This window comes from Chondrus crispus, genomic scaffold (genome assembly GCF_000350225.1).
Source record: "Chondrus crispus Stackhouse genomic scaffold, scaffold_89, whole genome shotgun sequence".
In the NCBI taxonomy this organism is placed as follows: domain Eukaryota; phylum Rhodophyta; class Florideophyceae; order Gigartinales; family Gigartinaceae; genus Chondrus; species Chondrus crispus.
This window is the reverse complement of record NW_005178819.1, coordinates 41,034-174,435: the sequence shown is the minus strand read 5'-3', so window position 1 is coordinate 174,435 and position 133,402 is coordinate 41,034. Positions and strand designations below refer to the sequence as shown.

The 133,402-nt window shown below is 52.0% G+C and overlaps 15 protein-coding genes; 7 read left to right on the top strand and 8 right to left on the bottom strand.

Annotated features, from left to right (window-relative positions):
- Window positions 1-19,520: 19,520 nt before the first annotated feature.
- Window positions 19,521-20,930, top strand: CHC_T00007886001 (hypothetical protein). XM_005711912.1 is given in 2 exon segments: window positions 19,521-19,775; window positions 19,776-20,930. 1 exon segment carries the CDS (start codon window positions 19,521-19,523, stop codon window positions 19,773-19,775), a length of 255 nt encoding a protein of 84 aa, XP_005711969.1. The 3' UTR covers window positions 19,776-20,930.
- A 111-nt stretch (window positions 20,931-21,041) lies between these two features.
- Window positions 21,042-22,263, bottom strand: CHC_T00007885001 (hypothetical protein). XM_005711911.1 is given in 2 exon segments: window positions 21,042-21,090; window positions 21,091-22,263. The coding sequence occupies 1 exon segment, from the start codon at window positions 22,261-22,263 to the stop codon at window positions 21,091-21,093; it is 1,173 nt and encodes a 390-aa protein (XP_005711968.1). The 3' UTR covers window positions 21,042-21,090.
- A 32-nt stretch (window positions 22,264-22,295) lies between these two features.
- CHC_T00007884001 (hypothetical protein) lies at window positions 22,296-24,457 on the top strand. XM_005711910.1 is given in 6 exon segments: window positions 22,296-22,399; window positions 22,673-22,889; window positions 23,030-23,472; window positions 23,574-23,700; window positions 23,802-24,236; window positions 24,237-24,457. 5 exon segments carry the CDS (start codon window positions 22,296-22,298, stop codon window positions 24,234-24,236), a joined length of 1,326 nt encoding a protein of 441 aa, XP_005711967.1. The 3' UTR covers window positions 24,237-24,457.
- A 1,645-nt stretch (window positions 24,458-26,102) lies between these two features.
- On the bottom strand, window positions 26,103-27,834 carry CHC_T00007883001 (hypothetical protein). XM_005711909.1 is given in 2 exon segments: window positions 26,103-26,172; window positions 26,173-27,834. 1 exon segment carries the CDS (start codon window positions 27,832-27,834, stop codon window positions 26,173-26,175), a length of 1,662 nt encoding a protein of 553 aa, XP_005711966.1. The 3' UTR covers window positions 26,103-26,172.
- A 594-nt stretch (window positions 27,835-28,428) lies between these two features.
- CHC_T00007882001 (hypothetical protein) lies at window positions 28,429-29,616 on the bottom strand. The gene has a single exon (XM_005711908.1). The coding sequence runs from the start codon at window positions 29,614-29,616 to the stop codon at window positions 28,429-28,431; it is 1,188 nt and encodes a 395-aa protein (XP_005711965.1).
- A 16,894-nt stretch (window positions 29,617-46,510) lies between these two features.
- Window positions 46,511-46,759, top strand: CHC_T00007881001 (hypothetical protein). Its single transcript, XM_005711907.1, has one exon. It carries the CDS (start codon window positions 46,511-46,513, stop codon window positions 46,757-46,759), a length of 249 nt encoding a protein of 82 aa, XP_005711964.1.
- A 929-nt stretch (window positions 46,760-47,688) lies between these two features.
- CHC_T00007880001 (hypothetical protein) lies at window positions 47,689-48,387 on the top strand. The gene has a single exon (XM_005711906.1). The coding sequence runs from the start codon at window positions 47,689-47,691 to the stop codon at window positions 48,385-48,387; it is 699 nt and encodes a 232-aa protein (XP_005711963.1).
- A 2,425-nt stretch (window positions 48,388-50,812) lies between these two features.
- Window positions 50,813-51,136, bottom strand: CHC_T00007879001 (hypothetical protein). Its single transcript, XM_005711905.1, has one exon. The coding sequence runs from the start codon at window positions 51,134-51,136 to the stop codon at window positions 50,813-50,815; it is 324 nt and encodes a 107-aa protein (XP_005711962.1).
- A 193-nt stretch (window positions 51,137-51,329) lies between these two features.
- On the top strand, window positions 51,330-53,579 carry CHC_T00007878001 (hypothetical protein). Its single transcript, XM_005711904.1, has one exon. The coding sequence runs from the start codon at window positions 51,330-51,332 to the stop codon at window positions 53,577-53,579; it is 2,250 nt and encodes a 749-aa protein (XP_005711961.1).
- A 1,020-nt stretch (window positions 53,580-54,599) lies between these two features.
- On the top strand, window positions 54,600-58,418 carry CHC_T00007877001 (hypothetical protein). The gene has a single exon (XM_005711903.1). It carries the CDS (start codon window positions 54,600-54,602, stop codon window positions 58,416-58,418), a length of 3,819 nt encoding a protein of 1,272 aa, XP_005711960.1.
- Window positions 58,419-60,351: 1,933 nt separating this feature from the next.
- CHC_T00010086001 (Similar to cactin) lies at window positions 60,352-61,950 on the bottom strand. The gene has a single exon (XM_005711902.1). The coding sequence runs from the start codon at window positions 61,948-61,950 to the stop codon at window positions 60,352-60,354; it is 1,599 nt and encodes a 532-aa protein (XP_005711959.1).
- Window positions 61,951-62,593: 643 nt separating this feature from the next.
- CHC_T00007875001 (hypothetical protein) lies at window positions 62,594-63,259 on the bottom strand. Its single transcript, XM_005711901.1, has one exon. It carries the CDS (start codon window positions 63,257-63,259, stop codon window positions 62,594-62,596), a length of 666 nt encoding a protein of 221 aa, XP_005711958.1.
- A 698-nt stretch (window positions 63,260-63,957) lies between these two features.
- CHC_T00007874001 (hypothetical protein) lies at window positions 63,958-64,704 on the bottom strand. The gene has a single exon (XM_005711900.1). The coding sequence runs from the start codon at window positions 64,702-64,704 to the stop codon at window positions 63,958-63,960; it is 747 nt and encodes a 248-aa protein (XP_005711957.1).
- A 919-nt stretch (window positions 64,705-65,623) lies between these two features.
- Window positions 65,624-65,749, top strand: CHC_T00007873001 (hypothetical protein). The gene has a single exon (XM_005711899.1). It carries the CDS (start codon window positions 65,624-65,626, stop codon window positions 65,747-65,749), a length of 126 nt encoding a protein of 41 aa, XP_005711956.1.
- Window positions 65,750-115,867: 50,118 nt separating this feature from the next.
- Window positions 115,868-117,088, bottom strand: CHC_T00008396001 (Serine/threonine protein kinase). Its single transcript, XM_005711898.1, has 2 exons — window positions 116,472-117,088; window positions 115,868-116,432 (listed from the first exon to the last, which is right to left on the bottom strand). The coding sequence occupies exons 1-2, from the start codon at window positions 117,086-117,088 to the stop codon at window positions 115,868-115,870; spliced, it is 1,182 nt and encodes a 393-aa protein (XP_005711955.1).
- Between the last annotated feature and the right edge of the window lie 16,314 nt (window positions 117,089-133,402).

Genomic DNA, 133,402 nt, shown 5'->3' with positions numbered 1-133,402 from the left:
CGCGGGCATCGTGCCCGACGTCCGCTTGGTAGTCTTCCCGCGGCCTTTCGACAGCCGGTACAGCGTCGCGAACTGAGCGCGGTGGGGTGAATACGCAAGGCGCGAGAGGCGGCAGCGTTGGCGCCGAGTGGAAGATTTCTTCCACATATGACACAACACCACGTTTTTCTCGGTGCCCAGCCCAGAGCGGCACAGCTTGTGCGCCGTGCTTCCGTCGAACTGGTCGACGTTCGAGGCGCCGGAGTACTTGTGCGTAGGGAGGCCGAGCGTCATGGCGTACTTCGCCGCGCACTGGTTGCTGCTCGGCCAAGCGGAGTCAGCGGAAACGGAGCGAACGCGCGTCTTGGTGCTAGCGATCGTGCTCTCTGAATGGCTGTCTTGGCCTTCTTTTGCTTACTGCACGCCGCCGGCGAGGGTATCCCGTTCATCACGAAGTAACCGGACTCGCGGCTACTCGCGAGGCGCGACGAACAGGTCGGTGAGCGTGGCGTGCTCTTTCGCCTCTCGGCGGGGCTCTTCGACTTAATCCGCTCGGTCGGTGGCGCAGAGGTCCTCGAGGGCAGTCAGTTTCACGTGACGTACGCGGAGCAGCTGCTAGACTTCGGGGAGGGAATGGATTGGAGTGACCGACCGGCCTTCGATCAGTTCAGCTGGAACCAGCGGTGCACTCCGCCTATGCCCTCCGGGGTCGAGGCCAAAACCGGCGCCACCAATGGCGCCGCTGCCCCCGACCTGGCCGGCGCCACCGACGCGGGCGAGGCGGTCTACACGGTCGACGTGATCGCTGCGGGCGACGCAAGCATGTTGCCGGCCAATGACGGTGTGGCGCTAGCGCGCGGTGCTGCAACCGATGCAGCTAAGGGCGTGGCCGAGACCGCGGTGCCGGTCCACGGTGAGTCCGCTCGCGTGGGCTCAATTCAGAGCGACTCTCCAAAAGGGGTTGCTCAGGAGCAGTGCGACTTAAGAGAACTCCCCGCTGCCGTGGGATCTACGTCCTCCACCTCGAGTCCCCCGCCTCGAGTCCCCCGCACATCAGCGTGATGACCGGTACCGGAGGCACTCTTCGACCCGCTCCGATGCCGACTCCGGTTTCGCACCGCAACTGTCCGGCCGGTCTTCCCCGGAGCGCCTCCGCGAGGAGGCCTCGTTCACTGCCCTGCAGTACGCTTGGTCCTTTGAGGGGGCGACAGTTTCTTAGTCTGTTGAGCAGGCGCTACTGCAGGCTTGCGAGTGGATACACTAAGTGCAGCAATTGAAGACGACCGTCACGGCGCTCAGCGAGGCCTCCACAGCGGCAGTGCGTCAGCGCGTCGATCATCGCGCGAAGCTCCGCGGCGTACAGGACATCCATGCAGTGGTCAGCCAGCGCCTCGCCGCGGCGCCGATGTCTTCTTCCACGGTCGGGGCCTCTCTCCTCGCACCGGAGGGTGCCGCGGTGGCTCCGCCGGCAAAGCGCACGAGGCACTCTTAGGCTCCACTCGCCGGGTCGCCCCTTCTCGCGTAGCCCATTAGAGGCTTCGCCCACAATAAACATAATCGATTAAAGGTGGCCGTTGCCCTTGTCCTCGGCGCGCGCGAGCGGCGATTCACGACGGGTGCGAGCGAGGTCCTCCTGACGGTTCGGTCGTGCGTGGCCGGGAGGCGCGCTACGCGTGTGCGCTTGTCCGTCCTTGAAGCGTACGCCAATATAGGTCCATGAAAGGTTGAGAGAGCTTGTTTGACAGAGAGCTCGTACGTTCCGGTCGTACCTTGCAAACGCAAAATTGCCTGCCGCGACGACCGGACGGAAGCGGACCTTCTTGTCAAAATCGTCCTAATACCGTTTTTGCGCTGCGGTTAATTCCATCCGAGCACGGTCGAGCTTGTCGCGAAGCTTGTGCAGCGTGGGGGACTTGTATTGCACCCGGGTTGGCGGCTACTCTAGATAGGTCCCCGCGTCCTGCGGTACATTACCAGGTAGAACTAGACCGGACAGTGAGGGCGTTAGCACCAGGTCGAACGGAGTCGTCTCCGCCGACCAGTGGACCTGCGTAATGTATGCGAAGGTCAGCGGCTGCACGTACTGGTCCCAATCGCGCTGGTGCTACTCCACGTAGTGCTGGAGACGTTGCAACAGCGCGCGATTGAACCGTTCGGTCTGTCCGTTCGACTGGGGGTGGTAGGCCGTCTTGGGATAATGCCGCACCCAAGGACGGCGCATACCGGGTCGAAGAATTTCGCAGCGAATTGGGGACCATTGTCGGTTAGAACGTACGGCGGCGCTCCGTAGACGTAGACCCAGTTTTCCAAAAACGCGTTTGCCACGACCGAAGCGGTTGTGGTCCAGAGAGGGAAACAGCGCGTTAACTTGGAGAACCGATCGGTAATAGCCGAAACGTGTTGGTTTCCGTGCGCAGTTTTGGGCAGGGGACCCAGGAGGTCTATCGTGACGAACTCCCAGGGGCCCGCAGCGGGGAACAGGTTGAGATCCGTTTGGTTCTTCACAAGCGTCCCGCGGGTCGCAGCGCACGAGGTGCAATTACGTACGGTCGAAAACGCGTCGCTGGCGATGTGTGGGCAGTAGTGCTCCCTGCGAAGGGTATAGTACATACGCGTCGCTCCCAGGTGAATTGCAATCCTCAGATGGTGTGCCAGATACAGTACCCGGGGGCGCAACCGAGTCGGTACCACGCGCTGTAGGGTCCTTTCTAGCGGGGACGTCCTCACGAGAAATCTGTAGCGGTCGATATCGAACTCTGTGTTCGGCGTCCCGACAGTTTCCCCGGCGAAGCGATAGAAGTCGTCCTCTTCGTGTTCGGCGATAGAAGGCGTCCTCTCCGTGTTCGCGTAGAAATTCCTCAACGGAGATGGACGCAGCGTCGCGTTCCTCGGGAGTTTTCGCGAGCGCGTCAACACCGTCCGGACGGTCTGGAGGCCGGTCCCAGTGCACCTTGTCCAGAAGGGGCTCGCTACCCTCGTTGCCCTTCACAGTAAAGCACGTGTCTTCATAATCGACTGGTTCGGTGTCTCCGCGATCGGTGCGTAAGCGCGATACTCCGTCTGAGAGTTGGTGCTTGACGCCTGGGTGGTACTGTACCTCGTAGTTGTATTCCGCAAAGCGCAGGCGCCAGCGAGCGATCCGACCGGAACTGTCCTCTGGATTGAGGACCTAGCATAGGGCCTCGTAATCCGTGCGGGGGTTGAATGTGCTTCCGTATAGATACGGCCGTAGCGTGAGGATGCCCACTCTACGGCCAAGAATTCCTTTCCGGTAGTTGTATAATTGCGCTCGGCTTCGGTTAACGCGCGGCTCTAATATCCGATCGGTCGAGTACCTCCTTCGGGTTGCTCCTGTAGAAGGACGCAACCCACTTGGTGTCAGCACGAGTCGGTGTCCAGCGTGTATCTCTGTCCGTAGCGGGGCAGCGTGAGGATCGGCGGCAACACGAGGCGCAGCTTCAATTCCTCAAACGCCGCGTATTCCGCATCGGTTAATATCTCGAACTCGTAGGGCTGATTCTTGTCGGTCTTCTTGTTCAGCGGCCCGGCGATCTTCGCAATTCCTTGAACAAACCGTCTGTAAACGTTGCACATCTCGAGAAAGGATCGCAGTTCCATTTTTTTGGAAGTCGAACGCGCACGCTCGATCGCGATGACGTTGCGTCACTCCCCGTCCAACGCTGCCGGAAGTATCAAGTGTCGGAGATAGGTTACGGAGGTGTTGAAAAACCCGCACTTCGACAATTTTAGCTACACGCCCGCGATATGTTGCAGCCGTAGTACCTCGCGCACGTGCGCCAGATGTTCCCTAACGGATCGCGAGTAGACGTTGTAGTCATCGAGGTAGACCAGCGCGGTTTTCCATCTCACGCGGGACAGGATGATGTCCACTGCTTGCCGAAATGTCGCGGGCGCATTCTTGAGACCGAACAGCATGCGCAAAAAGCGGTAGATGCCAGAGTGCGACGCGAACGTAGTTTTATCGCGATCCTCCTCGGCGATCACACCCTTCCAATACCCGCTATTGCAGTCTACCGTGGTAAAAACAGTTGCATCGCCGAGCGAGGCGATAAGTTCGTTCATGCGCGGTAGAGGGTAGGACTCGCGAACCGTAGCGGCGTTTAGGATGCAATAGTCCACGCAGAACAGCATGGTCCCGTCCTTCATAGGGACGAAGACCAAGGGGCTAGCCCCCTCCGCCGATGTCGTTTCGAGGACTCCCGCGCGCAGCATGCCGTCGATTTCCTTCTTCTTCTTCTCGCGCGCGATTGGTCTGGCTCGGTAGGGCGCTTGGTAGATCGGCTTGGCACCGGGCTTCAGCTCGATGCAATGCTTCGTAGCATCGACCTTACCCAAGTGGCCGGGCCACATGTCCTTGAACTCGGACAGCATGTCCATAATTTCGGACCGGACGGTACTGTCTTCTGCGCCGATGTGGACGTCTTCTTCCCACGAGCGGGTCTTCTTCGCGTCCGTATTGGTCCGCTCATCCGTGTTACCGGGATTGCCGCTGTGGGCGCCGCCCGTATCCCGTTCTTCGAGTCGCGCGTATCCTCCCGTAACGGTCGAGGGTTTAATCTTGCCATCATCCGTGGTGGGGTCTTGACGTCGCTCGCATTCCTCCGTAGTTGGGGAATAAAATTCGGCCTTCGTCGGCAGCGGAATCTTTGCGTCGCGAGTATGCTTCGGTAGCGGTGGAGGCTTTTCTTCTGCCATCGTCCGTAACGGGTCCTTCACGTCGCGCGCATTCCTCCACGAGTGAAGAATTAATTGTGCCATAGTCCGTAGCGGATTCTTCGCGTCCTGCTTAATCCTCCGTTGCGGTCGAGAAATTATTTTTGTTCCCTCTCCCTTCGTTAGCGTCGGCCTCCCCGGAGGCCGACACGCCAAGTGTCAATATGCAGGTGGGGGAAAGCAACGCAAGGCCGAAAATGGTATGCTTGGCGACGTGGACTGCGCTGTGTCCAAAGTTACTGCCCAAAACCGTAAACGGCTCGCCCGGGAAGAGGTTCATGACCTCTGGGTCATTAGGCATAAATTCTTATGAGCCGTTTTCGGGTGGTTTTGAAGGAATCTAAGCCCCCAAGCGGTGGTGCCACGCGTACCATCGCTTGGGTCATCGTGGTATACTGACCTTCTTCACCACGGGAATCTTCCGTGACGGTACGTTCGTAGGGAACTGCGCGAGCTTCCAGTCGTCCAAAGTTTCCTCCTGCTGGTGCTGTTGCGACGCTCCCCTCGAGGCCATTTTGCAGTCGTGCCTCCAGGGTGTAACGCCCGTGAACGCAACGTACGTCGCGTGGTGGACCATCACCTTCCTTTACGGTGGGAGTATCGCCTTCATGTGGCGATCCAAGAACGTAGTTCCAAGGATGCAATCCACTGCAACGATGGTGATGACCAAGAACGGTACGCGCGCGACGAGTTCACCGATCCGGACGTACAGCCTGAGCTCGCCGAGGGCCTTCATCGACCTATTCGAAGCGTCGATGAGCTGTGGGCTCCGGGAGCTCTTGACGGCAGCGCGCCACGGTTCGGCCACACATCGCAGGTGGATAAGATTCGGGCCGGCGCCCGAATGTAGAACCATCGTGATGGTGAGCATCTACGCGCGTCGTTGTCCGACAATTGCGGTGACCTTATAGTTTTGTTTCTTGAAGAAACAAATCGCCGCTTTTTCAGTGCGGCTCTGCCATTGCGCGCGTACCGAAGCGGTCGACGGGGTACCTTGTTTATTAAGGCTTGGCACGGGGAGGATCGTTGACGCCTCTACGCGTCCTCCCCGGCTTCCCACGTCAACGCGAAGTCTTCTGGACCCTCGTCCGTCAACGGCAGCGCGGCTTCTTCCGATCCGACGGTCTCGCCCGGCTCGAACACGTTGCTGCCCGTGAGAGCCTGCGCACGCGAATTTCGCCAAGCGCTAGGCGGTTGGAGCTCGACTTGCGAACCCGGAAGGAGACCGTGACGGACCCAAAGCTTTTATTAATTGGCCTCGCGTGCCTCCAAATTGCTTCGATCGCAGCGCGATATCCGCCACCCCAGGGCATTGCTCCTGTCGGTGGGTCAGGTCCAGACAGAACCGACACAGCGGGGGTCCAGGTAATCCTTGGATGAAGAACCGAACCCGTCGGTTCTGTAATGGCCTTCCGTACGGATATACGTGCGCGCGTCGCCCTGGTAGGCGAGCGCCATCGATGCGCCCGCCGGGGACGAGGCAGGTGACGGATGGTAGCTAGTTGGCGGCGAGCTAAGCGAGCTCGGCGTCACCGACTGGCCCTTCACCGCCAGTATCTCCTCTGTTTCGATTCTGCGCGCTGTCGGGAGTTCAAATAGGGACTCGACTGACAGTACGGGCCATGTCCGCGCGTTGCGCGTAAATCTTCTTACGGAGTCGGACGGTGCTTGAGGCGACGCCGGGTAGGTCGCCTGTCTTCGAATCCGGCGGTGGGTTTCGCCTATCGCTTGCGCCTAGCGTGCCACTGCTTGGTAGTCCACGCTCGGATGCGTCGCTAAATAATTGCGCACATGTGCCCACGTCGCTGGGAGAAGTCCCTCAAAGAAAAGGGACTTCAAGCTCCTATCCGAAAATACGGATCCCCAGCGCAACGCTTTGTCCCAAATGTGGTTACTATACACCTTCTACGTCATATTTGAGCTCTGACGGAAGGAGGTGACATCACCGACCGCTTCGGATACAACTTCGTCCGTCGCGTACGTTTGTAGAAGGAAGCTAAACACTTCCGCGTTGGTTTCGAGCAGCTCGCGCTGCTACGTATGGATCGCCATGGTGTTCCCATGTTGCCTTTACTGGAGCAAGGCGTGAGCCTGCCCTGTTAAATAGAACTGAAAGCACTATACGGTCGCGCCTTCGCTGACGCCATTGTGGTTGCAGGCCATCTTGAAGCGCGCGAGAAATCCTAGCACAGCGATTGGATCTTGACCACCGAACGTGTGGGTTTTCATGTGAACGTCCAACTTCTTCCGAAAACGTTAATTCGCCGCGCGGTACTGGCGTCGTGGCGCGCGCTGCGGATTTCCAGCATACACGAGCGGTAATCGACGGCCTTGGTGAACAGGTCGTTCAAAGGCCTGATCACCGGCAACCGTTTCGGATCCCGCCTCGGAGCAGACCGGCTGTCTCTGCCCCTGCGGTGGCGGTCTCCTTCTCCGCGGGGGCTACTGTAGCCGTCGAGGGCGGAGCCTTCTCGCCGTAACCGACGTCGGTCCCGCACGTTACGGCCTTCGCCGTGGCTCCTGCGCGATTCGTCCGACTCGGTGTGGTCGTCATCGGAGGGGAAACCGCCACCTCCGGCATCGCGATATCGCGCGTAGCATCTATTGAGGTTCTTGCGCGTTGCCCAGGGGCGACATCTTGGGTCTTTTTCCTCGGAGGGTGTAGCATAATGGCGATTCAGAACTAGATTTAGATTAGATTAACTACTGTAGAGCCCGAGCTCTACAGTACGGCAGCGCACGTGCACGTGTGTACCACACGTGTAGGGGATACGCGTGCACACGCGTAAGCACGTGTACTGTTAGCGAGTACATGCACGTGTACTGTCAGCCTGGATGGCTGACAGTGCTACAGTAGCTTATTATAGTAGCTCAGCACTGTAGCGCACTCCGGTACAGTAGGGACTGTACTGTAGTCCTGTATGATAGACGCGATTACTTGTATATTAAAACTACGGGGAGCCGACGGCGGAGGGGACGCAGCCATCGGCTTGGACAGATCCTCGCCGTCAGCTGCCCGGAACGCTTACTCTAACTCGCGTACGCTCTCCTTGCTCGCGTTTTCCTTGCTCGCGTTTTAGAGCAGAAGGACACGGGTAGCGAGCGCTTACGTACGCGTGTGAGCCGGGATCCGCCTCCGCCCGTTGGCACTGGAACGTCACCCAGTGCCGCGGCGGGGCGTAGCGGCGTCGATCCGCTCTACCGCGTACACTCACGCGTTCGCGACCTGACCCGCTCTACGACGGTTACCGGCCGGTGTCCTTCCTTACGCGATGCTTACTGCCCCCTTTCTTCTTGTAGCGCTCTATCAGGTCATCTACGCGGACTCTAGCTAAACCTCTAGTAGGGGTTTAGCTAGAGACCGCGTTGATGCGTTAGTAACGCGACTGGGGGTTTATGGTACAGAGGGGTTTTCGGTACTCTCCGTTGTAAATCCTTCAGCGCCGGGTGCGATTCTTCTGCTCGACCGATACGGCTGTCGCCTTTCTGTCGCGAAGCGCCCCAGGCGGTTTTCTGTCCCGCGGGGGCCAGCCGTTTCGGCGAGTGTGGGAGGGCCATTTTCTGTGGGCACTCCTGTAGCACCATATACCGATGGGAGGAAAATGGTCTTACCCCTTGGGTGAGGGGCCATTGTACCCATCCTGCGAGCGTCGCCGATCGGTTCAGCGTGCGTCAGCGAAAATGTCGGTGCGGTTGAGTCGCGCTGCGCACGCGCGTCGACTCCTGCTTGGACGGCACAGGTCGTGGCCAGACGATTGGCCACGGCGGAGCTGATCCGTCCCATTAGAGACGTACCGGACGAGGATTCATCATCCACAGTGGCGGGAGCTGTCACCACCTCGCGTGGGATGAGGGTGGGTACTATTTCGTCCAGAAGCTACGGTATCGCCCTGCGTACGTGCTCGTCCACGAGTTCGGGCACCGTTCGGTCGAGGCACACGCGCGCGACCTGCGGGAGTTTGGTAGTGAGGAACTCGTCGACCCAGGCTTGCAGGCGCGGTTGAATTGCGTCGATCATCCACTGGACGCAATTTCCTGTGCCTACCCACGCGCCCGGCGCAACGTCCGAGGCCGACGCCCGCGTGCAGCCCGGTTACGGTGGCAGAAGTAGCACGGCTTCCTGGCTATCCACTCGGGGGCGCGGTGCCCCTTTGCCACTGCTGGTGCTTAGTTGCCCGGAGGCGGAGTCTTCTCGTTGTTTCTGTCCTTTCGTCGCCGAATTCGCTTCGCAATCGACGCGGTGATTTCTCAACCTTTTTCGTCCGTACGGTTCTGCCCGCGATCGAGCGACTACGCGCACCGCTCAACCTCAGAAGATATCTCCTCTACAAGAGTACCAAAGTGTGGGATAACTCCCCTCTACCTTGAGTTGGGAGAGAGGTGGAGGTTTCATTGAGGAAACATGCGACGAGGACGCGCGGCGCGCTAATTAAACGAGTACGGACGAACTCGCAAAAAGGGAGTGGCTCACTGGCCAGTTACGGGCAGTCGCTCCGTGGTGTGTATATGGAGGCGACCGGTAACGGGTTAGAAGCCAGCTCTAGAATATACTACCGAGCGGTCGTAGATTAGGCGCGAAAGGGACGGGGGCGAGCTTGTCCCAGTTTACTTTTCGGGGCGTGTGTCAGGTCTTAACCCCTCAGAGGGACGCCTCGGACACCTGTCCCGGTACAGTACCTGCCGCCTAGTGCGTGCTGGGTACTGTACACAATTAAAATGCTAGCGCTAGAACTACTAACTACCGCGCGGATGCTGCTAATACACGTGTGCGCTGCCGTACACGCGTAATAGCTACCAACTACCGCACGGACCACACGTGTGCCACTGTACAAGCGTAATACCCGTAGACTATCGCACAGAAGACACGTGTGCTACGGTACACGTACATCACGCCACAACCGATCGGTATATGCGTCTTATTCCTACACGTAGGCACGCCCGCCCACCGGCCGCCAGATTCATAACCTCCGCACGCGTCGGTCGTTATACTACACGCATGTGCATATATGATGCCCGTAATGGCCACTTCAGTTTGGGCGTCACAGGAAAAGTGTCTGATCACGACTATTGGCTTGGTGTAATTAGTGGACATGTCCGTTTTCATGTTCTAGTTATGTGCTGGGGATCGTTGAATTCTCTGTCTATATACGAGTTCTAACTGCGCACTGCAGTCCTGTTTTGATACGTGGGCTACCGCAATGTTGATATGGGCAGATTCAGATTGTGGAATCACCGCCATGCTTTGCATAGTACCAGATGGCGCAGGATACTCACAGCCGCACGGCGACAATTGTGAAATACTGATGAACCGACTGTACCAATATATTACAAGGGGACGCCTTACTTTGCACACGACAACATGAGATTTGAGAATGACAAGCTAAAGTCATAATACAATTCTACAGTGCGAATCACAGTAGAGTTCCTGTAGTAAAGTGAAATGGGCAATGTTCCCGAGCCTGTGGCGTCCTGAATCAAGGCAAAACACCGGGTAAAGACACTAAACAGTGTGAACAGGCGTAAATCTTTTCGTGACAGATGTTCTTCGAACATACGATAAAACGGGCCCAGAATTATTTTTGGTCTATACGAACCTGTACTCATCTCTCTTGTAACGTTTCCAGTCCACTAATATTACGTTATGACACTGCCCCATAGGAACGGACGTTATCCAATACAACATTCACGTCAACTATCTGTCGGCACTTCCATGGCTTTCAGGTGCCTGACATGTTTCTTATTTATTTGTAGTTGCAACAACACGGCGTAAAACGGGCACTAGCGTAAGCATTTCTTAGTTGCCTGAAACTTTAATTCTATTGTCTTTTTCTCTGCCGTTGCGACCACGCATGATACAAATAATCTCTAGACTTGGTGTTTTATTGTTACAGGAGCCACGTCTCCTTCCCAAAATTGTCAACTAGAGAGCGACGACAAGCCTCAAGCCTTTGAAGCACTACTTAAGTCTGTCGTTTATTTGGCATCCGGGACTGTCAGCAATTTGGCGCTCCACCGGCTCTCTAAGAATTGTGTCTTGACTTGGGCTTCCCGTTTTCAGTAGATTCATACGCTTTTCGTTTTGGTGTCGCTCCCATTTCAGATTCGCATTTTGAAGAGTACATCGTGCTTCACATTCTGCCGAAGTGCGTCCGCTTTTGCTCTACCATCGTTCCAGTCTACTGGGAGGCACCCGTTCCTGCCTGTTTCACCTTCCCCGAGCAAGTTGATAGTTGTTTACCGTTACAATACTTCGCAGATATAAGCCGATTGGTGATTCTACTTGGGTCATGGGCTGGGCTGGCTGGAAGTAAAGATAGACAACGATATCGGGTAGCAAGGCTGCCTTCCTTTTTTTACTCACCATCGCAGTCGGAGACTGTTTTATACTAAAGAGAGAGCTGGTGCCTACGTCTCATAGTGGAGTTCAGCACCATGACAATCTTACATGGAACAGCTCATTCGTCAAGATCAAATACCGTAGGACAATAGATTGCGCAGAGCAACAATATAAAAACATAACAAATATAGTTCAGCAGAAGTCAGTCTACATACAGTCCTTCAGTCGCTGTTACTGCTGTACTTGATCACACTTGGCATAACACTGTGACATGCACAGAGTGTATCATCAGCAGAGGCCGTCGTCATGAGAGCATCCTCGATACACATCAACACCTCCTCTTGCTCTCTTCGCCGTCTGGCCTCGGGAGGACTCCAGGTCGACTGCAGTGCTTCTCAAATTTGACGCGATGATGCGGCTTTGTCAAAATGTCTGCTACCATCTCTTCGGTGGAGCAGTATTTTAACTCTACGTTCCCCTGCTTGACGTCATCTCTAACAACGTTGAAACGAATCTCGACATGCTTTGCATGACGCACGCCTTCAGTACCCCAAACCAGAGCACCCTGGTTGTTCTCGTGAATTGTAGTTGGGCCAGCCAGGGTCACACCGAAGTCATTCACGAGTTCCCGCATCCACACAAAGCTCTTTCGGGCTTGGCTTGCAGCTAAGTATTCGGCCTCCCTAGTTGATAATGCGACAGAGTTTTGTTTTGAGGATTTCCAATGTACGGAGCATCCTGCGAATTGCAAGAGAATACCTGAAGTAGACTTGCGGTCCAGCTGATCCCCTCCCCAGTCTTCGTCCGCATGAGCAACCAAACTCCCGAACGCGCGCGAAAATCGTAGCGCAAAATTGCGAGTCCCCTGCAAGTACCTGAGCATCCATTTTGCTGCTACTATGTCACATTGCAAGGGGGTAGAGCATTTTCGGCACAACAGGTTCACTGCACTGGAGATATCAGGTCCAGTACGACTTGCCAAAAATAGCAGAGAGCCCACCATTTATTGATAGAGTTTCTGATCCGCCAACTCAGAGCTTCCCACGGAGTGGCTTCCAGCTACACACGCGGAGGTGGTAACTGGTTTACAGTGAAGCATCCCAAACCTGTCTAATATATCCAAGACGTTACGAAGTCTGAGACAGCCATGCCCCGTCCGAATCTCGAATAAAGTCCACACCAAGAAAGCTGCCCAGAGAGCCAAGGTCCTTCATGTCTACGGCCAGACCATGGTCTGAGGCCGTAGACATGAAGGAGTTGGGCTCTCTCAAGCGCTCGTGCAGGAGCGCTTGACAAAGTCCAACTCCTCCCTTTCGAGTCCAACGATGATCACATCATCGACGTACAGTAGTATCCAAACGTCTACTGTGCTGCTCCTGTAGACGCATCGATCACCTATCACTGGATAGAACCCCAAACCTTTCATCTCGATATCCCATTTCTCGAACCATATTCTGGGAGCTTGTTTGAGACCGTACAAGCCTTTGTTAAGCTTGAGTGCTTGTCCATACTGTAGATGTCTTCTAGAACCCGGAGGCGGAATTACAAAAACGTCCGAGTCAATTTTCCCGTGCAAGAATGCAGTGCGTACGTCCATCTGATGAACGTAAAGGTTCCTCTGAATCGCGGTAGCAAGGGCAAGTCGAATGGTAGAAAAATGTACCACAGGGCTTTATGTCTGTTCAACGTTTCCTTGCATGTATCCCTTAACGACTAAGCAAACTTTGTAGCGTCCAATTGTACCGTCACTCATGACTTTGCCCTTGAAGACAAAGAGAGTCTTCAGTGGCTTTGCTCCAGTCGGCAGTTGGACAATATTCCATTTACTGTGCTGCGCAAGCCAGTCCATCTCTGACGTAATTGCTTCCTTCCAATCATTTCCGTCCTCCGACGAAAGTTCCTCTGCAGCTGTCAGAGGTTCGCCGCCGCTCACTGCGAGATTTACCGAACTCGGATCAAAGAACTGAGGAGCACTACGATCACGCTGCGGATAGCGTGATATGCGATAATTGCTCCCGTTCTGTTCTTCCGTCTCCATTGGATCACTTCCATTGTCCGTAACTTCTGCCTCGGCTGCCTCATTCTCCCGGAGGGCAGCTTTTTCGGGTGGCAAGTAAGTGAGGAGGTCCGATTGTCTTTTTCGAATGTCGTCCTCAGCTAAACGCGAGTTTTTGCTGATAACCGGAGTGGCTCCTTTCTCTGTATGGCGTAGGAGGTGTATCATGGACAGGGTGAATAGAGGTAGTCCCAGGTTTGCCGTAGTCGTTCTCTCAAATTAAGCTATTATTTTCCTGATCCGAATTATCGTACCAGCCAAGGCTAGGAAATGTATTCTCAAGAACAGTAACGTGCCGAAACAGAATAGCAGCCCTGTTGTCGTGAAGCCAAACTTTGTATTGACTGTTATCAAAGCATCCAACGATGACCCCTTCGACACTTTTCTGGTCTAGTTTGCTTCGTCTTCGTTTCGACACGTGAGCGTACGCGACGCTGCCGAAAATCCGGAGGTGGTCCATTCGTGGGATGACACCAGTCATCAACTCGTAAGAAGTTCTGGAGGCCTGACGCGGACATAGAAAGCGATTGCGTATGTCAGCTGCGTGCACAACGGCCTCAGCCCAGAATGAACGAGGCATGTTGGCATGTATCATCATAGACCGCACCGTCTCGACGAGAGTTCGGTTAACTCTTTCCGATATCCCGTTTTGCTCGGGACTGTAAGGCGGTGTCATGTCGAGTTCAATGCCCTTCGATTCCAGGTAATTCTCCACTGCTCGATACTCGTCTCCTCCGTCGCAGTGCAGATGCTTGACGGTGCACTCGTATTTGTGTTCAATCCAAGCACAGTACTTTTTGAAGGATTCAAGCACGTCACTTTTCCTAGCAAGTGGTAGGACCGTCACAAAACCAGAGTATTCATCGATGAAGGTGACGAAATACTTTGAACCCCCGAAAGATTCCACGGACATTGGTCCGCATACATCGCTATGTATGACGTCACCAACCGCCACGGCACGAATTGGTTTCGACTTCATCGACTTCCTAGTCTGCTTACCTCTGAGACAGTCACCGTAATTGTTTTCTTGCGGGCGGGGGTTCGAGAGATCCAATCCTACCACGGCTTTTCTGCGAGCCAGCTCTCTGATGCTGCTGACATTGGCATGTCCCAAACGATGATGCCATAATTTCTCTCCCGCAGTCATTGCAGCCATGGCCGATCCTTGTGGCAAACGGGACACTTCAGCATCCAACGCCGATACCTTCTTACGTAGACTTCCTTGTAAAACTGTAGCGCCGCCACTTGTGACATAGCACATGTCCCCGTCAAAGTTAACACTGTAGCCCTCGCCACAGAGCGCAAAACAAGACAGTAGGTTTGCTTGGAACTGCGACGAGTATAGTACATCTTTGACTGTGACTGTATGCATGGACATGTTCCCATTTCTGTGCGGGTGCAAAGTAAGGACACCCTTTCGACGAGCGACAATCACAGCACCGTTTCCGAGTAGGATTACGCGAGGAGGAATCATTCTTAAGTCTGTGAGCCAAGCCCCATTCCGCACCATGTAGTCTGAGGCACCGGAGTCCAGAAGCAGTCCGGGGTCCTTCCGGTTGCTGTCGAATGCAACCGTTAGTTTTTCAGAATTTGGAAGGGATAAGTCTGACATCTCCCTGACGTCGACGTCAGAAGATTTTGCAATGTTGCAAATTGTAGATGCATTGATATCACACATGCATACTCTTGCAATTGTAGTTCTGAGCCTCCTCCTATTCTCCGTCAAGAGCCATCAGCATTGTGGCGTGATTTGTCGTACCCCTATTTTCTGCGTCGTTATGGAGATACTTCTCCCTCTGACTCTGCGGGCAGTTCCTTGCAAAGTGTCCGACCTCACCGCATTCATAGTAACGAAGTTTCTCAGAGGCACGCTTACCTTTTGTCCGAAGTACCGACTTTGTCTCTTCACAACTGGATGAGTCTTTCTTCCCGCTGTAAAGGCCACTGATGAGCCATCCCCGGTCTTAAGCTGACTCCTTGTCGGCTTTGACGAGATGCTTTCTCCTCATATTTCTGGAGGAGTCGGGCCGTACCTGACTCCCGTGAAAGCTCAGAGTCCATTGTTTGCATGGAAGAGACAACATAGCCGTAGTCGGATTTAGATTTGTCACCGAAAGAGGCGATAAGCATAGAAACTTGCATTTGCTCCGTCACGCTGCTCTCCATAGCCGATAGACGATTGAAAACTTCCTCGAAACCATCGATGAAATCGGACATTACCTGGCCACTGTAGCTGGCGCGAGCCAATTTTGTGAGAAGCTGTACGCCCGTGACAATGTTTGAGACCGCATATCTGTCCCTCCATCTTTCCCACATCATGAATGGGTTGTACTTTTCCATGTAACAGAGACGTAGAGGTTTATCACCAAGGCCTTGTATGATTACAGCGCGGGCATTTGCAATAGACAGCTTAATTTCCGCGGATATATCTCCAGTACCGTCTCCAATGACATCAGCGATAACGACACGGAGAACTACTTTTACTTCCAACGCCGCCTCCGTAAGGGCAGCCCATAGATGGAAGTCCTCTCCAGGACGTCCGTGAAATTTGTGAAGCCGTTTGGAGTCTTCCATTTTCGAAAGAAACTCCAAAAAGTAGCACCAAAGCACAGAATCAGTAAAGCACGATGAAGAGCTCTTCCAAAAGAGGTTCAGTTGATTAGCGACGATTCTGGGCCCATAACCACTTGAGTTAAGGGCTGGGCTGGCTGGAAGTAAAGATAGACAACGATATCGGGTGGCAAGGCTGCCTTCCTTTTTTACTCACCATCGCAGTCGGAGACTGTTTTATACTAAAGAGAGAGCTGGTGCCTACGTCTCATAGTGGAGTTCAGCACCATGACAATCTTACATGGAACAGCTCATTCGTCAAGATCAAATACCGTAGGACAATAGATTGCGCAGAGCAACAATATAAAAACATAACAAATATAGTTCAGCAGAAGTCAGTCTACATACAGTCCTTCAGTCGCTGTTACTGCTGTACTTGATCACACTTGGCATAACACTGTGCCATGCACAGAGTGTATCATCAGCAGAGGCCGTCGTCATGAGAGCATCCTCGATACACATCAACAATTCTCCCTTACTTTGATTACTAGGGTGTTGGAATGTCTCGTAGGCGTACTGGATTTGTGTTGTTGTACGAGGCAGGAGAGTTTGCCTGTTACACCTACGTTGAACTGTTGCTCGGCTTGTCGTTGTGCCGGCTGCGGACATCTTTTAGCGTCGTCCATGGTGGAGGTTGATGGATGACGGATCGCTATCAGTAGTCGTGCGGCCCATATCCTGTGATGCCAACAACACCGATGCATCCCTCCTCTCATCTGGAGCGGGGGCCGATGGTGACTTTATTGTATGCGTGGCTGATGTGCCCAAAAGGCAGTGCCGCATCTACAGTATTGTCTTAGCTCTGGGTGAAACCACTCTAACATTTGAGCAAATTTTGGTTGAGAGTATCACATTGCCCTTCCATTTATGTAAATATGCGGAAAACCCAAACCATGAAATTCTTCTTGCGACAAAAATTTAAGACCTGTGTAGGTATGCATTTTGTTTGGACACGGTTGGTAAAATGCATCGAGTTTTTTCGGCTCAGTGAATAAATATTGAACCATAAACCGGAAACTGGAATCGGAAACGAGAAGGACAATGTGAGGTTAAGGACGGAACCGAATTGAAGGTCCAATGCTGTACGTTTCCGTGGCTAAGGAACATTAAGGATTTTGTGTTGTCAAAATAGACAGATCATCCATATGTCAAAGTTCCTGCCGCAGACAAAGGAACACATGAACTCTTCTGGATGGGTAGGGATGCTGAACTAACTTGTCTAATAAGCAAACTGTTAAATTAATTCGAACCCCAGAGTTCTATCTCAAAGCTGATATGGCACAGGAACTACTTGGGAAGTGGTGTTGCGAGGAGTACCAGAAGACTTGCTTCCTGAAGTTTAATACCGACACCTAAAAAATTCATCCTAATTTAAGTATTACGGGAAGCCTTTTTCTCCCCTCAGCCACCGAGAGCCGGAGTGCAGTGTGAGAGATACAAAAATTATGAGCACCTTTTCCCGGAAGTATATACAAGCCTTCGGAAATTAGAAAATTATGTGATCATTTTGAGGAAACGAAAGGCTCTATTGGTCTGCTTGTCCGAGGCCATTAGGCTTGTAATATAGAACAAACTGCACTTTTTCTCGTCCGTCTTGGCGGCTTTTGCGAGATGGAAGGGTTGTGTCTGCAGACTTCTTCATCTTGAGATCTTCGTTCCCTAACCAGCTTGCTTGAGAAAGTACATACGTTTGAAAAGGATTGAATAGCTGCGGTGGTGACATCCATGCCAAGTGACCTTTCTTTTAATTGAAACGATCCAAACAATGAATTGTATAACCGGGACATGTGGAACACATTCAAACGTCATGCAACGAAGACTTCTTTACAGTGACAGGTCTCGAGATGACCGCGTATATATATATATATATGACTTGGAGGTACCCAAGATGTACTAAGGACAAAAAATTTCTTTAATAACGTTGATTGTGGTTGCCGATGAACTCATTTTTAATACATCTCAGCAAAGCGTCGGTATTCCAATTTCAAGCTGCACCGTACGGTACGTCACGAGGCTTTTGAATAACTCATTTCCGGGGTTTAAAAGTCTTAATCTCGCCTGCTTGCCTGCACCTTTTCAACTTTATGAGAGATTTTGTACGTACAATGTAACCCGTCCACACAGTATCGCGTAACGGCTTTTTCCAAAATAGAAAGCAATTATGTCAAATGAAAATTGTTGAGAAGAGAAGAGAAGAGAAGAGAAGAGAAGAGAAGAGAATTTCGGAAAGAGTGTGTCACAACAAGTGCTGTCGGAGCAAATTTGGTACCCTTCTCTACTTGCGGCTATGTCACGGGCTGAATAGTCGTTGACAACAACGAAGAATGCATGAATCCTACGTCGTACTTGGAAATCGCATATTTCCTCTGTAAGCAGTGGTGCTGCGATTATTCTTTCATGAAGGCGAAATCGCAAAAAGTGACTACTGTATGCACCTAGAAATTTGTTTATACCTTCAGACAAGAAAGAGGGAACCTTGGAGAATTGGTGGGCAATGCAACCTCGCTTATCAGAGAGTGTACGGGACATCCCCATTGGTTTCTACGATGAAAAATGGAATTCTCGTCATCTTGCCAAGAAATTCCTCACGAAGCAAAGGTCCACGCATAGCAATACCTGGAGCATTTCGTAAACCAATCCGTTTGAATTGGTCCACGTCCACACCCGCGACGAAAAAAATCACATTTGCCACCTTTCGCCGCATCCAATGCCAGGTTTTTCAACGGCAAGTGATACAGTACAACGAAGTTTGACGCATACGTGGGATGGAAAACCGTAACCCGACTCCTAAATATCTTCACTCTGTCCTATTTCTACAGTGATTTCTCGATAATGGCAGACGCCACATAAGCATATTATTGTTTTTAGCACATATCGGCCGGTTCCGACCCGGGAGGTGCCAAAGAGGTGATTTCTATGTAGCCTCTATCCCTACTCAATATATGAATAGGCAAAACATGTGGATTTTGTCATAAGGCGTTGGGGCCATGCCTTTTGGGTCATTTCATTCGTGCAAAAATCCGAAACACTGTACAGGCCAGGGCACATCGAAAGTTTAGGGAGGTCAGCGGGTGGGCAACAGTAAAATGCTACATTTACGGCTTGTATCTCTGCATTGTATCAGCAAGCCCTTGTATGTAGTTGTATGCAGCTGCGACTCCCCTGATTTCATAGCACCGCGCTACCTCTTGTTCAGCTTCAGGCGTCATCTTCCCAGTGATCAATGTGATTCTGCCATGTAGAGTAAATAGGAATGTATCCAGAAAAATTGAAGAAAAGGAGTCTACTATAATTGAAATGTCCTATCGCCTAGCAAGATATTCCCGCTACAAGAATAGAGAACCCGGGCACCGGCAGTATGCTTAGAAAGCGAAAACACCGTACACAACAGCACAGAAAAAGCGTCATTCGCGAGATGCAGAGCAATAGACCGAGTATAATATATATCAGGAGAGATAAGAGATGAAGTTGGTAAAAAGCAATGGACTGTGTAGCCGTTTCCACAACGGATGCCCGCTTGTAAAAATACGGGTAGACTCAGGCAAAACAGGGACATTCGCAGCCTCACCCTGGACATTCACTTCTGAATTGAAATACAGAACGGGAAGGATCACTTGTCCACATGCTACTCACATAGATCGGCATGAATTTTTGTTGTGTTTGTCCCACATAACTTTGGTGCACTGACAACTGTCCATTTTTGGGATTGTCGCTTTCTGGGTTTACCCTACAGAGAGTGTCTCAGCCGGGCACGGCATTCTTCCATTGTGTAATTCTTGTCAACAAGCAATAGGGGTAGAGTATATGTGTCAATTAATGGTCCATTTATTCAGTGTTCAGTTTCCTTTGCGCGATGAAGCCGTGGCAGATAGCTGTTGTAATATTTTGGGTCGCCAGAGTCCCTCCATGCAGTTTCCAGTTCCTGAGAGAAGTCCATCATTCTCGGTCCTGCATCATAGTTGTGCACACTTCGCACCTTTCCACAAACTAGCTTCTTACCGGCAAGGATACACATTGCGTCCAGCAGACTGCGCTGACGAGGAGGACCCCTGTTCGTAAACCTTTCGAGAGACTTTAGGCCCTCAATGCTCACTGATACCTACGTTCTTCACCCTACCCCATCTGGATGAGATGAACACCATAAGAAAAAGCGGACTTATCCGTTATTGTACCGAAGTCTTCATGCTCCGAATTCAGCGACGCTGCTTCTCTCGGTACCCGCCCATTACTTCCTTTCCGCATCAAAATGGCACCGAAAGGGGCGCATGGTGTCTACCGCACAAACAGCAGCAGACACGCAGATGGAAAGAGTGAGTCGTCCAGGAATGGAGGATTGGGAAACAATCGACATCCGAAACTAGAGATATCCTTTTTGGTAAACTCTGGGGCCTCTGCTAACGGGAGTGAAAACGGCTCCATAGCCCGACAATCTAGCAGGCGCTCAGGTAAAGGGTTCTCGACAACAAGCACGGGGGGGGCAAAAAGATTCAGGTGTGAATCTTGTTCGGCGACCTTCGCGCAAAGCCACGACGCTTCGAAGCATAAAAGGTTTGTCAACGACCCGACCAAGTGTTCGTCTCTTTTTCGTTTGATATCAGCGTGAGCTCTAATTTGGAGGACGTGAAATTGCTTCTTCGTTCCGTTCTGTGGCGTTTCGTTCTATTCTTTCCAAGAACGGTACACGAAAAACTGCGCCCATATAGATGCGACATCTGCCAAAAGACTTTCGGGGAAAAAGGTATGAGGTCTTCTTTGATATCACATCAGAATATCTCGTTGCTCTAGTACACCGTCAGAACGCTGACAGCAAACGAATTGACCGTATCCTCCTGTTCTTTGCATATTTTCCTCATGCATCCACCAGGTAACCTTAGCAAGCACAAGAAATCAGTTCACTTGAATGAACGGCCATTTTCATGCGAACAATGCTCTTCGTCTTTTGCATTCAAAGACGGCCTGCAGCGACACCGGTCTCTTGTACACTTCGACCAACGCCCTTTTGTCTGCCCCACTTGTGGGGCAGACTTCAAGCAGATCTCTCAGCTGAGGAAGCACTCTTGCACCAAGAGTTAACCAGAAACTACGAGGCGCAGTGGGTAACCCCGATACAGGCTGGATTCCTTCGCTCCGATTGCCACGAAGTCAATTCTGTAGCTTTTGTAGACATGTTCGTACAAGGAATAGATTCATTAAATCGTTTGGCAACACTAAAAATCATGAACACACGCGCAGCATCTCGAATTAGGGGCAACGCGAAGGAAGTGATACTCAACGAAAGCTCATTCAGAAGGTATCGGATCCTGAAAATGGAGGAATAGAGTGATGCGATGTGGCTCAAAAACAAATTTCCAAAGGGACTCTACATCGATATTTATCAGGTTGTGTATGTATCGCGCTTGAGAGTTCCCTCATACTTCCTCTTTTCGGCAAGAGTTTGGAATCTTCCATGGCCCTGCTTGGAGGAAGTATCAATGAACTTCAAGGTAATCTCCTCCTGCGCTGCGCGGGAGGTCTGCGGAAACAGGCTCTTGCGAAGGGTGATAATGCGCTTCCTAGTCCCGACCACGCATCCCTTGACCATAATCCAATCTTCATTGATAGTACCATAGTGGGGAAAACCACCCATGGGGGTGATGGACTTCTCGGTGAGATCAAAGTCGGTGGTCGCACTCTTATGGTCGTCCTTGGCACCGACACGATAGATTTTAAGGTTGGCCTGAGTCCTGTGAAAGTAACCACGCTGGCCCGCTCGTGCGACGGTATAGCCAACACGAGCAGGATGCCAAGCTCCGATACAGGCGACCTTGCGAAGTCCACGATGGGTCTTTCGTGGAAGTCTGGTGACACCCCATCGCGTTACAACACCTTCAAATCCGTGACCCTTAGTAACACCAATGCAATCAATCATTTCATCCTTACTGAATACGGCGTTGACATCGATGGTGCGCTCGAATAAGGCCTTGGCATATTCGACCTTGTCGGCAATGGAGCCGCCGTTGATCTGGACTTCCATGAGGTGTGCCTTCTTCTGGGCGACCTTGATTTTGCGGATCTGAGTGTGTACCAAGAGACGCACAACTGCGCAATGTTTGACGATCCGCTCAAGCTCGGCGTCGACATCTGCAGCACCCTCGGCATGCTTCTTGGCGTACTTGGTGAAGGCCTTCTTCTTAGACTTGTACCAGTTCTTGTAGAAGCGACGCTTCACCTCGTCGGAGAGATGTGCCGCCCAGACAGTGGTGAGGGAGCGAAGCCCGTACGGGGTCTCGACATAACCAACAACACCGACGGCGACAACTGGGGGGGTCTCGATGATGCTAACGGCCTCGACGACTTCCTTTTTGTGCAGCTTGGACCCTGGTTTGTCGACGTCACGGACAATGTGGGTCATGCCGGCCTTGTAGCCCATGAAGGCAGTGAGATGGCAGGGCTTTGTCGCGTCATCCTTCGGGAATGCCTTGACCTTTCCGCGGTGACGGGATGTGCGCTTCTTCGGAAGGAAGGCCAACGACCCATGGCGTGGGGCCTCGAATTTCCTGTGAGACATCGCGATTCGTTTGCACCTGGCCGCCGAAGGAGATGGATGTTGAACTGGTAGTACCGAGATACTGCTGGCGACGGCTGGGAAGGATCGCTGGTTGGATAGGTACTGCTCACTGCGATATGGCCGCCGCCGGGGCGACGTCGGGAAATGCCAACAGAACTCAAACGAAAATTATCGGAAAACATTAAAAATAGTCAGCATGGAGAAATTAATGCCAAACGCAGAACTGGATCTCACCTGTGAGATCCAAAAGAGGCACACTTTGATCCGATCTTCATCAGACCCCTTCCACTCCTGTCCGGTACAGTATGCGGACAGCTTTGGCGGGAAAAATTGTACCGTAGTAATTTCCGAAACTTATGCTCATGCACCAAAGTCGCTAGCCGCCTCCCACCACAGCCCAGCCGGGCAGCCCCATTATCCTGTTGGGGACCAGCACCGTCATTTATCCCTGTTCTCTTCAAACGCTTATCCTTATCTGTAACTTTCCAGTTCCTAGAAGCATGGATAAGTTTTTGAAGAAAAGATCCCATCCAAGCGGCGACTCATCGAGGCCTGCGAAACGCCCTGTAAGAGATCCAGAAACTGCCATTGTTGATCAACGTCTCACCGCTCCGCGAGTCATTGTGGTATGTCATAAGCGAAAAGTCATTTGTGCGTCCTCATATCACTTTTTGCAATTTCTTGAATATCCCGGGATTGTTCTCACTCCGGCGGCAATGATCGTCTGACAATATGCCGTTGAGCTGCGCCCCTTCCTCGCGCACAGGCCTGGAACTGCAACGGCCTTACCAGCCGGCTGCGCAACGGAGACGAACCTGCTATAAAACTGTTCGTTGAAAGGCATGCCCCAGATGTCATCTTCTTGAGTGAAGTACGTATTGCGGCTGCGAACGACAACCCCACGGCCAAGCCAAATCCGAAGACAAAATGGTACCGCTATCGTATGCGCGATGGGAACAAGAAGGCTCTGGAAGATTTTTCTCTTGTAAATACGTTCATGAGAAGTAAGGAGATGGCAAAGTACAGATGCTATTTCAGTCTCGCCGACACCAAGTACGCCGGTACTGCCATGCTTCTCAACACCGAGACGACAGCTCCACCTATCTCAGTGCGCTATAACTTGGAGCCTGTGTGTATCAAAGGCAATGTGCATGATGGCGATGGTCGTGTTATTGTTGCAAAGTTTACAGGATTCTCTATCTTGCATACGTAAGTTGTCTTCACCTCGCTCTACATGGGCCCGCTCGTCAACACATTATTTTGCGTGCTAAACACGTATTTCGTTAATGCGCAATTCGTCACTGGTGAAGTTATTCGCCCAACAATGGGTGGGATGAGAACCACTTGTCCAGAAGGCGAGATTGGGACCAGAAGATAAAAGAATTTGTGATAAGGAAGAAGGAAGCCAAAGTCAACCTCATGTGGATTGGTGATCTTGTAAGTTTTTCGCAAATTTGATGATGCAATTTAAACTGGTTTCACATTGCAGATATCTGACGTGAGGTCCTAGAGTTGTCATCTTTATGAATTATGCGCAGAATGTGGCCCCATTAGACGTGGACCTTTCACATCCAGCCTACTACAAGAAGCAAAAGGGAGGCCGCAATACTGCAAAACTGGGCCCATCTAGGGCACCGCCATCAGAAGAAGACGTTGGGCAGCCAGGATGCACTCCTCGCGAACGAAGTCAGTTCAGGGAGATTTTGAAAGTGGGCAATATGGTTGACGCATACAGAGAACTAGTGGGTGAGTCCGACAATTCTGGGTTGACATGGAGGGGGCATACGACTGGAAAGCACGCAGGGAGGGGAATGCGAATCGATCATTGCATCGTTTCAAGATCTGTGATGCCTTCCATTGTGTCGGTGCAAATAACTGGGCACGGCTTTGACCGAATTGGCTTCTTAGGCTCGGACCACTGCCCTTTACTAATAAGTCGACAATGTTCTAAACAAGCAAGCGAAGACAAATAGTCTCAGGCTTGCATGGGAAGCGCAGCACAGGCGTTAGGTGCTGCTTTGTGCTTCACTGGATACGCGGCGACAACAAATCAAGCGACTGGAGTGGTGGGGAATCCAAGCGTCATCGCATCTACTGCATTGTATAGAGCGGGAGTCTAGTATTATTTTCGTGGTTTGGAAGTACGGCGACTTAACGTTATCAAAATCAAGGACGATACTGGTCCGTAACTGCATTTGAGTAGCTCAGCTTGACCAGATGTATGTGCCATCATGAGCGAAAAGACTCAGCTTGGAATTCCAATTGTTTTACGCGCGTACTTAGCAGGATTTCATTTCAGCAGTGTGAGCGGAGACCTTATTATGCCACCTCGGCTGCATAGTAAAACCTTATTATTTTCTGGAAAGCGGTTGGAGATAGGTTGCTAACGTCATTCAGGTCGCGTCCCCCGCTGAATGCATTTAGAAACCAGCGAGCTAGAAAGGTCCTTTAATCCTGTAAGTGTGCATGCACTGAAGTGCAATCTCAGTCCGCGGCAAGCGCCGAGCATTCATATCAGAGATATTTATGCCCTTATAAACGACCTGCTGCAATCCTTATATGTGGCTTTTTAAGTGAGCACGTCGAAGAAGTGTTTTCTCGAGACATATTGATAGCGACTTTTACGCCGACGATTTTTGTTGCAATAATCGCTGAAGATGACGGGCAGTAGCTTTTGTTGGCATCCACAGCATAAACAAGGGGAACCGTTATTTCTCTTTCTTCCCGATCTGTGTTTTCTAACATTGAGTGAGGACTCTTCCGTGTAGATCGACATCGCATTATGACACCCGCCGTTCTTTATAGACCATTTGTGTTGACATCTATGCACACATGGGACAAGTAGAGTTATTTATGCGCTTGCATAAGCCACTTGAATCATTCTCCCTGCCTGCTCTCTTCCCGTTCAGACGATGGAACTCCTGCTTCAAATCGTAAAAAGAGGAAAGTTTTTTGGAAACATCTTTGTTGCTTCTGGTAGGTGAGACGACTCTCTGATGAAAGGGCGCGGACGAAAACTCATTGTTCCCCATCTTTGGGGGTATGACGGCACAGGGGCGGCTCGGAAGACATGGTGCGTTCACTGATGAATCGTGAACAAGACTTTCATAAACTGTTGACATGGCTACAAGATCGCGACGAAACAGTCTGGCACATTACACCAGTATTGAGCAATCGCTATCCCGAAGCTTTTCCCCATTACTATCTTACATTTTCATAAGAGATGCTGTGACTTCGAAATTGAGCCAGAGGGTATGGGGCTCCATTCTGTAAGAGTTCATGTTGTTAGTTCCTCCGCACTCGACAAATTTGATTCACAAAATGGTGGTACGCATACTCTCATAGCTGCTTCTGATGGCGGCATCCCGACAGATATGATCTCGATTCACTGGTCCTTCCCAGGAGCAGAGATAGCTAAAAGGACTGGCCACAAGAAGAGAACTACATATATGCCTAACTGACTTGAGAAAGGTCTTGTGTTAGAAGGACCAGACTACTTACCTTGTTTGGTATGTGCCATACCACGCGTTTATTGGCACTCTCATCTTTCTTCTACTGCATTGTGCGAAAACTTCACCTTTTAACCGGTGGCATCGCTCTCATGGATGAGACTGCTCAGTTAGCTCAAAAACGAACATACGTTGCAATAAATGGAGCATGTGAGGGCCACCGTTCTGTTGATATTCTAATGAAGTGCTCCTCTTCAGCAGAATGTGTGTTCTCCTGATACGATTAAAAAATGTTCGAGTATGTCCTGACGAAAACTTTCGAAGCAAAGAGTCAGTGTTGGTCATCTGACAAGATCTTCGAGAACGATCAAGGCCTGTCCGGTACCTTCTAAAATCAGATTCTCTTCTTTATTCAGATGAAAAGGGCTTCAAAATTTACAGACTCTGCCCTGCGGCAGCCTCACTTCTTCTCCGAGTAAATGAAGTCCTGATTCTTTTGATACCACGAAGAACCCCTACTGGGCATAATAGGCACCGACAGGCCACCACTGCTCGTTCCTGAGCCTCCTCCAACGCCTAGCGCTGGCGCATTGCTGCTGTACTCGAGGTTATCGTCAACGCTTAGTTTTTCAAACTTGGAATCTTTCCATCCAAACGGCGCGGGGTCAAGATAGTGGAAGGAGACTTGAATTGGTTGACGAGACTTCTCGCCTGGCCCCAACCCCGGCCTACGCCGGCGACCCCTTCTGCCATTGTTCTGCTGATAATCAGCCAACCTGGCCCTCTGCAGCCGCTCGGTGGCATCCTCCCGCATCTGCTGGGACAGTTCTTTCGTGTCGTTGTCAAATCGCCATGACGTGTTCTTAGGCCGCAGCAACTCAGCGTTGACTTGGAAGTACTTCTGAGATTCTTTCAGAGTGCTGTTGACGGCCTTCTCAAGACGGGCCTCGTCATCACCAATTCCATCAAGTTTGTCCTTGAAAAGACGATAGGTAATTTCGCGAAGCTTCCCAATCTGAGTAACAAACAATCCGTACAAATCGGCATCAAGCAGACCTTTCAACTCGTCCCGCTTTCTCTTAAATGCCTTGGATCCTTTGTGCGAAGCAGCGTCCTGATCGTAAACACCAACAGTGCCCTCCACCATCTTCGAGGCTGCTGAGCCAAAATTCTCAACAATGACGCCACCATCCGTCTCACGTCTCCACAATCTAGCCCCTCTTTGATATTTCTCGAAAACCTTTCGCATAACGTTACCGCAGTCAAATGTGGACATAAGCTCCACGCTATTTGGCATGTCTGTGGCCTGTTCTTTGAAAAGCTTTTCCCAAGCACCCTTCGCGCAATCTTCAAGGGATACATTGACATCTCGGGTAAAAGCGGATTGTTCAAATAGGTAGTTGTCGGCCGCCGGGTCCAAAAAATCGGAGCGCATGTCAGCAAGACCATTTTCAAACTCCTCCGCCTGAAATTTGTCGGAGGGAAGTAACCTGAATTCAAACTCGAACAACTCGGTAACGCGCTGCGGACAGCGGGATGGCTTGACTAGTGAGGCGTAGAGCTCATGTATTGACTGCAAAAACCCAGTAATAATTTCCTGTCTAGTAAGGACCTCTGACTCGTAATCTTTAACGACGACGATGAAAGATCTCTTGTCCTTATTTGGTTGCTTTATGATGCCATCGTCTTGCATCATAAGCATTTCGGTCAAGCTCGACCGAAGTGCAGAGACACCGTTGACATCAGGGCGATGAATCTCATTCATTCGAACGACGAAGAAGATGACATCGGCAAGAGCCACAGAGAGATGAGCAGCTCGTTCACGAAGTTCTTCGCGAGAACGGTCCGGCCCATCGTACGGCTCCACGTCAAGAACAACGACGTGGTTATGTGGCGCGGCGAGGACAGCGGAATCTTCTCCCTCCACGACAGCAGCTGAAACTCCAAGGTGGGATTCGGAGGATGCAAATGAGGTTCCAAAGACAGCATCGAGTAAGGAACTCTTCTGCAGCCCATACGCAGCAAGGGCGCAAACGACGGCAAGTGTGTCGTCTTGATCTACTTGAATATCTGCCAGGCTGGCAGCATCCAACTGGCCAGATGGCGAGACTAGGACAGACATCGTTGTGCAAGAATGGAGTAGAGCAAGGGTCTGCGGTGGGGAATGTGATAAAAGCAAAGAGTAATTGGAAGCGTGTGCCACTAAGGCTTTGAGGAGCGGCACATGGACGGCGGGCCGCTCAGTGGATCGGGAGATCTGGTACAGGCTTCAATGGAGGTCAGTGATGCTGTAGGTTTTGAATAAACTTTCTATTTTGTAGTATTTGGCGCTGAGACCTAGCCATTTACACGTGTTGAAATGTTTGACACGTGTGGTCGTGATCCAACCTGCCAAGGTGCCCATCAGGGCCGCCAGGAAGCTCAAGCTCTTCAATCTTCATGGTGACGTGACCATCAGGGCCGCCAGGAAGCTCAAGCTCTTCAATTGCAACTTGGTCTCTGAGCTTCGGTACAGCAGTGCAGTAAACATAGTGGACACGTCTCAAGTGTCCTCCCATGTTGCTCTCCTGTTGCTTAGCAAAGAACGGTCTCTAACGCCTCGCATCCAGCCCGACGGAACCCAAATGGATACGTCTGTGAGTATCAAAATTCTGAACGGAGATCGTCCCGCTAAAGACCATGCGATGTGCTTCGACGAAATGAACTGGCTTTGCGTCTAAGGCTTTTCTTGGATACTCTCGTCCTGTCCAGATGGCCAAGCCGCGCCGAGGCATACCTCGCCTTGATACAGTACAATTGCTTGTCCAGATACGATGATATGCTGCATCCGCTCAAACTGAATAATAATTCCTTCTCCATCGTCAGCTGTGACTATGCACGACAGACGTCTTGCCGATGAGTTTGACTTGTACTCGAGTCTAATACCTTCACGGCCCAACCCGTCGGGTGCTTTACCAGAGACCCAATCTACCTGCCCACAAACTTGTTCTGTTGTGTACAGTTTCGGGTGCTCTCGCCCTTCAACCACCAGCACATTGTCTCCATCCCGCCTCAGCACGTAGTGCGCCTTCCCCGTACTTCCACCGATCCGTGCGCGCTGCCCCGTCGTGTACGTATGAGCGTGATGCGGTAGCTCCGCAACAATCGATCCACTGTCTGCATCGATAAAAACACCCTTCCTACCATTGAGATACCGTTCCAGAAAGGTTGCCATTGACCGTTTTCCGACAAAGCAGATTCCGCGAGAAGAGCGTGTAGTAGCAGCGGGCAGACCAGCGTATGTCGCAATTGTCCGCACTTCTTCTTTGAGCAAACTCCCTACAGGAAAACATGCCTTTCTCAATGCTTTCCCAGGCACTGAGCTTAGGAAATACGTTTGATCTTTGTTCTCGTCGACAGCTGCAAGCAGCGTCGTCTGTTCACCGTCCTGGCGCAGTCGCGCGTAATGCCCGGTAGCAAAGCGCGGTGTCACGTGCGTTCCAGCGTGCTGCTGAAGCCGCTCAGGAAAGGCGCCAAACTTTACGCTGCGGTTGCACGCTAGATCTGGATTTGGCGTGCGCCCGGCCTCTAACCCCGAAAGCAAAACACCATCGAACACATCAGTCCAATATTCCTTGACGAAGTCGAACACTTCAGGCTCTGGGAGCGACAACGCCGCTGCAGCCGCAGAGGCCGTCTTTAGCTCAGCCTCGTGGCAAGTTCCTATGTCCTGCTCGCCGCTATCATCGTCCCAACATCGCATCAAGACTGGCTTTACGGCCCACCCACGCTCTGCCAGAAGCAAACCCGCAACAGAACTATCTACTCCCCCTGACAACGCGAGGTAGATCGCGGCATCCGCTTTGGTGGCCGGTGCAATCGAACGCAATGCGCGTGTCAGGAGTTCCCGTCCTGAGCCGCTCATCCGCTGACTGCCGCGTGCGAGTGAGTTCCGACACAGATCATGAATTGGATAGATACTGTAGGGCTTGTTTGAAGTTGCTTCAGTGGTTAATAAAGTACAGGGGGGGTCGCTCAATAGTGCCTACTTTAGTAGTGCTTCCCTCTATATAGTGCTATGGCTCGCCCTCTGGCACAGGTTATCATAAGCTCACACGTGTATCATCCGGCATGGTTCAGTACTCAAAGGATGTTGTGTTATGCAGGCTTTGTTGTGATTGTGTTAGCAGTGTGCTTTTGTTGTTACTGAGTCTCGTGGCTCCTTCCTTTACTCTGGGCGGACATTGCACCCCCTCTTATCCTACTCGCTCTGGCGGCGTCGGAGCCAGGGCTCTCACGTGTACCCGTGTACACGTCGCGTGATGATAGCGTGATGACATTGGCGGAAGGAAGAGGAGATTCGCGTGCCATTTGAAACAACTGTATCTGCGCGATCGCTTCATCTCATGGAGTGGGCGCGTGATGACACGCCTCCTGTTTTGAAGTGGTGGTAGCGATCTGGTCGGCCGTTGGTGTTTGCTGCGTGCTTGGCGCTAGGTTAAGGGCTTCTTTGAGGGTCTCAAACTTTGCAGGGCTTAGGGGTTTGGTGCATATGTCTGCTAGCATGGCGGAAGATGGGACATGCAGGATTCGAATGTTACCCTTCTTCATGTGTTGGCGAAAGAAGTGGTGGCGTAAGTCTATGAACATTCTGCGTTTTGTTGGTGCAGTGTTGTTTGCCACCGCGATTGCTGCTTGATTATTCAAGTATAAATGCGTTGGAGAGGGTGGAAGTAGGGCGATTTCGGAGAGCAGTCTGCGTAGCCATTGGGTCATTTGTACTGGGCTTGTAGCTGCTATATATTCGGCCTCGCACGTGGACAGAGCCTGCATGGTTTGTTTTGTAGCGGTCCATGCGATTGGGGAATTATTAAACAAGTGAAGTGCCCCTGAGGTTGATTTGCTATCGCAGATGTCACCGGAGAAGTCTGCGTCGGAGAATGTCGTTATAGTTTCCGTGTGTGGTTTGGTTGGTGACTTTTTTTGTATAAAGCACCAAAGTTTTATCCCTTTTTTGTCCGGTTTGTAAAGAATTCCGACATGTTTGGTTGTCTTGAGATACCGAGCGAGGGCTTTAAGTAAAAGCCAGTGTCTGCACGTTGGTGAATGAATAGCCGCGGCCAGTTTGTTAACGGCGAAGATGATATCGGGACGAGTGGAGTCTGCGACATAGCGTAGTTCCCCCAGTATGCTTTGATATATTTCGCGTAGTTGTGGGGCTGGCTTGTCGTCGCTTGTAGGTCCATGCCACTTTTGGCCATCTGGATAAGGGGTGCGGCGTCCATTCGCGTCTTGCATTCGCATATTCGTTAGGATTCTGTCAATGTAATTTGGCTGGCTTATGTGTATAGATCCGTCGTTGCCGTGAGCTATTGTCCCTCCGAGATATTGCGTAGGGGTTCCAAGTCTTTTGACATCGTATTTCTTCGTCAGTTCAGTGTAGAGTTGTGTGATTAGTGCTTGTGATGTGGAGACTGATAAAAAATCGTCTGTGACTAGGGCTATCAGGATGAAGGGCCTTGGGTTGATTATGCGGAAAAATAGGCATGGGTCGTTGTTCCTTTGTGTGTATCCAAGTCTGGTAAGCTCCTTCGACGTAGTAGTAGCCGCCGGATGGGTTGCCGTACAAGTTTCGGGCTAGCCTTCCCCCTGAGCCTTTGTGTTCTAGGGTACCGTCGAATCGTGGATATTGGCGTACAAACTCATGCTTTTCGTACTTAAACGGCTCGTGGAGATATGCTGATTTGATATCAAAATGTTCAGCAACAAGTGTTCCGGTGGCTTTCAAGGCCAAGAGCAGTCTTACGGTGATTTGTCGGCCATGAATGAGGCTGTGTGGGCAGGGTTGTAATGGATACCCGGCTTCATTAAATCGCCTCGTACTGCGCAGCGTGCTTTTCTTTCGTTAATATTGCCAGCTGGTGATCGTTTGTACGTATATGTCATTTTTAGTGGTATCAAGCTGGTTTTGGGTGGCAGTTGCGAGTTGGGTAGCCATCGGATGACTTTGGTCTCGTCAATCTTGTTGAGCTCTGCGTCGTGGGCTTTGCTCCACGCCTGGGCGTCGGGGTTGTAGTACAACGGCGCGAAAGCAATCGCACCACCGCTGCCGCCCCGGGATACAGTACGATGGGCTGTAAGCGCGAGAAGAACTGTAAGGAGTTATATTTACAGCACACGGCCGGTGCGGAGTACAGTGGTACCCCGCTGGTTACACGTGTAGGATCCGAACGGTAAGTAATTAGTAATTAGTAGTTAACGGCACAAATTAGCCAACTTAGCACAGTAGCTGGTATACAGTAAGTAACAGCTACTGTAGCGGGACAGGTGTCCTGGCGTCCCACTTAGGGGTTAAGACCGGGGGCACCTGCACCGTTCCAGTAAACGGGAGGCAGACTTGCCTCCCTTCCCTTTACGGCTTTTTGCTAACTCCGTCCGGTTTTACCTCTAAGTCTCAGGCTTCTAACGCGTGACCGGCCGTCCGGATCTAACACCACCGACCAGCTGCGCGTCACCGGCCACGTGAGCCTTCCCTCTTTTGGAGTCCTTCCGTACGGTTTGCGCTCGCGTGGGTTACCCAGCGGCGCGCGCTCCCTTACCTCTAACCCCCCTCGTTCCGAGTGGTCGGGACGAAGGTAGTTATACCACAAGGGTACTGCCGTGCTTGAGGTAATGAACGAGGGGCTGGTGTGGTGTGATCCTATGTGGGTCGGGGTGTGGGGCGTGAGACTTGTACGCCATGGTTTGCGTGTGGACCTGATCGCTGTAATGTTGATAGGGGTGGAAGTCCACCGCTCGTGCGCGTTGGAACGACCGAGTGGCAAGGTTTTGTACGGCGATGTGGGTAAGGTCGGTGGCGTACATATATCTGACTGGTATAGCTCGAGAAGTGGGCTTTTTCTTGGGGCCGAGGTGCGGTATGAATCCGAGCTGTCCAAATGTATAAAGTTTGTTGAGGGTGGGGGCCATTCCAAACCACATGGTATGGGGCAACTGTTGGGTGGTGTGGTGTAGAGTGAGATTGTACTTGAATAGGGCGTCCCGAACAGCGTCTTCCCAATAAATATCGGGTAGGTTGCTGTGAAATAGCGATGCTCGTGCAGCTGTCATCAATGTACAGTTAAGACGTTCAGCGATTCCGTTTTCCTGTGGGGAATATGGCGTGGATGGAGTTAGCTTGATGCCTTTTGATGAGTAGAACAAGTTTGCTTGCTTGCTGAGGTACTCTCCGGCATTGTCGGTGGTGAATATGCGCGGGGGCCGTCCGTGTTGGTTCTCGGTTATTGATACAGCGTTTGAGATGTAACGGATGAGTTGCTTGCGGGTGGCCATGAAGTACAGTATAGCGTACTTAGATTTTGTGTCGATAAATGAAACGAAATATGAGTTGCCATGTATTGATTTCGGCGCTATTGGTCCACAGACGTCTGAAGAAAGTGCAATGCCGATTTCGTATTGGTGGACTGTAGTTTTGTGTGGTTGCGGTCGAAGTTTTCCGTTGGCGCAACCTGAGCATGTAAGCTTTGGTGGAGATGTCTTCAGAATATCCGGGAGTGGGATAAGTTGTTCCCGGGCCATGATTTGTAGTGTGCGGAGGTTTACGTGGTTAAACACGAGATGACAGAAGTGAAATGCATCTGTTTTGGCATCGGACTTGGATGGAGGGTGCGGGGAGTTGTTTGGAAGTCGTGGTGTGCGTTTTGGGTGGGTTTTGTCTCGCGTGGCGAGGGATTGAGCTGTGCGTGGGATAGCTTTTATTGCCTTGCGCATTGATTGCGATTGGGCTATGGGAGTAGACGGGGAGGGGGGTCTAGGCTTCCTTGTGGTTTTTCTGGGAGTGGTTCTGGAGGATAGTAATACGGGGGTTGCCTGGTGTGCCAATTGATATGGTCCTCTGCTAAATTGAGCGGTGCCGATCACAACGGGTTGGCGTGTTTTTGAGTGAACTATGTGAGCTGTGCTTTTCGAGAAAACAACGTGTCCCCATCGATCAGCGATGTCGTGGACAGATAGCAGATTGGGTTTGACAAGTGGGTGGACAACTGCAGGTAGGGATAAGTAATACCCCTTAGTTGTCTTGATCTTCGCAATTCCGGAATGTGTTGCGCCGCGGGAGGATGAGGTTGCAGTGATTGTTTCGAGCAGGTGGGTTAGGGTTTTCATTTCTGTGATGGGGTGGTTGATATGGGAAGGGTTTGCGCCGGAATCGAGGATATACGTACGATCCGAGCTGTCCTGTTGTATGTCTTGCATATCTGCCTCCTCGGCCGCACGAAGTGCTTGAAGCGCTTCTAGATCAAGAAGGGGCTCCTTTTCCTCGTGTTGGTCTGCTGTAGTGGCGGAGTGTGCTTGGGTTGGGCGGCGGTTAGGTCTTCGTGCGGGTGGGATAGGTTTGTTTTGCGGGTGATTGAATGCTGTGAGCAGTTTACCGACTTGTGCGATTTGGTTCAGCTGGTTAGCGAGTCCGTGACGGTAGGGTTGCCAGGGTTGCCCGTACTTCCCGCGGCCGCGACCACGTCCTCGGCGATATCCAGGTCTTCCTCCGCGGCCCCTCTCGGCAAGTCCGTGATAGTTCGGTCGGATTGGGGTAGGTTGTGGGATGAGGTTGGTTTTGTCGTTTTCGTCTTCGATGTCAAGGAGGCGGTCATGAAGGGCTGAGATTGAAACGGGGAAGCCAGCAGCTTTGAAAGTACGTATCATATCGAAAAATGAGGGGTTGTCGCGCAAGCCTTCGGCCATGAATTTGACAGTAGTCGATTCATGCTGAATGTGGGGGTATTCTGCGGCGATCATTCTTGCTCTATGGGCGCGATGCTTGTGAACATAGTCTTTGATTGATAGGTCGCCAATGAGCTTGATGGAGCGCGCCTCCTTTTCTAGGATTGCGTGTTGCGAGGGGGAGGAGACTTGAAAGAGATCTTGTAAGTACGTGACAATATTGGCCGGGGCTTCGCTGTACAAGGTAGCGGGGAGTAAGTCGCTTATTTCAGTTTCGATACTAGCGTTGATCATTCGGCGACAGCTTGCGAATGCCTTGTGGTAGAAGCGGTTGTCCCTAGTGCTGGATTCCGGCGGCATGGTAAATCCTGGCGTAATGATGGGGTTCAATTCGTGTTCGGTGAGTATGTCTTCTAGTGCGGCCTTCCATTGTATGAAGTTGCGATCGGTCAGTTTGGGGAGTTCTTCCGTGAATTTCCACTGGTAGACGGCTGAGTTGACCGTTACAGTTGAGGCTTGGGGGGTAGTGTCGTGGCCTTGCCCAAGCGGGGGGGTTTCAGCTGGGTTGATGGATGTGGTACAACTCTCCTCAAACCCTAGCGGGCGAGAAGCTCGGAGGATGAGCCGAGGGAGCTCGCGACGCGAGACGCGCGGCGCGCGGTAACCGATCGGACGAGCTCGCGAAAAGGGAGTGGCTCACTGGCCGGTTACGCGCAGTCGCCCCGTGGTGCGTGAACGGGAGCGACCGGTAACGGGTTAGAAGCCATCGCGCGCGATAGACAACCGAAACGGACGTATATAGGCGCGAAAGGGACGGGGGCGAGCTTGCCCCAGTTTACTGGTGGGGACGGGTGTCAGGTCTTAACCCCTCAGAGGGACGCCTCGGACACCTGTCCCAGTATACAGTACCTGCCGCCTAGTGCGTACCAGGTACTGTACGCCATTAAAAAACTAGCGCCTCAATTCCTAATTACCGCGCGGACGCTGTAGCTACACGTGTGTACTACTGTACACACGCGCTGCTTACAGACTACCGCACGGATGCCACGTGTGCTAGCGTACACGCGTCATACTGGTAGACTACTGCTTGGCCGACACGTGCACTACTGTACACGTACGCCAGATTACGACCGCTCGGCACGCGCGCGCTCCCTACACGTGGGCACACCCGCCCACGTGTCCACCGTGCACGGCCGCACTGTTAATAATCTCCCCGCGCGCGCGTCCGTCGTTATACTACAATGGACATGTTGGTTGGCGTGATGACTTCTGCTTCTTGCTGTGCTATCTTGGCTTTTGAATATAGATCGGACCAAATGTAAGCAGTGGTGCGGTAGTGGCGTCTTTTAGATCGCGGAGAGGGAGAGGGGTCGTTAGGCGAAATGGTTTTAATCGATATCCGGGAGCGATGATCGACCGAAGGCTTGGTCGTACACAAGGAGCAAGGCTCAACTCAATATACTCAGGAGCGAAGCTCAACTGACGTGAGCGTGATGAGGGCAGTGGTAGCGGCTCTTAGGCTGTGGTGCCCATAACCTGTTGTTACTGAGTCTCGTGGCTACTTCCTTTACTCTGGGCGGACATTGCACCCCCTCTTATCCTACTCGCTCTGGAGGTGTCGGAGCCAGAGCTCTCACGTGTACCCGTGTACACGTCGCGTGATGAAAGCTTTGTCCCCAAATATATGTATTTGAGACTCTTTTATATAGTGCCATCCCCCAATAGTACCATAGCTAGAGGTATGTCACGCTATAGCACTATATCGTAGGAGGCACTGTACGTACAGTACCCTTCCTGGCCGGGGCAATTTGGGAATTTTTTTGGCAGAGCCCCGCAAGTTTTGGATGGCACTATCTCAAGCAGCCAAAAAGTGTCCGCTACAGCCAGTCGGGTGTCCATGTGCCGTCCACGACAAAAATACGATGGCAAAAACAACCTGTTGGAAGCCATTCGACATTTTCCGATACGTGCCAAAAGGGCTCAAATGGCAAAAGGGACAATTTGGTGATTTTAGTTATGTACTGGAAAGCGATAACAGAAATTCCACAACTTCCTCTTCACCCCTCAAATCCTTATTGAACGCTTGCGTCGAGAGTGTACTACTCATTTCCGCTCCGAATCTCGCCCAAGAAGTCGGCGAAAAACGTTCAGGCTGTGGGGGATACAGCGGGGCTGGGGATTTGGTTCAGCTGCTGACTTTGTACGGCGATTCTCCTTCGAAAATCGCATCTGGGCTCGACTACGGTCCCGCTGTTCCTTCTTCTCAGCTTTGAGATGCCTCTCAGCAGCACGTTTTACGTCTCTCTCCTTTCTGCTTTCGATTATATCGTCCAAAGTCAAGTACAGAGCAGGTGTACCTTTTTGTAACTCCACACTTTTCTCACGCCGTGCGTTCGAACTTTTATGTTCGAGAAACGCGTGCTTGTCATAAGTATTTTATTCACACTTCTGCTTTTGCGCAAAAGCATTTCCACATCCCTGAGTCCCGTTGTTGGGTCTTTGGCAGCTTCTAAAGCTTTTTTGAGCTGGCGAAAAGTCCGGTTGTCGGGTTCCGGGTTCTATTTATGACATTTAGGGAAACGACTTTGCCACTTTTTGGGTCACATGTGACCGCATCTGGTGCTGGTCTCTTAAACCTGATAAGAAAAGAGTAGGCCATTGGCCATAACCCCGACTTTTCGAAGCTTAACTTAATCTTATCCACCGTGATTTCACTGTAAGCCAACATCGCCACCATCAGATTTACACGCACACTTCGCATGTCGAGCGTTGTTTGTTTATGAAGCAGGTCCCGGATTTGCGCATCTCTTTTTTGAATGCACTGTTTATGTCCTGGTCGCAGGGTTGCAAGAAGTGAGTCGTGGTTGAGGGAGACTGAACGACTTCACACTTTTTTTGCTTGCACAACTCGAGCCACTCGAATCCTTCTCGTGAGGAGTGACCGTCAAGAGTCACAAAGTCGGAAAGCTCCAGGGGTAGGGTCTTCCTCACAAATGTATTCACATGCTCTATCACAAAGTAAATGAGTCTCTTTTCCATACCTCCCCTGTCTGTTGTCATTATTATCGGAGGCGTCCACAGCACGACGTCGCCTGATGCGGCAGTGAGCACGCCGTCGGCCAGCGGCGAGAAGCGGTTGGTGGTGCAGATGAGCGTGGCGGTGGGGTCAATGAGCGAGTGCACGACGTGCCCGGAGCTTGCGGCGAACACATCCACAGGGTGCAGCAGCACCTCGCGCCCCGCCCTCATCCACTTACGCGTGGACCATCGTCCGCCCGCAAATGACCAGGACGTCGCGCCAGTCCTTGGGGTCCCACACTGCGCGTAGCGCGTTGAGGTTTCGATGGAAGTCGTCCGAGTGAATCATCTCGACTGGCTACACATCCGTGGGTGCGTTCAAGTCACCCACGAAGCCGTGGACGCGGCCCCACACGCGGATCCGGTTGTCCATGGTTTTGCTCAGCAGCTTAGACTCGGCGAGAAGTACGCGCTGCTCACCGCGCGCCCGTGCTCGAACCACCCCAGCTCGAAGCCTCACTCCATCCGCCGCGCCTCCCACACGCTCACACGCCGGTCATTGTTTGCCGTCGCTATCAGATTTCCCCAGCGACGTTGACTTCCGCGCACGTCACCTTGCCCCTATGCATCCACCAGCACACCCCCTCCTGCGAGTCCACGGGCTACAATTGGCTAGCATTATCCCCGATGAACAACCCGTTTCCGTCGCCCGCCAAGCTGTACGCCATCTTAAAATTGCGCTGCCCATGCCATCCCTCTGGGTTCATGTTGAGCACCTTCTCCTTGCCCCTGACGCCCTCCTACAGCTTCTCCTGCTGTGCGGCGCTCGGGGCCAGCTCCTGCGCGAGCCTATGCACGACGCCGTCCGCTGCGCAGCTGTACAACTCGTCCCTTGCGGGCACGAACGCGAAGGTGGTGAGGTTGCAGTGGTGCACGTAGGCGGCGCTGCGGGCGGCGGCCAGCAGCACGTGTGCAGGGGGTCGCGGAGGCGGACGTCGCCGACACCCCACACGCCATGATGCCGGCCTTGTCGCCCGTGCCGAAGTGGGCGCCGGCCGGGTGCCACTCGGCGGCCGTGATCCGCTTCTGGTGGACGTGGAGCACACAGCGCGCGACGCGGGCGTAGAACTGGCGGTCGCGCAGCGCGACGCTATGTGCATGAATTTCATTCCCATCACTCCTTTTCTCTTCTTCGATCTCGAACCTGCCTTATTTTCTTGATTCAGAGAATGCCTTACTTGCTCTATCTCGGCGTCAAGCTGCTCCTCTGTCGCATGCTATCCACACCTAGAGTTCTCACAATCACTGTCGTCAGAGTCTTCCATCATTACGTCGCTGGACTGTCCAAGGAGGAGCTGCTGGAGCTCCTCCTTGGACACTCCAGCGACTTTCAGCTGATCGGGAAAGTGCTTCTCCTCATTCCTCACGCATATCGCTCTCCACGCCCCCCATCCCTAAGCATCCTCTGAATTTCCTTCTCATGCTCCATAACCATCTTGAAGCCCTCCGCGACAGCGCCCACATTCCTCCTGTCCGTCTCCGCGTTTCCCTTCGTAAAGTCCAACACCTCCTTCTCTCAATTCTTGGCGACTACCCCTGCCCACTTGGCGCTGACCTCCTCCGACGCGATCTTATACGCCTCCTCGCGTTCCAGCCTGCCACTGACAAGCTCCGGCAGAAGACACCATCGATGATGATGAGAGAAAGCGTTCGAATATTAGAAAGCCCTCTGCACAGCGATGCAAGAAACGAATGCGAAAAGTAGAAGCCTCTTTTGCCGACTTTCCCGAGCCCAAGTGCCATGTCGGCAACCTCAACATGGAAGGCCTTTTGCATCACATGCCGCGTATACCGGGAGTGAACCACTCAATGTTCTATGTCGGTCACATGTTTACGCGATTTTGTAGGCACACCGAGGATGCCTTTTTGAATTCAGTTTCCTACCTTCACCGCGGAAGCGCTGACAAGATTTGGTACGCTTTGGTCGTGACACTTTGGTCGTGTGCACTTTGGTCGTGGGTAAAAGGGATGCGTCTTCTCGCAAGTAGTGTAGCAGCGATTCTAGCATTGCCACCCCCACGATATTATCAATCGTATCCTCGGAAACAGGCATCCGTGAGTACTGAGATTCAGACTCTAATTCCAGCAGCTCAGTCAAAGTTCTGGTAACCGGTAACGCAACGACGTCAACTATGGGGCACATGACATTTCGGAAATCGGTCTCCTCCAAGTCGTGCACGTTGTGAATGATCTGAGACTCGTACTTCTCGATACTGCTTGAGCTACCAGCTCCAGCAATAATCAAGCGCAGCTCCACTTCACTTACCTTTGCATCGTTCTCCATGTGTAGTTTAAATGCGCGTAGTATTTGCGTCGACAACCATGTTAAAAGTTTTCCAACAGGATAAACGATAATAGAAAGCGTATTGATGACAGGGACCATAACTCGCGCGACCTTCGCTGGTGCATGAACGGCAATAGTATTCGGTAATATTTCACCGAAGAACAGAAAAACACAGTCATGCCCGCAGTGACATACCCTACGGCTGCTGGACCGAAAAAATCACCAGCAACTTCAGTGGCTACGGCTGTAGATAACACAGTGGCGCTTGTAGTCACAAGTATTGTCGTGAGAAAACGGGTGAGGTCGGATTCAAGGACTGCAACGGGAGAGGATCCCCCTTCTTTGACAGCCAGTTCACGAATTTTCCACGGCCATAAACTAGTAATCGCCGTCTCTGCGGCGGCGAGCGCTGCACAAATGACGAACATCACAGCTGCGACACTGACCAGACTACGCCTGACAAGTTTGGCGCCCGCTTCACGATCGGTTGCGCTCGTCTTCGGCGGAATGAACGATACCTGAGACGGGGTGCGGGTAGATGACAAGCTTGTCGCCTCTCGTGATGGTGAAGGATAATTATGTACAACAAATGTCAAGCTGCTCCGACTTGCCAAACTACGAGGGGCTGTCACCGCTCGACATGCGAAGGATGTTCCGTGATACTTGAAAGAACGAAGTAGCGGTACCGCCACAGCGATAAATTGAGAAAGGAAAGAGAACACAAGGACAAAGGCTGTACGACGAAGAGCTGCCAGAAAAGGCTCGAAGCGTTCATTCTTGGGGGTACCTTGACACTTGTGTGTGCTAAGTAGCTGTGGCAATGGAAGGTGTGTCGACAGTAGGGAACATCGGAGCGTGTGTATACATTCGTCCGTTTTCAAAACCGTGGCTGAGGTGTGTGCGCTTCTCTCAGGTGTGAAGCTCTTTCGCCCCGGCCTTTTCGGCCGGGGCGTGCATGCAGATGGGGCGGAGTTTGTGATGAGACATGGGGCAGGAGGAGGATTTGGAACAAACGGAGATGAAGTCACTCGAGAAGAGCGACTTGAGAGTGTGCGGTGGAAATAAATGGGCTCGTGATTAAGCAAGCAAGCACCTGAAATTTTGTTGGCGGTGGGGTCACTCTCCGCCAGCGTTTATTCAGGTACTAACATATACAGATGTCTAGTTCATCTTCCTATCTACAGTAATCATTACAGCGGCATCACCAGAACGCTGGGGGTCCGGGTTTGTGCCAAAACCTATGTTGATCATTCTCATAGCGATGGTGACCGAGGTTGTTTGTCCCTGATATAAAAATAAGGGCCATTTGCGGATCTTGGGGTGACAGGTGCGGCTTTTGATGCCCTTGGGGAGGTGAAGTTCTAGCCCTGGGGGTGTTTTGGGGGCGACTACCCCAATTGAGGTGGCATTGAAGGGTGACGTTCCTCATTCATCCAATTCCGAGGGTGACGTCGCCCTAAGAAAACGACATGTTGAAACATGCCGATCTTTGTCTGTGTCTATAGGGCGACATTGGATCGTTTTCTGAGATTGATGTGATTTCAGTTGGAAATATAGGGTGACTTCATATGCGAAACACCGGCAACTTCTACCCACTCTATCTACATACAATTACATACAGTATTTTCCGTATTTTCCATACCACGGAAGCATGTTTACCTAGTGTTTTCATCCCCATAAAGCTGTCTCAGTGCACAATCAGTGACAGTATGCGTCTCAGAACGACAAAGAGAGCAAGTATACTTCCTCTTTGATGGCGCAGGTCCGTTCTCATACCAGCTCTTCTTACGTTTTCCCGCGTTTTTCACTGGCCTCCCACGAGGAGGAGGGATAGCTTTGGGAATTCTTAAGTTCTGACCAAAAGCTACTAACCGTTTCGCTTGTTTGATAACTTTGTCGACAGAGTATTGCGCCGGCATTGAGTAACACAAGCTGTAGTAATTCTCTTTCCATGCTTTCGTCAAATGTCGTCGCGCAACGTGCTTATACAAATTATTAGATCCGTACTTCTCACATATGACAGCCGTTCCGTGATAGCAAGGAAAACGGGAACCATCTCGTGAATGCATGCAGCATGAAGGGGGCGTGTTTGGCTCTGAACGCATGACTACATGCCTCAAACGCGTTCCGTCCACCACGCTTCGTACCGTCGCCTCCATTTGCCCCGTTCCCTCTACAAACCTAACAGACTCCTTATAAACTCTTGATCTCTGAATGAGTAGCGCAAGACGTTGTTCAATGTGAGGTGGTACGGGACTCTTGCAGTTCATTGCAGTTGCTTGCCGCTTCAAAAAGGCAGTTCGCTGTGTCGACACAACTTTCTCCAGCATCTTTTGAGGCTCCACTGTCCTGATGTGGTTTCGCAGGGCGGCGGACATACCACTTTCAGCTCCTTGAGATGTCGTGATTAGATCTTGCAACATCGAGCATGCTCTGTACAGCTCACTGTCATCAAACCTATTAAGGTAATCTGACATCTTCATCGGGAAGTCTTTTTTGGCTTGAATAACCTCATCCTTGCTTGGGTTTCGAAGCGCTTTATCGTACATGCGCACACCAACAACCTTTCCCGCACCCAGTGCTGTAGCGAGATTTTTTCGGACATGCAGTGGGTCCAGGAACAACTTCGCGTGCTGCATGCACCGCTTGTACGCTGAGTCGATAGATTTCTCCTGGTCGACAATTGTCGTCCTCGTAGGTACATCAAACCCTGGGATATCCGCGGCGGCAGCAAAAACTTTCTCCCACGTGTCCATTCCCTCAGCTCCCACGAAATGGGCGAACACCAAGGGGCAGAGTTGATGGTTAGTGTCGTATCCGAACACTTCAAATGTGGTTCCGTAAGAACGGCGGCCCAAACTCTCGCAATGAGCGGCATCCGCTGCGCATGTCATCCTGCCCTTTCTACAGAAAGCTTCTGCAACCATCGGGACGAAGAGGAACCCGCCATAATATTTACCCTCATCCGCAATATCCGAGACGTCCACATCCTCTACATTAAACCCGGATTGTAGGGATCTTAGTTTTTCAGAGTATGAAAGTTTTTGCTGTTGTTTGTATATGAATCGTGCAGCCTTGATGCGCTGCGCCTTCATTTCCGTACCGGACAAGATGAAAATGTCCACCCTGTGCCCCAATTCCCTCAACAGATCAGAGTATCCTTCCAGGGCAGCCATGTCAACGGCTCGAGCAGCTGAGATGTATCTGTTCAGCTCGCGCCTCACAGCGCGAATGTGTGAGTTTGCTGGTTGTCGACGGTAAATTGACTTCGCCCTTAAAATGGACGCTAGGACGCTGGTGGGCATGTCAGGGTTCAAGGCGAACTCATCACGAAGCGCCCGTGCGGTCTGCTCAGCGGTATAAGCCGGTCTAATTTGACAGGACTTTCTGTCGACTGACTGCCCATAGCACTGGTTTTCGTGCTCTTGGAACCGATTCAACTTCCACAATCCCGATTTCGGTTGCCGATTAAAAGTGAGAGTTGCGGCACAATGCTTTCGTCGACAGTCCATACGCACCATTTCGAAGTTTTTCACCACATTCACTCCCTCCGGCACACCCAAATTCGCAGTATATGCTCGAATGAGCTGCTCGCAGCGCCATCTTCCGGAAAGCTGAATCCCAACCTCAGGGGTATACGGGACGCATCGCCGGGGAACCCACGTCATCTCTGCTACTCTATCCGCCGCTATTTCCGCCATTGCCTTCCGCTGACTTCTCTTTTTTGAAGCTCTCTTTTGTTCCGCTCGCCGTTTCTTCTGTTCGTCTTCAGACAAAGTTCTGAGGTCAACTGGCAACACCCTTTCAGCCGCAGCTGCTGCATCACAAGCTTCTCCATTGCTGCTGGTGTCTTCAGGCGTGACGGCTATGTACGCTCCGAAATCAAAGTCATCGTCGTGAATACATTCCGGGCGAGGGGAACGAGAGGAATCTGCTTCATCTTCCATCGAACTTTCTTCTTCGGCATCAACATCCTCATCGTCCTCTTCCTCATCCGAGTTCACCCCGTCACCCCCCTCTCTATCCCAATCATCGTCAGGCGCCCCAACGAACTCCGCTTCCTCACCATCTGGGCCGTGACCCATTTTAGATTCAAACTCTCTACCCAGGACATCGGTCATAAAATCGGTTCCGTCAAACGAAGATGTATGGATCCTGGGGGAATTATTCCGAGCCCCTCCTTGGCTCCTTGATTCATGACGATCCCTTCTTTCCCTCCTCTGCCTCTCTTCTCGTTTCCGCGCCTCATTATCCATACGTGCTCGTTCCTGATAAGACATTCTCTTCTCTCTGCGCTCCCTAGCCATCCGTTCCCGCCTTTGCGTAATCGTCTCAGGCTTTTCCACCTGACATATGTCTTCGTCTTCCGTTTCCCATTCTTGTCTCATTTCCTTCTCCCTCCGCTGATGTTCCCATTCACTTTCCGCTGAGCCTTTTCTTTCCCTCTCTTCCTCCAATGCCTGCTCTTTTTCTCTCTCCGCTTCCTCCCTCTTCGCACGTACTCTCTCCTCCTCTAGCCCCTGCTCCCTTTTACGTCTCAAATCCTGAGCTCTTTCTTCTTGCATCCTTTCTTCACGATTGCGACGCCCCTCCCTCTTTTCCCTTTCTTCACTTTTGTCCGTTTCTTTGCTCCTATCCTCGCCTTTTTCCGCTTGAGAAGACATTTCCTCCTCCTCAGCCATGACCTTTCTTCGAATATTCTCCCTTTCCTCCCTTAACATGAGTTCGAGTAGTTTCTCCTTCGAGGTTGGAATGAGTGTAAAAAGTAGTGTTGCGGGAACCAAATTTGAAGCATCTTCCCCGTTTTCCATCTCATCAAAACGAATGTCTCTCTCAGCTTGTTCTTTTGCGCGAGTGAGCTTTTGCATAGCTTTATTCGCGGAGGAGCGATCCGACACACATCTGTCCGGATGAACAAGAAAAGAGAGCTTCTTGAAACGCTTTTGTATATTGCGCAAAGTGGGCTCGTCACTTTCGTCCGCCGTATCTCCGGGATGAGCGCAACAAAAGACGTCAATTACGGGCGTTTCGTTGATGATGATTGTCCCAAAGTGATGCAGGGCCTTTCTGGCGTCTGGCGGAAAAGATCACATTATCCCGCCAAAATATGGCAGAGAAAAAGGGGAAAGAACAGAGGGTGACAGTGAAAAGCGAGCTGCGGTGCGAGGGATACTTCCGGAGGATGGATTTTTGTGGGGTGACTCTCGGAGAAAGTGGTCGAGGCGCAGGCCGAGGCGCAGGATATTTGAAAAGAATATCTGCGCTGCGGACGCCCTACAAATGAGACACTCATGCCGGCCAGAAACACTGTTTCTGGAGGACCAGTAGTTTCATACGAATTGCTCAATTTTTGCAGATAATGCGCCATACATGCCATTTGTGCAATGTCCGAGTGTTTACCAGAGCTTTGAGGCCTACATTTACGTCACATATCGTTGTTGTTGTACACTAGTTTTGAGAGCTGCTCCGTAGCACGCTGATTGTTGAGAAAAGCCAAAGTTTACAGGGATACATGTTTTGTCACCCGTCCTATCTACTCGTACAAGTAGTCTCAATTTCACCGAAGCTCTCTCAACTTTTGTACTGAAGCGGTGGAATGGAGGGTATGAGGGGAAGAAGGGGTAGCGGATGGGTTGTTTGGACCGAGAAGTGAAAGCTCAAAACCTCCCATGATTACCGCAATGTACGCATGAGACAAAGGTCGTTAATGGTTTATCTGCGGACCGGGTCTGCATCTGGTAATAAGTACATTTTCTTTGCTTGCATTTTCCGCACTTGAACATATCAGTACTTGCCTCTTGCTTGCTAAACGGCATCGCATCTCTGGTCATCTTAGCACGAACTTCCTCCCGATTCTTTCGTAGCTCATGATGAGGGCGCAGGCGTCCGTTTCGCCGAGAATTCGTTCAGAGATGACAGGGGCGTTGGGGTGTTGGTCAATACAACTGCAACAGCGTTTGATCACATGAGCAATGTCCCAGTCGATGGGAGTGGTGGCCTACCAGTAGGTGACGGTACCGGGGTGTCGCCGTCCCAAGTATATGTGGACAGATAGACTTTCTTCCTTTTCCAAATTGTTCATCATAGATTGTGTAAATGGGAGCCTGTACAAGTCTGATACCATGCAAGTTTAACAGCTTCGATGTCTTGTTAAGCATGTGCATCCAAGCGATGGAGGACGCCGTTTGAGCGGAAGCAAGCGAGGAAGAGTTCCTCAATAATGTAAAGTCTCTTCACAGAACCCGTATATACATGTCATACGGTCGAGCCATATGAGCGATATCCACGGCGCATCAGCGAACGACGTGGAATTATCAGTTTCGCTGCAAATACAGTACTTCGTAGGGACAGGATAATGACGAGGACAGCTTGCCGAGAGATACAATGGCCACCTTCGACACCTGTTGATTGGCGGAATGCGTTCTGACCATGACACTAGGCCAATAGGAGTGATTCCCATATGGTGACCTTGCTGGACAATGAATGAGGATCCGGACTGCAGAGGGCAGGCTGTGATGTCCGCAGAAGTATTTGGTTGTTCCAAGAACATTTTAATACGCAAACCAGGCAGCTACATTACTCATGAGTCCTGCACTGTCGTCGGAGTGAGCGCCACATCGCTAGATGAAAAAGGCTATGAAACAGTGACAGAAAGAATCGCTCCGGCTGCATTTCAGCCGCACCAGAGACAAGAAAGGGAAACCTACACTATCAACAATACGAGTGCACCACCTCTCCCATGACCCGCACGCCCAGCAATACGCCCGCCACCCTGTCGTCTCCGCCCACTCCTTCCCGCCGCAGCCCATGCACCCGACGGACCGCCGCCCGCCGCTGCCCATCGACATCAAGCCGGTCCAGAAGCCCACCGCCACCTACGAGCTGGATGACTCCCCGCCCATCGAGCCGCACATCGTCATGCAGATGGGCGGCATCCCGTACGCAGACCTGTGCAAGGAAAAGGTCCGTGAGGCCTTCAAGGAGATGAAGAAGAACGAGCACATGGCCAAGGGCGAGTTTGACCAACAAGAAGCAACAAGTGGCGGGAGCAGAGCCGAAAACCTCACTCTCCCTTGCCACACGCGCGTTTCAAGCTCCTGCCCCCGAAAATCCGCGCATACAAAAGATCGAAAATCCAATCGGCACTGTCCCGTGAACTACTCAGAACAGCCAATGGTTTGGCCATGAACAATGTGGCGGCGGGCCACGTCCAAACGACCGGCTCATATTGCTCACCTGGGGCGCAGCGTGAGATTCGTGTACGCCAGTCTACCGCCATTCGCGGCTCAGGTTGCATCGCCACTCAACGCCCATCAAATATCCCCCTTCCGCTGCCGAAGCGCATGCGCCTGTCAGTGTGCCGTGGAGATACACAAAGAGCCAAACAGTGGCTCCCTTGCCGTTTTCAGCCTCATGATTCGGACCTCCCTCGACCACCGCACCTCGACTTTTTCCCATCTTTTCTCAGCACAAACATCTAAATAAGGTTTAAGTCATCCCTCTGCCCATCCTTGTCCCTTTTGACTCCGCAGAATCGTCATTGGTCTTCACTTTACCCTCGTCTCGAAACGAACCCTCTCTTCGAAGACCAAGGCCGCTTCTCTCTTGTCCCAACCATCCTCTATTGTTTCGAGTTCCCCCGAACAACGATAGAACCCAATGGCCGCCCTCCGCTCCCTCGCCTCCGTCAGGCGTCGCGCCGGGCTCCTTGTCGCCCCTAGGGTATCTAGCTTTGCCAACTCGGTTCCGGCGTCTTCCTCCTACGCCTCGTCATTCTTCTCGCGATCCGTCCCGACGCGTTCGTCCTTTTCCAACTTGTCCCAATACGCTCGCACCTTCTCCGCTGTCCCGGAGCTCTTCAGCGCCACGGACTCCTTCGCGAAAAGGCATAACAACACCTCGAGGGACGTGTCAGAAATGCTTGCGTTCCTCGGCTTGCAGGACATCAATCAGCTCATCGACCAGACTGTTCCGTCTTCCATTCGCAACAATCGCGACTTAGAGGTAGGCCCGGCCCTTTCCGAGACCGAGGCTTTAGCCAAACTCAAGGCAATGGCTAGCAAAAACAAGCTTTACCAGAACCATATCGGCATGGGCTACCATGGCACTCTCACCCCACATGTCCTCCTCCGCAATATTTTGGAGAACCCTGGATGGCACACCCAATACACACCGTACCAAGCAGAGATTGCCCAGGGCCGGCTTGAGTCCCTGCTCAACTATCAAACTATGGTGGCCGACATCACTGGTCTTCCAGTTGCGAACGCCTCTCTCCTCGATGAGGCCACGGCCGCCGCGGAAGCCATGTCTATGTGCTTCAACATCGCCCGTAGAAAGAAGAAGTCTTTCTTCGTCAGTGAGCTCGTTCACCCTCAAACCATCGATCTGGTCAAGACTCGTGCCGAAGGATTTGGTGTGGAGGTCATTGTCGGTGACCACAAGACATATGACGTCGCTGCGAACAAGGACCTTTGCGGTACCTTAATCCAATACCCGGCCACTGATGGATCCATTGATGACTACGAACCATTCATCGCGGCAAGCAAATCTGCTGGTGCCAAGGTTGTCATGGCCACTGATCTTCTCGCTCTCACAACTCTTAAGTCACTCGGCTAGATAGGTGCCGATTTCGCTGTCGGTAACTCCCAGCGCTTTGGTGTTCCGATGGGATACGGAGGCCCTCACCCGGCTTCCATTCAAAGAACTTAAATTTCGCTGATTCTCATCTGCTGCGCTAGCCCCTGCGATCGTTGAAGCCGATACAAAAGAGAAGGACTGGCGCGCCCTGTTTCGATTCCCTCCTCGCGACAGTAGCAACTCGTTCGGCAACGCGGTCCTTCCCTGCTTCCTCCGCGTGGCCGACCCTTCTCTCCCTCTCTTCCAACTTGCGCACCCACGCATGTAGCCTCCCCTGCTCGACGCCCGAGTACTTCAAGCTGGCGAAGAAGGAGCGGGAGGGGCGGGGGATGAACACGAGCAGCGTGAGGGCTTCTTGGAATTGACAGGGACTTTAACTAGCTCCCTCACTTCAGCCACGCGCAAATTTTTTGCTTCATCTCCGCCAAGGAGACGAAGCACATCTTCGGTTAATGCGAACGGATACCTTGAAGCGCTATCATGGACAATACCACGGTTGCAGTCCAGCGCAACGCAATGATCTACAATTCCGTGTTCCACTATTCGGACTATCCACACGCCTTGATTATGGTGCGCAAGCCACTTGAAAGGATTTGCATCGAACGCCTTCTTCACAGCTTTAGGAACTCGGCGCACTGATAGTTGAGCGGGAATTTGGTGAACCAGAGAAAAGAGTTGCTTGAGTGTTTTGATCTTCATCGGATGCTTCCGAAGGTACTTGTCGACGCTTGTTCCTCCTGTGGTACCATATAGCGCACAAGTGCCGTTGGACAGCGCAGCCGACACGCATGAATCGTCGTTGCTGCGCACGAGGTTCGGGCCATACTGGTGCACCTGAAACCTTCTTGATCCAGTGATTTGACCGCGTGCCCCAATACCACCGATGAGTATCGGCACACCGCGATGGGCCATCATCCACGCATACAGTCGACGGAACATCTCTTGCAAAAACTTTCTCTTGCGCGGCAAGTCGTTGGTACCATCATCTATAGCGTTTAATAGAGCCTGCATCGTGTGAAGGGATAGTGTAATCGAATTGGCATCGATAGGCCAGAAACTTTCGTCACCGCCTGTCAATCCGGCGGCAGCGTACAAAACGCCGTCTTGCGTTTTGTGGCCGCTTGCCCCTTGTCGGCCATCACCAATCATCACCCTGTCAATCGCCCAGCTCATGGTGTCCAAGAATACTAGGAATGTTGCACCTCCCCGGAGATCTGCACAAACTTCCGTTCTTAATGGACACGCGTGAGATGGGCGCCGGGCTCTTTGGTGCGGGGTCCGGGTCACTTGGAGACGCGGCCGCGGTGCACCGTGCTAGAGGCAGGGTGAGCAAGGCGATGAAGAAGACGGGTGAGGGCATTGCGGCGAGATGTGCGGGGGGGGGGCTGGGGAACGTAGACGCCGAAAAATGGCGGGTTCAGAAGGCAGAACGTACGCCGCGTTACCGCGCGTCACCGTATGCCACTGTGGTGGGCACTGGGCGGCCTCTATAGCCACACTATATTGTTTCAGTTTTGAGAGCGCTTTATCCAGCGCGAAACCGTGCGTTGCCGTGCTTTTATAGGGGTGACATTAAAACAATCATGCATTTCTAGGGCGACTTTTCTAACATTTAGGTCTCTGCCGAAATGCCACGATGGTATACGTTTTTATGGGGTGACATCCCCGAATATGAGTTTGTCGGAGGTGACTTTACGATCTTTTTTCTGTCACCCTAGAAAACGTGCATTGTCACCCCCTGAAAAGGACACCATGGACCAAAATCACCCTACTAGCAAAGCACTTTTTAGTAGTGTCGCCCTATAAAAACCCCCACCGCATTGAAATCGCCCCACGTAGATTTCACTTTGGCCGGGTGTCGCCCTAAAATCTACACTTTGACCCAAATAAATAAACCATCGCCAAGAGATGTACAGTGCCTCCTACGATATAGTGCTATAGCGTGACATACTTCTAGCTATGGCACTATTGGGGGGATGGCACTATATAAAGGAGGCTCAAATACACATATTTGGGGACAAAGCACACTGCTAACACAATCACGCCAAAGCCTGTATAACACAACTAAATAACTTCATCCTTTGAGTACTGAACCATGCCGGATGATACACGTGTGAGCTTATGATAACCTGTGCCAGAGGGTGAGCCCTAGCACTATATAGAGGGAAGCACTACTAAAGTAGGCACTATTGAGCGACCCCCCCCTGTATTTCATTTTCTCCCGCCAAAACACATTTGGTGGCGCCAAATCCGAAACTGGCCATACAGTCCTCTGCGGCGCCCTGCCCCCACATGCTGTGGCGTCCGCACCAACCCCTCCGCAACCCATCGCCGGCACCTTCCCAACGGCAAAGTTTGTCGGGAAACCGTGCCCTACTGTCTTCGTCGATCATCTCAAACTGTCTCACACCATCATCGCCAAAAACCACCACAACATGCAGCCGTTCATTACATATCCGGTGACGGCCACTTGCGCCCCGGATCCTCCCCAACCAAGCGCAACCACTGCGATTCCGCAGGCAAACGCACCACAGCGCTCTGCCGCAGTGCCGATAACCGCAGCGATTACAACAACTCCATCCGACGCTGCTCCGCAAACACAAGCACAAATGGCCTCATTTGCTCGCCCCCGCTCTTCGCGCCCTCTACTGCCTGCGCCAACTATACCACCTGTGCCAACCAACCCCTCCCCTATGGCTGCCACGTACTGGACCCGCCTCTCTACCATGTTGCGAGAAGCAAACGCTCTCGTTTCTTCCTTGGTTCCGCCTGCACCTTTCATACTGGACAAGGCTGCCAAAGGTGCGAAGGGGACTGTCGCTGTCGATTTACAAGGCCTGCCCTATTCGGTGTTGCAGGAAGTAGTTGCGCGGGAGAGCAGCAGAGATCCAGCATGGAAGGAAGCCTATGATGTTGGTGGGATGGGCACGTTTGTGTCGTATGGCGTGCCGGACTCATCGGCGCTGTGGGTAGCCTTTCGCTTGTCGCAAGCATGTTCCGCGGATGGGTGGAAGACACCATCGCTTGCTGCACAGCTCGAGTTGTCCGATTCTGCATTTCTGCATGACTCCGCCGTAAATTCCGTTCGTGTTCGTGTGTGGGATTCTGAACCTGCCTTTCTTCCGGTTGAGCTGTCAGAAAGGTTGTTCATTGTTCGTCGAAGATTGCATCGATACCGTAATCGTGTAGAACGATGTGTGAAAATCCTATCGGGTCTGGAAGGACGTGGGCGAAAGCCTACCGCAAGCAGTTTGGAGAAAGCGAAACTCGCTTTAGAAAAGGCCGATGCTGCCCACGCCAGGGAGGAACAAAAGATCAAGGAAAAGGAAGACAAAGAGAAAAGAAGTGCTGCAAATGCCAGAGCGAAACTTGAGAAGAAATTGGAGAAGGTTCAGAAACAGCGAGTACAAAAGTTGAGAAAGTCAACTGAGCGCAAGCGAAGGAAGGAGGCATCTGCGGAGGCCATGTTTATGAAGAGGTTTGTGAAGCAAAAGGCGATCGACCGTGTCATCTCAGACTCCAAGGTCTCTTCCGCTGCGGCTGCAGTTGTTCCAAGCGTTTGCAACGTTCATGTGTTTCCGGATGGAACAGGGAGTACTTCGACCGAACATCTCGGCGCAGTTCCTGCAAACGGAGATAAGGACGCAATGACCCTGTCCTGGTGGTTGCAATCGGAAATGGAAGCCCCAGACCGTTCAAGAATGGACGAGAGGTTCACTGCCACGAGTAATTCCGAGAAAGAGTTAGTGGCATCCTCGGATGGCGCGTTTAGGCAGCATATGCACCTTTGCGCACAGCGGCGGAAAATGGCGGAAGGCAGGATTCACAAGGTCTTGCGAGAATACCGCGCGCATCGTACCACTCATCTCGATGATCGCATGCCAAGATTTACGAGAAGACGAGCAGATGTTAGAGGACGCGGAAAGAAGGGGACGATCAAGTTGTTGCAGTTTCATGGTAACCATCGGCCAGCATTTTTCGGAGTGGACCCGCGGAAGGCAACAAAGGTTGGTCCGAGACGGCCTATCCTCAAGGAACCGGACCTGGACTATGCATACGACAGCGGAGAAGAGTGGGAAGAAGAGGAAGATGTAGAAGACTTATTAGACATTGAGGTCGACAAAGAAAGGGCCGACGAAGACGCTGAGCTGCGCAAATTGTACGGGAGTGATGAAGAAGAGGACGATGACTTCCTCGATGACGGCGATGCTGACGAGGATGATGATGACGACAATGATAGCAGCTGCGATGGCGAGGCAGCTGGCGAAGGACATGACGGGAAGAAGCCTGGGCATGAGGTCAGCCTTCCGTCATCTCTAGTGACTCAGACCGGTCCAATTACTGATGGCGATGCACCTACGGAGATGGTCGGATTAACTATCACAACGTCGGGTACCGGCAACAAGAGGGTGAACGCCTCAAAGGACGCGTCTAATGAGAATCTTCGAAAGAAGAGACGGCGGCATCGCAAATTCAAATCTTCCATTGTAATCCAGGGTGTGTCATTACCGAAAGCAGGCGAGCAGTCTCCCCTTGACTGCTACGCTGTTTCTTCTATTGAGGGTGCGCCGAGAATTCGCATGTTCAACCCGTACATCACCCATGTCACCGATTTCCTTCACGAAACCTCAATGCCCAAGCCCGCCCCGATTCGCATCCCCCGGACATCGCTTGATGAAGGTGCGAAACACGATCTTGCTGTTGTGTTAGTGACTGGCACCTCCAAAACGTCACGTGATAACCTCGTGTTTGAGTTTTGCGAGCGGAGACGTTCGCAGGGCTTACCAGTGCCCCCGAAAATAGAAGTTGTACGGGCCATCAGAGTTCTTGCAACCAATGAAAAGCGCAGCGGCGATAGTCGCGCAGCCTGGCATCTGAATGATCAATTACTCGCTGCAAGAATTCGTGAGACGCATGGGGTAGGGAAGCAGTCGAGAGCAAAATCTCCAGAAAAAGCGAACACAGCAGGCCATGACAATTCTCATCCAAGGTGCCACCTGGCACCTCATATCAGCCCTGCTGCCCCACCGGAACAACAAGTTGTTAGTCCCCCGGAAACCGTCCCGGTTCGTGCACCTCAGTCGGCGCAACCGCTTTTCACAAAACCCACCCCATTTATAGGCGACCGAAAGAGTGACGTTAGATATGCTAGTTCTCCGACCACAGAGTAAACACATAGTTGTCAAGAAGTTTTATGCAACCATTTCTTTGTATTCGATTCCGCGCAACAGTCCCTCACGACAGCCCCCCACAGCATGACAGCTGTATCTGTGCACGGTGGTGTGTGTCAAATTTGGTGCCAGATACATCAATGTCAATCGCTTTATATCTCGCAGACTTCACTCTTGAAACCCCCGAACGGAATTCTCTCGCACATCTAGTCTCTCACAGTCTCCATTTAGTGTACGTCTTCATATTCGAGACTGTGTCTTAGAACGGTGGCCACAGGATGGATTGTAAGCAGATATATTCCTGGTCTAGTCAGGAACTGGTCTAATAATTCCTCGCCTAATACGGAACTTCAAGACCATTAGGTTGCCTCTGGGTAATATACAGCTTGAACACATAAGTCTGAAACACGTTTCATTAATATAAGAGTTAAGGTCTTCAGAAGCGAGGCAGCATGAATTTTGTTTGAGGGCTTAGCGGTCCCCGAATCCCATTAGGAGTTGATTAGGAGACATCCGCTTCTGGTTTTTATGAGAACTCTTTAAAAATGAAATCATGCAGTTTACTGCGCGCTGTACAATCGCTTTTTGATAAATTGTTGTGCAAAGGAAGATGTCGAGATTTCAGTTTTCGAAGATGAGACTCCTAAACAAGAGGTAGACGGAGCCCGGCGGTTTCGAGGATAGAACGATTTAAGGCGAGAATAAAAAACCTCTTCACTGAACAACTTGGTGCAGCAGCACTTTTTATGGAAGTAGCTATTCGTTCTGTCCGTCTCAGGACGTTGCCTACACGTGTCAACTCATCTCCTGGGACCAGGAGGCTGCGGTTACTGGTAGCCTTGCCTTATTGCACGGTTACTGAATCATGTACGGTACTGTAGAACCAAAGGATACTAACATGCCTCGATCACTGCCAAGAAGGCCATTTTGAAGTGTACCCGGTCGGCGTGCTCGCCATCTTCCGCGACTTCTTTGTATAGATTAACAGGGCCATTCTTCGCCCTTCAATGTCTTTGAGAAATGCAGAATCTTGATATTCATTCCGTTTCACACCTCCGGTTTGCCCATCCATCCTCCTCGCACTCCGTGCTCACTGTTTTCGAAGCTCCGTCCGGTTTGCGTCAGCTTTACTTCGCCGTGCCATCGGCTGACCACACACTTTCCCTGCATGCAGTCTCTCTCCCACCTTCCTCTTCAATTGTGACAGAGACACCTATATCAACTGCGTTATCTTCAAATCCGAAGTCTGTATGCATTCTCGGCGAATCGCTCCTTATTGTCACTCGAGATGGCGAGCTTTTTACATTTGACACTTTAAATGGCCTGGTGCATCCAGTCGGTGAGGTTGTTGATGAGGAGAACCCTGCTTGTTCAGGCGTCCTTGATGCTGTGTCCAGTCCAGATGGCAATTTGGTTGTTGTCGTTTCACCAGTGAAGACTCTCGTTCTTGATGCTACGCTTGACGTGAGGGCAGAAATTCCACACGCAGAAGTACCAGCAATCAACGCTCGAGTTTCGTGGCGTGGGGATGGCGAATTCTTTGTTGTAGCATTGGAAGGAAAAAACCACCAACTCAGGGGGGTAGTAGTAGATCGGGAGTGTGCGACCGTGAAGACGCTTGATATAGATTCGATTGCCAATATCAAAGGTGGTCATTTGGCAGTCGCTTGGGAGCCGAGGATAGGCGGGTTCATATGTTTGTCGATTGGCGATGGTCGTCTTATCTTTTTTGAGCGAAACGGCTTGCGTCATCTTCGGAGTGATTTTGATCTTCCTTTTGTTGCTCCTCCGTTAATGCTTAGCTGGAGCGCAGATAGTCGAATTCTGGCTGTTGTACAAAAGTTTGACGCGAAGAAGACGACTGTGAGTTTGTTCATGAGAACCAATTACAAATGGTATTGCAAGAGGGTTGTGCAGGTAGGAGATGAGGTCTTGATGGTGCATTGGGACGAAGATGTGGTGGATTCCATGGCCTTGTTTACGAAAGAAGGTTTCGCCCTTTTCACGAGGTTTCGGGTACTACCCGGAACTGTTTTTGATGTGATGGGAGGTGCCCATGCTTTCGTCATAGACGGTATTAACGTGTGCGTATCGAATCTCACACGCGCTGTTTTGCCTCCACCAATGAATCATGGTGTAGTGAAATACGACGATGCCGTTCAAGAGATTTGCGGCTGGGAAGCTGACAACCAGATAGGAGCTTTGCTTGCGAATGGGGCGTTTCAAGTCGTTGAAATTAAGGACTGCTTTCATAGAGCCCAAGCGGATTGTTCTACGCAAGCAAACGGTGCGAAGATCTGCGAAAATCAGAAGTGGCAGTTTGGAATCGGCTCGGAAGCCACACCCTTTTTGACTACTCGATCGCCAGTGTTCGTTGCTCGAGACGCAGTCGTGGTTGTGAACCACGCCTCACCCTGGAGTGAAGATAATGTCGAGCCTCAGGAATTACTGCAATTGTTCTGTCTTAGCACTGACGGTTCAGAGCCAAAGTTGCTGGGTGAGTACGAGGTTGATGGATGTGTGCGAGTGCTGTCACGTTCTGTGACGAATAACGAAATTATCATGGCAACATCGAAAGGCTGCATTATCCGACTAAAGGTCGACCGGAAAAGCGGTTCGTTTGAAGAAGTGGCCTCCGCTCCACACGCAGTGTCCTCAGGTGCCGTCAGAATTCGCGATTTTACAGTCAGTCGCGAGCGGTGCATAACTTTGGTTCAAGATGAAAATGGTACCCTGAAAGCTTTCGAACTCACTGCAGAAAAGAGTCTATGTATTTCAAGGGAATGCACGTCATTCTGCTTGCAAGAAAAGTTCCTGTCCTTCACAACTACATCTCATCTGCTATATTGTGTTCTACTTGATAAGGCGAGCTCCAAATCTTATGATGAAGACAGAAATGAGATTCCTTCGGTCTGCGATGCATTGGATAGTAAGATAGGAGCGGTAGTGCAAGATAGCCAGGGCTCACAACTCCCGGCTGGAAAAGGAGCGACAAGACCGATTGACCGATCCTCCCTTATAGTGGCGGCCATACCGGGCGAGGTTACCACTGTTCTACAGGCTCCGAGAGGAAATCTCGAATGTATTTGCCCGCGCCCGATTGTTTTCGAGACTGTAGATGAGTTTGCGAAGAGTGCGAAATACTCGAAAGCATTCAGTTTGTGTCGAAAGCAGAGAGTGGATATGAATCATGTGGTTACTGCAAACTACAACATGTTTTTAGAAAACATCCGAGATTTTGTTGATGAAGTGGAAAAAGCAAGCCACTTGAGCATCTTTCTGACCTTCTTACGGGGAGACGTATCGAAGGTAAACACTGTGTGTGATGCTGCCGTGAGAACACTGAGAGACAAGAACAACAAGGGCCGTTACTTGAACGCAATTTTGACAGGATTGATACGTCGGGAACCATCAGACTTTGCAAGCGCTCTCGACCAAGTTCGAGAAGCGCGAGATCGAGATGAAGAAGAGGGTGCGGCGGCTGTAGATTATCTATTTGTTTTAGTCAAGAATGAAGAGAAAGTGTACAGGGAAGCTCTCGGCACTTATGATCTTCAACTCGCTCTTTTTGTGGCAAGGTCCAGCCAGATTGATCCCGCAGACTACTCTCAAGAGTTGAAGCAATTAAGCGTTTTGGATACGGAAAAGATGAAATATGCGATTGATATGCGCTTAGAGCGATACGACAAGGCCCTTCGCAGTCTTTATCGTTGCGGTGAGAGCAAATTTGATCAGTGCGTTTCACTTTGTCATGAACATGCTCTATACGAAACCGGGCTGGATCTTTTTCGTCGGGATGATTCCTATAGAAAGAATCTAATGGATGGATATGGCAAGCACTTGGTTGAGACGGATCGTTTCGAGGATGCGGGGTCCGTTTTTATTCGAAACCAAGACTGGCTGCAAGCGAGCACCAGTTTCCGAAAAGGTGGTCAGTGGAAACGGGCTGTGAGTGCTGTGTGGCGCTGTGAACAATTATCTGTTGAAGAGAAGCACGATCTCCTGGACTCTTTGGTGGATGAACTAGTAGACAATGGAAAGCTGCGAGAAGCAGCTCACGTCAGGCTTCTACATCTTGATGATATTGATGGTGCTATTGAGCTGCTTTCGCGGGATGAGGAATGGGAAGAAATGTTTGAATCTATTGCTCTGCACTGCGGCAGAAAAGTAAGTAAGGAAAGTTCTGCGGCTGCGGAAGAAAAGATGCTGTGGCAGAAAGTTGCGGGTATGATCCTGGAAGGAGCGGATGTGTTGCTATCAACACTTCGAGAAAACGGGGGAAAACTGCGCGAGCGTAGAAAGCGTTTGGAAATTGTGCGTGAGGCGAAACGTGAGATATCTGCTCGATTGGCAGCGAACGGCGGACCTATGGATGAAGCGGATTCAGACGCGTTCTCGGCTAGCACGGCGTCATCTCTGGTGAGTAATCTGTCCGATGTGACATTTACGTCACGCACATCGGCCACGAGCGTGTTTACCACGGTATCCGGGACGGGTCCGATGAGCGTTGCGAAGCTGGAGAAACAAGCGGAAAAGAGGAGACGAAAGGCTGCGCGGAAACGGATCAGGGAGGGGCATCCGCGGGAAGAGGAGTACTTGGTGGGATATTTAAAAAAGTTGGTGCCCGGCGCATTTCTGAGGCAGAGAGTGCAGAAGATGGGAGTGGCGTTGATGTTCATTGGCAAAGTAGATGATGTCAAAACGCTTTTAAAGGAAATGACTGCATATGTGGACGAGACGAAGTTGCTTCCTGAGGATGTGCTCGACTCGGAAGAACTAAGAGAAGCAACCACGGACAAGGCTTGGCTTGAGCCAGGGAAGGTTGTGGAGTTGCTGTAAAGCTAAACCTCAAAGAAATAAACTGCCGGGAGACGTGGGACGATGTCGCATTCGGGTCCTTACAGGCCGCGAGCCTCGTGGGTATAACAGCGGGCTAGCTAGAGAGGTAGAGTGTCTCGACTGGTGCTCGATTGTCAGTAGTTATCTCCGAGCCAAAAGACAAGACGGCTAGAGTGTTTGTAGCCTTGGAACAGCCGCGGAAAACGCCATTCCCACATACGCTTTGTACACGTGTCAGTTGGAAGTCATTTGCCGCCATTGTTTAAACACTCAAAACGAAAGCCAACATTTTTCAATCGCTTAGTTTCCCGCCGAGGACACCTCCGCCCTCCGCACCTCGACGGCAACGTCCGTCCCCATCTCGCGATGGACACCCCCTTCGACAACCTCCCCTACCAAATCCCGGGCCCCGCTGGTGGCCTCTCCTTCCCGACCTTATCGCAAGCCGAACGTGGCGAGCTAAACGACTCTGACGCCTTCCGAATTTTCCGCCAGCCGTCCTGGCATGCGCTGCTCACCCATCTACGCGCCCCGCCGTTCGGCACATCCCATCTCCATTCCAGCGTCGCCCTGCTGCGCTCGCACGCGCTCAGCGATCGCTTCGAGCGCGTCCCGCACCTCCCCGTCCTCGTTGACGAAATGGCTTGGGTGGGGCATGATGCTTCGGTGAAGCTCAGAGACCCCACTGGCGTCATTCGCGCCACCATTCATGCAGACGTGTTTCATAAATGGAAGACAGGGATTGAACATGGCGCCGCCTTGCTTCTCAATGGCGTCGCCGCCGTCGCGTATGTGGAGAAGAGACCGAAGGGCTTCCGGACGGACGCTGGCGAGGCTTTGCATGTGAGTATTCAGCTTTGTCATGTCTTGCAAGTATTCCCGGTTGGAAAAAAGTTGCCGTGCGGCAAGCTTGGTAGTGTTGTTCAAGACCCGAAGGAAAGCTACACCCCAAAGGCACTGGCCCCGCCCGTTGTGAAGAGGCCCCCGTCGCGACGCGCAAGGCATTCTCAAGAACAGCGCATTCCATTACAGGCGAGACAGGAGCACCATGCAAACAACAGAATCATGCGAAGACCCAACTCTGCGACGTCTCATCCCCCATATCGTGACGTACGTACGGAATCTTCAATCTGCGCTAGCGTTTCGTCTTCATGCAGCCGACTAACGGGGAATCACTAGCCGCTTTGTATCTATTCTTGTGCATAGCAGAATGGGACAGCTTCCTTTCAACAGTCGCCGCGGCCGATACCGGGCAATCGCATGCGTCCAAATGATGGAGCTCAGCCTAACAAGCGGCCCTACACGCCGCACCGCATCCCTTCCCATCCAGGCATTCGGCGACCTGGCATGCAACCGCCGTTTAAGCGACCCACCTCGCATCGATTGCTAGCGCCTTCTCGAGTCAGTCCTCTTATTGCCCCACTGGCGGTACCTGCTGAAACGATAACGGACGATCAACTAGACGACCTGCTCGGGGACTTTGACGTCGACGCCGTCATTGCCGCTAGCGGACGCTCTCAACCTCTGCCTACGAAGCAAGCCGCTCTAACAAGCCAGGAAGCCCCAATGATCACGCCGCAACCAAAATCAGGTGACCAAATCACGAAAGCTGTTCCCTCTATCTCTTCCGCAGCAACAGCAACACTCGTTGCGAACGATCCAAAACAGGCCCGAAATCGTCCTTTAAACGTCCGTCCAAACGAGTCGATTGGTGAACAAGGAATTAACAATCTAGCTTCGGATGTTCCAAGTGCTGGAGGTAGAAAAGTGAATACCGAACTAAATGCTGCCCAAACTGAAAATCCCTCCCGCTCCGCGGTGGATGAAGCAATGATTGACAACCTACTGGAGGGGCTCGACAGCTCCGATTTTGGATGACAGCACGAAATGGACCGGGAGCTTTACTATGGACGGACTTCAGCAGCCTGTATAGTTATCGCCTGTACCTGTAACGTTGGAAATTGAACCAGAGCTGGAGAACGCCTTTGTCAAACGAGCATCGGTACCCTCTTCTATGGGAGTGCTCCCATGGCCTATTCACAATTTTGAAAGCTAAGTCTTCGTACGGCGGACCGGCCTTGAATGTAATTATAGACACTTCAGGGTTATCAGTTCGCGAGATAGAGAAAGTAGGCGTAACAGATGGGTCAATGAGGTCAGGGTAGAAAACATTAAACCTGTATCCTTGTACAGTCTTTGGAGGAGGGTTGTCATGATCGTAGTGTGTCCGGTTATACTTCGTCCAGTCGTATCCCGTGTGCACGCGATTGTAGTACCGCGGCTTCCTCGGGCGATATTTGTCGTTCCACGCGTATCCAGCTGCCGGCTGTTCCCGTTTTTTGGTCACCGCATCCACCTCTTCCGCAAACTTCTCCTCTCCTTCGCGGAGGCCGACTGCGCTCTCTTTCCGCAACATCTCGAAATCAGCAGCACTTCCCTCGGGGTGATCAAGAGCCGGAGTGGCCTGTGTCGGTTTCTCCTTCTTCACAAATGTGGCCGCCCTCTTCTCTCGTTCTTCAAGCAGGGTCGAGTTCATATTACGAAGCTTGTCTTCGGCCATGAGTCGACGAATGCGAGCCAAAGCCGCTGTCCAAAAGCCGATTTCTGCAAACTCGTTGTTCTCGCGTGTCTGGCGCATGCTCAGCTTCTTAGATATCTCGACTTGCATACTCTGAAGCTTTTCGAGGCTCTTTCCCTTCAAAAGAGCATCCAGGTCTTCTCTGACGGCACTATGCACACCATTCGCACCGCCATAAACTTGGGCGGCTTTCGCACTTTCAAAAGCACTCGTCACGCATATCTTCACACACTCCCACCAATCTAGACGCACACGCTGGTTGAAAGAATTGTTGTCCTTGTCCTTCGGAAAGTCCTGGATGTATTCAAGTTCGAGCTCAACCTCTTCTGCTAGTCGCTCCAAGTCCTCCACCCCTCCCAGCGTCAACTCTGCTAGGCACTCTACAGGATTCTTTTCCTCTGGTTTCACATCGAGCATGTCAAGTCTCAAATTAAGGGCAAGTCTGTCCGTTCCGCAAGGCCGTTCTTGCCGAATGCGAATAGCTTGCCTGAGGAAATGCTGCGCCCCATGAAACGATGCTTCCGCCTGATGCCAGTCCGCGTTCTCCGCCTGCTCCTTCTCTCGAGCGAGTTTGGCTTGCTCTTCCTCCCACGCCCTCTTCTCAGCATCCCTTTCCGCTCTACGCCGCTTGGCAGCTTCCAGCTCTTGGGCGAGTTCCTTCTGCCGCCGGATTTCCTCGTCCTTGCCAGTTTCCTCACCCCGGCGGCGCTGCTGGTCAATTTTCTTTTTCCAAACGAAAAGTCCTGTAGCCGCTGCGATACCGTTCTCCGTTATGTCCTCGCTTTCTGGCCGGGCTCGTTTTGCTGAGCGCTGATGGTCATCCGGTTCCTCTCGCTGGCGACATCGCGCATGTCGCTCGTCGCGGCGTTTTCGCTTTTCCTCCCGACGTTGTTTCCGCTCCTCATGCGTTTCGCCATCACGATGGCGTCGCTCCTCATCCCTACTCCGTTCCATGATTCCTCTGAACCAAAGGATTCGGTCTAGAGAGAGGATGTTGGCACCGGCGGTTGATTTTGGCCGGAGCACAGCTGCACATGATAAATAGAAAGCGGACCCCAAGGCCTTAAAATATACCCGACAAGAAACACCCTGCTGGCATCTTTGAGCACAACCAATCCGACGGCGCCGCCTTCACGCATTTGTTCGACGTCGAAACTACAGTCCCCTCACAACACGCGACATCGACGCTGCCATAGACAAGCGGTTCCCAGGTCTTCCGCAACTATCCTTAAGAGCATTAGGAAGAACTAGTTTTGAGACCTCTACCAAGCATTGCAAGACGCCGATCCAAAATGCGTTTCTTACTCCAGTTCCGGGGACGACACAACGACCTCCGCCTTTCCGAATTCCTGGGCGTTGTGGCGCTGGTGAGAGGTTTGGAGAAGCTTTCCGCACCCGAAATTCATCTTGTACCAGCGCACGAGGTATTGACCGGAATTTCCACTTCGGAAGGCTCTCGGCGAGGTGCGGCTGGTGTAGTCTTGTACGGCGAGATCTTTTACTATGCTGAACTGGCAGACGAAAAGGAGGCCGCAGCCGTGGCATCCCGTACCGTGCTTTTGCGCGCCATATACGTCCCTGTGGGACATGGTATTGACTATGATTCGTGCAAGGCGACTATTGATACAACCGTGTTCGCAGGTGCGCTAGATACCGTGCGTGACCCGCAAACCAAGCTTAGTTTCCGTTGTGTTGTTGATGCGTTTGGGCGCTCTATCGATCTCGACAAACAGCTTGAACGAATCCACCGATTCTCAGATCTGCTACTAACGTTTCCGGGGCGCGTCAAGCTGCACAACTCGGACGTTGAATTATGCATCATTGAGGACGCGTTCCCCGTCAAGGGCCACGGGTACAAGGAGGAAAACGAGAGTCCGAGGCAAGTGCTTCTTGGCCGCAAAGTTGCGGATGGGTGTGGATTTATTGGTTCGAAGTATTCGCTCAAGCGTCGACGATATATTGGCCCGACAAGCATGGACGCCGAGCTGGCGTTCGTCATGGCGAATATGGCAGGTGTCGAGAAAGGCTCCTTGGTGCTCGACCCCTTCTGCGGGACAGGAGGGATCATGGTGGCATGCAAGGCACTAGGCGCGCATGTAGTAGGAGGTGATATCAACATTCTCGCGTTGCGCGGAAAGGGGAAAGACAGAAATATCAACGCGAACTTGCAACAATACGGCCTGGGTGGTCCGCTAGGCTTGATGCGAATGGACGTTCTGAACTCCGCGGTACACAGGAGCAAGACGGGTTGGTTTGATTCCATCGTCTGCGACCCGCCATACGGAATCAAGGAAGGCATGCGCGTGTTTCGGGAAGACTCCATCAGTCCGGGGCTTGAAAAGAACCATTTCCAGGGTACAGAACGAGTGCGCTTCGTGGACTTCTTGCACGGCATCCTTGAGTTCGCAACATCAACACTGGTGCACGGAGGGAAGCTCGTGTATTGGTTGCCCACAACGCAGGATTACATGCCTGAGGATGTACCAACTCATTCGGGATTGCGGGTGCTTTTCAATTGCGAGCAACCGTTGACGACCCGGATGAGCCGTCGAATGGTTACCATGGTGAAAGTATCTGACAAAGAGCGGGAAGAGAACGAGCGCGCTAAAACCGAAGCCAGGATCGCAAACAGGAACGTTGCGCAAGGGATGCGGCAGGATCGAGTACCCGCACATTTTGACCTTGCCAAGAAATTGCTGAGGCAACCAGAGCGCGCAGAGGCGCGACTACAAACCAGGGAACCGGTACCCATGTGACGAGTAAATATTTTGGCAGGATAAAGTGCGTAGAGGGCATGCTAATCTCGCCGCGATGCGCTGTACAAATGTAATGCAGTCTTCGTGTTATTGTTCTCTCGTGTATGTGCAGTATGTCCACAAACGGAGACCCCGCCTGATTTCCCGTGTCTTCAACTGAATATGCTCTTCTACAAAAAACAAAAGCAGATAGGCGCTGGATTCGTCACCAGATCAGAAATGGGTCGGCGTTCACAGTCTCATCTTTCTCGGATTCAACGGTGATGCCTTTTCGCTTTGCGTGTGGGTGTAGCTCAGGCTCGCTGTACCCGTTTTCATATGCGACATTTTCCTGATATTCAAGCATCGTGGGGGCAACCTCCGGCAACCCAGCAGCAGCTCGAAGCTCCCTCGGAATGGGATCGCCTGGAAAGAGCATGGCATTGAGCTCACTAAAACGATGAGCGCGGTGATAATACTGTCGCTCACAGAAGTAGACCTTCGACCATCGGCTCCCCAGCTTGGTGACGACTTTTTTCACGAGCTGAAAGTTTTCATTGCTCAAGACCTGGCACTTGCGGGTGATACTCTCCACAAGATTGGTGTCGCGATTGTCGCAGCACAGAATCTCATGGCTCTCGCACTTGGAGGGCCTCATGACTTCCGCCATGTCGTCCTTGTGCAAGATGATATCCTGTACGGACCAAAACCATCGGCCTTTGAATTTTGGCTTGCCGCTTTTCGGCTCCTCGAACAGCTGCTCGATGACGCAGACCCACTCTTTGCCTTCGTCGGAATACATGGCTACGTGGTCGCCGACACGGAAACGAGTGCCCAGATAGTCCACGGCTTGGAACAGGTCGAGCTGCAACTTGGTGTTGTAGCAAGCCGGAGGGACCAGCACTGGTTCAGTGGTGACGATTTCTGGAGCGAGGTGTGGGTCCTCGGAGAGATGGCGCTTGCGGTTTACCATGTCGCATGTAGGTTGTGAGGAGTCAGAGGTCGATCCAGTACGACCAACAAGGTTAATTAAGAATGTACCACAGTTCCTCGCAGGCCACGAGGAGGAGCTTCGGCCAGCTGTTGGTGATGTGGTGGTGAAAACGGAGAGAGCGATGAGGGGTTTGGGATGGCCGCGGGGAAAAGCGCGGGAAGGAAAGGGTATTGCCGGCAAGGAGGGGAGAGCTTGTTCTGCAGTAGGAGGGCTGTGAGGTAGAAAGGGTTAAAAAATTAGCCTTCCCTGGTACTGTACCATTCGGGAATCTCGGCGCACAAGACGAATACTGTACAGAAGTGGGTGAGGTGTGGTGTGTGTATGGTGCTGCAAAGTAGGTGTTTCGCACACGTGTGTACGTGTATACTGTACGCACCGCCAAATCGCTCCTGGCACATGTCATGTGATGTATGATGATGTGCACGGCCCCTCTCAGGGTGTGTCTTAACAGACGCTTGTTTGCCCGCGTTTGCCCGTGTTTGCCCGTTTTTTGTTGAAGAAATTAAAAACACATTTTGGACACGTGGGCAGCTGTACAAACTCCTTACACCCTCCCTCTGCAGCTCTGACAATATTTTGTCAGCCATAAATCTACGGTTAAATCTAGGGTTATAGTATACACCGCGGCGTTACAAGGTCGTCTCGCTGATCCTCTACTCTCAAGCCTCACCCTACCGCCGCCGTCGTAATTATGCAGTCATTGTCCTGCGCAAGAAAAGCGCTTTCAATAGCAGTCATGTGCATACTGCACTGCACTCAATAACCTCCCCTCTCACGCTTCTCCGTACTGAGGGCCAGTCCTAACAAAGGACATTTTTCTCTTTTTTCCTTTCCCTCGCCCCGTTTTTATTGAGTTCTTCACTAAAATCGGAAGCACATTGCTGTAGTTTTTACTGTAATGCCATCCCAAAGTTCCACTCCTCGGAAATGGAACAGAGTCTGGACGGTCTGCAGATCCATGCAGCATGGAAGGTACAGCAACGCCTCCTCGCGCATGCACATGGCCCAGTCTGACTCCCTGTAGCTCGACAAAAGCAAAGCTGGACGACGTGTTGCTATAATGAGGTCCCTCGATGTGCATGACCAAAACTGGGCTGGATTGAGATATGAAACGAAAGATATGGAAGGGATGGAGGGTGCGGGGAGAGACTGTGTCGGTGTCGATGTTAGGAGGATGACGCGGTGGCGGGGACAATAGCATGTCGGAGGATGTGTGTTGGTCACGGTACTGAGGAGGTGAGGAAGATGGTGATGGGGCGTGGTGGTCGGGCGCGAGGTAGGGGTGGCGGGGAGGAGGGGACGTGGGGATTTTGGGGGGGAAGGAGGGGTGGCGGGGAGGAGGGGACGTGGTCTTATTTGGGGGGGAAGGGGGGTTGGTGGCGGGGGGGAGGGAGCGAGGGCGGGGTGGTTCACAGGAAAGGGATTTCGGCGAAGCCACTTCATCATCGATCATGAACTAGAGAGCAGCCTCCCCGGCTTCTCTCCATTTCATGATCGATGCCAAGGAGGCATTTGATTTCAAAAAGCTGAACTCTGGGTACCCTTCTGCCGTCCGGTGGTGCTCCGTTTCCTAAACAGAGTGTAATGTTGAGAGAACCAATGTTTTGATCTGCATGTGCTCGTATTTGGATTTAATTCCACTCTTTCATTGTACTGCAAGTGCCACTGCACCGCATCGAGTCCATGGAATTTTAGTAGTGTGCATACGGACTGAGTGTGGACTGGTACTTCCTTTAGCCAATGGATTTCGACCAGTTTGCAGAATTACCAAGCATTACAGTGGTTCTGTGTAGCATTCGTTGTGGCGTGCGATTAATTTAATGAAATGACCCGGCCAATAGCGTGACCGCAACTGGTTGAAGAAAAAAAAAAAAAAAAGAAAAGCGCCTGTTAGGACTGGCCCTGACTGTTTTGCTACAACACTTTCGCCACTCCATCACTCCCACATCATAATGCCACAACAACGCTACAATGATTTCTCTCACCGCCGCCGTCGCAGTCCTGCCCTTAAGGCAATGCTGGGGAAATCACTTCTTATCTATTGTTTAGGTCTCCACTGCGCAATTTCAGAATTCCCGAGGCCCCGGTTATCGCTCAAACCAAAGGATATGCATCGTTTTTGGAAATTTTCGAAGGCAAATCGCATGTTCAGCGATAATGAGTTCGCCTTAGCCTATCGGATGCAGAGGGAAACATTTGAGAAGCTCTTACATTTAGTTTATCATCATCTAACGAAGAACGAGGAGATGGCGAAGCGCGCTGGACGCGAGCTTGTGTGACCTGAGGCTCGCCTAGGAATTTTACTTCGCGTTATGGGCGGTGAGTCCGAATACGGGTGCATGGCACATTTTGAAGTGGGGAGGAGTACAGTATATCAAGTGTTTAAAGAGACACGCGATGTACTGAATAGTGCTCTAAGTTTACCCGGGCTGCTGGAAGATTTCGAGGGTTTGAGAAAGTCCTCAGACGAGTTCCAAACTTCTCAGACCCCTCCAAACCCTTTACCTGGGTGTGTGGGTGCCTTAGACGGAATTGCAATCAAGATCAAGAAGCCAGCGGCGCATGAGCACCCCGCCACTTACTATTGCAGAAAAGGATTCTATGCACTCCCAGTCCACGCAGTTGTGGACTCGAACTATCGCTTTTTAGATTGGTCAGCTATATGCAGGAGTTCTACGCATGACTCTCTTCCTCACGCCGTGTCCGGTTTGGGGAGATATTTTGACGAGGGGAATCTGATAGTGCCATTTTGGATCGCGGGCGACGAAGCGTATGTTTGTTCTAACTACTTAATTGTCCCGATTCCTGGCTCGCGTGCCACATATGTCGAGGATGCGTTCAATTTTTATCATTCTTCACTACGCATGCACGTTGAGCAGGCGATCGGCGTTTTAGTGAAGAAATTCAAGATTTTGAAAATGCTTGAATTCTCTGTTTCAGATTCCGCGAAGGTGATTATTTTGGCGATGAAACTGCACAATTTTTGCGTAGATCATGGGCAAAAGATCGCCAGTAGGGCATCTATCAATACGGAAAGGGTTCTTGAAGAGCACAGCATGATGACTGAAACACGGAAATGGTACAGCGAGGGGAAGCATGCATATGTCGATCTGGCTGGGCGAGTCGAGGCTAGCAATAATATGGATGCTATGCAGAAGAGGAATCTTTTGGTTTCCATCATTCGCGATGGGCGATTCGTCAGACCTGCGGCGGGGGAGCTTCCAGTTCCAGAATTTTTTTTGCAATTCGTCTAGCCAACATCTCCTTTTGATTGTGTTTTCTTTTTTTTCAGTTGCCTCACTTCTTGGTTGGAAGTGAGGGGTGGTGGTGCGACTTTTTTGTGCGAAGAGCTTTCAATTCTGATGCGATTTTGTTTGCGGCTGGGTCTGGGCCTGGGCCTGGAATCAGCAAGGAAGTCACGACTAAGTTTAGGAGATAGTTGCGAACTATTTTCAATCCGGAAAGCAGGTCCCGATCGCCTGAAAATGAGAAAGGAATAGTCAAGAGCCCTCATATTGCACGCAGTCAAAATGCTCCAACTACTGCAACAAATGACACCGCTTCTCTCCATGGGGGAAGGAAAGCAGCTTTGATTCCACGTCAGGAAGCAGGTCCGGCAGTGTCTCCGACAAAGGTGGTGGAGAAGCCTGGATATTCTCGTTCCTCATCTCGCATACTTGCTAGCAACACAACTGCTGGGACTGTGTATCCTCGAAGCTCTGAGCATGGACCTCGACGACGACGCGGCGGAGGGCGACCCATCCTCCATGCTCTTTCGCGACATCGGTCCGAGCGTGTCCGTGCCCAACGGCATCCATCACCTCCCTGCCGCCGCAGCCCACCTCCCTCCCCGCGCGAACGGCCTTCTAGCCGCCCCGCCGCGTGAGTTTGCCGTGCTCGCGTCCGCCCCAGCCCCGCCGCCGCCTTCATACCCCCCGCACGAGCCGCCGCTGGACGGACCCGTGCCGCCGCCGCCCACTACTGCGTCGCCGGACGCGGAACACGCAGACTCGGACGAGGACTACCCCGCCAGCCTCGAGGGCGCCCGTCTGGACGACGAGGACCCGCTAGTTCCGGGCGACGTGCACAGCCCGTACGAGAGCGTCGCGCGCGCCGCAGAGGCCGCGCTGCTCCGCCGCACGGACAGGGATGACCTGCCAGGGCGCGGCCCGGCGTCGTTCGCGTCTGGCCGCTCGCGACGCGCAGCATCCAGCCTGTCGGCGAGCGACTTTCTCAGAAGGAGCGAGTACACCGCCTACTCGGAGGACGTCGCCAGCGTTGCCAGCTTCGCGCGCAGCGTCGAGGACGACATGTTCGACGAGGACGACAGCTTTGGAGGAAGGATGCACGGCGTCGATGTCATGCCGGAGATGGGCGGCATGGTGTACTCCAACTCAGCCGCCGTGCCGAATTTGACGTAGCGGGTGGGAAAGGCGTGTGGGCGGGATCGGCGGGATCGTGGTGGGGGCTTATTTTTGTTATAGAGGGAGGGTGGGGGTGGGTGAGAGGGCTCTCTTTCGCGTTGGTTGTATATTTTTACGGGAGGAGGGCGTCGTCGACGGCACAGTAAAGAGGGGAGACGAATCGTCAGCTATGATGGAGAGGCGGTTCGTATTAAATTCTCGACTACTCTCGAGCCACCGAAGTGCACAATTCACCGTCCCAAACATCACATGTCAGCTTTCCACACCATCTGCGTCATCACGGCCGTACTTCCCCCCCTCCCCCCCATCTCTTCCACACCAATGTTGTTGACAACAGCCTTCACCGCCCCCTTGCGTCCGCCGCTCCCCCCCTCCCGCCGGCCCTTCTGCCGCCGGCCCCGCCTCATCTGCACGCACCGCCCGCCCACCCATGTCTCCGCCGCGCGCCGGGCCGAGACCATCTGGGCGGCTCTGCAGCGCGCGCCGGCCGAGCCAGGCATGTACCGCTTCCTGGACGCGGCGGCATCCGTGCTGTATGTCCGAAAGGTGTGCCGCCTGCGCGCGCGCCTGTGCCAGTACGTCGCGCACCACCCGGCCGCCGTCTCCGCCGTCCGCCCGGCCGCCGCGCTCGCGCCGCGCCTCTCCGCCATGGTCGCCGACGCCCTCGACTTCATTGTCACCGGCTCGGAGGCCGCCGCCCTCGCGCTCGAGGCCGCCCTCGTCGCAAAGCATCGCCCCAAGTACAACGTCTTGCTCAAGGACGACCGTCGCCATCCGTACGCCCTCATCACGTTTTCCGACACCTACCCCAGGATCGTCGTCACGAGGACCCGTAGGAAGAAGAGGGAAGAGGACGCCCTGTACGGGCCGTTTGCGAATGAGCACAGGTTGCGACAGGTCCTGGCCTGTATTCACTCGGTGTTTCCGCTCAGACAGTGCCCGCGGAGATTGTTTGCGGACAGGCTGTGCATCAACTACGACCTCGGCAGGTGCCCGGGCGTATATCAGGAGCTCATCCCGCCCGAAGATTACGGCAAGACGATTGCCAAGGTCGATAAGTTGCTCCGGGGCAGGGTCGAGGAAGTTGTCGAGGAGATGCGCGGGGAGATGAACGCCTTGTCCCTTGCTATGCAGTATGAACGAGCGGCCGAGTGTCGCGATCGCATTGCTACTATCAAGCGCGTGTTTTACGCCCACGGTCTAGGGGAGGACGTCGCACAGCCCGGGGGACACCAGCTTGTCCGCGAGGCGGAGGAGGCCGCGAGTATTGTCGCGATGGACCCGTTTGTTTCGCGTGATGTCTTCAGTATTGCCCATTCGGTTGTTGCGGGCAAGGTCGCCGACGCCCGCACCTGCCGCCGCCCGCACCTGCCGCCGTCCGCACCTGCCCCCGCCCGCACCAGCCGACGCCCGCACCTGCCGTCACATGCGTTGTCACGTGGCAGCCCTTCCTGGCGTGGACAGGGGCGTCCACGTCTGAGGGCCGTTCCTAACGACGAGCACGGTGTGCTAGCACTCAAGCACCCTGAAACTTGGCATGAATGTATTGGTTGAAAAAATTATTGGAAATGCTTTTACTCCCGTTCAACCAATCCATTCATGCCAAATGTCAGAGTGCTTGCGTGCTAGCACGCCGTGCTCGTCGTTAGGAACGGCCCTGAGGGGGGGCCATGTGGTATAAACCCGTGCCACTGTAGTACCCTTTTCGCGCTACTCGTGTACACGTGTATCTAGATAACTCAAGTACCCCGACGTACAGTACCAAGCCCATTTACACCAGCCTTGCTCGCTTTCGACACGCGCACACGTGGACGTACTACCGCGCTTGTACACGTGTGTATTATGACGCGACCTCGTGAGCTCTAGCCGTTACATCTCGACCGCCATCTAGTACAGTATATAGTGTCGTTGGCGCTTGCGCCGGGTGGGTTTGGGGACAGGAAACCAAGGAACAAGGACGCGACTCTCGTTCTTGGTTTTGCGCGGAACACTCGACTACCTTCTTCTCGTTCACGCTCTCTCGTTCTTCTCGCTCGCGCCCTAGGACTCTCCTGGCCACGTCGCGTGTTGCCTCCCCGCTCGCGCGCACGGTTCGCTGGCCGTGTGTTAGCCCCGCTGGGTCGAGAGCACCGCGTCGTTCGCCTCTAGTTTCCATGGTTCGCGAGCACACCCGGGTTCTACAGTCGCCCGAAAGCCTCTACCACTTCTCCCTACCTACCTAGTACACGACCCCACGAACGACCCTTGTTTTAGCACGTGACCACGTTTCGCGTTCTACTACATGCAGGGCACTCCCCAAAACACTACCGCACGCCACGATTTCCGTCCTGTCTGGGAAAATTCCTTCAAAAACCGTTCTGCAGGGCATCCCCCAAAACACTACCGCACGCCACGATTTCCGTCCTGTCTGGAAAAATTCCTTGAAACCCCGTTTTACAGGGCATCCCCCAAAACACTACCGCACCCCACGATTTCCGTCCTGTCTGGGAAAATTCCTTCAAAACCCGTTCTGCAGGGCACCCCCCAAAACACTACCGCACGCCACGATTTCCGTCCTGTCTGCGAAAATTCCTTGAAAATCCGTTCTGCAGGGCACCACGCAAAACGCAACCGCACGACACGATTTCCCTCCTGTCTGGAAAAATTCCTTGCAGAACCGTTCTGCAGGGCACCCCCCAAAACACTACCGCACGCCACAATTTCCGTCCTGTCTGGGAAAATTCCTCGAAAACCCGTTCTGCAGGGCACCCCGCAAAACGCAACTGCACGCCACGATTTCTCTCCTGTCTGGAAAAATTCCTTGCTTGCTGATGCACAGCCCTGGGAAACATTCGACGTCGAACACTCGCTTCTTATCGGTTGAGCTGGCACCTCTCACGGCAGTGATGTTAAGATTCAACCAGAACTAGGTTGCCGTGAAAATGGAGCACAAATGTGCGCTCCTGTCAAGGACGGCTCACTGGATTTACGCAGACGACGTGTGGCAGGGCTACTGCCGCATATGCAGCTTCCGGCATGTGCGAGGTCCGGATATGCAAGCCCATGGCTGTAATAATATGGATCCTTCCGGTTCGGCTTTTACCCCGTCACGGAGGGGTTCTCCACGGCAGCGGTAAAATTACAACACCACCAACCTCTCTGCGAGGGCGGCGGTTATGACTCCGGTAAACGGGCGAGTGTAATTGCGACCCCGGAAGGGATAGGGCTCAATGGGCATACGCTTCCACCAGGCGGTGGAACGACCAAAGTGTGGAGAGTGTGCTTCCGGCCCTCAAGAATAACCCGCACTGGACGATCTGCCTGTTTTTCCTCAGTTCTCGCCAAAGGGGGTCGCTGCCCGCCTTTACTCTGGGGGCGTACTGCCTCGGCCCCTAAGTACGTTGACCTCCGGCGGCCGGGCAGTACAGTAGTGATCCACTTCTACTTTGGATCACTACAGTGGAGTACCTCTACTGTACTCTACCGGGGAGTAATCTGTACAGCGGCACACGTGGCTGTACTCCTGCCACCTGTACTCGCAGGCAGAGCGCGCACCACGTGTGCTAGCTAGGACTCCCCCGGCTGACACTCCTATTACACTAATTTCTACGCCCCTACAATAGGACCTTCTAGTCTACTGTACCCTATCGGGACGTTATACGTACGGCGGTACACGTGGCCATTCCGCTGCCACCTGTCACCCGTGGCGTTACGTGCACCCCGTGTACAAGCTGAGTTATCCCCTGCCTTTCCAGTATCGTCTGATCACCCCTACGGGATCTCCCTCCGGGTTGTTACGTTTATCGACACCGGTCGGTACCCGTTCTCCCACAATGACGTGCAAGTGCCTAGACCCCGGGCACAGCGACTGGCACTTTTGCTCGTAGCTGCAATTCATGCAGGTCCTATCCTCTTCCTCTTACAAATTTGAGAACATCTGGGTGCTCATTTCGCGATATGATGCGAGAGCTTTCTCGTAGCGCTCCTTCGCCACCTCGACAAAGGGTGTTTTCGACTCATCACCAACGGCCAACTTTTTGGCTCTTTCCAACGCCATAAGTGATGCTTCGACAATAGCAAACATTGAGCTATTCTCCTCCCATGAGTCAATACGAGCGGACGCTGCATTAACTGGGGTTGAGTTATTGGCCGCACTGGTTGCCGGGCCAGAAAGCGAAGACACCACCTTTCCAATCGACGCAACGTGCTTTTCCATAATGTCCATCATATCAACGCTGCTCCTCGTCTTCTTCCTACTATCTGCTACAGCCCTAATGCTATCTTCCCGCCCCTCACTCTCCCTTCCCCCCTTGTCAAAGTTTTGCATATCTACGCCCCTCACGCCGCATTCGAAACCCCCGTCCAATATTGTTTTGGACGTCATCTCCACGAAAGAAGTGTCTTGATGCGACGTCCCCATTCTCGCAACAACAACAAAAATAAGAGCACGTTTTGAGGCAGCATATAGATTTTCGCCATTACGTGGCAAAAAGTGAACGAAGCGCTCAGGGTTGTTTTGACCAGAACGGGACCACTTGCTCAGGGCTGTCGTGAAAAGCACTTTCGAGTCTCGAAAGTGTTCTTTCAACACATCGGCGCATCTATAGCATAGTGGAGAGGCAGAGGGGTCAGCTTCGTCGACGTGGCCCTGTAGATAAAATAGAAAACAAACCGAATCATCGATAAACCGTTCCTCAATCTTCCCCCAAAAGCTGTCCCTCGTCGAACCCCCGTCCAATTCTGCCCTTCTCAACTCTTGGCCTAACCTAAAAAGCATACTTCGTGCCACCTCATCATCCCGCATTAAAACAGCCAACCGAGCGAATTCCGAAAGTGAAAATTTGGGCCTAGGACGCTGTGATTCATAGCCTTCTAGGTCTTCTACACATACGACTGAATCCCTTCTATTCGCACTATTAATGGGCTTGTCGTTCTTGTCGAACGTGTCCCCTATCTTGAGCAAATACGCCTTTGTGGAAGAAAAACTTGGTGCCTCTATCCAGTCTTCCCCACCGTCAGCAAAGCTGTGTAAAAATGACCTCCAATCTTCACATTTTGGGTTCGACTCAAACTTTGCCATTAAATTTGTTCCTTTCTTTTCATGGTACTGCAAAAGCAATAAACAACGAAATATCAGCGCTGCCTTGTTTCCTCCTAATTTTAAATTCCAAAACGAGCACACCTCCCTCAACTTCCCTTTCTTTCTTTGGCGGAGATATGTATAGATTTTGGATATCTCTGAAACATCTGCATTGGGATCCTTCAAAGCATAGTTTGCGTCATGTTTATCCGTCGTGCCATCTTGTCCAGACGAGTTCGGGTTCGATGGTGGAGTCCCTTCACCCTAAAGATTCGAGGGATCAGTCTCTGACTCGGAAAGAGACAGAAGAAGCCGGGCCTCCGGTACGCCCTCACACGTTCGAGGGGAGCACGGTAGCTGGCAGATGCGCGGGTTTGAGGTTGGGGCTAGTGAGGAATTCATGGGGGCCTTCTTGGATATCCCTGTTGTTATCCTCGCAATGCGCGGGGGGCGGCGCGGAGAATATCGGTCGGCAGCGACCATGGCTGGGCAAACGGAGGAGCTCGCAGCCCATTGCACAGGAAAAGGACTTCCGGATGGCAAATGTTGTGGCGATAGGAACAGTTGTGCCTCCCTGTGATCCCACGTCGTGCTTGGACTCCAAGCACGAAGTCCTCGGAGGACCAAAGTTTGGACATCTGGAGGGTAAACAAAATAGTCTGCCAATTCGTAAGTGTACAGTCAGTCAAACGAGCCAATATGACCTCGACAACTGTCCCAAAGGCGTAAGTTCCACGAATGTCATCTGTAAGAGGTAGCTTCTTCGAATTTATTAAATATTAAACTACCAGAACCAATCAAAGTAAAGCAAGTGTTTTTTGGGGCAAGCACGGGCCAGCACGCGCAAGCACGCGCTTGTTAAGACACACCCTCATTGTACACAAATTTCGTCTCTTCATAGCTCATTTTTCTGGAGGATTTTCGAGTTATAATTGAATAAGATGATAACTACCAATCAGACGAGGCGACTGGCAAAGGTTCGGTAAGAAACGGGGTAGCATTCCACTTTTACAAAGCTACCCAATGTGGCCCACGGCGAACCTTCATTTTCGGCTATTTCCAAAGTAGTGGTCATTACCAAATGTTCACCGCAGTGATCGCAAGCCCCAAAATCCAGTCAAATGAGGTCATTTTACTATGTGTTCGCATCTGCGCGGTGAGCTTCCGCTGAGCTGCGTCTGGACTGGGCATGGACCGGATGGGCGAAGAGCCCCCCTTCGCGCGGCGCCTGCAGGACTGCGCGCCCGTGACGATGAGGCTCTGAGGCGTGAAGACGTTAAGAAAATGCGGCGCGAGGCTCGGTGCGCCTGCGCGGTGCCATGACGAGCGGGCAGCGTCCCATCGACATGGAAATGAGGCAGCGTGAGCGGAATGCCCGGCTGCGTCAAATCCCAAAATATTTTCAAGTTTAGTGACTAAACTTTAGTCATACAGTATCCGTTACAGAAATCCTTACCCGTAAATCCAAAATTACAGTATACAGTACACATTCTTTTTTACTTATGACCAACGCACCGAGCCGTAATTCTTCCCACACAATTTTAGTCATACCCTTTTCAGAAATCCTACTGCTGTAGTCGCCGGACACCGCCACTACTCGCCATTGGCGAGTGCCCGGAAAGCCACTCAGCCCTCCCACATAAATATATACTGTATATAGTACAGTATTTTAAAAACACGTACCTCATGTCATTTCGTGAAATGTGCAGGCATAAAGCGTCTAACGTCATGTAAACTTTGATTGCATCATGAGAGGGTTTTCTCATTCTATTAGGTCCCAACGCAAAAGATACTAAAGTTTATCCATCAAAAAGAAGTTCATAGTTGCGAAGTCAAATGTGTACTGCTGCTTCGTGTAGTGCAATGCGCTTGTTAGACAGAGACCAAGGTCCGACGGTCCAACACAAACAACAGCAACAAAAACAACAACTGCCAACGGCACAGCGCTACGGAGTGTTCGAAGCTCCCTGTCCTCTTTAAGCGGGTTTGCGGCCCGCAGTATCTCGGATCCCTGATAGGGGGGGCAAAGAGAAGGGCCCAGCCCGGGATCGATAAATGGTGGTAGAGACTTGTAAAGGCAACTGCTCGACGAGTTCGGAGTGGTGTTTAGGTAAACCTGGTCCGATGGGTCGTAAATCCAATGCTCGAAGAGCGCCTTGTACACCTTATACCCTTGATAAGGTCTTCGACGGGGACGTCGCAACGTAGCCCGTCGGGAAAGAAGAAAACGTAGCAGCGCTACACCGTCGTACTGCCCGATGGCAAAGTACCAACAACGGATCGGTCGCAACCAGATTCCGATGGAACCAACACTGAGATAAGCACCACTGGTGCACCAACACAAAAGCCCGATGGCAAATGACGTGACGTTGCGGATCGCAATCCTACAAGGTGGGACCAACTCAAGATTAAGGGAAATTAGGATAGGGAAATAAAGGGAAATTGGTAAGGAAAAAGGGGACCCCCGAGCGCAAAGGATAAAGTAATCTGTAGTTAAAGGGAATGTCTTGTAAAAGACGGACTTCAACCAAGGCGATATCAGACTCTGGCAACTCGGGTTCGATTGGGAAATAAAGGGAAAAGGGATGGGACCCCCGAGCGCTGAAGGATGCCGTAGGCTTAGGTAAAAGGGAGCGTCTTGGTAGAGACGGACTTCGACCAAGGCGACATTCAACTCCGGCAACTCGGGTTACCTTTACTGACTTGGTGGTCAGAGGGCTAAGGTATATATCGCCCCGCCGGAGCCACTACAGTAGCTCTCGGCGCTAGATCCTAGATCTAATCTAATGTTAAATAACTAATATGCAACTAATTAAAATTAATAATTAAAATAATAAAGTGAAATGATTTCCACTTTTGCTTGTCATACCCCATCATTTTCATTTCTTTTCACCCCCCTTTTCAGGTGCGTATTGCACTACATATCCCCCTTCTGAGCGCCCTTTCGCAACGCCCAGCCATCGTATAATCTCCTGCCGCTGCTGACCGTGTTTCCCAGTCATCAATCACTGTGCGCGGCGTTCTAGCAAGAGTAGGACGAGAATACCATGCTTCCTTCTCCATCTGAACACTCGGACGATAGTGCCACCCGTAGACGTCCGGGTGTTGGCTTTCTTCGCAAGTTCGAAGTGCCCCGGGGTCTTCCTTCCATACCCCGTCTACCCCCTGTTACCAACCCTACCAAGCCGGCCTTCCATCCGGGCTACCATTCCTCTTGGGTAGCCCGCCGTCATCCTTCGCTCGAGGAGCTGCAGAACAAAACCATGCGTGATAACGCAGCCCTGTTTGCTTCTGCTCAATGGTTCTCCTCTGTGGGCGTCCGCGACCTCGACGGCATCAAAAATAATTTCGCCGATGATGCGGGCATGTTGCCCGGTAACCTCCCTTTGCAGGCCATTCACACCTTTGACTGGCGCGCCCGCATCGCTATACCCACCTCCATCCTACGTCACTCCTCCCCGCGCGGTCTCTCCTCCTTATCCCTGCGCTTCATGGACGCTGTGCTCACTCGGATCGAGATTCCTATGGCCGACGCCCTCATACCTTCATGTTACCACTGCGACACTTGGCAGTGTCGTACGGAGGGGGAACGACTCTACCTCGACAACCTCATCGACTGCACCTTTGGTGACCCCGTGTCCGAGGCGGACCGACTGTGGCGCAACCAACGCACCGTCACGACCGACGCCATGTTTTGGACCCAAGCCATTCTTCCCACAAACTTTCGCCATACGAAGCGCGGCGGTACTTTCTTTTTCCAAAATACTGTACGCTTTGAACGTCGGGTCCGATCCGACACTGGGTACTTCGTGGCGTACCAGATGATTGAGGCTCGTGAAATTTCCAGACAGCACTACACCAATCGATACCAACGAACGCCGTCCTGGTGGAGTCAATACGAGGTATGTCAGGGTTTCTGGGCTGAGTTAGGACCCATCCTGACATATTACGGCAGTCATTTACGCGATCCACAGCACGGGCTGTGGACTGTGTTTCTCACGGAGTGGTGCGTGAAAGTCGCCGCCACCCTCCAGTGGGAAGTTTTCGACTGTTGGCGCCTGTGGCACCTCCCTTCGAAACTCCGCGAACAGATGCGTCTCCTCGATTTTTCTGTCCCCCTTGGCGGGTCCGATGTGGACCGTGAAGTGCACGCCCTCCTCGATATGATCGAGACCGTAGCGTGGGATTGCGTTCCTCCACAAAATTCGTCTCGGTCCTTTTCACGCCAGCGACCCTCTTTTTCCCCCTGGTAGAAATCATCCAGCTGCCGGCGACTTCCTGTGGATCAACCCCTGGTCCTCCTCCCTCTGTTCTGCCTGGGAGGCCCAGATGAGCCGCCGTTTCGGAAATCAACCACCAACCCCCAACGCAGTCACTGTGGTAAACGCGGATCCTCGAGAGCCTGAGATGTGCTCTCGACCTTCGGCCCCAACTTCCCCTCTCCCTGCACAGGTCCGTCCCTCCGCGCCTGAGGCCCCAGTGTGCGTCGTACTTCCTCCCACGAGCTCGGCGGAAACCTTGTCGCTTCCAGTCGTGTCTTCTTCCGACGTGAATCCAACCTCACTTCCTGCCTCCCCATCACGCGAGGGACAGCTCGTCACACCCACCTCAACCTTGCCATTGCCGTCATGTACGGCACTCGTGGGCTTAACCCGCCCTCAGGCTCCTCCGCGCGTCGAGCTTCCTCCTGCGAGCTGCTCGACGGGAACCATTTCAATTCGGGAAGCCCCACCGTCGGCCGGGGATCTGACCCCACGTCCGGCTTGCCCTTCACCTGAGGGTCCGCTCCTCGCCCCTACCTCGGGCCCTCCATCATCTACAATTCCCAAAGAAAATACCTCTGCTGCCGCCGTTTACCATCGCCTTCTCATGGCTCATGGTGTGGAGGGAGAAGCTCTCCAGGGGGCGTCCCTGGACGACTTGCGAGTTCTAGCTCGGCTTGTCACCTCCCTTCCAAAGGGAAACCCCCTTGGGGCATAGTCTCGTTGAGACGGCGGCCACAGCACTTCCTTGCGACCTGTCCTTCTTTTCCCATCCTGCCCGCCTGATAGTCGACTAGCGACTTTATCCTACGACCTTTGGGCGATAAAAAGAACCCACCTGCGAATCTCCTGTTATTTCCCACTTCCTCCTCTTTTGCATTTTCAGTTTTCCCTTTCCTGATTCCCCTATGTTTCCTTCTCTTCAATTCCTCCTCTTTATCCTTGACCATTTTCCTCCCTCCTTTCCTACGCCCTGACTCTGCCTAACGGGGGCGGCAACGTGCGTGTTTACGGCATCTCTGACTTCCTCCTTTCGTTTGCCCTCTTCTTGCCGTAGGCGGGGACGTGGCGGTCCCAGACAATTTTTCTAGTCGCCCTCCCCCCTTTTTGTTCAGCCATCCACGAGACGTCGTCAATGATCGCATCTTCAGTTGCTCCGTTGCCCGTTTGGGGATTCCTCCTCAAGGGAATACAGTCCCCCTTAGGGTCTCTGAGGTGCTCCGCTTTTCGGTCCTCCTCTTCATTTCTCAATTTCCCCCAATTTCGCGCATTCTCTTTCTCCCATCCTCGATGTGTGTCTTCCCTTTCCTCCTCTTTTGTGGTTTACCTCCTCTTTTTGTCTTCCCCTTTTTACCTCTTCAAATTCCTCACTTACCTCCTCTTTTTCGCGCGGCGAGCCGCCCTCGGTTTCGTAATCCCTCGAAAACTGTCATTCTGACAAGGAGCATCGCTACCATGACTCCCTACAATTTTTCTCTGTTGTAGTTGCCGGTTCGACTCAGTTCCCCTGTACGCCTTCAGTGGCATTCGCCATTTCCGCGACCTTCCGTTTCATTGCTGTCCGTTTTTTAGTTCCTCGATCGGAACCCCCTTTCCCTGTTCACTTTTCATGCCATGAAAAATATTGAACCGAAGACGGAAGCTCCGCGGGGAAACCTCTGCTCTCTTTGAAAACATCCCTTACGTGCAGACTCAGATTCGCGGCGTGATAGGTGTGGAGACGTCAATTTCGTTGCCCGTGATCTCGTTCGGGGCGTCCCTCTTACTGTTAGATTGCTGCCTGAGGTAGCGGACTGTGTCCTGACGGCGATTCGTAACTAGTTGAGGTGGCGACGAGGATTCCTCGTACACGTCCGGTCATACGTATTACGATTAGTTGATCACGTCGCGATGAGTGGCCATCTTGATCCGGTCTCGGTTCATACATTTAGATGGTATCCCGGGGTTCACGGCAACCCCATTCTCACATAGTGTCATCCGCTCGGTTGCCTAACTTGGCGTTTTCGTCCTTGCCGTCGGGCGAGTTGCCCTCGCTCTGTCATTAGGGACACGGGGCGGCGCGTGTAGCCTGTAGGTCGTGAAAACCAGCTGACAACTCGTGTGCAAGGCCACTGGCGAGGTCACTCAGCGTACCGGCGGTCCGAAAATGACGGGCGAAACTCTTCGCTATGCGCGTACAGCGCGTTCTCGCTCGGGAGCACTTCCCGAAAGTCGCGTGACTAGGACTCCGTCCTTTCCCTTTTTCCTGAATGTCATCCTCCTCGACGTACGTGCGTGATCATCATGACTAAGCGGTCACAGTGATGGTTGGCGCCCTGTGGGCGAGAGGGGGAGGGGGGTCGTAGTCCAGATCCTCCCCTCTTTTTGCATTGTGACATGTCGTGAGATTGGCGGCTGTGGCTCATGCCAACAAACCGGCGTGAGTTCTTGCGGTGACTAGGGTTCTCCTTAATTTCGTTAATATTTTCAAACGATGTTTGACACCTCCGTTTTCGTGTGTTGGCATGCAAGGTGCTCATGCTCCCAAGTCAAAGTGGTTTCTCAGATCTCAACGACCTGAGGTCGTCCTATGCATACGAGACGTCCCCGTTCCTCCGCGTTCTCCTCGATTTCCTCAATAAGCAAAGCACTCCAGGTTTCGTCAAGTGCTGAACTAAAATCTTTCAAAAGTTTCCTCTTACGCTGTATAAACCTTCGTCTCCTTTCGTAGGAAATCAAGTTAATGAAGGAAGGCCCCATGCGTTGATCGGCGTCTCAATCCCATCTCATCATCGTTCTGTTCTTTCCTCAGATGAGGGGTCTCAGGATTAATTCTCGTTGCCGACGGTACGCCACCATTATTCATGGAGTCTGTACTCATGGACGTCAGAGTTTTCCAGACGGGACACCGCGCAGGCGCTCTTGCGTTCAATCCCTGATGACAAAGGAGAAATGGGAGTACAGAAAAATACAACTGTTGTAGGGTGAGATCGATGATCGTGTCGCGGACTGACTGATGCGTCGCCCGGCCCGAGGGCTCGTCCTAAGCGCAATTGAGCACGAATATTGAGCTGAGGCTCTCACGGTGCACACCCAATGAAGGTTGTGCCGGTACGCTTTTTTTTCAAGCCAATATCGAGGATCTGAAGGAAACTTGCACCAGGCCCTCGTCGAGGGTTCGAACTCCCTTTCTTAGATTTGACTCTTTCTCCCAAGGAGCTGACGATACCATTCGTCCCGCGTAGATTAACCTCGAAACAAAACAAAAAACGACAAAGACACAGTAGCCGGTTCACGTATACGGTGAACGTTGCCCCGAGATGTCTCCATCAGTTGGGAGCTTCACCCCGTGGGGCTTTTATAATTACATGTCTCGTCAGTGCCTTCTGCACGGTAAAGGAAAAAAGTAAAAAAGTGAAGAGAGTCGCCACGAAAGTAAATTCATGTACAAGGTGGGAGGGCATCTTTCAGGGTTTCCGACGTATCCTTTCGCGACACGGACCATACTGTCCGCTTGGTGCTCATCAGGTCTCGTACGACCCTCGCTCGTCCTTCGCGCCTCATTGCGCGCATCACCACGGGGGGAAGGGGCTTCTTCTCCGTTCTCAATGGAACGCCTTGTTTCGAATCTTGGGTCTACTGTAGGGTCCCCCTTCTCATTGGCGTGGCAATAGCCTCCTTCTTAGTCCTTGTAGGTTCTTCTGATCGACCCCCGCAGTGCGGGGTCGTCTCCTTGACGACACAGAAAATAATAGTAACTGGAACAGAACAATAACAAAATAGAAAAGAGGAAAAGTGAATAAAATAAAGAAACAAAGAAACGACAGAGTTGAAGAGAAATCATGATGGGTAAGTGCTAAGTAGATTGTCCTGGAAAAAATATAATAGGACCGATTGTGAGCGTCGACGTCGGTCACCGCGGGTGAATTCGTAGCTGCGCTCTTCTGCGGGTGGTCCCTTTGGACGAGTCTTCGTGCTCGGCGAGCATGGGCAGTGTGTTAGCAGTGAGTGTGACGATCGGTTTCGTGTGAGGTCGGGTGGGGCTTGGCTGCAGGGCGACTTAGAATAGTTATGTCGCCGACTGTGGCAAACGATCACCACTTATCGTGCGTACTGCAGCTGCCGTAATTTTTCCTGCTTTTTGATTATAATTTCACAGCATGGCTGGAATCGACTTCTCACTTGTGTCGCCTGTTCAGCGGGTTGTTGTCGACACGCTTACATGTGTATATATAATTTGATTTCATCATCCCTCCCACGTTGGCGGACCGTCCGTTCGAAACGTCATTTCTCGTGCGTACCGTGATGAGGCGTGTGTGTTTTCCGAGAGGCTCAATGCCTCATCCAAGGATACAGTCTCGCTTTTCTGCCTTGCTCTCCTTTCCTTCAAACTCCTTATCTGCGAACCCCGTAGATGTGTTCCTTTCTCGAAGTTCTGACCTCTCTGTTGTCTCTAACCTACTAATTCTATTTACGATGGCTATCCCGGTTGTGCGTGCGACGCTTGCGTGGGTAAGGGCAGCCTTTTTCTTCGGAAATATGTGACTACCGCGCTGCGGGGGATCTGCTCAATAGGTTCCCACGTTGCGTCCTTGATGGTATACCCATACCACCTCACTTTGAGAATTAATTTCTCCTCGTCGTAGCCGTGGTCCACGATCTTGTCGATCACATACTCCTGACTCTCGGTTCCTTCTTCCTGCGTTTCCAACTGTCCTTCCCCCTTCCGAAGATCTTCCAACTCATCCTCTTCTCTGGACTTTCCGAACTCGCGTAGGTCTGGAGGTGTCTCCGCTGTCGGCGTTCGACCAACTAAATTATCCTGGTCCCCTGTCGTAGGCGCACGGGTGTGAGGACGTTCCTCGTCCTCCATTACCTCTCCTTCTTCGTTTAGCTCCGGCTCTCCCAGGAACTGTAGCGCTTGCCGTAGGCCAGTTATCGGCGCACATTCCATCGGGCTTGGGGCTAACTTCACCCTGTCTCGCGATACGCGTTCCTCCTGATCGCCAATGGCAATGACTACCGTATGTTGATCCGATCTTCGGACCTGATAAGGTCCTGTGGCGACTTGTGCCAGCTTGTGTTCTGGTTTGCTAGCCGTGCCCTGCTCCTTCCGAAGGAACACGTAAGACCCCGGTGGGATCTCATATTGCGGTTTGCGAAGGCGTACGTCGAAGTTTCGCTTGTACCGTGCTTGTTCTTTTCGCAGGCTCTTATCAGCGCCTTTCATCAGGCTTTCCAACCACGACTGCCATTTCAGGTAGTACGCTCGATTCGAGCTAAATCCTTCCAAACTTGGCTGTGCTTGTAACGCAATGCTTCTCGGCGCCCGAGCTAACACCAGCTCGAAGGGCGCGATATTCATAGTTCGATGAACTTGCGTGTTGTAGGCGAACGTCACAGCGTCGCTAAATAGGTCCCAGTCCTTGGGATTCTCTCCAACGTATTTTCGCATCGCGGAAGTCAGCGTGCGGTTAAATCTCTCAACTTGGCCGTTGGCTTGCGGGTGGTACGTAGCCGTGAACACATTGCGGATGCCGAGAATTCGACAGACGTTCTGAAAGAACCGGGCCGTGAACTGTGTTCCATTGTCGGACAGCAGCTTGACCGGCGGTCCGTACACGAACACCCAATGGTGAACGAAGGCTTGTGCGAAGTGCGCAGCTGATATCTTCTTCAACGGTACGGTTCGTACCAGATTCGAGTATCGATCGCTGATCACGAGAATATACCGATTTCCTCGTTTAGTTGTAATTAGCTCGCCGAGGATGTCGATGGCGACAAACTCCAGCGGAGCTTTGGGCGTGAACAGCTTCATTTCCTTCGTGTTTCTTCTTAACTCCACCCTCTCCCGCGCACATGCGGCGCAATTCTTCGCGACTGCATAGCAGTCTAGAGCCATCGTAGGCCAATAAAAATATCTTCTCAAAGTCTTGTAAAGTTTCCTGCCTCCCGGGTGGCCTGCCAATTTTGCGTAGTGGCTCAACCCTAGGACGCGGTCCCTTAACGATTGTGGTATTACCACTTGTACAAACTCTGCCGCGGTACGGCATAGAGTTCCTTCGAGTTCCTCGGTCTCCATGCTGAATGTTCTCACCTTTCCGGCGTCCATTTCTTCCTTGATGCGATTGCAGAAGGGGTCGACGGCTTGCTCGCGAATGAGCTCCTCCGGAGTGACAGCTTGGAATTGATCAAGGCGATCAGGGGCGGTCCCTCCCTCAAGAGCGAGGATGTCGTCTATCGCGTCAAAACTTTCCTCGTTCTTCACTGTACCCTCGGCCGGTTCGGCCATAAAGCATGGGATTTCGTCGTCGATTTCGTCGACGGTTTCTCCTGCAGTCCGTAATCTTGACAGGGCATCAGCTTGACTGTTCGCCTTGCCCTTCTTGTACTTGATTTCGAAATCGAATTCCGAGAGGCGGAGCCTCCATCGGATTAATCTCCCGCTGGGGTCGGTTACGTTCATCAACCACCTCAATGAGGCATGGTCGGTATGCACAATGAAGTGCTCGCCATATAGATATGGTCTTAAAGTCTGTACGGCCCAAATTACCGCTAGGCATTCTTTTTCTGATACAGAATAGTTTCTCTCGGCTGCGGCTAACGTTCTTGAAAAGAACCCGATGGGTTTGCGTTGCACATCCGGGTGTGTTTGAAATAATGCAGCGCCGATTTGATAGTCGCTTGCATCGGTATCTACCCAGTAGGGTAGGTCCTTCTTCGGCAGCGCCAACACCGGCGGTGCCAGGATGGCGTCCTTTAGCTTATGAAAAGCTTTCTTGCACGGTTCGTTGAATCCCTCCAACTGGACCGGTTGTCCCTTCTTCAACAATTGATTGAGCGGATGCGCGATTTTCGCATAATGCGGAACGAATCTGCGGTAGACATTGCAAAGTCCCAAGAAGCTCCTGAGCTGGGTCTGCGTTTGAAGGTACCTCGCTTGTTCCAATGCGACGGTTCGCGCAGCGTCCACTTCCAATGTACCTGGCCGAACGACATGGCCCAGGTACTTGATCTTTTCGACGAAAAATTCACACTTGCGAAGCTTGAGCTTCACACCTGCCTTCTCCAATACAGAAAGTATTTCATCCACGTGCACGATGTGCTCCTCCCACGACTTGCTAAAAATTATTATGTCATCCAGATACAACAAACAGCATTTCCAACGGAACGGAGAGAGCAGCATATCCATTGCTCTCTGAAACGTCGCTGGCGCGTTAGTTAGCCCGAAGGGCATTCTTGAGGAGCGATACAGTCCTGAGTGACACGAAAATGCGGTCTTGTCGCGGTCGTGCTCAGGGATAGGCATCTGCCAATATCCCGAGATCGCGTCCAACGCGGAGAAAACCTTGGTGTCACCAAGCGAGTCCAGGCACTCATCCATGCGCGGTAAGGGGTACGTGTCCTTCACCGTCACTGCGTTCAACCTGCGGTAGTCTACGCAAAAACGCATTGACCCGTCCGGCTTGGGCACCAGCAACACGGGCGACGCCCATTCTGACTGCGCTGGTTCTATCACTCCTGCCTCCAACATCTTCTGCACCTCTGCATCTTCTACTTCGCGGGCTTTAGGCCCGGCCCGATACGGGGCTTGTGCGATGGGACGAGTCTCGGGGATCAACTCGATCCGATGGACTGTGGTATTAATTTTGCCAAGCGTCCCATCCCACATCCTTGAATACTTCTTCAACATCCGACGGAACCGCTCGCGCAGCCGGTCCGGCACGTGGCTCAGGTCGAGTTCCTCCACGTCCGGCGGGGGAGGCTCAACCCGCCGCTCCGGCGTCGTAGTTGCCGTCGCGGAGAGCCTTTCCTCCCGTTCTCCTTGCTGGTCCTCGCGATCTTGATCCGACGGTTCGCATCTTGCCTCGCCCGTAGGCGTCTTGGTGGAATTAGGAAAATTTTCCTTCTTCCTTTCTTGAATTCCGAGAACTTCACCAATGGTGGTTTTGCTCTCGAGCGCGGCTCTCGGGTGCGGTAATAATTCTGCCACCACTTGGCCTTTTTGCACCCTGACAGGGTACGCCCTAAAATTCGCAACGAGCAAACGAAATGGCCGGTCAGGATCGACCTGAACAGCACCATTTGTACACGTCAGCCCGTGCCTTTCGTACAACGACGAGTACGGCTGAACCACAATCAAGCCCGCCCTCTTCGAGGTGCATTCCACGACGCGTTGCGTCCCTGGCTCGATAGTTGTGGCTATTGCCACTTTTACCTTAGGGGAAATTCGCTCCACCTTTCCATCATTGTCGTCCTCTCCCGGGACGAGATTCTTCTTCCCTCTTCTCGTCGAGAACCGCCTAACTATCGGCACCTCCGAGAAATCCGCCAACTCAACCGTTTTCTTCCTTGGATAAATTGCTTCCACAAACCGGTCACAGTAGTCCGCGCCTAGAATTAGCGGGACGGCTAGTTTTTCGCATACAATAAACTCGGCTGCGACCACAAATTTTCCAAGCCTCACAGGCATTCTAATTGTGCCGAGAGTCCGGAGCGGCCTATTGTTCGCGTCGCCAATGTCTTGGGTCGGTCCGTAGGACACTAGAGATTCCATTCCAGCTGGGAGTTCCGATTTTCGCACAAGGTTTGGTCCCGCGCCGGTGTCTAAAACAGACAACACCCGGCTCATCAATCCGACTGTTGGTCCAATGTCCGCGTAAACTTTGTAGTTTTTTCGCGCAAGAACCAAGATCTTCTCGGGACATTCCCTTCGCTTAACCCTGTACCAGGGTCTTCGAACTTCTTCCAGCGGATGATCTCGGGCTCGGCTCAAAATTTTCTTGACTTGAGCTGGCCCTTTGGGCTTATCCACCAATCCAACAACCTCCTCCTCGAGGCCTGATTTTTCCTTTAGAGACGGGGAACGGGGCTGAGCCCCGGGCACAGTACGTCGACCCTGTGCCTCTCGCGACTCATGCGAGATTCCCCTCTCTAGTTTTCCTGCCGCTGCGGGATCCTTCTCACATCCGACGGCGCGGGCCCCGCGGCGGGCCCTCTGAAGGGTTGGTTCGACCTCGGCGTTGAAGCACTCGGCGTGCTCGCCGTCTGCGAATCGAACCAGTTCTTGACTTTCAGATAACTCGTCGATGGTATCCCTAACCTCTCCATCGGAGACAACGCCTCATAATTTTCCAAAACTCGGTGCATTTCCCGGAGGGAAAGAATGCACGTTGGCGCAGCATGCCCCTTTTCATAGCAATGATAGCACACCATTCCGTGCGTCTTGACGGGATATTGCGGCCTAGGCCCTCCACGGGCCGGCGGCATTCCTTGACGTTGCGGCCTTCCCATCCAGCCTGGCCTTCGAAACGTCGTACCCTTGTCTTCCATCGGAATGCGCGGCGCCGGCGTGTGGCCGCGCCCCCGAAACGTCATCACGAGATCCGTGGGCTCTGAAAACGACTCCGTCGTGTATGCAGGTGTCGGTAAAATTGACGACCCGCTTGCTCCGTAGTCCTCGTGTCCGTAGCCCTCCGATGGCTCAATGAACTCGCCTTCGGCTACCAACGCGCCCTCGTAGTGATTCTCGCTACTTCCGTGCGCACGGCGCTCATCTGACGCGGAAATTGACTCGGCTAAATGGACGGCGGCATGACTTTTGCGACCGAGATAAGAAGCTCTCGGCTTCTTACCTGCCCTGATCGTCGACGGCGTCTGGATTGTGACCTTCTTGGTCTTCTTGTCCTTAGCGCGGCTCGCCGAGCCATGCGCCTTCGCGTAATTCACTAGTCTCAAAAACGAAACGTCCCGATTGTCTTGCCGGTATTGAGATACCATCGCCTTGATACTCGAATCGAGTCCTTCAATAAACATCGTCATTTGTTCTTCCATCGAATATACGTTTCCACATCGATTGCTTGCGTCCGTCAGACGGATATAAAATTCCATCTCGTCTTCAGACGGTCTTTGCTGAACTTCTCGCAATGCGAGCACAGCTTGACGGATCGCCTCGTCGGTTGCGAAACTCCTCAACAACCACTGCACGGCCTCCGGCCAAACGGATATCTTTCCGTGATGGGCCCCGGCCGTCTGAGACACCGAAGTGTACTGTCTCAAGGCGATGCCGCTTAAAAATTCAGGCAACAGGCGGATCGCTTGCCCCTCGTTCATTTCTTGAATATCGAACTCCTGAACTAATTTTGCCAAAAAATCCAACACAAGGACCCCGTCCTCACCTGTGAACGTGTTGTCCTTCTTCACCTTAGGCGGAATATCTCTCCTGATTTTTCGCACGGCGGTCCGCCGGGAACTTGACAAATATGTCTGTGGGTTCCGCAAGCGGTACGTTCGGTACGAAAGTAATTTCTTGAAGAGGTAGTTGGTCGGATTCAGCTCCTCCAACTCCTCCCATCGCGGCCCGCGCCGCGTTGCGACATCTTCGGGCTCCGCGTCCTTGTCTCTCCGCGAGGCAGACGAAGTGACTCCGCCTCGCCTGGAGGAAATTTCCTTGCTTGACGAAATTCCGTTTCCGTCTTCTGAACGGCGTTCGGAATCGCCCGAATGGTTCGACAAACCGCCGTTACCGTCTTCGGAGGGACCAAGCGACTCCGACTGTGAGTCGCGGTTCTCCGGATCGTCACTACAGTGACCCTTGCTTGCACGTCGCTTGTCCTTCTTCGAGGACTTCGACTTGGAACTCCGCTGCCGAGCGGGCTTGTCCTTCTTCGACCGACGGTCGCCTTCTCTACCCGAAGGGAGCGGCTCGTCGTCCGATCCTTGCGGAGCTTGATCCGCGGCCTGCTCAAGATCCTTGAGACGTTGTGCGGCGCGATCGAATCGGTCATCGATGCTTTTTCTGAATTTTCCTAAGGACTCCAAGGCTTGATTCGCGTCGCGCCTCGCGTCCTTGACCGAAATTTTCAACGAGGCTAGGACCTCCGGCTCCAGACCGTCGGTCGCCTCACCTCGCTCCTTCTCGACGAGATCCACTCGAGCCGACAGCTCTCCCAAAACGGTGTGGAACTCGGATGCTTGCAACTCCAGTTGCTTCCGGACGAGGGCTAATTCAGCCTCGAGATTTTTCGTCATCTCTTGGCGAATTTCCTCGCCCATCTTCTCGAACCTGTAGGATAGGTTATCCTTGTCGGTTTCAATCCCCGTCGGGGATTCTTGACCTTCGGGATCCGTGGCCGTATTGTCCTGGCCTCGGGTGCGAGGACCTCGCGGGATCCTCGACGCCCTTGCCGATCCGCTCCTACTCGCCCCGGGACCGACGTCTCCGGGGGCGTTTGTCGACATGGTTCGTTTCCAAAAAAGAACCTAACTTAACACAAAGAAAAATAGAAAACGCCACCGCACCTGAATAAACTTACGTCGCAGATAAAACTCCTGTAGTCCGTTTCAGCTTACGCAGTTTCTAGGTCGGGTCTCCTGTACGCAATTCTAGGTCGGGAGACCACTTTTGTAGTGCAATGCGCCTGTTAGGCAGAGACCAAGGTCCGACGGTCCAACACAAACAACAGCAACAAAAACAACAACTGCCAACGGCACAGCGCTACGGAGTGTTCGAAGCTCCCTGTCCTCTTTAAGCGGGTTTGCGGCCCGCAGTAGCTCGGATCCCTGATAGGGGGGGGCAAAGAGAAGGGCCCAGCCCGGGATCGGTAAATGGTGGTAGATACTTGTAAAGGCAACTGCTCGACGAGTTCGGAGTGGTGTTTAGGTAAACCTGGTCCGATGGGTCGTAAATCCAATGCTCGAAGAGCGCCTTGTACACCTTATACCCTTGATAAGGTCTTCGACGGGGACGTCGCAACGTAGCCCGTCGGGAAAGAAGAAAACGTAGCAGCGCTACACCGTCGTACTGCCCGATGGCAAAGTACCAACAACGGATCGGTCGCAACCAGATTCCGATGGAACCAACACTGAGATAAGCACCACTGGTGCACCAACACAAAAGCCCGATGGCAAATGACGTGACGTTGCGGATCGCAATCCTACAAGGTGGGACCAACTCAAGATTAAGGGAAATTAGGATAGGGAAATAAAGGGAAATTGGTAAGGAAAAAGGGGACCCCCGAGCGCAAAGGATAAAGTAATCTGTAGTTAAAGGGAATGTCTTGTAAAAGACGGACTTCAACCAAGGCGATATCAGACTCTGGCAACTCGGGTTCGATTGGGAAATAAAGGGAAAAGGGATGGGACCCCCGAGCGCTGAAGGATGCCGTAGGCTTAGGTAAAAGGGAGCGTCTTGGTAGAGACGGACTTCGACCAAGGCGACATTCAACTCCGGCAACTCGGGTTACCTTTACTGACTTGGTGGTCAGAGGGCTAAGGTATATATCGCCCCGCCGGAGCCACTACAGTAGCTCTCGGCGCTAGATCCTAGATCTAATCTAATGTTAAATAACTAATATGCAACTAATTAAAATTAATAATTAAAATAATAAAGTGAAATGATTTCCACTTTTGCTTGTCATACCCCATCATTTTCATTTCTTTTCACCCCCCTTTTCAGGTGCGTATTGCACTACACTTCGCCTCCGTTCTCAGACGCACCTATCGAAATTGATTTACTTCATTTGAAGACAGGGCGGTGCCCTAGCAGCAATTTGCAGCCTGGAAAGGTTTTAATGCTCTCTCCACAATGTCCATGGAATTGTCGAAATATTGCCCACAATGTGCTTGTGAGGGTGCAATCTGTCGTAGGATATTTTCTTTGCCCGCCACCGTGTGCGTCGCTGTACAATCAGCGATGGGACCGGGCACGGTATACGTTGTTGCGATGGAGGGGAGGCTAAGGTCGCTACCTTAGCAATGAATTGCACGATAATTCGCTTTAATTCTGATCCCACTTGCCTCCTTCTTCACCCCCGCGAAGGGGAGGCGCTATAGATATATGTAGCGGACCACCCAAGCTCGTCGGCGCTAATCGCTAACGAGCTGGATACAAATTCTAATAATTTGGGCTGTTATTTCACTGGTAGGCAATGAGCTTCGTGCATTCTGTGGCCATGTAATCTCAATGAGCTGCGTCCATGTGATCTCAATGAGCAGCGTCGTCGCCTTGATAATCTCGACACTCCCTCCATTTGTGTCTTGTGTCCGCTACACCCTTCCACGCGGCGTTACGATTGACGGCTCGGGCACGGGCTAGACCTATTGTCTCGAGACAGGACGGTGACGCTGCAGTCCCCGAGTCACAATCAGCTCCATAATGTCGCGTGTCATGCAGCCGAGTGCAGCAGCGAGCGAACCCACGGTTCAGGGTGCGGGGAGGTATGGAATCGAGAAGGTCATGTGCGGAGACGGGAGCACAATTCCAGGTACGGCGCGGGTGCTTGAGAGGGGTACATTCTACGCATCCAGCAGCCAACAGAACAGCGCCGAGCACTTCTTCGCCGTAGACATGGACACATACTTGGCCCCAGGAGGACGCAATATCGAGTTCTTGGTACATGCCGAAACGACCCCGGCTTAAAATACTAGGAATCTTCCCGCGGGGCCGGTTCCGCGTATTAACAAGTCACACAGTCGTCGCGCAGTAACAGTCATGCGCAACAAAGTAAGGCAATGGTGCCTATTGAATCCTGGCTTCTCTGTTTCAAAGCACGGACCTGGCGCTCGTGGACTCAGTTCGAGCTCCAAGCAGTACTACGTTGCAGATTCAACTCCAATATTCAGTCGGGCCGCTAAAGGCCGTTGCCTCCACGCCTCGATAGTCAACGCCATTGATTGTCTTGGTGAGAGAGAAATGGCGCGGCAAGCTGCTGCTATGCGGGCGAAAGTGACGGTACCTCTGTGCTCTATTGGGGCTTCCCAGCGCCTAGTACATGAAATTTCGAAAACATTCAACTTCCGAAAAATCAAAAGTGAAAATTTCAAAAAGGGCAAATTTGAGTGGGTGAAAAATGTGACACATAGTGTGTGGTTGGTGCGCTTGCGAGCAGGAAACCTAGTTGACAATTGTATTGTGGTAGACGGTGTGCGCAGAATGATACTGGACGGCGATGAGAAAAGGCCAATGCATCTTTCAACTAATGCATTGCGTTCTTGCGGCGGTGACAATGCACCGCGCTTGTATATAGCCGAGGTGCGTGTGTTGTACAACTCCCATCCAAAGGTTGACTAAATAATTAGTCGAGAGTCATCAAGTAAAAGTGGTTGCATTATTTGCGCACGATCCATTGTTCTGGCTGTATGTCCAGCCTGCTTGAGTCTGTTATTTGTCTTAATACGGCTGGACTCATGTGTTTTGTCAATCCGTCAGCAATGTTTTTTGAGCTTCGCACAAACCCGATATCAGATATCGTTTTGTTCTTAAACCCTTCTCGGGCTGCTGCGATGTCGAGCATCATACGCTTTTCAGAGGTGCGAGATCTCTTTGAAATGACATCAAAGAGTGATTTGCTGTCTGTGAATACCTGCACAGGGACCTTGTGAGAAAGAATCAATTCCAACTCATTCGCCAGTGTGGTGGCAACATCAAAGAGATCGCTAAAAGCGATCACTTCGCCAGCCATCGATGATCGAGTTACCCACCTCGACTTGTACGACTTGAAATTGATGGGGACCACGGCTCCTGAGTGATCTCAACGCAAGCAAATATGACCAAGCTGAGATGATAGATCTGTTTTGTTCGCGAACGAAGAGTCTGAAAATCCGATGACTCTGAGAGTGTCTTTGTTCAGCGAAGGGACCTTCAGGGATATACGATTCTGAACTGCATATCGGATGGCTCTGTTGATACGACGAATGACTACTGATCCCTCGGTGCTGTACTTCCCCTCTGTTACTTGAGCAAGCTGTGATATCTCGAAGAGGCAGTCAGGTCTCGTATTAGACAACCATGCGAGCTTCATCCGCATGGAGCGGAAGTGGGGAAACGGAGCATCTGGTGGTAACTCTTCATGTCTCCCTAGGAGAATTTCGGCTGATAAATGGGCGAGGAGTGACGGATAATTATGCAAATAATTGGGAGATGAATGGTGGACCGGGGGCGGTCGAGCTACCCGGCCATTAAGCGACCACAGATTCAGAACTGTAAGCGTAGGCTGAAGGGTGGCTGACAGAAGGTGTATTTCACGAACTTGACTGTGCCAATAATCTGCCATTTATCTATATCTACTCTGTCATTTTCCCACATTTCACTTCGTGAGTGGCGGTGCATTGGTGGTGCACTGGACGAGAAGATGGTGAGGAATGGTCCTGTCAAGGCAGGCATGTTGCTAAATGGCAGTAAAGTGGCAAATAGGAGGTCTATGCATAGCGAGGGATTCAGCGGAACGCAGCATTGACTAGTGCCTTTATTTTGTGAGGGGATCCTAGATTGCCCCGACGTCACTCCTTCTGCGGCACGCTTATATAGATAAGGGATGGCCGCCGCAGCGCGCTCTCCTGCCTCGACGTTGGCGGCGTGGTCTCCGGCACGGGCGGCGAGGTGTCGCCGGGGGGGAGTGCGCGGGATAGCACCGCAGCAAGCCGTCGGGACGGCCGGGAGCAGCTCCTGTGCGGCGAGGGGGAGGGAGGTGGCGCGTGCGGACAAGTAGAGGTCCTTTCTCCTCTTCACGTTGCCGGTGGAGAAGAGCCCGCCCTTCCTACCGAGGCGGGGCCTCCTGCGCGTGGGGGCACGTAGTAGTACCAGTTCATCTGCGACATCTCCGTGAAACTCCTTGCTCATCCCTTGAAAAATCGGCTGCAGTGCCTTGTGAAGTGCGGACGGATTCTGCGTGGAAATCTCCTGCATGCTTTTGACTCCGACATATTTACATATATCTGTTGACGCAATCCAAGACCTTGCTGAGCGGATGATCTTCCGGGATAATTAGACTCCCTTGTACTCAGGCCTGGAAACCTTCTGATCCGGGTGATCTTCGTCGTGTGCATCCACACTTGTAAGCAGAGCTTCCCCAATGCAGTACCAACTGGACTGCTGACGTGATCTCCCTGCATGTGGATCTGAAAACACGACGCTACCGTTCACAATCATCCCTCAGTTCTTACAGCTGATGACTTTTGATCTTCAATCGAGTAGGAAAACATCTGAGAATTCACTCCTATCACATATCCCAACTTTTTATCTATCGAAACGAAAAAAGAACAGAATACGCCAAAAGTTTCGTATGATCTCTTTCTTCTCTTCGTGGGAAATATAAATACGTGAGAACCCAAATCATTCAAACCGCCCTAAGTCAAAGAACCGTTCATCACTTATTTTCCTCTCTCCATTCAACATGCTCTATTACTATGTATGTGATCCCGCCTATAACTGCAGATGCGATACAGGCAAGTCCGTTACACGCCAAACAGCAATGTCTCATCGAAAAAAGCAGAGTTCGAACTGTGCTCAACTGGCCACTACATCCATCTCCCGTTGCCCCGAAAGGTTCCACGCCTCTCAATACTAAATTCACAGAGTGAGCCTTTTCCTTCTCAAGCCCCTTATTCAACCATTTCCAATTTCTCAGAGTCAAGTCACATTCCTGCCAACCAACATGAATCCATTCCCGCTCAGAATGAATTGACTTCTTCAGATTCAGACTCGGTCAGCAAATGCACAATTCTGTCCTCCAAAACCGATGATTGTCCAACTGTCACAGAGACATCTTTTGGCACGCCTAGTTCTGACTTTCACATTTCCGAAGCAGATCAAAATCATGCCGGTCACACTTCAGTAGCAGTAATGATCGTATTGATTCTCCGCTCGAAGGATCACGAGATTTCCGCTTTTATAGCTTCATGTGTAAACACGCTGATCTAGTCGGACTGAGCACTAAGCACCACGCCATCGAGGCTCTCATGGACGATTTGCTCAGAACTGCATGTGCAAACGATCCTCCGACCGAAATATACAGAACCTTTAATGGTGTGAAGAAGGCATTATTGCGTTCTTCGGGCCTGTCAACATCAAGCTACCCATTCTGTACGGATTCCCATCAAGCGCTTTTCGTTAGTCCTGAAGGCACCATTGTGCCTTGCGATGAGAAGAACTGCACCAATACTCCAATCACCACTAGGTATTCCCAATACGTTGAACTGTGGCCACAGCTATTGGCGAGGATTCAAAGCCATACATACGGCCCTCTCATGTATGAGTACTATCGAAAAGGACTTCTGCGTGCCTCTTCTTCCGCCGGTAGAAGAGAGTACGTTGACTTCTTTTCCGGATACAACTTCCGAAGAATCCAGGAGAGTCGGGGCGGAATTGATTCCATATGGAATGACATATTTGTCCATTTGACGTCAGACGGAGTGCAACCGTTCAGATCTACAAACTATTCATATTGACCTGTGCTTCTTACCATCGCAAACCTTCCCCCTCATGACTGATACAAAATACACCACATGCTACCTTTGATAATAATTCCAGGTCCAAACAACCCTAAGAACGTTCCCTCCTTCTTGAGACCCTTACTTGAAGACCTACTAGATCTCAGTGTCGCCGGTAAAATAGTCAAAGTGTGGAATGGACAGGAGACTCGCGTTCGTGTGCATCTGCTAACGGTTCAGGCAGATCTCGTCGCCATGGCCAAATTCACATATTTGAGCGGTGTGAATGGAACAGTTCGCTGTCGTTTCTGTTTGATAGAAGGTTTATACGGCCCTTTGCACAGACACAACTACTTTCCCCAGGCTGTTTACAAAATGGAGCGTGGGTCAACAGGAAAGCGCAGGAAGGCCATTCATGTCCTCTGTGACCCGGAATCCTTACCCATGCGAAGTGACAAACAGGTCCGCGAAACCTACAATCGGATCGAAAAACTCCGTCTCAGAGGCCGACTCGCAGAAGCGAAAAGACTGGCGCAGAGAAGTGGTTACTCCAAAAAGATTTTGGGGCCATCCCCACTGCTTCAGGTTCCAACTTTGATTGCGTTTGACAGCTTCCCAGTTGATATCATGCATCTACTGTATTGCAACGTTGCAAAGATAACTGTTGACATTTGGTTATCACCGGAAAGGAGCATGGAGGATTTGGCAGTCCTCTCATCAAAACGGGTCTTTAAGGGCGTAGAACGTTCACTCCGTGCGGCGGGAACTGGAATTGCTTCTTCACCATGCCGGAAGCCACGGGGGCTATCTCATCGCGGTTCATGGAAGACCAATGAATGGAAACATTTCGTCCAAAGCATATTCTAGATGGCTGGAGCCTTTTTTGCAGGCTCTGTAGCCTCCTGAGTCAATGGGATCTCTCAGAGTCACAGGTTGTGGATATTGAGAAGCTTGCGCGAAGCTTCTATCGTCATTTCAATAAGCACTATCACAATTTCAGAGAAGAACGACTCCATTTGTGCCGTTACGTGTATCATCTGCTACTTCACCTTGGTGACAGTATCAGAGCCAACGGTCCGATATCCATGATGGCTCAATGGTCGATGGAGAATTTTGTGGGGGTAATTAATCGCCGGTGTAACGCAAAGGATTTGTTCGCGGAGTCTGTTGCAGCGATTACGAAGATAGAAGCAGCTGCACGCCTGTATGGTATCGAACGCAACCTCAGTATACCCCACTTGCAGTCATTTCACGAAGAAAGAGGGGAGATAGACTCAAACCTCCGCCGCAAAAGTGGACTGAGGGAGTTGGAAGGATTCGAGTTTCGACACCCACGGCATGAAGTAACGATCGATGCTGCTGAGAACTGCTTCCCATATTTGAGAAGGATGATTAGACAGTATTACGAGAGTTCTCTGAATATTTCCAGGGAAAATGTGGAGGAGCTGCTTCATCAGTACAGCGACTTAGTTTTGTGGCATCGATTAAGTGATGAAAAGGCAGCAAACGGCGCACCTTATGTGTACAGGTCGTTTCGGGAAATGGATACAAATCGGAAGGAGAGAAGTTCCTGTTATTTTGCAGGGTGTTTCCATTCCGAACATGAAAATGTTTTTGACTTGTCGTATGGTAAAGCTTTGGCATACATAGAACATTGCATAGGAGGAACAGTTCATATGCTTGTCCTAGCTGCGTGGGTGACCAACGGCCTGCATATTGGGGAGCAACACCAAGTGTATGCCAGGCAGCCACGATCAAGCAGAGCTCTTTTTTCAAAGACAACCGTAGAAGCAGTTCACTCCATTTCGTACCCTGTCACTGTTATGCAATGTGAAGTTCCTAATGGGTCAAATGGGCTTAGTGTTAGGACTTACTTTGTGGACGAGATGAGGGAGCAGAATAGTTTCATGACTGGACGAAAGTGGCGCCAGGAAATTCCAGGAGTAATGTTGCAAGGCTTGACGCCTTAATACAAGAAAAAGCAGAGAAAACGTTTCGTCTGAATGCATGAGAAAGGGATAATTAGCAAATCGCTTGTCGTAGTAGCATTGTTAAGGTCGGGTACGCCGCGGTGAGGGAGATGGGGGCGGTAAGGGAGGAGGACGAGAGCCGCGATGAGAGGTACACTATGCCAGCGGGGTTCCTTGCGAGCCGGAGGGAAGGGTACCCAGGGGGCGAAAGGCGGAAGGGAGGAGATTTGTGCACCATACAGACATGGTGCGGTGAGGGAAGGTTATAGTTGATGAAGGGGTGGCGGGTTTCCATCGGCACGATGAATGTGGGATTGGCAACGGTGATTGGGCGTGCATGTCTTTCTGGTACCTACACAGTTGTACTGTACAGTATGTAGTGCAATGCGCCTGTTAGGCAGAGACCAAGGTCCGACGGTCCAACACAAACAACAGCAACAAAACAACAACTGCCAACGGCACAGCGCTACGGAGTGTTCGAAGCTCCCTGTCCTCTTTAAGCGGGTTTGCGGCCCGCAGTAGCTCGGATCCCTGATAGGGGGGGCAAAGAGAAGGGCCCAGCCCGGGATCGGTAAATGGTGGTAGATACTTGTAAAGGCAACTGCTCGACGAGTTCGGAGGGGTGTCTAGGTAAACCTGGTCCGATGGGTCGTAAATCCAATGCTCGAAGAGCGCCTTGTACACCTTATACCCTTGATAAGGTCTTCGACGGGGACGTCGCAACGTAGCCCGTCGGGAAAGAAGAAAACGTAGCAGCGCTACACCGTCGTACTGCCCGATGGCAAAGTACCAACAACGGATCGGTCGCAACCGAATTCCGATGGAACCAACACTGAGATAAGCACCACTGGTGCACCAACACAAAAGCCCGATGGCAAATGACGTGACGTTGCGGATCGCAATCCTACAAGGTGGGACCAACTCAAGATTAAGGGAAATTAGGATAGGGAAATAAAGGGAAATTGGTAAGGAAAAAGGGGACCCCCGAGCGCAAAGGATAAAGTAATCTGTAGTTAAAGGGAATGTCTTGTAAAAGACGGACTTCAACCAAGGCGATATCAGACTCTGGCAACTCGGGTTACCTTTACTGACTTGGTCGTCAGAGGGCTAAGGTATATATCGCCCCGCCGGAGCCAGTACAGTAGCTGGCGGCGCTAGATCCTAGATCTAATCTAGTGTCAGCTAAATTAATGCCAACTAATTAACTAAATAAAATAAAATAATTGAAAATTAAAACTGTGCAATTATTCACACGTGTGTCTGCCAAACCCGGACTACTTTTCATATCCAAATATTTTCCTTTCTTTTCACCCCCCTTTCCAGGTGCGTATTGCACTACACAGTATTACCCTCCAATAAATTTATTTTCTCGGAGAGTATCCCGGCGAATATGTAAATTTTAATCGGCCATTTGTCGGAAAGCTGTGGGTTAGAAAAATGAATGGCAGACAATTCGAATTTTGTCTGCCCTTTTTCATATCTATATTTGAAGAGCATGTATAATTAATTTGCCACCCGCCCGCCATTCATTGTTGATCCGCCACTCCACATCCATTTAAATGCCATTCTTTTGCGTTGAGTTCTGCTAAGGTCTCCGAAGGTACTCATGTCGTTGCTGAACAATGGTATTGTCTAATGTGCGACTAATGGAGAATCCAGTAAACGTGCACGGTAATCCTTGATCCTCTGCCATGTCAAACTTCTTTTTTGTCATCGAGCATAGTTTCTTGAACGATGAGTCCCCTGTTCGAATGAGATCGTCAACATAACCTCCGGATATTCCCTTTAGCAAACCGTTTGTCATCAGGAGGTAGAGGGCAGGGTCTGACTGTAGTGGCTTCATTCCAAGATCTTGGATGTGGTGGTTATCCAGAGTGGCATGCCACATGTCGCCGGATTCACAAAGGCCATACAGCGGTTTCAGGAGTTTGAGGCACTGCGATAGATCCAGTTCAAATTCGGGTACGGATTTTTTGATGAAGATGTCTCTGGTGAGGGGTTCTGCAGACTGCAGGTACGCTTGGTGTATACGCCATCCGACGTATACGTCGGATGTCCAAATGTCGAATCCGTGAATGGCCGCAAGTGCGAGGAGGAATCTGATGGATTGAGGTTGCAAGGTGGATGTGGTATGCACCATCATATGTTTCAGGCGGTCCCGATGCACGCCTATGACATCTCTTGCCTTGTACTTGGTCATACCATCTTCAGTAGACTTGATGGCGAGCACAAACCTACCAGGGAGGACATTTCCATCTTGCGGTACATCCTCTGTAAGAATGACTTTGAACGTTCCTCGGTCGAGCAAGTTCTTGATTTCTTCCCTTTTGGCTTCGTCCATCTGCTTTGAGTGCCCTCTTGGATCTTCTCTGTCCAGTACCTCTGTGAGGTAAATGTCTTCCGCATCAGCGTTGGGTGAGGAGTACCAACTGATCCCTTTTCCCAAGGCCGCAAAAAAAGAATTAGCTAAGGTTTCAGGGGTGTTGTAGTGTTTCACCTGGGCGATGTTGAATGGTCTGGCAGCGCCTATGCGAAGATCCTGTACAAATACGATAATTTTGGTCTCATCCGCGGCAGGGACCGTAAAAGGGCCTATCCATTCCCCCTATACGGCTATCCACCACCTTTTCTCTCCATACAAGAACTTTGTCTCCAGGGCTGTAGACACAACTCGATGCAGTTGGCGTTGAATGCTTAAGGGCCCTCCTCACACGTAATTCTGCCATATGTTTTCCTGTAGTATAAACACCCCCAACGGAGGGGGGTGTATACTCAGTTCTTGCGGAGACCCCGATCGGAGAAGGGAAGCAACCCCAGATAACGGAACCGGGAAGCGGGCCCGGGTAGCTTGGTGGTAGGGTTCGGACGGGGACGCGCGCACGGGCGGGTCGATCTACGCCTCGACGCCCCGGGGCAGCGCTGGGTTACGTACCTGCGCTGACGGGCGGAGGCGGATCTAGGCTCGCTAGTGTCACTGCGGAGGCAAAGTACCAGGAACAACAATACTTGTAGTATTCCAAAACATTAAATTAATATCGTGTCATGATATATGTACTGTTTTTGGACGATACGTTTTTGGGATACCAGAATAGTATTGTCCGGACAACAATATATCAGCATTCCAGGAATGATAATAAAACGTCCGTGTACGATGAAACCATCAGAATTCGGGTACCACTTGCATCAGCCGTGAACAATAGATATAATGTCATTGTAAACATTATAACATCAACAATGGACGTTACTTATAATGTGTTATTGAAACACTATACTTAGCGTATGTGAACATTATAGGCACTGTTTATTGAAACGACAAATGAATCATTTCAGCACACTACATATAATTATATTAGATGGCACTAAATGCAACGTGCAGAAACGTTAAATATAATGTTCCTTGAAACACTTTAAACATTGTCCAACGACAATATAAAATATTCAGTTATTGTATTATTACTTATATCGTACAGAAACGTGAAATATAACGTTCGGATAAACACTGGTCATGTTGTCTGTCCAACGACAATAAATATTAGTAATATTTTGAATTATTACTTTCATCGTTCTGTGCACGTTACATGTAATATGTAGGAATAGCAATAAACGTATCGTCCGTGAACACTATACTCGTGGTTTTCAGAAGTAATACTTATATTGGTTTTGGATGGTACTTGACACATGTTCTGAGACGACAATATAAGGTTGCTGGACGACATTTTTAGTGTTTAGGAATTGGTAATGTAATGTTTTGGGGACTACATTTGCAATGGTTGTAAAGCACTAAACTAAATGTAAGGAATGATAACGGAATCGCTGCCTGACGACACTGTTGATGGATGTGAAAACAAGCGTTTCATAGGCCAGTACCTGCATGTATTATCAATATTGATGCAGCTGCAACAGACACAACAGTTGTGTCTGTCGATGATCGTCTTCGTCATGCCTGAGGATGTTTCTCATCGACATGGCTGCGGATAGTCGTCTTTGTCCTGCCGCAGATGGCGGTTTTGGGGGGCTAGAGCCTGTTAGCTGTGCCCCTGAAATCGCAGCACTTTCTGGTTGTTGACTTTTGCCGGCGGTTGGTCCCTCTTTTTCGTGGCACTAGGAGGATCATATCACGTGCGGGGTAGTTGTGAAGTTTCGTTAGTATCTCACTGTGGATCGTGTCGCCTGCGGTGATGGTAGCTCACTGTGGATCGTGTCGCCTGCGGTGATGGTAGCTCAATGTTGATAGCACATTGTGGATCTCATCCACTGGGAGGGTGCCGGCACTACGGCGTTGGTATCACGCTGCTCATGGATGTTGTGGGCTTAAGGTCAGCTCAAAGGATGAGTGCAACGTACTTGTAGGGATTCGGGAATACATTTGGAGCTCGAATGTATCCTCCAGTGCTATAAACGTGAGCCGGTTGTGACCTAAATTGGGTTCTTACGACGAAACGGATGATGCTGCACCAATAAAACGTCATTTCCGTTTTGTCCATGGGATGAACACGTAAAGCACAACACAGGTGTACAGCAACTCGAGTTGGAAGCCAATGACCTGCAAAATGTGTTTACAGAATTTCAGTCAGCCAATTAACAGGTGTGATTCACGCATGTAATCCAGGCTGATATCAGACTGTCAACAGTCTGATATCAGCCTGGATTACATTCACATTCATGAAATACGAGTCTGGTATGAGGTGGCTCCAATTGCACTCTCATCCGATGTCTTCCTCGCTTCTAACAGCTAATGAAGAAAAGAATTCGGAAGCGACGTAACATGTTTCAGATCGGGAGTCGGGGAAGAAGGGGTCGCATTGCGTACGACGATCGGTGGGGAGAACATCATGAGGAGACATTTCATCTGGCAGATACATCCGCTCCCTCAACACACAGTGCTGATGGAACGACACAATACTGTACGGGTGCGGAGAAAGGTTGCGATGAAATCCGAGGAGCGGGTGCAGCGGAAACAAAAGAAGAATAAATGGCAGAGGCGGAGGATAGAGATCATAAAGATGTGTGTTTTGAGACTATAGAGGGGTTTGGAACCCCTATGGTCCACGAAATGCAGTTCGCAGAAGAAATTCCAGTCGCGGAGATTCATGAAACGAATGGGCAAGACATGGGTGGCATGCTAGATATGGTACTTGAACACGTGAGGGGTACGACAAATGAACTGGTGGTCGGGCTCAGTGCACAGGACGAGGAAGATGAAATGCATCATGATATAGGACTGCAGTTGGATGTTGCGGAGATCCGTCGTGGATGGAAGAAGCTTAGCGTGTGGCAAAATTTAATGGCTGTTTTACTTGTGTCCGGGACCGTTCGGTACTGTAAGTCTGGTTATAACATCTTTCGGAGCTATTTCAACCACTTTCTAAAGAAATACGAGCCGGGGGGGAAATTGTTTCCTGACTACTCTACGGTTTATCGGACTCTGTCCCCTTTGCTTCGAGAGTGGGGTTTTGTGATGAGCATGGAATGCGAGGCGATTTTAGATACTTCGAAATCGGGCTCCAGACAGACTCTTCAGTCACTGCAGGGAGTTGGGCCAGTTTCAAGCCGTTTCAAAGTCATATTGCCATCATCTTGGTCTTTGATGGACTTGGCGTGCTGCGAGACATGGAATGTACTCAAAGGCGCTGCGAAAGAGTCCATCTCCCCTAGCTCGGGGGCTATGTTCTCCACTATCGAAAGCGTTCCCATGGTTCGAAATAGAGATCTCATTCTGGACATCGCTCGTAACGTCCTTCCCAGCACCGGCGACGAAACCGCGCCCTCCTGCCCATTTCTCACTGCGTACAGGGGAGATGGAGGAGTGGTCACCTTGCACTTGCGGAAGGAACCGCTATTTCCGCATGAAGTATTGTGCACTCTGGATATGTGCAGCGGAGCAGATCCAAGATGTTTCAAATTGACGTTCAGGGTTGTCACAACCTCTCTCGTAGTGTCATGGAGAGGCGGACCACCCCTGACCGAAGCGTCGAGGTCGGAGTTACGTTACGGAACATGGAAGGGATTTCGGCGGCCAACAACGGACCTGTGGCGCGCTGGTGACATTAGCACAGTTCCACATATCAGTGCTGAGCTGGATTATGTCATGGTACTAATTCAGCATCACAACAGATCAACACAGGGGGGGCAGCAAATTGAGCTCGTGTGCATACCCTTCGCTTGCGGGGTTGGAGACGATGGAGCTGATCATCCTTTACGCATCTCATTTCATACAGCTTCGAAGGTTTCCGTGGTGGACGTCATAGTGGCCGGCAACCAGCCATCTCTTTCATTTCAACACTCCCGACCCCCAATTTCACCGTCATATGGTAAGCTTAAAGACGGAAGGAAATACTTTGTTGACCATATCCTACTATTTTCAGATGGATTTTCCCAGTTCCGATTTAAAGCGGGTTCAGGGGGGGTGTCTATTGTCTCTCCCTAAACTATCATCCGGAATGTAGAAGTAGTAGAGAGCGAGTACGTGTTCTTGCCCTGACTGAACCTGGAGTGTCAACGAAGGAAGGTCTGAAGCAAGTAGTAGCAGACCTCGTCAAATCATCAACAGAGGGTATACCTGCCAGAAATGCCGATGGAGAGGATTTGCTGCTGTTTACCGATGTGGTTGGTTTCGTGAGCGACTACCACGAGGTTGGGCATGTCCTGGACGTGGTGGGAGTGAATGGAACAGCACCATGCAACCTCTGCTCGTTCATGCGATTTAAAGGGCCTAAAGGACTCGCATCGCGATATGCATACACCACGGATATTCACAGCGCAGACGCATGTTTCGCGAGAAATGCAGAAAGAACGAAGGCATTACGAGCCTCTGGTATCTCTGATGTAGAGCTGAACGCATTGGGCCTGAACGGAAATGACGATGCAGCAAGGAAAGCAAGTCCTTTTGTTTCTTTTTCTCAGGATTTGGAGAACGCGTTGAAAAAACCACGATACCGCTGACCGAACACAAAGTCCCAGTCGCAAACCCTAGGTTTGACCCGTATCGCTCAATGCTTGTTGCCCCCGACCATCTCCTGGCTGGTAACGCAATTAATATTTTAACCCTTGCCTTTAAGTCCCTTCCTAACGCGACTAGAAGAAAGCAGGTAGAAGGGTTACTCTGTTCATTGTTGCGAACAAACCGCCTCGTAACTGAGACACACATCTACAATTTTAGTACAAGTAGTATGTACACGGCAAGCATATCGGCAACGTTTTCGATATTATTGATTGCTTCTCCTGTATTCAAAGAGATTGTTGATAACCTACCCTGCCCTCAAGAAATATCTAATGTATCCAAACAAGCACTGTGTTCAATTGTACAGAACCTCAGTTTGTTTAGCAAACTTGTCAGCAAGACATACTGGTATCCTAAGCTGCATGTGGATGGATTGGAGCAGGTGAAAAGGTACAATCGTGAAGATGGCACAGCGTATATGGCAGACTTGGAACGCCATTGCAAGATGTACATACGAAACTGCAATGACCTTTGTCGAAGCAGTACTACGGCGGGGAAAGAGCTGGACAAGCCGAATATCCATCGGCATCTAGAGCTTTATATGCATTCTATCCCTGCAATGGGTCACGTGCAGCACTTCGCCGAACTTGTTTTCGAATGCGCTCACCAGCCCCTTAAGCAGGCCATGGCAGATTCCAACGGTCATGACGCCCATATACAGGGAGTGGATCACATTACTAATAACGATTGGAAGAACCGGCTTTCATCTGCTCTTTATTCTGTAGACGGCAGTTGTGAAATGGAAGGCAAGGCAATCTCTTCAGTGGTCAATCTCATTTGCGGACGAAGAAGAGACGTACATAACTATGTAACGAAAACGAACGGTGAGGCAGAGAAGGCTTTGAGTATTATTAAAAATGGGTTGTTGAAGCACGTACTTGGAGCTCCATCTACTACTATTAACAACAACCCGAGAAGGGCGGAATGGGTCCTAAGTGAACGTACGGTAGATGCTGAAGGTTCATTCCATGCGACTATGACTTGTATTGCTGCCGACTTCATTGTAGAAGCGGGTCCCAATGAACCCAAATTCTTCGAAAAGGCATGTCGAATGAAAAAATCCCTGTACAGGTTTGGAGTTGTTACATCGCATTCAAGACCGCACGACATGCTCTCGAAAGGCTCTGCGGTTCAAGCACTCGTGTCCGATGACGAACCGCAAATTGTACCTACACCTGCGGAAGATGAAAGAATTGCTTACATTGATGAGCTGCACGTAGCTTACTTTGCAATCGAAACATTTATGAAAATGCAGGACGCATATCAAGAGATACCTTTCGCTGTTGTCAAGAAATGCCAGTTCACTTCCGGATTTATTTATGTTGACGTCCACAAGCCATTTCAATTCTTGAAGCTCACGGACTCTGTCAGAAGAGTTGGACTAGTTCACGCCTGTCGCATTGACCGTACCACACAATGTCTTAAATCCGAAGAGAATAATAATTTGAGTTGCACTGCCTCGATCATGGAGGGGAATATTTTCTACTGCTTATCCAGGCATGACGGTTACCCTCCTCGAATGGCTTAGTTCTCCGCATGTGTTCCCTGACTTATCGCTGCGTTAAAAGTCGGAGCGGCCGTAGTTCCGGATGAGCAAGGAGTCGCTGGTGATGACCATCGCGAGATTGCAAAGCGACTAGTCGAAGCGCAGGCGCTTGAGAGACTGGCGAGCGTTATCGAAGAGGAAGAAGCAGAACCGGCGGACAACGCTAATCCCCAATTACCCGAAGGCAATGAAGTCGCCCGGAGATTGGGGGGTGGAACAGAATCAAAAGCTGCTCGGAAAAGAAGAAAAAAAGCGGAGAAGGAAGCTGAGTCGCAGCGCCGTGTTGAGGCGGAGCAGGCCAGCATCGCTACATGCGCACCGAAGATGCGTACAACGCACACACCAGTAATTCGCACAACCACGCTTGCACGCCGCAGCCCGACTTCCTTAACACCGAGCTCGGTGTAGCTCTTCAGCGCGACGAGCCGCAAGCGATAGGGAGTTTTCCAAGGAGCCGCTTGTGATCATTCGCGCGCCGCACGGCCCGTGCGACGTGCGGCACGGGCAGACGACGAGGGCCGAATTAAAAATAGATGAATGACCTCATTGTAGAAACAGCCAATTAAAAAACGTAGCACACATACGTTCCACTCTCCGATGTCGTTCGACATTTCCGAACTCCCGACACAATATCGCACTACCCCTCGTAACCTGCACCCAGCTGCAACATTATCTGGCCTCCATGACTCCCACTCACCGCGCCCCCCACGGCTGAATTCTACATCTGAGCGGGGGAGGAAATCCTCTCGATTGTTTCATGCAGGATGGCGACCAACAAACCCCACACAGGCTCGCTCACGGCTCGGAGCTTGGCAGCAATTACAAACCATGTATCGAATGTGTTTTCTTCTTCTCGGTTTCTTCACGCTATAATACTTCATATTTGCCAAACATCACTACTACGACAGCGAGATGCGTGCTATTCACGCCGATGTCGAAAAGCTTCTCCGTGAAACCAGCAATTCCATCCTCCCTAACCTCGTAGAAGCGGTACTTCCTGACAGGTTTAACGAGACACTCAATCATAATCTCAGTACGCACAGATTTCAAACGAACACGCCCTTCTCCAGAGTTGTCTTCAGTATCCGTCCCATCGTTTCCAACCTTCATTGATCTGTACACATCCCAGTCAGCATCGTCCACCCCAAACGTGTCCTCCTCCACATTTTTCTTCCCACGCCCTCTCCCTCGTCCCCTCCCCTGGCCCCTCCTTCTTCCCTTCCCACTTTCTCTCTCGCGCCCCTTTGAGTTCCCTCGCCCTGGGTCGTCGTCGAAACCTGCATTGCTTCCTGCATGTTGTGCCAACAACCTCATTCGTTCCCTTGCAGCCTGCCATCGCCGATCCCATCTCGCTTCGCACGCGGCGTCCTTTCGATTTAAACGCTCAGCTAGCTCATCTCGCTCCGTTCGCAGTTCGGTCAGATACTCTTGTGGCCTCTCCGTGCGCATCTTCTCTATATCCTCAGCCTTCCTCTACGCTTCCGCCTTCGCCGCGAGCTTGACCCTTTTCCCCCGTAACCGTGCTTTCGTAGCCCCGCAAAGCGCGGGCTCGTGCCGCTTTTGCTTGAGTTACGGCGCGCTCAGCTCTGACATCGACAGAAGCTCGTCTGCTCGTACGCGCTTCCACCACGCCACCTCCGCTGCCCTTGCCTTTCCCGCGCTCAATTTCGCACGTTCGTCATCCACGAGCAGCTTGTCGATCTCTTGGTTCAGCGCTGTCGACGATTCCCACTGTCCGACGCACATGGAAATGTAGTACTTTTCTTCATCTATATCCCTCATATCTTCAATACACAACCTCCTCCAGTGTATACGATGTATCCACCGGCTCTGCCTCTGTCCCCGACACATCCATATCCCTTCCGCCGGCTCTTGACTTCTTTTTATCCTGCATTAACTTATTCAACCTCCTCCCATTATCAATTCTCGCCTGCTCCTCCGCGCTCGTCGCCGGCTTATCACTCGCCTCCCCAGTTTCCACCTTGACTGTCTTTGACACTTCGTCAAAGTTATCTGGTTCCTCTCTAATTTTCTTCCACTCGGCATCATGGCATCGCGCATGCGGGCGACATACGGTGAGGTTTGTAAGATTGGCATGGAGGAGCCTGAGAAGGCGGCCACAATGTGGACGACCCGAGATCGAAGGTGAAGTCTTGCGAGTTGAGATGGGAGGGCGGGGTGCGGGGTGCGGGGCGCGGTAGGCGGAGGGGACGGTGAAGGGGGGCGGAGGAGGGTCGATCAAATACACATCAGGGGGTGGGCGGATGACTTCTTTTTGCTCGACCATGGCCGGGGATGTGCGTGGTATTTGGGGTAGGTCGGCAGGGTTGCGCACGACTTCGGAATCTCGTTGCGGAGAGAAAGGACGGGACGAAGCCCCGTTTGTCCTTTGGTGACTTCGGGAAACAAAACTTGGGGGTCTTGCCTGCCACGTGTAAAAAAAGACGAGCGTGCTTTTTCATGACGAATTCATAGTGACAGGAAGCCTTTCCCAAGGCTCAGACTACTGTACCGAAATGCAGTCTCTGGTACCTGGGATACTAATTGAGGTCCTCTGGGACATCGAATTAACCAAAGGGGAAGGACGAAGGCGAGGTGAGAGAACGCTTGCATCCGTCTGGTGGCGGGCAGAGGTCGTAACTAAGGAAGTGGTCGAGGGAAGAGGGAAAGGGAAACTGAAATACGTGGCAAGGGAGGGGTTCGATGAACAACAAGCGATGGTGTGGATTCTTCCTGATTATATTCGCTTGGTGGAAGATGACGGCACTCAGTTGCGGTGGCGTTATTATGAGTGCTCAGGACAGGTGAGCTATGAAACAGATGGAGAAAATTTTATTCGCCAGAGCGAAAATGGTGTTGGTGATGGGGGGGCGGTACAAAATTTGCGAATGTATAGCGTGGAGGGGAAAGTGGCTACGCTTTTATCTCGAGTTGAAGAAAGCGAGCGCATGGTTGTTGGCCAGATTCAATTCTTTTCTCGGATCGGGTCTGGATCAACGGCAGAACGGCAATGTGCACGTCTCCTAAATACTTTGAGACAGAAAACATTGGTACTCATCCAGAAGCCGGTACCAAACTTCAAACCGCGACAAGGGGATACGGAGCAGGACACATACTACGAAGAGAGCTCTACAAGAAGCATTCGTTCAGTGGTAGACTGCACCTTGGAAGAGTATGAGAACTTGGCCCGCGCTGTTCATTCGTTGTCCGATTCTGCCCAGTTCAAGCCCTCGTTCCAGGAAACCCAGTCTCCCGCAGCGTGCACCGAGCTGGCAGACATAATTTTCCCATCATGCAAAGATTTGTGCACAGTTATTAGCATAAACTCTGTCGCGGACATGAGAAATATTGTGCGACGGAGGAAAGGAGGAGGTAAAGAAGGAACCGTGCATGAAGCAATTCGCATTCTGGGGTTGTATGTCGCAGATGAGACCGATGAGAATTCGGCGGCGGCACTGCTGGTGGGAACATCATGTTCCCATACATGATGTATGCCATACGTTCGTCGCAAGGCGACGGTCGATGCCCTTGTCCGAAAGAGCCGAGATTTCGATTTTCGAAGTATGTCGTACACTCACCCTCTCTCACGTTCATCACTTCAAGCAGTTGATCTTGTAAGCAAGGTTTTCGCAGCAAGGCTTTCAGCCACACCGAGCGAGGTGTCGGAGGACGAGGCTGTAAAGACTGTTTTCTCGCAGTTGAAAACTTTCTCTTTGCGGTGGGGTCCGATGGTTTCCCCGAACAGTCGATTCTGGAGTACAGCTACATCCGTTTCTGAACACGTTTGCGGGTCTCTCGAAGTAGAGCTCCCCTACTTCATTATTAGAGGCTTTCAGGCCGTGTCCGAAGTCAGCTATTTGGTTACAGATGAGTACTTGACGCACGTATTTTGTACAAAGGGTCAAGCACACATGAGCACCTAGTCACGTATGTCGTCATAGACACATCTATGAATTTTGAAAGTCTCAGAGACTTCAAAAAGTTGTCGAACTTTTCAGCACAAACGCGTTAAATGATTCAGTGCAACGCCATTTGGTAATTTTTTTTGTGGTTGAGCTCTTACATGTTATGACATGGAGCTCCTCCGATGCTGGGATATCCTGGCGGTTGGACATGATGCGAGCTGGGCTCTTACTGCGAGGCGTGCGGGTGGTACGTCTGATCGTGGGGTGGATACTGTTGGGAATGAGGTTGGTGTGCGTACGGCTGGGGTTGGTGGGGCGGATATGCAGGTGTATGGACTGGGGGAGACTGTTGATGAGGTGGAGGAGCGGATTGGTGGTTCAGGTAGGCGGGAGCGAAAGAGTAGTTGTTCTAGACGTTCTTGAATGGGCCGAGGACCATCTTCACGGCCAATTTGCCCGGGTTACCGGCGACGGAGCAGTCTCCGTCCATGCCTCGTTTACCAAAGCGATGAAGAGTCCGACATCTTCTACGTACGTACGCCGGAGGTCAGTTTTTTACCAACGCTAGCCGGAGTGGAACAGTGTGGAATTGTGGAAGCGCTGCAGATGAGCGTGTCGAGCATGTCGACAATCTTGTGCGAGGTATTCCTAACTGGAGGAGTAGCCAGAAGTCGGCGGTTGGATATGATGCGAGCTGGGATCAACTGCGAGGAGTTATCGCCATCCTTCGAGCCCTCTCGTCCATAGCACAGTGACAAATATTTCTGCCGGTCGAACGCCAATGCTTGCCTTTAGGTAGGAAGAACACGCCCCCAGCGGACTCTCATCCCAACCTCTCTTGCACACACGCACCCCGCTCTCCCCTTCCATGCCCTTTCGCCCCCGTGCGCCCCCGTGTCTTCCACGGTCAAACGTCACTCACCGCGATATGGCCCCACCATCGAAGTAGCCACGCAACACACTATACAGTACAACATACGGTACCCCCCCGAGGGGGTTCCGTATGTTATACTGTATAGGTCAGATTGGGGGCCTGCCTTTGCCAAACAATGTGCCTGTGAATGATAGCGACGTGTGGAGCTACTTTCAACTGACTGGGGATAAAGATTTTGTCGTCACGGCGTCTGATGCGGGAAACGAAAGTGATGATGAAGAAGAGCAAGTGACGTTGGCGGAGGAGAAGGAGCATCTCTCGCCGATCCGGCAGGCTTTTGGGGCTGGGGAAAGCCGCCGTTGTTCGGGCCCGCAATGCGTCCCACATATTGAGGAAAGAGGAGATGGCACCATACGTGAACCTTGTTATTCAGAACAGGACAGTCCCGCTCGGAACGAGTAGTATGGTGCAAGTGCAGGCTCTCATGCTGCGCGTGAAGTTTGAGCGTAAGCGTGGGAGGCACTTGGAGCGATGCATGTCGCAATTGGAGGAGATAGCATGGTTTGTGGATGACCCGATTGCGTCAATGGATGAAGATGGTAGGCATGCGGCTGTGGCAGAGCGGAACATGCTCCTGTTCGCATCTGCTCTGCCAACGCGATGGGAGTTGAAGAAGGAGCTCGCCATTTCAGGTGGAAGGATAGGGCTTGTGAAATCAGCCATGGAGATTTTTCGAGAAGGTCGAATGATGCTGTTGATTGCTATCGCCTGATTGACTACCTTGGTCATGCTGAGGCTCTGGTTCGTGAGCAGCTGGACCAATTCGACCGAGCAGTTGTGGAGGACGGGATGGCAGGATATCCTGAGATTGCCTCTGCGGTTTTGAACTTTGGTGCGAAGGGAGCTGTCCATGCTCGTGCTGCGCGACGGCCTGGCCTCATTTGCGTCCTGGGAGATGTCACGAGGAACAAGGAGTATTTCGAAACAGCGTGGACGGAGAGTGGGGGCAAGGAAGCCCGGCATGTAGAATGTGCGATAGCCCGCGCTGGATGCTTCACTGTGACAGAGAGCTGGACTCCGTGCGCGGGACGCAGCGGTGGCGGACATTTCAGCGGCACCAATTCACGATTGTGATGTTCTTGGTCCGGACGGGGGCGGGCCTCACAAATCGAGGAGACGTTTGCGTTGGAAGGTGAGGGCGACGGTGTACAACACTTTCTGCCAATTTTAATATTTACAGACATATTTTTAAATTTAACGATGTAAGCTGTCTTTGCAATCAACTCATACATACTTCTGAAAACTCTTTTCCCGCGAAACAGTTAAGTGATCTGCACAAACAGTCGCAGTTCGAGTTTGCCGCGCTTCCCAACGTGATGGACAATTCTTTCAGGCGGCATGTACGGCGTTTTACGCATAGTGGTTCCGAAAACATCTCTTCAACTTCGAAGGCACTCCTCACACCCCAGGAAAACATTTCGACTTCGGAACGCACCACTTGTCCTCCTCCATCAAATCTGCGATCTTCGTTACCCTCTCGCGCGAAATCAACAGTTCTCGCATCTCACCGACCTCCTTCTCCAGACACGTCGTCGCCTCCTTCATCACCGCGCCAACCTCTTCACACTACAACACCCTGTTCCCTTCAATCACACACACCAGCGTCTTCCGGTGCAGCTAAGACACGGCGGAATTCTTCCCGTTTGCGATTTCGGACAGATTCTGTGGGACCTTCATTCCAAGTCATAGCTTCGCCATCATCCAGCCCCCGAAAAGAAGCACAAGAAAACATGGGTCTGCGACGTACAGTGTCCGCGCATAAGAGGCGTCCATTGCCACACGTTCGAAACCTACTGTGCGGGTACCCCTGTCGAATTCATCTGCGCTTGAGAGCACCGAGCTACAGCCTGCCGCACGTTCGAACCCTACCTTGCACCCACCCCGATCGAATTCATCCGCGCTTGAGAGCACTGAGTTGCAGCGATCCATAGTGGCAATGCACAAGAGGTTGGCAGAAGAGCTGGCCAGCTGCAATGCCACATTATCGGACTTAGTGAAAAGCAATGCCAATACGGCGTCCAGTTTGGAGGACATCAAACTCCTCATTCTTCAAAGCTCTGCAGGTAGTTCGCGAATACCATCTCGATCAAGGGTGCAGGGAGGGTCTCGGAAAGCTGCAACTAAGAACCTGGAAAAGGACGTTCTCAAAGACAACCCCACAGTTATTATCGAAATCAATGCGGCAGTGAACGCCGATACCGTGTCAAGATCGCTTGCACAGACTCTATCTTCGTTTATGGATGTCTATCACAATAACCAGGATGACCCCCGGATGACATCTCGTGTCGTCAGCGTCCTCTTGTTCAAGCTCAAACATAACAAACCTCTTTCAGAATTCAAACACGGACTGGGCAAAAAGCATGCAAGTTTTCGCTTCAGTACAGCCAAACGTGCGGTGATGAACGCAAGAAATCTCTCCGACGAAAGTATACGAGCATATGCGGCAGAATTTACAACGACCAAAGCCTTTATTGATAGGGATGCTGACAGCAATGGAATTGATGTTCATGTTTCTACGAAGCCTTCTTGGCTGCAACCAGGTGTTTTGGACAAGCAAACGCTGCACACCGCGCGAATGCATCACGAGTGCGTGAAGGCCGAGTTACCTCCGGATCCCTCCTGCCCGACTAGGCGCAAACATCTGTTCATATGCAAGAGGATCGTCGCTATTATTAACGACTGTTTGCGAATCTCTCCGGATCGCTCAAACGTCAAAATGTTCGAGAGCGGCCTCTTTCTACTGGTTAACTGGAGTGAACATGACTCTTTCCATCGCTCTCACTCGTCACCCACCTTTCGATTTTTGCACAGCGATGCGGAATCCGTCCCCGCTTCCGAGATCCCTGACACTACTGTAGGGTGGGATACACACACATCCGTCACCACTCAGAAGCTTCTGGCTGCTCTTATATCGGAAACCAAAGACCTGGTGATACAGGCGACTTATCAAGTCACCGTCACTGGTGGTTCGAACGGCGAAAACCGTGTCACAGAGATCAAGCGCAACCATAAAATCTTGCGAATTGCTCTGCGCTTCGTCTGCGCCTATTGCCATTGTGGTGAGGAAAAGACTCTTGGATCACATGCGTCAATGCTTCGAACAATCTATCGGATTGCTTGGTTTCTGAGGCAATTGTTCTCTGTTCGGGCGAACTACAATCCTTCAGGTACAACGGCAACGCATGATGAGGCAACAGCTGTCAGTGGTGACGTGACAAGTGAGAGGAGCCAATCTGTGATACCCGAAATCACGCTGCGACAGATGTTACCGGGTAGATCGGAGAAAGAGAAGGATATCAGTGGGGTGTTGAAAATCTCCAAAGAGACATTCGCCAGATTAAACATTTCTGCACCGCAAGACATTGACAGCAGCGAAAGCGCGGTGCCAAGCGGCACCAATGAGTGGAGACATCAAACAGAAGATTTGGAAGATGATTTCGACAGTGACGATGATGTTATGGCGGGAATGCTAGACTAACATTTCTGCACTGATAGGTTACGTAAAGTTCGGATTTGCACGACCAGTGTCAAGACGGGTTCACCAGTACTCGCTAAGCTGCACGCCAACAATTGCACGCCTTCACTATCAGAAGCTGCAGTATTAGAGCAGATAAAAAAGTCGGAGCTCGTTCTAGTGGAAGACATCACTCGGTAAAATCGCATGAGGGGCGCGAGCACCATTCTAAAAAATCATTTCGGCTGCTCATGTCGGCAAGAGTGAACAGGGCGGAACCGATATAGTTTGTCCTACCTCCATAGTCACCCAATGAATGAACGAATTGCACCACCATGTATCCCCAACTTTCTCCGAGCCGTCATGTACTATGGTAGCTCGTGAGGTATTTCGCAATCAATATCGCTCCAATGTGCAGATGTTGTCGTGAATGCTGCTGGAATCCTTGCCGCGTAATATTCTGATAACCCCCTGAACTTTGTGACAGACGAATCCAAGAGAAAATGCTCGGGAGGGCCAGTCTTTCAGTTGCAATGGCGCCACGTAGTTCTCGACTATGCACACACTATCAATAATCGAGTAACGAAGTGGGCTCGAGCTGCATTCTCTCCCAAAGCGGAGAAGCGATGGTGCGTAACGGATACCGTAATTCATAACCGTGTCAATGACATGTTTATCTTATTGCATTTTCTGCGGGTGAAGCCATAGTCGTCTTGGGCCTTTTGGAATCGTGGCATCTCGCAATAGCGACATTGAATGTCGCACAGATGAAGACGTCAACGCGCCCCACCCTGCGCCGGCACTACAGAGTCCCGCACGAGGCACCTTCGTCACGATCACCTCATCCACCCTTCAGCTTTCCCATCAATTGTAAAGTCCTCAAACTCTAACTATCCGGCATCCAATGTGATCACGCGATAAGCCCCTGTCTGAACCATATCTGGTAGCTGTAACTCTAGCACACTCGCTCTACAAACCGCCTGCAACCCCCCGGCATGAACCCTTTGAGCGTATGTAAATACCCGGACAAGAACGCAGCTAACCTTGGCCGGGCCAGACCTCCCTCCTCATCTCTCCTTCCAGTGTTCATAGGAGCACAACGAAGGAAGCTTTTAAGTTCAAGCAAGCCCGGGCTTAGCGTTCATGTATCCCGTGCAATACCATGAGAAGAAATACGCCTTCATTGCGAAACTCCGGTTATTTACTCCCGCATTGTTTTCTTTCTATTGTCTGTTCTACAAGGGCTCGTTCCTCCAACAAAGTGACTCGCATCCACACTCATTTTGTTACGAGATCTAGTCGGTTGCTATTTGCGTTCTAAAATTGGTGCTGATGCTACCGTATAATCTGGGCCATCCCTGCTCCTCTGAGCACAGTGTGCGCTCCCGAGGGAGCAACAGCTCATGTCGTTGGGGAAGCGCCTCCTTTCCAGGACTGGTTCTGATAATTACTTTTTCCCGTCGCAGACGGAGCTGGTGTCACTGAGGCCGATAGCTTTCCGAGCCTTTTCAGAATACAGGGGATGAAGGCTTTCATGATGTTGGGCAAAAGTGCTAGGTCGCTATCATCTACCACATTGGAAATAAGAGAGTGAGGAACCGCTTCTCTTTTCACAATGTCCAGAAAATCCATGGTCACAGCGAGCAAATCTTCTGAGATGCTCGCGCTTTTCATGCTGCCATTTGCCACGCCTATGTTGCGATCGTGGCTAAGGTAAACGAAGGGATGTTGCATAAGGTCTGTAATGGACACACGATTTTGCGGGTCGCGCTGCAGGCATCCGTGGAGGACTTCAAGCGCAACAGGGTCGGTTACATGACAATATGATATTTCGTACTTTGGATTCTGAATGCAGTTCAGCTTTTGAAGAGTGTCTTTGATGTGGGCGAAGGGCGCTCTTCCACACAACATTTGATACAAGATGCAACCTAAACTCCAGATATCACTTGCACGCCCCACTCGGTACCTTACTGATTGCAGACCAGTTTCTGAGTCAGTGCCGTACTCATTCCATGCTCTAGGATCTGGATTCTCGTTCACTAAGGCCTCCGGGGAAATGTAGTTGAAAGTCCCTACCTGAGCTTCCCGAAAAACTTTTGTCATGTCGTCGCTAGTGATGGCTTTCGCAATCCTACAATCTATTAACTTCAACTCTCCTCGGACGACCAAAAAGTTTGCTGGTTTAAAATCTCCATGAATGATTTTAGCCTCGTGAATGGCGTGCACAGCCTTAACAATTTGCAGCCAGTGACCCCTCGTGAAGTGATCCTCCATACTCCTACTCTTATTGCGGAGTAGGATTTTCGTAAAGTCAACGTCCCCGTACTCCATGACCATCTTGATGGTTCTACATTCGTACTGAACTTCCGCATCGAGGAGTTGGATGATCGATGAAAAACCTCGGAGTTTCTTGAGCAACGCCATTTCGTTTGCGTACGAAACAAGAGTTGTTCGAAAATGCGACGAAGCGGGGACCTTCACGCACTTTATGGCCAGCACTTCCATATCCTGGCTGAGAACTTTGAAAACTTTCGAGCTGCCACCCCTTCCAGCCTCGCTCAAAATCAAGTACTGCCTTTTGTTCACTGTGAGCACGCTTTCATGCTTAGGTCCGTTAAACATACCCCAAAGCGAATTTTGTTGCCGTGCAGTCGTATTCTTCGAAGCGTCAACTGAGGACGATTCGAATGACAGATGGCCAACAACAGAACCCCTCGAATGGGAAAAGTAACTTTCCCTATAAAGGCTGGAGTTCAATGGCTGGGAGTTTCCGCCATTTGTAGTTGCCTCCACGTTGGTACTGCCAGTGCGATTCCTTCTTGGCTGCATTCGACGATCAAAGTTTCCTGTTAGCAGACAACTTCCAGATTCGGAAATACTGGCAAAGCCCTTGTTATAGACATCGTGCGCTTGCAACTGGCGTACCCCTCGGTATCTATCATTCTTTTTGCCGAAAAATCCAAATCTTCTTGACATACTGCAGAAGCTCCTATTTTCAGACGTCTTTGCAGGACCACGGTGGAATATTACCTCACCGTCTCTCTGCGCATCCCTCTACATCATTCCGCTTAAAGCACTTTCGAGCGCGCTAAGGCGGGAGAAGGAAGAGAAGAACGACAGGGGGAGGTGCAAGAGAGGATGGCGAGCGAACTGTTCTGAGCAGAGTGCAAGCGGTTCACTTGCCACACGCTCACGTAGCGTGCCACGTATGCTATGTCCGAGTCATAATACTAATCAGGGGATATATATAACCTGAATAGACTTGCAGGAGAGATCACTACAGAAAAATCACATCCCGCAGCGCCTGTGCCGCGCGCTGGACACGGACCGCCTGCAGAGTGGGACATAAAACTTTGCCTCATGGAGAGCGCGCGCCGAGGCGCCCTCATCCGCGAGCTGCACGGGCGCGTCCAGGAGACCCCGCTCGTAATTGCCCTTCATCCCGTTTCGTCGTGTGAGCCCACCATGGCGTTCTCCATTCGTTTCGTCCTTCTCATCTTTTTTCTTCCTTCTCATATTCTCGGTTGTCCAACGCCAGAAGCAACCCTTCAAGCTTCACCAACAAACTGCACCTGACAACAGCACCCCACCCCTAGGAATAGCTGGAGGCAATGGACAGGGTGGTCCTGGCACTGGCCCCCTCCCTTCCCAACCGCCCAGTACGTTGCCCCGCAAACTCACCATCGCAGTCATCTCTATTGCTATTGGCTCTACCATCATCGCTATCCTCGCTTGTGTCTGGTGCTTTGTCCTGCCCCCAGAGCGCTCCAACATGTACAAGAGCCCAGCTGGCCATACTAAGACTATCCCCCTTCCTTCTGCTGTTGCTCGCCACCCGGAAGACACGGTCACTGGCGATCACACTCAACCTCTCGCTAAGGAACATATTTATCAGTACTCGCCGGAAAGAGTTTAGCGCTACTCTTGTCGTCTCGTTCCGCGCGATTTCTATTTCGCCATGTCGAACTGCAAAACTGTGGTTTGTGTTCTTGTTCAGCTGCGAGGAGAATGACTGAAGGCAACATTGTCCGGTGTCTGCCTCAGGGATACCCGTCCGCCTTCAAAACCTCCTTGGAAAGATTACTCATAGCCGACGAGCGATCTACAAGCGCACCCTCATCAATAAAGGATTTCCCCCAGGCCAACCCCTTCCCCTTCTCCCCCTCCGGCTCCTCCCGACTGTCTCCCTCTCTCAAGTTCACAAACGTGCTGTCATCAAAAGCCCTCACCACAACCATAGTCCCGATGCCCACGCCCGCTCGATAGTCGTGCACGCTCTTCGGCACGAAGCGTTTCGCCAAGCAGCGTCTGACCTCGGCCATGACGTAGACGTTTGCGGCCAGCAAATGGACCGCCCGAGCTGACAATGTACGTGGAAGTAATGAATTACGTTTCTGCACCGGCCACCGTGAGTTTAGCACCATTTGATCAATTGTGCCCCCAAATCAGTGGGACGCGAACGGAGACTTTCGCCGATCAAGAATGCCTTTCGGAAGATGGAGCATCAGCGCGACTAATGTGTAACTTAGCAGTGGAGAGTATCAAACCTATGTTGGTGAAACTCCGAGGCTCAAGGCCCTCAGAGCCCGCAGAGAGAACACCTTGTATTACCCGCGTAGCTCAAGCTGAAATTGCCATTAGCGTGGAAGTCATTCCAATGAGGCCCTCACAGCAAATACTCACGCCCGCGGAAGCGCAGTTCCTGTCGGAGCTTTTTGCCAAACGAAAATTCAGGTTTGGAACAAAGGTGACACAAAGTTGCCACCTCAGTTCGTGTTGGACATTGGTGTTATGCAAAACGATGGTCACGGGCATGTCCAGCAGACAAGCAGGGTAATTGTGGTAGGGGCCACGGAAAGAGTATTTATTGGCGCATTGGTATCCCGATCAGGAAGTTTTGAACACACAGCTCGAGTACGAGTGCCTTCCACTGGAACATATCAGATCCAGGCGATTCTTTATGACGATGTCTTTCAGAAGCGAAGTGGGAAGAGCCCCATTTCCCTAGTCACAAGTAAACGGCAAGCCTTTCTTGCAGTACCAGGGAAGACCACACGCACTGAGTCGCATTTGTCGAAGACAGGGTCACTAGGGATCGTCTTGGCGTCAAAGAATAATAGAGCTACGCGAGGACCCACTGTCTCAAATGTCACCAAACAACGAAACAGGCCCAAGCGGACGACATTTAGATTTGAACCCATCGGGTTCTTTTTCTCGCAGCTCAAAGATTTCAAGCGGTTTGAAAAAAGAGGCGCCCTCAAGATCAGCACGCACAGCTGAAGGGAAGAATGCACCCATCATCATTCAGCCAAAAACGGTTGATACGTACCCTACGATTTCTCCGCAGCGCCGGCCCTTTGTCTTGGGATTCTGCTCTATGTCTTTAACAGGTGCCCAAGAAACACCTGCGATCCACCGAAACGAAGATTCTGTCTCTTCGCCGTTATAGTCTATTCCCACTCATCCAGAGGTTTCAAACGAACTAACTTCATTAACTGATCCTCAATTAATGCTTCACTGATTTACTGAACAAAACTAAACTAAACCTTTACCGCTACCGCCACACGGCTGGGATGAGAAAGCCAGTGTAGCATAAGATCTGGCCTGGCAAGACAATACTTTAATTTCGAGAATTAAGAATCTCCAACGCCAGTCTTTCCTCATCAGCAATGGATGAATCTGCGGCTTGATCTTCAGCACTAGAGCTCACATTACCAGAGCCCCCGTCTTCATGAACTTCACTTCCTGAATCGTCGCTATAGCCCTGGTCAATAGAGACCTGGGAACCTGCGGCAGGCCGAATAACTCCACTTAATTCACGCTGCTGCGGCCATTTGCGGGCATGAATTGATCGCACTCGCTCTCTCTCACGATCTTTGTCCTCTTCAGCATTCTGGGTCAAACGGGATGACACGGTCATTGCGTAGTCAGATATACCATGAAGGTCTTCCTCATCTGATGAGTCTTCATTGTCGTTCCCCATGTCAGACGCTCTGACGGCCTTACTATCGTCTGTAAATAAGAGACGATTGGCCCTAGGCATTGCTTTTAGCAAGTCCAGTTTTTGCCTCTTGCTTTGCCGAATCAGAATCACCTCGGAAACCTCATAAATGCTGTCACCCGTCTCGTTAACATTTGACGAGTTAATTTTGTGATTGCAAGTCATTTCCTCGCTTTTAAACAATATTTGGAATGTTCATCAACAAAACTTCTCTTGTTTCAGAAAAAGTGACGATGTACCGTTCATAGACAACATTGAAAATGTTTCTTAGGTCTAAATGTATTGCCGCCAGACATACAATAGTACTGTTATTAATGCAATCTAATTACCGTCCTTGGACAATAATAGTAATGTTTTCCATGTCAAAAACATTGCTTTTGGACAACGTTTCGTAATTTCTTTAAAACTATCGTCCAAAAACAATACTTCTTATTGTTTTTCACGGTTTTGCCTCCGGGGTGGTGCTCGCGCGTCCCCTGCCCGCTCGGCTCCTAACTAGATACGGGCTATTGTAGGCAACCCGATCTAGAATAAGCGGGGCGAGCTTGACCAAAGGCGTAGGATCTGGACAAGCTCGTGCTTGTCCTCCCCCGTCGCCGTCGGTCCGCTCACGTATTTAATGTACAAGTTAGTCTATCATACTACAGTGCAGTACGTACTGTACTATAGTGCTACTGTGGTCGGCTACAGTAGTGGGTGCGGGTCGCGCGTACCGTAGGGCTGTCAGCATTCGGTGCTGACAGCACGGGCGCTCGTGCGCGTCGTACTGTAGAGCTCGGGCTCTACAGTAGCTGATCTAATCTAAATGTAGTCCCATGGGGTTATACTACACGGCCCCCTCTTCAAGAGTGAACGTCCACGTTCACCCTATTGGGGGTGGCAACCGTTGTAGTCCTCATTTCACCATCGGTGCCCGTCGTTGTTCCCTTTCTGTGGCCCCGTTCCATCCTCCTGTGTGCGTTCTTTCTGGTTCCCCAGCGTGGCGGTCCGTCTTCGTACGACACAACCCCCTCGCTGTCTGCGCCGGCCCGTGTCGCCTCGTGTACGTCCTCATTCACATGTGTTCGTAGAGGGCTGCTTTTGTATTCCAGTCGAACCCCGCTCGTACCCGGGTCCTACCTACCTCTCCTCCGGTGAGAGTCTGTCTCTCCTCCGCTTAGTCGTCCTCCTCACAGTCCGTCCGTTGCTTCCGACCTCGCCCCGCTTGTCCATCTGGGGACATTGTCGGTCCATCTGCCCCAGAGAACGCCGCACGCCACCCCGTCGCGGGAGGCATAGCTGCTGCGCGCGGGAATGTCCAACGCGGTGCGTGGCGCGGGGCGGAGAACGTGCGAACCGCGTCGTCGCGCACGATGCCAAAGCCGACCTCCTTCACAAGCCGCATTTGTGCACAGCCCCTCGCAACATGGTTCGGTTGCAGTCCGCGCTCAGAGCGTCGCGTTCGTGCGCCGCGCGTTCTTCATGTCCCCCGCCCCGGCTCCCGGATGGAGTGCGTGTTCTCGAACATGCCCTTGATGGCGGCGCAGACCTCGTCCGTGCTCACCAGTATGACCTCGTCGACGAGGTCGCGGCACTGGCGAGACGTTGCGATGCAGACCTCAATGACGGCGACGCCGTCTGCATACGTTCCCACAGTGTCCAATTTAACGCGCCCGTCCTTACGCAGGGTTCCGTATGGCTGTGGCGCCGTCCAACTCGACGTCCACGATCTCGGCGTGCGGACGTAGGCGCTTGAGGACTGTAGCGGTGCAGGCGATTAGTCCGCCGCCGACAAGTACCAAGACAACGTTCACGTTGTCACCTTGGATAGTAGCGTACGCGCTGTGTACTTTGAACGCGTTGACGGCCGTGGTGTCTCCCCGTTTCAGGTGCAGCGTGTCGCGGAGGCGGTCCGAAGGACGGCGTGCGCGGTGCAGCTCCCGCTTCTCCTCAGTGTCCCTCACTGTGGGCGGCGACGGCGCGAAAATGCTCGTTCCTTCTTCTCCACGGCGTCCCTCGCCGTCGGTGGTGAGGTCGCAGCGCGCGACGGATGATCTTCTCCTTGGCGCCCCTCGCCGTCGGCGGCGAGGGCACGAGCGCGCGGCGAATGCTCTTCTCCTTGGCGCCCCTCGCCGTCGGCGGCGACGGTGAGGCAAGCAGCCGGTGCTCTTCCTCGGCGTCCCTCGCCGTTCGTGGCGAGGGCACAGCGCGCCGTATTCGTCTTCCTTGACGCACCTCGCCGTCAGCGTTGAGGGCGCGTCGCGCAGAAGTCTTCTTCTTGTCAGCACCCCTCGCCGTCCGAGGGGAGGGCGCGGCGCGCGGAAGTCGTCTTCTTGTCAGTGTCCCTCGCCGTTTGGGGCGAGGGCGCGAGCCCGCGACGAAGGCTCCGTTCCTTGGCGCTCCTCGCCGTCCGCGGCGAGGGCACACCGCCCGGCATTCGTCTTTTCGTCGGCGTCCCTCGTCGTTCGAGACGAGGGCGCGAGCTTCTGTGCTGCTGCTCTTCCTCCGCGCCCCTCGCCGTCCGTGGCGAGAGCGCGGGCGCGCGTGCAGCTGCTCTTCGTAGGCGTCCCTCGCCTTCCGAGGCGAGGGTACGGGCGCACGTGACGATGCTCTTCCTCCGCGCCCCTTGCCGTCCTTGGCGAAGGCGCGCGCGCAAGTGCAATTGCTTTTGGTAGGCGTCCCTCGCCGTCCGCCCGTCGGAGAGAGAACTCCGGCGGTGGCCTGCTGAGCACGAGCTCAAACGGCGCGGTGCGTGTGGTGCGATGTACGTGGGAGTTGTACGCATACATAAGCGGCCCCACGTACACATCCCAGTCGTCATGGTGTTCACCCACGTAGTTCCTCAGCATCGAGGCGATTGTTCGGTTATATCGCTCGAATTGCCCGTTCGTCTGGGGATGGTACGCCGAAGTGTACAAATTCGTTATTCCCAGAACGCGGCACGTGCTGTGGAAGAACTTGGCATTAAACTGAGGGCCGTTGTCCGAAAGCAACGTGCGAGGGATGTGTAGTGCAATACGCACCTGGAAAGGTGGGTGAAAAGAAAGGAAAATATTTGGATATGAAAAGTAGCCCGGGTTGGGGGACACACGTGTGAATAATTGCACAGTTTTAATTTCTAATTATTTTATTTTAATTAGTTAATTAGTTGGCATTGATTTTGCTGACACTAGATTAGATCTAGGATCTAGCGCCGCGAGCTACTGTAGTGACTCCGGCGGGGCGATATATACCTTAGCCCTCTGACGACCAAGTCAGTAAAGGCAACCCGAGTTGCCAGAGTTGAATATCGCCTTGGTCGAAGTCCGTCTTCCCCAAGACGCTCCCTTTTACCACAGATTACGTTATCCTTTGCGCTCGGGGGTTCCCTTTTTCGTTTTCCTTTATTTCCCTATTCTTTTCTACTTCTATCTCTATTTTTCCCTTAATTGTGTTGGTTCCACTGCAGTTGGTTGCGACCGATCCGGTGTAGGTGTTTTAGCCATCGGGCAACACGTTGTGTAGCGCTGCTACTGTTTCAAGTTCCGTCGGATGGCTGTTGCGACGACGCCTCCGTCGAAGGTCTTACTGTATAAGACAGAGTTGGTACCACCTACCGCGATTGCGATCGCGCTGGTGAGGGTGTTTTTAGCCATCGGGCAACACGTCGGTAGTAGCGTTGCTACACGGTTACGATCCCGTCGGGTAGTGCTGAACAAGCCCCCGTCGAAGACCTTGAATTATACACAAGGTGCTGAAGACGCTCGTCGAGCATTGGCCTTACAACCCAGCGAACCGCGGTTACATCCTCGTAGACAAGCCCAACCCGCACTCGTCGAGCGCTCAAGTCTTCACAAGTCTCTACCACCATTATCCTCCCGGGCCGGGCATATTTCCTTAACCCCCCCGTCGGAGTTGAGCTACCGTGGGCCGCAAGCCCACACAAGGGGAAAGGGAGTCTCGAACGCTCCGTAGCGCGTACCATCGGCAGTGGTTGTTTGCTGTTGTTGTTTTTCTTCTTTTTGTGTGACCGTCGGACTGTGTTTGCGGCCTGCCAGGCACATTGCACAACAGGATGCCATACTTGAACACCCACGAGTCGCAGAACGCAACTGCGACCGTGTGCGCTGTTGTCGTGCGGAGCGCAACGACTTGCGTTAGCTTACTGAAGCGGTCCGTAATCACGAGCAGGAACCGTTTTCCTGTCTTCGTCTTGGGGAGCAGCCCCAAGATGTCGATCGCGAGGCTCTCGAGGGGCCTCGTAGCTGGAAACAATCTCAATCGGTTGAGATGTTTCCTCAGCTTCACCCGGTTCATCGCGCAGGTTCGACACCATCGCACGTGCGACGTCGCAGCCACGGTACCGTGGCTGCGACGTCTGCAGCCAGGTGGGGCCAGTAGTACTCGCGTCAAAGTGCGTAGTACATACGGTTCTGGCCCGGGTGTCCCGCGATGGCCGGGTTGTGGCACAGGCGAAGGAGCCTGGCGCGGAGCGTCCGAGGTACCACCACCTGAACGATATCAGGGTCGAAGGGGTGTCTCCGTTTGAGCACCCTTTGGTGGTCCTCGAAGAACGCGGAGTCCCGGGACTCTGAGTGTCGTGCCAAAACGGTTTGACAGAAGTCATCCACGCGTTGCTCCTCGGCTATCTCCTCTATCGTAAGAGGGGCCGGAAGGTCGTCCTGCGGTGGGGCGACCGGGGAGTCGAGGACGCCAGCCTCGGGGTCTTCGGCGCGCTGGATGTCGGCGGCCGGCACTTGGCCGGGGGTCGTTCGTGCCGATCCCTCCCTTGTAGACGGTGTCCTCTCAGCGGAGCTACGTCGGCCAGCTCCTGCCTCCCCGACTTGATCGGTCAAGTTGGTGAGGTGTAGCGCATATGCGATCCCCTCGGCGACACGGCGATCGGTGGGATCTTTGGGGCGTATTGCATTGGCCCACGCCTCACGCTCCGTCTTGTGCACGGGGCTTGCGGAAGCCTCGGCGCCTTCACGGTCGGTCCGTGGCATGTGACCTACGGAGGTCAGGGTGTCTTCTCTTTCGTTCACACGCGCCGGGCTTACGGAAGCCTGGGCGCCTTCTCGTTCTTCGCGGATGGTGGTCGCCACCGGACTCACCAGGGTCTCCTTGTGGGGCGAAGCGTGCGCTCCCACCCGAACGGTTCGAGAATCCTTGACGCGGGGGGCCGGCTTCGCTTGCCGACTGCCGGAGGAGATTGCGCATTTCGGGGCGCGTCTCCATCTGGCAGTGGTAGTCCCTGTACGCCGTGAACATTCGGTGTTCCGGGGACAGGAACTGGCACGCGTACATGGCGTGACAGTACGTACGGCATAGCCAACACACGTACGCGCTGCCATCTCCCGAGGCGAAGATCGCCGCTTCGCGTGCCTCCTCATCGGTGACGCGGGGCACGCGAGGAGGAGCGACTCCTCCATCTCGATTCGAGATGTATAACTCCGCGACCCGGCGGTCCGTACCACTCGTCACCCTCGGGGTGTGCGCGAACGCAATCGCGAAGCTTCCAGTCGATCTCGTTGATGCTGGCGTGGGAGGTCGGCCTCCCACGGGCTTGTGGCCTCGCGCATTGAGGACAGGGTCGGCCTGCCACTCATCCTGTCCTATGTGGAGGGATGCCGCAGGCGAACTTGTCGCATGCGGCCTCGGGGTTCGATTCCCCCTCGCTTTCGGTTTCGGATCCGGCAGCGGCAAACCGCGCCGAGCGCGGCACGTTGTGCCTCCCGCCTTCGCGATGCGGCGGATCGTTGGACGGTCTGTCTTCTGTTGTCCGGGCAATGGTTGGAAGGTCTCAGCCACTGCGGCCCGGGTCGCAGGGGCTAGTCCGCGTACGAATTCGTGTAGAATACGGACGTCTACTGGACTGGGGTGTGCGGTGAGATCCACTGGCGGGTAGCCGCCGCAGCGAGGATCGACGGGGAACATAGGTTCTCCGGATTCGCGAGCGGCTCCTCCTCGGTCCGGGGCATCCGCGTACGATACGCGTGTCATCTGCCGCATATAAGGCAGATGACACGCGTATCGTACGAGACATATGTCTCCGGCTACATGCGGCAGGGCTTGGGTCTCGGACGCAAAATTTGCGTCCGTCTTGGGGCTTCGCTGCCCCGTGACCCAACTGGTGTCGGCATCAGTCGGGCTCCCTTCTTGCGCTTCGGGCGCGTTCGGAGGTACAGTGGCACCGGGCCCTTTCGGGGGGGGCTCCGGGTGACCTTTCGGCCGATGCCTGTTCCGTCTTACGAACGCGCCTGACGGGGTGACGGGTAGCGTACGGACGTCTACCGGACCGGGGTGCGCGGTGAGGTCCACCGGCGGGTAGCCACCCCAGCGAGGATCGACGGAGAACAGAGGTTCTCCGGATCCGCGAGCGGCTCCTCCACGGCCCGGGTCGGTACGGTACGGAACCCGTCCAGCCTGCCACATGCTTTCGGGGGCATGTGGCAGGGCTTGGGACTCGGACGCGGCTTGCGCGTCCATCGTTGGTCCTCGTTCTCCTGCGCCACGACTGGTGACGGCACCAGTCGGGCGTTGTCCTTTCGCGGCGGCAGCGGTCGGAGGTACGGAACCACCGGGCCCTCTCGTTGGGGCGCCGGGTAGCCTTGCCGCCATGGTCCGTTCCAGGTCACGGGCACGCTGCCGCGTGGACTCTAACTCAGCGGTCAGGGGCTCGAATGCACCTAGTTGCTCCGCCGAGGGGAGCGGAGCTCGTCCATGCAGCGCGAGTAGACGGCATCCATCACGTCGATTTGGAGGGAAGTACGGACTTCCTCGATGTAGTCCACGATGCGTTCGTACATCGCCGCCGCTTGTCCTTCGGAGGACTGGGGCGACGGTTCGCTGTCTCGAGGACCTACGTCGCCGACGTCCAACGGGGCTGATGGAACTTGCATAGCGGCCGCCCGCATAGCCGCAGGTGCGGAGCGGATCGAGGCTCCGTACTCCTCACTCATCTCAACGCGTACGGACGCGGAGGAAAACGACTACCTTCTCGGAATGATCTTCGGGGTCTTCTAGGTCGGGAGACCACTGTAGTATAAACACCCCCAACGGAGAGGGGTGTATACTCAGTTCTTGCGGAGACCCCGATCGGAGAAGGGAAGCAACCCCAGCTAACGGAACCGGGAAGCGGGCCCGGGTAGCGTGGTGGTAGAGCGGGTTCGGACGGGGACGCGCGCACGGGCGGGTCGATCTACTCCTCGACGCCCCGGGGCATCGCTGGGTTACGTACCAGCGCTGATGGGCGGAGGCGGATCTAGGCTCGCTCGTGTGCTCGAGCGTCCCCTGCCCGCTCGGCTCCTAACTAGATACGGGCTATTGTAGGCAACCCGATCTAGAACAAGCGGGGCGAGCTTGACCAAAGGCGTAGGTTCTGGACAAGCTCGTGCTTGTCCTCCCCCGTCGCCGTCGGTCCGCTCACGTATTTAATGTACAAGTTAGTCTATCATACTACAGTACAGTACGTACTGTACTATAGTGCTACTGTGGTCGCCTACAGTAGTAGGTGCGAGTCGCGCGTACTGTAGGGCTGTCAGCATTCGGTGCTGACAGCACGGGCGCTCGTGCGCGTCGTACTGTAGAGCTCGGGCTCTACAGTAGCTGATCTAATCTAAATCTAGTCCCAAGGGGTTATACTACATTTCCCATCTCAGTCCTTGCAGTTTTTGCAACTTTTGCTCTACTAACAATGACGGCTCGTTTGTTTGGAGTTTCCGAATTGGTGAACACTCTCGGGAACGCTCCGAACACAAGTGCGGAAGGAACGAGACCTTCTGGGCCGAGAGTGTCATTCATGGCTTTTACAGACAAAGCCAGTATTAAGGCGGGATCGGAGCTCGGGTGCTCAACCATTATCTTTCGGTACGTTTGGCGAAGTGGTTGGTGATATCTCTCTCCCAGTCCAAGGCTTGAGTGAGCTTCAATCCCCGTACGATCAACCCCGACGTTCGATACAACTCCAATCTTGATGAAAAGTGGTCCAAACGCGCTCCCTTGATCGACCAACATGCGATTAGGTAATCCAGTATAAATGGTTGCCCAACACTGCAGTATGGTTTTCCAAATTGTCTTCGTTGACACGTCGGGGAGAAATTGTGCGGCAGAGAAGTGCGTGCCCTCATCGACGATGTGCAGGACCGGTTTTCCATCAATGTACATCACATCAAGTAGTATTCTCTCATTGAAGCGAACGGTTTCTGCACCGAAGGATACTCTGAAGCGCGTTGGGGCATTCTGAATTCTCTGACATGGATCGCATCTCTTTGAGAGGTTGCGCAGAGTATTCAGAGTTTCAGGGGTAGCCTCCTCTGGTCGGGCGCGGCGAAGGGGGTTGAAGAGCTTCTGTGCAGATGGGCGGAAAATCTGCCTGTGAAGTTTCCAGAGTTGTGCTCTGCTAAAGTAGATCTTTGGTGGGAAGTACATCTGCGCGAAGACGTGATTGCTTTGTGCTCTGACAATGGGCATAGACCATTCATCAGAGTAGCCAATAGTATCGTCTTTGTGCTTCAATCTTGCCCGTTTTGTTAAACGGTTGGCCACGGTATCTGCGATGAGAGATTCCCTGTCCAATACGTCCATCCCCAGTAAGGCGGGGATGTCTGCCTGAACCACATCGAGTTGTACATAGACAGGCGCGAAACCAAACGGGGTTTCAAGTTGGATGGTAATCTGACCTAGCGATTCGAATGTGTTACAGTGGTTTCGCGATAAGGGGGTCCTCGATAAGCGAATATTCGCTATATGCGCATACATATCTTTGCCACCGAGTTGGGAGACACGATTCTACTGCTTCTATGATATCTCTGTGAATACTCGATAAGTGCATAACAATAGTGACACAATTATCATATTGGCCCACAAAATGGACTTTCTATGCAACATTCTTTAGTATGACAACTATGGACTGTAATCAATTTTTGGCGCCCCAAAACCGAAACAGATTCTGCTGCACGCCACTTATCTTCCCGCCGAAACCAACCGGCGACTTTACAAAAGAGGGCATAAATCGAGGCCACACTTGTGTTGACTGCCCTGCATACCAAACCCCACCGCACCACACCACCATGTCAACTGTTCAAGATGCCCGGCGCAGCTGCACTCTAACAGTTTTGCAGAAGCAACAAATTGTTGACGAAAAGAACGCCGCGTCTCAGGCGGTCAACCCTTCGATCAAGCCACATTGGCAGCATGGGCGTGCAAAACGTTCCGCCTATTGCGTCCACCTAGTCAATCATCCATGTCCCGCCTCCTCGGCAGTGTCTACAAACCTTTGCTTTTTCCGTCCGCGATTCACAAGAGAAACCGCCTTGGGGAGTGTAAGGAGCTAGAGTCTGCTTTGTACTCGTGGGTAAACGCACAGTTTTCCAATCGTTGATGTATCAACGGCGAATTAATTCGACGTCAAGCCGCACGGTTACAGTCCAAGATGAATTCCCAACTCCCGCCCCAGCAGCGAAAACATGTTCGTTTCAGCTCTGGATGGCTCAACAATTTCCAGCGTCGCTGCAACCTAAAGTCTCTGAATTGTCACGGCGAGAGTGCGACGCAGACCAGTCTGCAATTGACAAGGCTGTGCCCGATATTCCCAAGATCCTCCAGGTTTACAAGCCGGAAGACATATTCAATGTCAATGAGTTCGGACACTACTACTCTATGGCACCCGACCGCACGATCGCAGCTCAAAGACTCCCAGGGCGCAAGAAGGAGAAAACGAGACTAACCTACCTTGCTTGCTGTAACGCAAATGGTACGGAAAAAGTGCCGCTCATGTGCATTGGCAGGGCCTACAAACCGAGGTGCTACAAGAAGAAAACCGGGCAAGAACTTGGCTTTGATTATCACAGCAACCGCAAGGCGTGGATGACGACAGATCTTTTTGTTGGATGGCTACTTCGGTTCTCAACCTACGTGACTCGAACAGGCTCTAATCGAAACGTTGTCTTGCTGCTTGATAACTGTTCTGCCCATGGACATGTTGACTCACTTCCTCCGTTAGACAACGTAGAGATTGAGTTTCTTCCCCCCAATAGTTGCAACCTATGGAAGCCGGAATTATTGCAGCTCTTAAGGTGAGGTACCGGCGACTACAGTACGAGCATGCTTTGGACCGTGTGGATGCTGGTGTCGGGGAAATTTATAAAGTGGACCAATTAACGGCGATGAGGTGGATGCGGACCATATGGGATCAACTTCCGAAAAGTGTTATGGCCAATTGTTGGAACCACACGGATCTAATGGATGGAAATTGTCTAGACCCAAGAAGTTCTGAGGATGAGGAGGTGGCGGGAATACGGGCTGCTCTATCTAGTCTGTTGCCTGACAATGTGGGAGCGAACATGTCCGTGCGTTTAATTCTCAATCCGGTCAGGGAGGATGACTGTTTTGAGGACATTAATGAAGACAATTTGGCAGAGGAGGCCGCCGCAGGCATCCGCGGAAATACGGAAGCGACAGAGCATGCAGATGACGAGGTTTCATATCTTGACGAGATGAAGTTTGAGGAAAAGTTGCGGGCGGTGGTTGTTGTTCGCCATCTGCTCGAGAGTCATGATGCCATAGACCCTCTAATTATCAATGCCCTGCGGTCTACTCAGAGACAGTTGAAGCGCGAGCGGTCGCAGGCATCGCGCCAGACCAGAATTACCAGCTTTTTTAAATAAATGTTTTGACGGTTAGGAATGTTTCAAATATGGGCTCCGTATGTAACAATTTGACAAGCGAATAATCACGATAAGCGCATGCAGGCCTCATGCAGGCCCAATATGCGCTTATCGCGAAACCACTGTATCAGCAAAACGGAAACGGTTCTGGAATGGTGGTTTCGATAGACTTGAGGGTCTCAGCCCCTGTTCGGCGAATATCTTGTTGAGATCCTTCCGACCTATTACAGACTTCGGTGCTCCAATATCAATGCAGAAGCCAAGTGAGCGACGGTGACTTTTAGCATTCAGTCTTGTCACATGAATGTGAGTAGCGTCAACATCAACTGGAGCTTGGTAGCGCCTCGGATGGGTTGTACGATGGGAAGCTGCCCATCGCGCTCGGCGACGAAGTCGAGGCTGATTACCTCGTCGCCTTGTTAAAAACCCTGTGCAGCGAAGCTTCCTGGTGCTGAGCTTGTCCGCTGGACATTGAAGAAGATAGATGATGCGTGTACCATTCTTGATTTGCTTTCTCCACAGGATTAGTGCCATCTGGTGCGTCCTCACAAGTCAAGGAGTCAAAGAGGTAGGTTTCATCTGGGTTCTCACCGAAGTGGACGTGAGACCCTGAATCTTCACACTCCTGGTTCTGGGTGTCCGAAACATCTGTCGGACTGGCGTGGTCCTGATCAAGTTCTCCCTCCAGTCCTGAGACGAGTTCAGAAATGATATGCACAGCGGAGTCACCGTTGCTTAAACGTTGACGGACCTGGTGCCGGATGGACCCAGATTTGCATCGGTGTCCAGGGCGCCACGGGGCACGACACTTGTGGCATTCATTCCGACGTCTACTTTCTTCAAAAGTGCGGCCAGAAGAAGGAGCATTATTAGCACGTCCAGCATTGAATGATTGCATACCTCTGTACTCTCCTTGTGGAGGGTGCTTCTGCACGTACCTCGGGTTGCGGCCGTATTGCTGTACGAATGCATCTGCGGCATGTGTATGTCCAATGCCTGTAGGTCTCCTCGATACATTCTGTATTTCTTCCTCAAGTTGCATGTGTTCGCGGAGGGCTGTTATGAATCCATTGAAAAAATATTGTGCTGTGACAATATTACTACTGGGAGTTTTCGACCATGAGTGTCTTAACACAGCGTTGCGAAGGTACCCGATCTTATGCGGTTCAGAACGAAAATGAGGAGGGCACTGGGGCGACATCTCCTCAACCATGCTAACGATCTTGGTCAAGCCTACTGTGAAGGAAGAAAGCTCATGTTCCGTCATTATACTGTTGATGCGTAACTTAGATAGTATTCCATATACTTGAATTTGACGTGCATTACTGTTGAACTCTTTCGTCATCATCTCTGCCATCTCTTCAAACTGCATGTCATCTCGTGCATTATTGAAGAAGAATGTTCTGGCTGGGCCATCGAGGAGGTTAACAAAGTAGTCCGCTTTCTGTGTCGTGGACAAGCGGTGCTGTCGTGAGCAGACATTGTAGTCCGGCAATGCCAGCTCAATAGACTGACTCAGATCACCGGAGAAACGGTTATCTTTAAAGTGCTGGAGCACGTAGTTCGCCTTCCGAGTATCGTCTCCATGCGGAGGCGGTCTAGCGGAAATGTTATCGGGTGAAGCCATAGAAGGAATTGCGGCATTGGGATGATTGCCATTCGGAGGTCCTCGAGTTGGAAGTGCGGCATGAGTTTGACGCTGGTGAGGCGTGTGTTGAGAAGTTCCATTGCCGGTCAGGGTAGTGGGGAGAAGCGGCAACGGACGCTCATTGTCGCCTTGGGCAACCAAAATATTGCCTGTTCCGGGTTGTAGGTTTCCTGTACGTTTCGCAGTCCCGGTAGCTGGAGCTAATGTCTCAGATTCGCGCTGCCTTGTAAAAAGGTTCGGAGACCCACGAGTTCGACGATATGTTGTCACAGCGGCACGAATAGTGTCGTGTGAGCAGTCCAATAAGTTCGTGATCCATATAAATGTCATGACCGAGCGGTTACTAGAATCAACTTCACTTAGTTCCAAAGCAGCAATCAAGTCTTCCTGTACATGACCAAAACCATACAAAGTAGCAACGTCACGTAGCAAGGCTACGGGGAATAACGGTGAGCGGAGAAGGTCTTCTGTGAGAATTTCTTCTGGGGCCGGCATGAAGCTTTTCATAGCTTCCTGGACTTCATCTGTAGGGTGCACAACAACAGACGTCGAAGTCCCAGTCCGTTCCGTTATGGGGTAAAGGCTGAGTACATAACAGCAACATCACGGAGTTGTCTTCCGTGGTCTGAAGCAGGTTCCACGATAGTGGCGGATCGCTTGAG

What these genes read in the sequence shown, in the direction of transcription:
- CHC_T00007886001 (XM_005711912.1), top strand. Translation starts at nt 19,521, where the DNA reads ATGTGTCAATTAATGGTCCATTTATTCAGTGTTCAGTTTCCTTTGCGC.
- CHC_T00007881001 (XM_005711907.1), top strand. Translation starts at nt 46,511, where the DNA reads ATGACCCGCACGCCCAGCAATACGCCCGCCACCCTGTCGTCTCCGCCC.
- CHC_T00007877001 (XM_005711903.1), top strand. Translation starts at nt 54,600, where the DNA reads ATGCAGAATCTTGATATTCATTCCGTTTCACACCTCCGGTTTGCCCAT.
- CHC_T00007883001 (XM_005711909.1), bottom strand. Translation starts at nt 27,834, where the DNA reads ATGTCTGTCCTAGTCTCGCCATCTGGCCAGTTGGATGCTGCCAGCCTG.
- CHC_T00007884001 (XM_005711910.1), top strand. Translation starts at nt 22,296, where the DNA reads ATGGATGTTGAACTGGTAGTACCGAGATACTGCTGGCGACGGCTGGGA. An exon ending in ATGGCCGCCGCCGGGGCGAC is followed by an intron (nt 22,400 to 22,672) that starts GTCGGGAAATGC and finishes CCAGCCGGGCAG; the next exon opens with CCCCATTATCCTGTTGGGGA. An exon ending in CCGCTCCGCGAGTCATTGTG is followed by an intron (nt 22,890 to 23,029) that starts GTATGTCATAAG and finishes CCTCGCGCACAG; the next exon opens with GCCTGGAACTGCAACGGCCT.
- CHC_T00007874001 (XM_005711900.1), bottom strand. Translation starts at nt 64,704, where the DNA reads ATGGTAAACCGCAAGCGCCATCTCTCCGAGGACCCACACCTCGCTCCA.
- CHC_T00007878001 (XM_005711904.1), top strand. Translation starts at nt 51,330, where the DNA reads ATGGGCACGTTTGTGTCGTATGGCGTGCCGGACTCATCGGCGCTGTGG.
- CHC_T00007879001 (XM_005711905.1), bottom strand. Translation starts at nt 51,136, where the DNA reads ATGGTAGAGAGGCGGGTCCAGTACGTGGCAGCCATAGGGGAGGGGTTG.
- CHC_T00007885001 (XM_005711911.1), bottom strand. Translation starts at nt 22,263, where the DNA reads ATGTCTCACAGGAAATTCGAGGCCCCACGCCATGGGTCGTTGGCCTTC.
- CHC_T00007873001 (XM_005711899.1), top strand. Translation starts at nt 65,624, where the DNA reads ATGCCATCCCAAAGTTCCACTCCTCGGAAATGGAACAGAGTCTGGACG.
- CHC_T00007875001 (XM_005711901.1), bottom strand. Translation starts at nt 63,259, where the DNA reads ATGGAATCAAACCAACCCGTCTTGCTCCTGTGTACCGCGGAGTTCAGA.
- CHC_T00008396001 (XM_005711898.1), bottom strand. Translation starts at nt 117,088, where the DNA reads ATGTTTAACGGACCTAAGCATGAAAGCGTGCTCACAGTGAACAAAAGG. An exon ending in GATCCTAGAGCATGGAATGA is followed by an intron (nt 116,433 to 116,471) that starts GTACGGCACTGA and finishes GCAATCAGTAAG; the next exon opens with GTACCGAGTGGGGCGTGCAA.
- CHC_T00010086001 (XM_005711902.1), bottom strand. Translation starts at nt 61,950, where the DNA reads ATGGAACGGAGTAGGGATGAGGAGCGACGCCATCGTGATGGCGAAACG.
- CHC_T00007882001 (XM_005711908.1), bottom strand. Translation starts at nt 29,616, where the DNA reads ATGAGCGGCTCAGGACGGGAACTCCTGACACGCGCATTGCGTTCGATT.
- CHC_T00007880001 (XM_005711906.1), top strand. Translation starts at nt 47,689, where the DNA reads ATGCTTGCGTTCCTCGGCTTGCAGGACATCAATCAGCTCATCGACCAG.